Source organism: Trachemys scripta, chromosome 4 (assembly GCF_013100865.1).
Source record: "Trachemys scripta elegans isolate TJP31775 chromosome 4, CAS_Tse_1.0, whole genome shotgun sequence".
NCBI lineage: Eukaryota > Metazoa > Chordata > Testudines > Emydidae > Trachemys > Trachemys scripta.
The window spans coordinates 27,681,567-27,825,745 of NC_048301.1; the positions used below are offsets into that span (position 1 = coordinate 27,681,567).

The 144,179-nt window shown below is 43.3% G+C and overlaps 2 protein-coding genes, 2 long non-coding RNA genes and 1 other non-coding gene across 7 annotated transcripts; 3 read left to right on the top strand and 2 right to left on the bottom strand.

Moving 5' to 3' along the window:
* Positions 1-1,723: 1,723 nt before the first annotated feature.
* GLRX5 (glutaredoxin 5) lies at positions 1,724-9,146 on the bottom strand. The gene is made up of 2 exons (XM_034769070.1): positions 8,748-9,146; positions 1,724-2,515 (listed from the first exon to the last, which is right to left on the bottom strand). Exons 1-2 carry the CDS (start codon positions 9,055-9,057, stop codon positions 2,337-2,339), a joined length of 489 nt encoding a protein of 162 aa, XP_034624961.1. The 5' UTR covers positions 9,058-9,146; the 3' UTR covers positions 1,724-2,336.
* A 289-nt stretch (positions 9,147-9,435) lies between these two features.
* LOC117876743 lies at positions 9,436-11,916 on the top strand. 2 transcript variants are annotated; one of them, XR_004645536.1, is made up of 2 exons: positions 9,436-9,530; positions 10,964-11,916. It is a non-coding gene; the product is annotated as an uncharacterized LOC117876743 (long non-coding RNA). The 2 variants fall into 2 exon arrangements; XR_004645535.1 differs by lacking the exon at positions 9,436-9,530 and adding an exon at positions 9,538-9,997.
* LOC117877505 lies at positions 10,397-10,667 on the top strand. Its single transcript, XR_004645730.1, has one exon.
* Positions 11,917-26,824: 14,908 nt separating the features above from the next.
* LOC117877224 lies at positions 26,825-29,698 on the bottom strand. Its single transcript, XR_004645651.1, has 3 exons — positions 29,492-29,698; positions 29,272-29,366; positions 26,825-27,632 (listed from the first exon to the last, which is right to left on the bottom strand). It is a non-coding gene; the product is annotated as an uncharacterized LOC117877224 (long non-coding RNA).
* Positions 29,699-32,738: 3,040 nt separating this feature from the next.
* Positions 32,739-120,619, top strand: SYNE3 (spectrin repeat containing nuclear envelope family member 3). 2 transcript variants are annotated; one of them, XM_034769843.1, is made up of 19 exons: positions 32,904-33,031; positions 62,213-62,291; positions 69,357-69,514; positions 73,864-74,036; positions 74,479-74,788; positions 80,005-80,166; positions 81,253-81,597; positions 83,362-83,498; positions 85,967-86,141; positions 87,175-87,357; positions 87,623-87,766; positions 88,444-88,578; positions 91,689-91,850; positions 92,640-92,803; positions 98,539-98,665; positions 99,570-99,725; positions 104,816-104,965; positions 107,300-107,338; positions 118,520-120,619. In XM_034769843.1, the coding sequence occupies exons 3-19, from the start codon at positions 69,371-69,373 to the stop codon at positions 118,715-118,717; spliced, it is 2,904 nt and encodes a 967-aa protein (XP_034625734.1). In that variant the 5' UTR covers positions 32,904-33,031; positions 62,213-62,291; positions 69,357-69,370; the 3' UTR covers positions 118,718-120,619. The 2 variants fall into 2 exon arrangements, with proteins under 2 accessions (XP_034625735.1, XP_034625734.1); XM_034769844.1 differs by lacking the exon at positions 62,213-62,291 and having other exon boundaries at positions 32,739-33,031.
* The last annotated feature ends 23,560 nt before the right edge of the window (positions 120,620-144,179 follow it).

The following is a 144,179-nucleotide window of genomic DNA, read 5'->3' on the forward strand; positions in this document are numbered from 1 at the left end:
TCGTGAGCTTGGGTGTTAGATGTGATGGTGAAAACTACTTACATCTCCCAAAGGAAAAGGAGGGAGTAAAAACAGAATTTAAGAGTATTTCATTTTGAAAACAAGATAGTATGTAAAGGCTTTATGTACACAAAGCTATTTTTGGATGTATAATATTAGAGTAAGGAAGTTAAGACTGAAGTACACAGAACTGACGTTCAAGTGTTTAAAATTAGCAGGGTGCACTTCATGAATACAATGTGGTACACAAACTGAGACTTCACCCACCTATAATTATACATGACTGACATTTGCAAATAGCTGCTCTTAAGTCTAGTTTATTTTGTACTGTAATAAAATAACCAAAGGGGATGCTATGGAGACAAAACTAAGGGTGTTTATACACAGTACATACTCATTGCTACATTTGTCTTGCTCGATCTTAAATCTCACTTTTAGTTCCATACCCACTTAGAGATATTGACCAAGGAGTGTTACAGTTTTACATCCTGAGGGTATTAAGAACAGACCTGAGGATCTGAAAGAGCATCTGAAAATAGGCATGCTTTAGTGTACTCAAAAAACTGATTCAAATATCCACTATGAACATTTAACATCATAATCACTTGTTTACTTAGTAAGAGAAGCCACCACAGGTACCTAGCCCAAAGTACAATTTAAAAATTCACAATACACTGTAAGCAGGTGATATAAATATTGTATTTCATATTGATATTTTCCTCATTACTTCCTTAATGGAATTAGACATATTTAGTCAGGTTATTGTAAAATATAATAGTATTCATTGAAGAATTCGCTAACTTTCATGATTTCTGCACTTGAACTATCTCTCAAAGAAGCACCTAGACAGAAGAGATTTGAAATGGACTCCTATACTCCAGACCTCTCATTTTGCTCATTCCTAATTTGCAAAGTTATAGCCCTGAAGTCTCCCCACCCTTCAGAATTTTATTAATTAAAAAAAAAAAAAAAAAAAAAAAAGCACATTTTCTGTTAATCACACAGTGAAAGAATGCTCAATAATAATAATATTCAAAACAAAAATAATCAAATTCATTAGAAACTTTGTTAAATCAAAATAATGTAGACAATCATACGATCAAAGGATAATTATTTTTCAGATCATTTGCTCAATCCATGGACAAATGCTGCTTTTACTCATAAAACTAAATAGCAGTAGTTCTTGAGGGACTACTAACTTTAATTTGCTATTTTTTTTTTCAGATATACTATATGACCTTTTTTATTTGTAGAAACACCGGTGTTTGACACTTCACAGAAAACAGAGACAATCCAGCAAACAATTCTGCCATCTACCCGGTAGATCTCCTCCCTTGCTCTTCTGTACTGGTACCTAGAAGAAACAGTTAATTTGTTTACTTCATATTTGAAAACACTCTTTGTCGCACAGCAGTCAAATAGGAATGAATATTTGTCAGCGTAAAGCTAAAGAGTGTAGCTGCTGACAAGTAGTATAAGATTATATTAATGGTTTTCAAGTTATTCCACTCTCCATAAGGAAGAATTATAGAACTTCCACATCTGAGCACTGATAACAGAGACTTAAATTTCACAAAGTGTAGAAACCGAGGCCATTTTTGGCAGAGGTACAATAGAAAATTACTTTAAAACCTTTTAGTCACAACTCCCAGTAGTCTCCCAAAAGCCATCAGTAGTTACAACCTACAGTTTGGGAAACAAAGCAATAATGACCAATGTATCATTTGTTTTTACTAATGTATTTATTTATAGCTGTAGGAATAAAGGTGTATTTCATAGATTACTCATGTGACTGTTTTCCTCCAATTTGTTAGAAACATATTTGCAGGTAACATAAATACACAAGTTTACAGGTTCCCAAGAAGTCCTATCTTCAAGTGTTCACACAGAATGACAGCAGTTATTTGATAGTGTTTTCAAGAGAAGCAAAAAAGCTACAAACACTATCTACATAGGTTTATATATCAAAGCATTTGCCAAGTGATATACACAGATGAGCCATAACAATAATATTCTACAATCTTTCACTTACTCCTGCCTCAGGCAAGAAGAATTGACACACGTAGAAGTAGGCTGCTTGTTTACTTCAGCTCCACAGACATTTGAATTACAGTGCAATGGTTATAATCAAATTTTCACAACAGAATATCCTTAAACCAAAATACCAAATAACCTGTACCATGAGCTACCATTTGTTTACTGACAAACAAACGTTAGTGTCAGTTCAAAAAGATGCCTCCTTTGAGATAACATATAAGGCTTTTCTGGTAATAAGTTATTGTCAAAGGTTTTGTTTATTATAGTCCCATCTTTTAAAATGAAATATCTTGCTTGTTTTATTTTTTGTCTTGGTCTTTTTCTGCATCCAAAAGTGCAGAGCGGATTCCTAACTTCTTAAGCTCTTCCACTAGGTCTCCATTCTGATGCATCTGGAGGAGTATGTCACAGCCACCAACAAATTCACCGTTAAGATATACTTGAGGGATGGTAGGCCAGTTGGAGTAGTTTTTAATTCCTGTACCAGAAAATAAATTAAAAAAAGGTTAAATCTATTGTTTTCAACTATACTGGAATTCATTAAAAGTAAGAGGCATTGCTTCAGCAGCATGTAGATTTTAATACTCTCCGTTCCTTCTGTTTGAGGCTGTGGGTCCTGTTTATTGCAGAAGAGCCATCAGAATTAACCACATTCTACTAAACTTTTTTTTTGTTTTGGTTCCCACCTAGAGCTAGAAATTTGAGACTGGAGTTCAATTCCAACTGTGACTCTTAAACAGGAGCTGTGCAAGCATCATGCTTGCTTCCTGGGGATGAGAGAAGATTACTAAAGCAGTGGCTCTCAACCTTTCCAGATGACTGTAACTCTTTCAGGAGTCTGATTTGTCTTGAGTACCCCAAGTTTCACTTCACTTAAAAATGACTTGCTTACAAAAATCAGACATAAAAATAAAAATAAAAAAAAAGTCACAGCACACTATTACTGAAAAATTCCTTACTTTCTCATTTTTACCATAAAATGAACCACTGTACTAAAGTGACTTATTTGGCCAACTAAAGAAACAGGAGCCCTTTAAATCAGTGTCCAGTACTGTTTGTATGGGGAATTTAATTACAATATCCTCTGTGGGATTATTAAAACTCCTTGTAGGGAATACATTCTTACTGCCTTTATACAGCACTATTTGCTACTGCAAATTCATTTGCTAGACAACTTGTCCTCTAACAGTCCTTGAATTTCTCAGTGCTTTATCTTTTACTGGCAGATGCTGAAATTCATGGGAGGGGCACAAGATGTAACATGCACCTAAGACACACTATGAAAATGTGCTTAGCATCACAAGTTAAGAAATAAATATGTAGTCTGCTACAATTAACACTTATGAAAAGCCATGTAGACTAAACAATTTTTTAAATTATATACATAAAAGGTTAAATAAGACCCGTCAAAAATTTTCACAACAGAATACCCTTATGCCAAGCATTATTACTTGTTGATGCTAGTTGTAGTTAAAGGATCTCAGGAAGATAAGGAAGAATTATTACAGATGTTGAAAGAGTTTATACATGCAGTTTGTAACTTTAACATCGTACCAAACGCTGCAAACCTAACAGTTCACTTTCTTAACTTTAAAGTGCAAAGAACCATATCACTGCATGCTCATCTCTAGTCAGTCATTAATTAGGATCCCAGACCATGCTCTAAGTCTGTGGTTTTCAAACTTTGTAGGCTGTGTACCCTTTTCCAAATAATGTAGTCTATTGTATCGCCCCCATCTGAGATACGATCATAATATACCAATGATTAGATTGCCAAGTGTTACTAAATAAAATGCGTTGTCCGCCATTACAGGATTTTCCCTTGAATACTCCCTGACAAGAACTCAGGTACCCCAGTTTGAAAACCACTGCTCTAAGCTGATGTGCCCCCCCCAGTGCAGGGTAACAAAATATTGACTGAAAAATATTAAGACCAAGTAGTACACAACATGGAGAGATTAAGTTTTCCCATCTTACAGAAATGTAAAAATGTATTTTCTAAAACACAATTCTTTAACGGCAATAATAAATTAAGGTACCAACTTAATAGCAGATATATCCATATGCAAGAGACTATGTTCTGCAAATTGCAGTCAAACAATGGAGTCAAATTAAGTCTTTTCCACCTAAATTCTATGATTTATCTGTGCCTTAAAAGTTCTTTAAAAATTATAGGACCTGTTGTGTTTCATGATTACTACAAATTTGACTTTGACAATAGAACAGTGCTATCTAAAGTGTACATTATGGAAAATTCCTAATGGCTGTTAAAGGTGCCTCCCAGATGATACTGTATCAAGCTAAACAATCTTAGACTGTTTTCTCCACTTGAAAGAACATGACCTATCCAAACCATTTACTCATTTAGCTGCTATAATAAACGAATTTCTACCTCAATAAGTGCTTTGTTTTCTGATTTCTAATCAGATTAACCAATTCTCCTTACTCACTTCCATACTGAAATATATATTGAAAAGGAAATATTTGAGTTGCAATCATGTGAGAGATTATGGTTTACACAGACAACACAGACAACGCAGATACAGAAAGCTAATCCCATCAACACTAATTCTTTAGAAACTGCATCGTGAGATTTGTTATGGCTAACATTTTAATATGCTTACATTTTAAACAGTCACAGCAAAGCATTTTAAAGTACCATTTTAACTATAAATAGCCCCTTTACCTAGGATATGTTTTATTTTCACTACAGATGAAAGTGTCTAACAAAATAATTCTTCTCTCTCTCATATTTGCAGTTCCATCCCCTAAAGTCTGGTGTCCCTCCTTACTCCCTACTGTCAGTTTTCTTTCAGCATTCCCTATTTATTCCCTTCCTTGGGCAAAATTCCCACTGAAAACAATGAGAACACTACCTGAGAAATGAATGTTGAACATGTCCTTAAGTGTAAATATTAAGAACGTATCAACATTCTCCCCTAGGTGTATAGTGCACCAACTTCTCCAATTACAAAAGGGGAAAACAAATAAAATGTCATAATATTGTTTTCAATGCTGCATACCTATGGTCCAATCCCAGAGCTTAAATAAACTCACTCTGTGGATCATTACACAATGAACTACTGACCTGTTCAAGGTTCATGAAAGAAACCCAGCTGCATGCTATTTTTTACTTACCAATTCATTCTATTAAATCGTAAGATTCACAAATCATTTTACTTCAGAAATGGAAAGAGCTACAACATTTTTATCTTTTGAAGTTTAATAAAGACTTCCAGAAAGCATGATCCTAAAATCTCAAGTTTACCAATAACTAAAATAAGATAGTTTGAATATAATGTAAAAGACCTTTTGGTATTAATATTTTACTTTAACCAAGACATCTCACTACAGTTAAGTCATGAAACTGACAAGCAATTTGAAAAAAAAACAATGAAGACCAGATATAACCCTTTCAACTAAAAGCTAAATGAAAAGAAGACGGCAGAGGCCCAAATGCAAGAAGTAAAGGGGAAAATGGGGGTGCAGAGAAAGAAATCATCCACTTGATGGATCTAAATATAAAGTATTACATTCCTATCCTACCAAAAACAAACAAACGTGCTGTAAAGTGTTCATAGTAAGCATTGCCAATGCCCTACACCTGCAAGTCTGCTTTCAAAGCAAAAATATCCCACTTCACAATCACTATACTAAAGTAACCCCATAAAACCTTAGCACTAAGCTAGGCATGTCCAAAAGGGAAGCAAGCAGAAAGAAGTTTCATGTGATCAGACTAGCAACCTTCTAGAAATGGAGTTCCAGTAAAACAGGCACAAATGCTTTCACATAAGCTAGCTTCTAGGTTGCTCGGGATAGCAGAGTGTTCCCTGAATATTTCTTGTGCATGTTATTGGGGCCTGGGAAGGCATATTTTATACTTTATCAAAAGAAGGGAAAGTCCTGAGCAGTCGATGCTGATACACTGTAAACTGATGTACTGTGGTAGGAGTTCTCAGACTTTTTCAGTGTCCATCACACCTTAAGACAGATCGTATATTGGGCGATTTCACATTCCATTAATAATTTTCCTGATAACCTCACAACATTCCCGAGGCAACTACAATAAGAAAAAGTATTGTTATAATAACACATTTAGTTGCCTCTTAATGCAATTTAGCATCTCAACAAGGTCAAGAAGCAGTATGTGAACGGCCACTCCAAAGATGACAGTCCAAGAACCACTGTATTCTGGGGGTGGCAAGAAATCTGGTAGTCACAAAAAATATCACAAAAATTAAAGTACGGGAAGGATTATTTCTTATGTACTTCCCCCCACACACACAATTTTCATAGTTCATCAGTGGCTTCTGCTTCGCTTCCAACAACTGAAATCCCAATTCTTTAAGATATCAACCTGCTGTAAAACAGAAACCAAGATTTTCAAATGAAAAGTTTTAGGAGCGGATAAGATTCTAGTGACAAGAGAGGGAAGGAGATGCCACATAAGGGATCAAACTAGTGGCTTAAAAAGTATTCAGTTTTGGTATTCTCTCTCTCTCTCTCTCTCTCGGCAGTCACTACCAAATGCTCTAATAGAAGATGCAAGAATCCCCATAAAATATACTTATAGAATAACCTAGTCTCAGGGGAAATTTCTGTCCATTAGCAGATTCTGAAACATGAACATTTAGGCTGATTTTTTTTTTCAGGTTTACTACTATAACTATCATATAACTACCATAGAATCATAGGACTGGAAGGGACCTTGGGAGGACTTTAGTCCAGTCCTCTGCACTCCAGGCAGGACTAAGTATTATCATCCATCTTTGTTATCCGTATAAATGCTTACCATTCCTAATAATAATACTCAAATGGTGGGGAGGAAAATACAAACCAAAATAGAATGGTCTCTAAACAAAATATTTTCCAAAACTATTGTGATGAAGTGTCAATGGCTGTTTAAGATCAGGAGAGCTGCAAAGCAACTGTCAAGTTGTAAAGAGTTGAGAACCAAAAGGAGATGTCATTCAGTCATAACTTCTGAACTGTGCCACCTCTGACCCAAATTTCACGAAACCTAGAGACCACACTGGAAGTGTGTCAGAGTTTGGAGGACTGCACATAATTTGCATAAACAGAACAGAGCACATAATGTAATGTAACTCAAATTAAGATTTGAATTCAGTAGGATGAAGATAATGAGCCTTGCCTATCTTGTCTGAGCCAACATATTCCTTCACAGCTTTCTGTTGCTCCAGTCAAGCATATAAAAAACAGTGTTCTAGCAAGCTGATGGTGATGATTTTGACAAATTATTTTCCTACTGAAGCTTATTCAGCAATTTTATAGCTTTGAGTCAATAGACAAAAATATTCTTGTATTCCATTGTTACTGGCATAACTAGAATACCTGAAACATAGTGTATTTTAAAAAGCCCATAATAAATAAGTTTAAGTGTGTAAATGGCAAAATTTGTTTATAGTCTCCATTTTCCCTTAATATATGGTACTGGCACCATTACCTGTAACAGTGAGCACGGGTCTAGGTGAATTGAGACTCTTTCTTTCAAAAAAGAAAAATGATGCAATCTGCAAAGAAAACAAGCCACATGGATTGGCTGCTCAGACCAAGATAAAGAATCATGCCACAGCTTGTCCTCTCTGTGGGCCTCACCTTTTAACCCGTGAACACACTTGTGACTCTCAGGGATCATCCCAATTTGAAACATGGTGAACCAAACTGTTAATGGGTTCTGGGATGACTTTCAGAGACTACAAAATTTCACTGTAGGATGAAGTTATGCCAGGACGATGCTTTCAGGCAATACAACGTACAGCTGAGCTGATATCTATACTGCTTTGTGCACATTCCAACTGAAGAGGTTCAAGTGTTTTAGAAACATTAAGATTACATTGCCTAAGTGAAGTACGCAGATAAATTTTACTTCTGCCTTACAGATGTGCCATGGAGATAGATTTTCAAAGGATTCTGAAAGTCAATAGGATTTGGTTACTTAACTTCCTTAGGCCCTACTGATAACTGCAGCAGAAAACCACACATCTACAGCAGTCATGAACAAAAAACCCAGGTCTCTATACTCCAAGTCCCAATATCACCCTTCCTCTACAATTGATAATCTGAGCTACTCCCGAGATGGGCTACAACTCGGGCCATTGCGGAGTGACAAAGAGGGATGCCAGCTCACAACAGGATAACATCCCCTTGTGACTTTCTCTCTCATAGCAAGCACTTCAGACCCGGTTTTTCAGAACTGGTGAGCACCTATAACTCCATTAAAGTCAGTGAGAGCTGCTGGTGCACTCCTGGAGAAAAGCAAACCCCACAGGGGTCAACAACCTTTCAGAAGTGCTATGCTGAGTCTTCATTTATTCACTCTAATTTAAGGTTTCGCGTGCCGGTAATACATTTTAACATTTTTAGAAGGTCTCTTTCGGTAAGTCTATAATATATAACTAAAGTATTGTTGTATGTAAAGTAAATAAGGTTTTTAAAATGTTTATGAAGCTTCATTTAAAAATAAATTAAAATGCAGAACCCCCCAGACAGGTGGCCAGGACCCTGGCAGTGTGAGTACCACAAAAATCAGCTCAAGTGCCGCCTTCGGCACGAGTGCCATAAGTTGCCTACCCCTACTGGGTCCCCTTCTGGGTGTGTACGTGGAAGGTTTCTGTCTTCCCTCCAGCGTGTGTGTGTGTGGGGGGGGTGTCTGGCTTCCCACGGCCTCCTAAGGCTAACCGGGCGCTAACCTTGCCGGAGGTCGGGGTCCTGCAGCACGTCGTACGCCTGGAAGTCCTGCACCCCGTGCAGGCGCAGGATCTGCACCACGGCGTTGCTGAAGCCGCACAGAGGCTGGGCCGGGTTGCCCTTCATGAACACGACCACGGGGTGCGCCCGCACCAGCCGCTCTACCGACTCCCGCGACCCTCCGCCACCCTCACCGCCGCCAGGGGACGAGCCGTCCCCGGCCGCGGCCTGGCTGAGGGGCCGCGCGCCCCATCGCAGCGGGGCACCACGCAGCAGCGAGGCCGCGCGCAGCCAGCACAAAGAACCGCTCATCGCTGCCTTGCCTAGCGACAGCTTCTTACACCCAGAGACATAGGCACGCCGATCCACCTCCAGTCCGTTCCTCCTCCCATTGGTAGAAGCGGCAAAACGTCACGGATAGCCTCCCCCACAGATAGGCACAAATATCTGTCAATCCACATCTGTTGCCAATAGAGTGCATCAGAGACTTTTTCGGGCCCATCCACCAGTTCAAGGTGCTTCCTCCCTATAGGCAGAGCCTGGGATCATATGGCAGGCCTTGAGTGGATATAAAAATGTGTCAATCGACCCGGGCAACCAATAATACGCCGCACATCCGGATGGGCCCTCCCACTGAATTATTAATCCAGCCCCTTCTGCGTTACTATTGGCTGCACTAGCCGCGTAGGGTGAGGCTAGTCAGGGTGCCGCTACAGAAAGGAGGTGGCGCCGGCGCGGGTAACCTTTAGCTGTTTCCGCTTCCGGTGTGGCGGGGCATCTCGGAGGTACAGCGTGGTGCGGCTCGCGGTGTCTGCGGCGGGGGTGGGGGAATCTGGTTGCGGCCGCCGGCGCTGACCGCGATCCCCGAGCGGCTTCTCTGGGCTTAGAGCCTCGCTGGGTGGTGCCGCGCCCTGTCCGGGGTCGGTTCGCCCCGCGGGGCGCTCGGGTGCCTGTGGCTCTAGCGAGCAGGTCTGGGCGGGCCGCGCCGCGCATGACGGCCGAGGCCTAGTGGGGAAGCGGGTTGGTCACTGTCTCCCAGGCGTGTCCGGCTGCCACGAGGCCGGGTGTCCCATCAGGCTCGGTAACATCGCGCTTCCCCGAGGGCCCTAGAGACCCTCCGGCAGAGCCAGCGGGGCCGGCTTCGCTGAGACTAGGCTCCGTCTGCCGCTGTGGTGTGTGACGGAGCAAAGCGGCGCGGGAAGAGCTTCTAACCACCTTCCCGCTGGTCGCTATCAAGACCTAGCCGATACCTGTGAGCAGGGCTTCTGTAGGAGAGGGTGATATTCAAGGCTGGGGGGGGGGGGGAGTTGTGGTAACCTGGTTGGTGCCTGGTGAAGGGATGCACGGTGCTAGGGTGACCAGATGTCCCGATGTTATAGGGACAGTTCTGATTTTTGGGTCTTTTTCTTGTATGGGTTCCTATTATCCCCATCCTGATTTTTCACATTTGCTATTTGGCCACCCTCTTTCTCTAGTAGTTAAAAGCTGAAGGGTAAAATTTTAAAGTCACTGAAGTGATTTAGGTGTTTAAGTCCCTGCTTTTATAAATGATGTGGGCACTTAGGTGCCTAGATTCTATTGACTGTTGGCTCCATCGTGTTTACGTCACTCTTGAAAACTTTGCCCAGGATTTTCTGAGTTTCGTATGACATGTCTGTGGTCTTGGAGCTGCCCTGGGTTGTTTGTACTCGGGGCTTACCAGGCTTGCAGAGAGAGCATCTGTCTGAGGAAGCCGAGGCATGCCTGTAAGAGTAATAGCAGAACCATGTGCAATATTCCTTCAACAATCCTAATTCTGTTGCCACGGAGATAATGACTTATTCCATGTCATTATCCATCTACCAACAGTAAGAGTAACTTTGCAGTCTGATATTGTTTAGCAAATACCGATTTTTTGCTGAACACTAAAAACTGCTATAAACTTTCAGTTGGTTCCTTCAAACCTGTCCTTACAAAATGTATATTTGGATTTATGTGCAGGAACCTGAATAAATTTGGAACCAAACAAGATCGTTTGTCTGTGTAGTATAAACTGTATTATCCTATGCATGTGTCTATTCCATAAAATAGATATCAATTAATGGCAGAAGAGATCCTTGCTAATAAGTCTGTTAACCATTTCACTATAACTAGTCATCGCTGTTGGTTGTAATTTTTTATTCAATTGTAATCTTCTAAAATTCAAACTCATTAATAAACCTTTCTATTTATTTGCCAGGTTAGTGATTCAAATCACCTGCTCTGAAGAAATCTGAATGTGGCTTCAATGGGAATTTTAAGGACATCTTATGCACCCCTAATGTTGCAGATGTTCCTGCTGGGGAAGCCAATCTCATCCCATTATGAAGACATGTAATATATGATAAAAATCAGTAACATTTAAGTGAAGTTGCAGAGTTTATACAAATCCCTCTAATTTGTTCTTGTAATCTGAATTGGATTGCCTATTATAATGGGCACGTAGTTTCTGACTTGATTTGTAGCATACTTCAGTGAAATACTTAAACTCTATAGTTCTTGTACTGTTGACATTGCTCATGCTACATAATACGTTAGTCAATACCACACAACTGACCCTTGTGTAACTCATGTTGGTTTCATGAGATACAAAACTAGCTATACGTAATCGCTGGATAAATAAAAGGACTATTAGTAAACACTTGTGAAATATGCTAAGATTAACTGTAGTCACTCACTTGCCTATTTCCTTTTTTTATTGAAAGAATACAAACGCTTTCTGCAACTCATCACACAACTGTCACTAGTAGTTAAAGGCTAGCATCAATTCTTGTATTCCAGAGCACAAGTGAGATTAGGAAACTCCATTTAAACTTCATTTTGATTAACTTCTGGTATTGGAGTGACCAGCTGAAGTGGCTTGAGTGGCATCTAGAACCCATCAATGGAATTATTTCTCTATCTGTTTTCCATTATGTTCCCTGAAACTTAAATAAGAATGATCTATACTGGCTTTTATGAGAAATGTATAGTGCTCGCACAATAACAGTATGATTTGGCTAAAGCTACTAGGTGTTGCTACAGTATAAATGATAATTCTAAATTCGATGCTAATAAAAACAATAGTGAAAAAGATCTAAATATCAAATGTTTCCTATAATTCTTTGTCTAGTCCTGTTTTTAGACTCTCCTGAGCATTAAAAGGTTTTTACAGGCTTCTTTGCATTCATTCTTAACAAGATGTCTTTCTACACCTGGCCCACTAAAATAAATTACAGTGGGGTGTTTTCTTTTGGGGAGGAGTTCAGGAGAGGCATACAGAAGAATTGCAGCATGCTAGTTACCAAAGAAGACCATGAGTTCCAAAACCAGCAAACAGAAGGTATGGTTATGGGGCTTCTGAATGTTTGGTTTTGAAGAACAAGAAACATCAGAGTAACTAAACCATCCATAGATTCTGACTCTAAATGGTGTCAGGTATAATATGCTGCATATCAGTAATTTTTCTGCTTTCTAAAGCACAGAGCCCTACCGTGTAAGCAATGACAAGGACATTTTGAGTGCTTGTGTGGTCTCTGCAGAAGACGTTGGATGGAATTTTTGAGTCTGGTATTCAGCAGACGCAAACCTCTCTAGGGCCGGATTGGTGTTTGTGCTCTATGCTAAATAGAAATCTCCAGCTCTTGCCTACTACGAGACCAGTAGGTGATAACTCTTATACCATGTAGCTGGCTAATCTAGAGAGCTACTAGTCTCTGTGTAGTCAAGATGGTGATTAGTTTTATATTGGAAGCTAGAGTTAGAGCCCCTCCCTTCAACTACTCCTGTATCTGGAATTTCTCATTGAGCTCCTTGAATAAGGAATGGCTTTTTCTGGATCTTGAGCTCTCCCAGTCTGAGATAGTCAGGCTGAGCCTCTACCTCTCTTGTAAGGCCTTGGGGCTTGCCCATGCCTTTGCCCTAGAGCCAGATTCTCTTCTTCTAGTGGTACAAACAGTGATATAAAAGTGTAATCTTCCCTTTTAAGGAGGGGAGGGGGAGACTGATCTTTCTTTCCTCCAAGTCCCAAATTTGCAGAACTTTGCTCCCTGAATGGGGCCAGCTGCATAGCCTCTCTGTTCCACTTCTCCATCATCATGGAGCAGGAAAGCAGCTAATGAGGAGTTGTGCTATGATTGCTCCTAGCCCACAGACCCTTGCTTTCCAATGAGTAGGGGATCAGAGTTTGAAGAGCTTGTTGGGAAGCAGAGCTTCCCAACACATCAGTGTAATCTGTGGAGACACCTGTTAAGACAAGTCAGCCCATGACTTTAGCAAACTGAGCTGTACTTCCCCATCAATGATTCTTTAAGATGTATGTCCAAAAATCCCATTGGACCAAGCTACTTCTAAAAAGGTAAACACTTCAGTGTTGTATCCTATGCTCTTGGGTGGATAATTGCTCACCAAGTGATTCAATGTGGGACTCCTTCCCAAGTAGGTCTGTGCTTTCATAGTGATGTTTCCTTGCATTTCTCCAGTTATATGTTGGGTGATAAGTGCCAAAGCTACAGTTTCACCACCACCCCATCCACGTAGCCTAAAGCTCTCCAGATCCTCCTCCTCCTTCCGTGAACTCTTAACTTCTCCCCAGAAGGAGGGAAGCCAGAAAAGCAGAAGAATCCTTTCACTGAACATATTTGAAACTAGCAGGAGAAAGGTAGTGGCCACCACCACCAGATAACTAATCAAGCCATTTCTCCTTAAGACAGATGCCCTATACCTCTTTCTGTGCTCCTAGTATGAGTCACTTTCCACCCCATCCCTTCAGGAGCAATCCATACTAGTGTAAGAGCTACCTATTCCATTACATGCTCTTCTTGATTAATCTTTCCCTTGTGAGCCAGTTGCACCAAAATCTTGTCTCTTATCAAGACCAATGACTTAGCACTTTCCTATCCCATTTTTCACTCTAATCAAGAGACCACATTTTCACAGCTCTACCTACACTAAATATCTGCTATCTACTTGATCCACTGTGAGCCACAACATCAAGGCAGCTGAATTGCTATAAATTTAAATTATCCTATATTCCTTTCTGTATGAACATTAAGAAAGTAGAGATCTTCTCCCTCCCCCACCCCCCTGTATGGTTTCAGACTTCCCATACACATAACAAAATATGTATCTGCCTTACCAAAACTTGCCAGAGGTCATCTCATTTTATTGAACAGAGAGGGCCATGTGATCTTTGAAATAGGCAAGATTATCTTACCTACTGCCCAGAGAGGTGGAAACATTAATAGAGTGATGCTTTTTCATTTTTATTTCATTCCTATTTATTTGTAATACTTAGCATAGATGTGAAGTTGTCATGTGAGTGGCACATGCTGTAGCAGGGTATGGAGGGGTGTTGGAGTTAGGGATATTTGTAGAGCCCTTTCTTTGAATTTCCTGACTTCAACTTTTGATACATATTTTTACCCTAATTTAAACATTTTTTAGGCTTTCAAACATCTTTTACAATTGCAATATTTTTTTTCAATAAAGTCATTTTTATTCTGTCTTTAGGTTATTGTCTGGTAGTATAAACCTATCCAGTGACTGCATGAACTGCTCAAGTTCTTCATACAGGTCACCAGAGCCACTTTGTACTACAATGGTGGGAGTTTTTTTTTGTTTTTGTTTTATATGGTGGCAAGAAGAAAGATGTCTTGTTAACACTTAAACTTACCCAATTTGCATCACTTGCTTTTGCCTACAAATCTGTAGTTCTCATAGTGAATCTGGGCACTCTTAAAAAAGTTTAGCTGTGAAAGAGTACATGCAATCTATTGATGGTCTAACAATAATATCGTTGGTGATGCTGCTGTAAAAAGACTTGTTACGTGTCAGGTGTCTGTTCTTTCTGTAAAAATATAAACTTGCAACCTCTTCACCACAATGTGTAATATACCTGTATTTATTGAGGTGTTAAGGTGAGACACTGAACCAGGAGACTAGAAAATTTTCAAATGAGCCTCAAATTAGAATTTGTCAAAATGATATTGATGTTATAGGTGGGGTGAGTAGTGCTGCCTATTATTAAGGTTGCCCAACACTTTCCATGATAAAACCCTGTTTTCGGTTTACTAAACTTTTTAACCAGTTGGACTGGTGGCATGGAAAATTTCAATCTGCCTCAAGCTGAATTGTTTTTGACAGTTTCAGACAAAATATCCCAAGGATTTCCAAGAATGAGGTTAGGGACAAATATGTTGTTTTGCTCATGTTAAAAATTCTGGTGACCTTTTCTTTGAGATGGTGTAATACCCTTGTGCTTTGGAATATGGACTTGAAATTTGGCAAGGGAAGTGCCTTTTTTTGTCTCTATGAAAATTCACTCAGATTTGGCGAAGGTTTGAGCCTTTGAAAAATTGCAGTTTGTACATGCTTAATACAGACTTCTTGGAGTTTAACAGCTAAAAATCGCCGAAGATTCCTTCTACACGGGGCATGCTCCCAGCTACAGGCTGAGGAAGACTTTCCCTGAAATTTCTGTGCTGGGCTTAGAGCCAGGCACCAGAACTGAGAGCAGGGAGCCTGTCTGTCTTGTGTTCTCAGTACCTCCCGCTGTGGATTCCTTCAACGTGGAGAAAGAAGCTGCCTGATTCAAATGCAGCAGGGAAAAGAGTTGGTCCTGCAAGGGCAGAGGGAGCAGATTGGGACAAGGTGGGAGACTGTTGTGGGGAAGAGACTGGGACTGGAGGCTAGTGAGGGGGAAAGAGGGAAACTGGTACTGGCTGAGCAAGGAGATTGAGACTGGGAGCCAGGAAGAGAAACAGGATGGGCTGGGAACCAGAGGGGAGTACTGGATGAGGAACAAGGGGTGGAGGGCTGGGAACTGGTGGGGAAGGCCTGATGTGGAACCAGTTTGTGGTGAGAACTGTTCCTGGCTGAGCAAAGATTGGGATAATGAGCTTGGGGTGGTTGGGAGGCACTAAGTGGATGAATAGTTCAGGAATGGGGACTGGGGAACATTGGGCATGGGAGGAGACAAATCAGATGAACTGGGAAAGGGGGAACTGAAACTGGCAGGGCAAGGGGACTTGGGAGTGGCGGGGAGAAGAAGGGGGACTGGAAATTGCATGGGGGTACATTAATTTCTATTCAGCTTCCTGCTGAGTTTTATTTGATTGATTGGTCTGTTTATTTGGGGAAATTTTAGAAAGATTGTCAAGGTAACCTAAACAGTGGCTGGGTGTTTTATTATCATTTTTAGAAATTAAGCAAAATACTACTTGAGATAAAGGACAAGTTGCTTTAGCTCAAAGGCAGTAGCAGACTCGTAAACCTCTGTGTGTGGGCTAGCCACTAGAGGGGAATAAAGAGCCACACAATTAGTGAAAGTAATGCATCAGAAACTTATCCTAATCTTCCAAGGTTCTTAGCAGTTCTAATCCCAGTATGGGTCACCATTTGTAATTATGCCCTGGAGGGTATGGTTACTTGGGCATCCTGACATTTGCAACACAAGTGATAAGGATTCAAAGAATAGAGTCAGAATATGGTGAGGACTAAAAATTAGTTATCCTAAAGGGACACCATAAACTTAACTCTTTTTTTAAATGAACATTTAAGGGCCCCCTCTGCTGAATTTTATGGCTTTACAATTATTTTCTTATATTTTAAAATGTCTTTCTCTCCCCTTTTGCACGGAAAAATCCATAAAAACTGGGAATCTGATTTAACTGAGCATTCTGAGGACTCACTAAAATTGACTCTTTACGAAGTGCTGTCAAATGCACAAAGTAAACAAGCTGGGGGGAAATGAGAAACTTTTTTCTCCAATCTCTTTCACTTATAGTGCTGCAAGTTAACACCTGAGATCACTATCAGTGAGTAGAGTTTTCACACCAAAATGTGTGGTTTTATGCTGACAATATCCCTTTAGAGTAATTTGCTCCCTTTCTGCAAACAAATGAAGTATACACCTGCTATACATCCTCATAAAAATATTTGGTTGTTCAATGACTAGCTCAGATATAAGCTAAACAGTAAGCACTTACGTAGTTTCATCATAATGGAGCTAGGGCTTTATGCTGCATGATACTGAGCACTTCCTGCAAGGTTTTGAACACCTCCTACTCTTATTGAAGTCAATGGGAGTTGAAGGTGCTGAACACCTCCCTGGAAGTACTTGGCATCTTGCAGCATTCAGTACCTGAATCAAGAAGGTCAACTTCACTCAATTGCATCATGTTTACAAATGTCTCTTGGGCCTGTGAGTGATTGGGGCATCTGTTTAACCTTATAACCAAATGTTAATTTCATCCCGTATACAAAGTCTTGGAAATGGCTTTGGATTATGAAATAATTACCCCTTTCCCCTTGACAATGGACTTGTTCTTTGTAAGTGCGGTAAAGCAAATGGCCTTTGATGTTATTTATTTGCCAGCACTCCTTTCTAAACCATTAGCTGTCTGGGCCTCAGCACATATTTGCTTTGGTTTTAGCTTTTTGATTGTTGCCAGACATGGTAGGCAGGTGAAGAAAAGTACATATTTTATGCAGCTGCCAGATGTATCAGGTTCTTCACATGGAGGCACTGATGAGCCAAGCGAACATTACCACATTCCACTCTAGTGTAGAGCTGCAGCAGTGGAAGGGTTAAGGCACGTGCCAAAGTGGGAAAGTGGAAATAAAGGTTTGTTTCAGGAACTGCAGCCTTTAAACATGAGCCAGCAAGAGCCCTTTGGCCTTGCACCTGTTTCCCGCTAGCTGAAAGACTGCATACAAATAACAATAAACTCTACTATCTAAAGTCTGAATGCTTGAAAACTGAGTGAGTAGTATAGGTGGAGGGGGAAGGGAAGATTCTGGGCAGTTGCGTGTCAGGAAGATCAAGATAGCAACATTTCATTTATCACTGTGCTTTGTGAATAAAGAAATTGGAGAGGGGAGTGCAGTTGGTTGCCACTGAACTTAATAAGAGCAAATGCCAGGATTATTTTCTTTATTTCTGTAAAATAAACTTTCCTATATGTTGTTTATGCTCAGAACTGAATATAAATGATTTCTATGGGTTGGGATTCTCTCAAACTCGGCTTATCCAGAACACCTCATCCAGTTCTGGGAGAATGCTTTATCCAGTTCTCTGAAATCCAAGCAATCAGTTCAACTCCAGCCTGATCACTGAGGTTTCTTTATTGGCATACAAACAAACTACACTTGAGTTGATCAGGCTTGATCAAGCTGGGTATTTTTTTCCTTTCCCCCCACAAACTTCATGGTGAGGGACCCTTGTTAATTTTTTTTTACCCTGGTGTCATCTCTATTGTACCAAATTTTTAATTTTTCTTTGGTGACGAGAGTTCAAGTTTTCTTGCTCCTTATTACTTATGGCTGCTTATACTTTTTATAGCATTTTCCCCCAAATAGTACAAATAGGCTGTCATTTCAACTTGCAGACTGTGACGTAAAGAGAACATCTTTTCTCAGTGGCATTGTTTCTGTTCAGTTTGCAGCTGTAATCCACATGTTTCCACTGCAACATTTATTGGTGTAAATAAGGGAGAAAAGTGGGGAGGATACACAGTTCTCAGTTTTGTTTTGAGGGACTCTGGCTCAGAGCCACAAAGTACTTAGGCACCTAAGTCCCAGTTTTGGCTCCACTGCAATTCACAAAAGTCCTGATAAATCTCCTGGTGCATAGCTAACGTTACTTGGTGGTGCCTACATTTTCAGAGTAAAAGTTCTTTAAGTGCCTTTGTTTCTGCCTCTGAGTACGTGCACTGCTACCTCCCTTTACATGTCTGGATGCCTGTCTCCTGCCTAAACCCCAGAGCAAGTCACAAACCAGGGGAACATAGGTGTTTGTCCACATGTTCCACTGTGAATAAATACTTAAATTGTCATTGGGCTAATGAGAGGGAGTGTGTGAGAATAACTCTGTAGTCCAGTGGTTAGAACACTTTCTTGAGCGGTAGGATCCTGTTTACATCCTTTCTCCCATGCTGGAAGAAGGGGGTGTGACGGGTTGGATCACAGAAACCCCCTTGGGAGCTGCCACCCGATGTGCAAAGACTACCCCTGCTTCCGTTTTCCCTGCCAGCTCAGGACTCCAGCACCCTGTCTTGCTGAGCCAGACACTCCCGTCTGGCTCCAGACACAGACACAGGGTCTGAATCACTTGTCCCAAAGCTGCAAGTTTACCTGAAAACAGCTCGCAGTAGCGTGCTTGTCTTTAGCACTCAGATGCCCAACTCCCAATGGGGTCTAAACCCAGATAAATCCGTTTTACCCTGCATAAAGTTTATGCAGGGCAAACTCATAAATTGTTCGCCCTCTATAACACTGATAGAGAGATATGCACAGTTGTTTGCTCCCCCAGGTATTAATACATACTCTGAGTAAATTACTAAATAAAAAGTGATTTTATTAAATACAGACAGTAGGATTTAAGTGGTTCAAAGTAGTAACAGACAGAACAAAGTAAGTCACAAGCAAAATAAAATAAAATGCGCAAATCTATGCCTAATCAAACTGAATACAGATAATCTCACCCTCAGAGATGCTTCAGTAAGTTTTTCTCAGACTGGACACCTTCCAGGCCTGGGCACAATTCTTTCCCCTGGTGCAGCTCTTGTTGCAGCTCAGGTGATAGCTAGGGGATTCTTCATGATGGCTTCCCTCTCTCTCTGTTCTCTTCCCCCCTTTATATATCTTTTGCATAAGGCGGGAACTCTTTGTCTCTCTGGGTTTCCACCCCCCCTCACTGGAAAAGCACCAGGTTAAAGATGGATTCCAGTTCAGGTGACATGATCACATGTCACTGCAAGACTTCATTACTCACTTGCCAGCACACACATATACAGGAAGACTCACAGGTAAATACAGCCATCTGCAGACAATGGGAGTCATCAAGATTCCAAACCATCATTAATGGTCCACACTTTACACAATTACAATAGGCCCTCAGAGTTACATTTTATATTTCTAGTTTTAGATACAAGAGTGGTACATTTATACAAATCAGATGATCACACTCAGTAGATTATAAGCTTTGTAATGATACCTTACAAGAGACCTTTTGCATGAGGCATATCCCAGTTACTTACATTCACTTATTACCGTATTCTCTAAAACTATCTCAGTTACATTATATTGACTTATTATCAAGTTTTTATAAAACCATATAGACTGCACAACGTCACAGGGGGAATTGAACCTGGATGTCCCAAATCCCAGGCAAGTGTGCTAACTTCTGGGCTAAAAGTCATAAAGTGGGTGACACCATCTCTGCCTCCAGCCAGTTTGTGTGGAACAAGGCAGGTGTCTAATAGAGTCCCACAAGAAATGCCTTAGGTGCCCAAGCTGCCTGTCTCCAGGAGAGGGATTCCTAATTGTGGATCACTAACAGAGATAGATGCCTCCGTGCAGGCCAGACTTAAGCATCTATCTCTCAGAGAGGGGCAAGGCTTAGTACACACCCCTGTCATCAGCATCTCCCTTTGGGTAGCATAGGCAGCTTCCAGCCTAGGGTGCTGGCTTCTCTCTCCCCATTCATTGTATAGGGAGCCTTGGCAACTAACATGGCTTTGGGGATTGCAGTGTTGTTCCTGTGATTTTCTAGGTGCCTAAAGGTTAAGAGCTGTGATGCAACACATAAGTCCCTACATGGATAGCATCCTGTGTGCCTGCAGACTTGCTGGAGCTAGATACGGTGACTCTGCTGGATGGTCCCGACCATCCAGAAATTGGAGGTGGCAGTTACTAAGTGTGCTCATTAGCTGTTTGAAGCTATTTGGGTGATTTCCATTGTGGGCAAGCAACCTGGCAAGTTACAAGCACAGTAACTCCGAAAGAGCAACCAATGGGAACGCAAGGGAAGGGAGAGAAGTTTATAAATAGTAGGAGTGGAAGCCACATTGGGGGTGAAGCAGCATGAAGACTACAAGTGTCTGCTGTAAGGACTGTGTTTCAGGGATTTTGCCAGTTTTGTTGGATTAGATTGGCGGCTCCTCACCCTACTGGAGAAGAGGGCTAGAAATGCTGCAGGCTGTGCAAACTGCAGACTGTTCCAAAAATTCAAGGGAATTTGAAGGAGACTATGAGACTATTCCTTGTTTTTCAACTTCAAGGAGCTGGTGTGTGCTACATACAGGCTGGGTACTATTCCACGGAGACTGAGGGTATGTCTACACTACGGGATTAATCCGAATTTAGATAATTCGGATTTGAGATACAGGTTGTATAAAGTCGAAATGAGTGCGGCCACACTAGCACAGTAATTCGGTGGTGTGCGTCCAAGTACCGGGGCTAGCGTCGATTTCTGCACCGTTGCACTGTGGGTAGCAAATCCATAGCTATCCCATAGTTCCCGCAGTCTCCCGCGCCCATTGGGATTGTGGGTTAAGATCCCAGTGCCTGATGGGACAAAAAACATCGTCGCAGGTGGTTCTGGGTACAGTCTCACTTCCTCCCTCCCTCCCTCCCTGCATGAAAGCAACGGACGGCAGACAACCATTTTCGCGCCTTTTTTCTTGGGTGGGTGAACACTGCAGACTCCATACCACGGCAAGCATGGAGCCCGCTGAGGTCAAGACAGCACTCATGAATATTGCAAACACCTCGCGCGTTCTCGTGGAGTTTATGCTCAGCCAGGACCAGAAAAACGAGGAGAGGAGGCAGCGGCGGCGGCAGCATGATGAGGACATGGACACAGACACGGATACAGAATTCAGTGAAACCACAGGCCCCAGTGCTTTGGAGATCATGTTGTTAATGGGGCAGATTCTATCCATGGAACGCCGATTCTGGGCCCGGGAAACAAGCACAGACTGGTGGGACCGCATAGTGTTGCAGGTCTGGGACGATTCCCAGTGGCTGCGGAACTTTCGCATGCGTAAGGGCACTTTCATGGAACTTTGTGACTTGCTGTCCCCTGCCCTGAAACGCCAGAATACCAAGATGAGAGCAGCCCTCACAGTTGAGAAGCGCGTGGCGATAGCCCTGTGGAAACTTGCAACGCCAGACAGCTACCGGTCAGTCGGGAATCAATTTGGAGTGGGCAAATCTACTGTGGGGGCTGCTGTGATGCAAGTAGCCAAAGCAATCACTCAGGTGCTGCTACGAAAGTTAGTGACTCTGGGAAATGTGCAGGCTATAGTGGATGGTTTTGCTGCAATGGGATTCCCTAACTGTGGTGGGGCAATAGACGGAACCCATATCCCTATCTTGGCACCGGAGCACCAAGCCACCGAGTACATAAACCGCAAGGGGTACTTTTCAATGGTGCTGCAAGCACTTGTGGATCACAAGGGACGTTTCACCAACATCAACGCGGGCTGGGCGGGAAGGGTTCATGACGCTCGCGTCTTCAGGAACACTACTCTGTTTAAAGGGCTGCAGCAAGGGACTTACTTTCCGGACCAGAAAATAACCGTTGGGGATGTTGAAATGCCCATAGTTATTCTTGGGGACCCAGCCTACCCCTTAATGCCATGGCTTATGAAGCCATACACAGGCAGCCTGGACAGGAGTCAGGAGCTGTTTAACTACAGGCTAAGCAAGTGCAGAATGGTGGTAGAATGTGCATTTGGCCGTTTAAAAGGCCGCTGGCGTTCATTATTGACTCGCTCTGACCTCAGCCAAAGAAATCTCCCCATTGTTATTTCTGCTTGCTGTGTGCTCCACAATCTCTGTGAAAGTAAGGGGGAGACCTTTATGGCGGGGTGGGAGGCTGAGGCAAATCGCCTGGCTGCTGATTACGCGCAGCCAGACACCAGGGCGATTAGAAGATCACACCATGAAGCGCTGTGCATCAGAGAAGCTTTGAAAACCAGTTTCATGGCTGGCCAGGCTACCGTGTGAAATATCTGTTTGTTTCTCCTTCATGAATACCCTCCCCCTTTACTGACTGATTTTCTGTAAGGAACCCACCCTGCCCCTTCCCCCAGCTTTCTTTCAAACCAATAAAGTCACTATCATTTAAAAATCATTTATTCTTTATTAATAGATTAGAAAAAGAGGGAGGGAACCCGGGTGGTATTTGGGAGGAGGATTGCTGGGAAGGAAAAAGCCACAAAGAAAAGGTTAAAAAAATGACAGCCTTTTGCTTGGGCTGTCCACTGGGGTGGAATGGGAAGGTGTACGGAGCCTCCCCCCCCCGCGTTCTTACACGTCTGGGTGAGGAGGATACGGAACATGGGGAGGGGGGAGGGTGGAACAGGGGCTGAAGCGGCAGTCTGTTTTCCAGCAGCCGTTCCTGAACCTCCACCAGACGCCGGAGCAGCCCCAGCGTTGCATCCTTCATCCTCTGGTCTTCCTGCCGCCATCTCTCATCTCGATCGTCTCTCCTCTCCTCACGTTGGTCCCTCCTCTCCTCATGTTGGTCCCTCCTCTCCTCACGTTCACTGACTTCTTTCCTATACTTTGAAACTGTTTCCTTCCACTCATTCAGATGAGCTCTGTCACTCCTGCTGGATTGCATAATTTCAGAAAACATGTCCTCCCGCGTCTTCTTCTTACGACGCCTTATCTGTGATAACCTTCGGGATGGAGGAGGGAGGCTTGAGGAATTTGCAGCTGCTGTAGGGAGGGGAAAAAAGAGAGAATTGTTTTAAAAGCTACATTTTGCAGAACAATGCTTATACTCTTTCACGGTGACCAACACTGTTCACATTACATAGCACATGTGATTTCTGTGCAAGGTCGCATTTTGCCTCTTAATGCTGAGTGCCTGTGGCTTTGCTGCTAGAGATCAATCACAGGTCTGGGCAACAGAATTCGGCTTGCATGCGGCCATGGTAAGCTTCAGCGCCGTCCGTGCTTTCCAACATACCAAGCATAGCTTGTAGAGTGCTGCAGAAGCCTGGCCAATCTCAGCCAGTTGGGGGGGGGGCAGTGTGGTGGTGCTTGTCTGGGCCCCTTCAGGCAAGTAGAGTGCTGCGGTTTTTCTGTTAACATTCAGCAGCACCAGAAAACAAACTAACCCTGCAGGAAGATCCCTGCAGGCACCAAACTACCCACCCCCCCGCCGCCGACCCCCCCCCCCCGCCATGAATTCTCTGGGATGATCACAGTACCCTCCCCCCACCGCGTGGCTGGTAACAGGGAAGATCCCTGCTAGCCAAACGCGAAAAACTAACTGCAGGGAAGGATTTATTTTCCGCCACAGGCAAACAGCCCAGTAGGAACGGCCACCTCTGTCCCCTTAATTAAGTTCCCGTATTTCAACCAGGTTACCAGGAGTGATATCACTCTCCTGAGGATTACACAACAAGATAAAGAACGGATGTTGCTTGAATGCCAGCAAACACCGGGACCATACGCTGCCAGGCTTTGTCAGGCAATGATACCAGATTACTTGCTGCAAGCATGGCGTGGTCAAGTGTCCTACCATGGAGGAGGGAATAAGGATGCACTGCCCAGAAACCTTCTGGCAAGGCTTTCGGAGTACCTCCAGGAGAGCTTCATGGAGATGTCCCTGGAGGATTTCCGCTCCATCCCCATACACGTTAACAGACTTTTCCAGTAGCTACAGACTTTTCCAGTAGCTGAACTGACCGCGAATGCAAAGTCAGGCAAAGTAATCATTAAAAACTGTTTGCTTTTAAAACAAGTTTTATATTTTAAAAGGTAAACTCACCTGAGGTCCCTTCCATGGGGTCAGAGTCTTGGGTACTGGCTTGGGAGGCTTGGGAGGGTACTTCAGTCAGGGTGATAAAAAGATCCTGGCTGTTGGGGAGAATGGAGTGCTGTGTGCTCTCTGCAAGCTCATCCTCCTCCTCCTCCTCCTCCTCCTCTACCCCCTCGGCAGAATCCTCAGGCGTCGAGACTATCCCCGACCCAGAATCCACGAACAAAGGTGGGGTAGTGGTGGCAGCCCCCCCTAGAATTGCATGCAGCTCGGCGTAGTAGCGGCATGTCCGTGGCTCTGACCCGGAGCGACCGTTTGCCTCCTTTGTTTTATGATAGGCTTGTCTGAGCTCCTTGACCTTCACGCGGCACTGCTCAGAGTCCCTATTGTGGCCTCTCTCCATCATGCCCTTGGAAATTTTTTCAAAAGTTTTTGCATTTCGTCTTTTAGAACGAAGTTCTGCAAGCACTGAATCCTCTCCCCATACAGCGATCAGATCCAGTACCTCCCTCACGGTCCATGCTGGTGCTCTTTTTCGATTATCAGCCTGCATGGTTACCTGTGCTGATGAGGTATCTGTGGTCACCTGTGCTCTCCACGCTGGGCAAACAGGAAATGAAGTTCAAATGTTCGCGGGGCTTTTCCTGTCTACCTGGCCAGTGCATCCGAGTTCGGATTGCTGTCCAGAGCGGTCACAATGATGCACTGTGGGATAGCTCCCGGAGGCCAATACCATCGAATTGCGGCCACACTAACCCTAATTCGAATTGCTAAAATCGATTTTGGCGCTACTCCGCTCGTTGGGGTGGAGTACAGAAATCGATTTAAAGGGCCCTTTACATCGAATTAAATGGCGTCGTTGTGTGGACGGTTACAGGGTTAATTCGAATTAAAGCTGATAAATCCGAATTAAAGTCGTAGTGTAGACCAGGCCTCAGAAGGATAAATCTTCCCAGAGAAGCGCTTTAAGGGACTGTTTGTATGTGCATAAATCATATTTTGCATTGAACTTATGGTAATAAATAGTAAAACTTGGGGAACAACCCCCACCCCTGCAAAAGTGTTATCTTTAAAAAGCTATTATTGAGAATATTCACAGTTTCATGGGTTATAGTAAAGAGTTGTGTATTTATACAGAGAATGATTTAGCACAGGGATCAGCAACCTTTCAGAAGTGGTGCGCCGAGTCTTCATTTATTCACTTTAATTTAAGGTTTCGCGTGCCAGTAATACATTTTAACGTTTTTAGAAGGTCTCTTTCTCTAAGTCTATAATATATAACTAAACTATTGTTGTATGAAAAGTAAATAAGGTTTTTAAAATGTTTAAGACGCTTCATTTAAAATTAAATTAAATGCAGAGCCGCCTGGACCGGTGGCCAGAACCCGGGCAGTGTGAGTGCCACTGAAAATCAGCTCGCCTGCCGCCTTCGGCACACGTGCCATAGGTTGCCTACCCCGATTTAGTACATTTTTTCCTTTAGAGATTTTGTCACTTTTGTTCTCTCATATTTAACTCTGTATTCTATATATAGATACATATTAAAGTCCTGAAGAGCCAAACTCTGGTCTGTATCCCTGCAGAGAGGTAAGCTTGAGGTACAGGAAAGGGGAAAGAGAGATTATCTCTAACATTAGCATAGTGCTTTCCCGAAGCCCATCATTACACAACTTTTCTATTTACATATTAGACTATTCCTCTCCCTAAGTCAGTAGGCTACAGGTGGCTGGGAGGAGACAGCTCCTGCTGAAAAATACTGATGAGAAACATGCAGAATGGTGAATTTTGGAAGTAAATTGTAAAGACAGTAACAAGATGATCAGAAAGATGAGGATGAGACAGAGCACCTGGCATCTATCTCTAGCAAGACTACTAAATATAGGAAAAATGAATGCAAAAGCATTCCCACCTGTAACCAGCTCATGGAGAGCGTGATCCAGCCCTTGAAATAATTAATGCCACTCCAGCTGCAGCTACTCTAATCTTCCTCCCAACCACTGCCCTGTTGCTTCCAGTTACTTTGAGATCAGCTCCCCTACTTTATTAAAATAGGGTTGTGTCCCATCCCTAACCTGTCTGAGATCTGGTCTACACATAGCTTTTGTGCTGATATAACTATTTTGGGTAGAGGTGTGTTGCTTTTTACTGAAATGGTTATAACAGTACAACCTCTAGTGTGGAAACAGTTACACCAGTAAAAAAGCACCTTAGACCAGTATAGTTTATTCATCTTTAAAGTTATACCAGGGTATGTCTACACTGGAAACTTCAAAAGCACTGCCACTGGAACACTCATGCGGCAGTGTTTTGAAGTGTGAGTGTGGTCACGCTCCTGGTAATCCATCTCCACAAGGGGATTAGCTCTGAGCACTGGGAGCCTGTCTACACTAGCACTTTTAAGCGCTCATACTTGCAGCACTCAGGGGGGTGATTTTTCACCCCCCTGAGCCAGCAAGTTAGAGTGCTATAAAATGGAAGTGTAGACAAGCCCCCAGAATAACCTTTATACTAGTATAACTGTGCGGTTGTTCAAGGATAGATATCTAAACAAGCACTGAATTGCTGCTATGGCCTGATCTACACCTGACATTGCTACGGAGCTCAGGGGTGTGAAAAATCCACACCCCTGAGCACCACAGCTGCACTGACCTAACCCCCAGAGTAGTGGTAGCTAGGTTAATGGAAGAATGTTTGCATTGACCTAGCTACAGTCACTCGGGTGGGGGAGTTTTTGCAGCGATAGAAAAACCCCTTTTGTCACTGTAGCCTGCATATATTCTGTGGGTTTACAGGGGCATAGCTATTGGTGCCATAGTTATGCTGCTGTAGCACCCATAATGTAGATATAGCCTCTGTCTCCAAAGTTCCTGATCCTGTTTCTTTTCCTTTCCTTGCTTCTAACAACCCTAATATATCCCTGGAGGCAGGGAGTTTTTCTTTCCTCTCCCCTAACCCCTCCACACACACATTATAGAGAATCTATGAAATTCTGATGTTTCCCTTTTATGTTCTTTGTGGCCAGGGATGTACCCAAACCAGAGAGAACAGATGAGACCCAAATCAGGTACAAAGGATATCTCAGGGGAAATTCTTGCACCAGATGAAATTGTTGCACCTGAGAGCTAACAAGGGCGGGCCCTTAAACCTTGATGATCATCCATTCAAATGAAAATACCCTTGGGGGGAAAGAGCTGCCTACCACCTAGGGGAAACCAGTTTGTCAAGTATGAATTCCAGGTGGGTGATGACCAAGTGACAGACCACCTGATGGGGTACTTTGAAGTCCATAAAAGGAAGGATTCAGAGTAGCCGCCGTGTTAGTCTGTATCTGCAAAAAGAACAGGAGTAGTTACAGCACCTTCGAGACTAACAAATTTATTAGAGCATAAGCTTTCGTGGGCTACAGCCCACTTCTTCGGATGCATAGAATGGAACATATATTGAGGAGAGATATATACACACATACAGAGAGCATGAACAGGTGGGAGTTGTCTTACCAACTCTGAGAGGCCCATTAAGTAAGAGAAAAAAAACTTTTGAAGTGATAATCAAGATAGCCCAGTACAGACAGTTCGATAAGAAGTGTGAGAATACTTACAAGGGGAGATAGATTCAATGTTTGTAATGGCTCAGCCATTCCCAGTCCTCTTTCTGGCCATTTGAGGAAAAGGGAGATAGAAGGCAAGGTTATATAAAAGGGAAGTGGGGGGAGAGGAAGAATTCTACACTCTCCCCCCACCCCCGAGGACTGTGACCAAATCCCAAAGAACTCTCAAGAGTGGTGACGAAACAGAGGCAAGGAACTGTGTACTTATTTTCTATGAATCTATATATAGATATTGTGCTGCCTAAAATAAAGAGTGATTGTTTTAAGAATCCTCCTGCAAAATCTGTGTCTATTTGCTACAACTATCAGGTAAATTATAAACCAGAGAGTTTAAGCACCCTCTTACGGCAATCGTGGTGTTTTAGGGACTCAGCATTTCTGAGACTTCCAGAAGAGAGATATCAGACAGATTCTGTGCCCAGCAAGTGTGTCAGAGGGGCTGGACTCAGAGACCTTGACTAAAGCTTGCCCAGACAATGGGGAGCATAAAAGCACATGCATGACCACAGTGTGGATCAAAACACAATGGTGAGATCCATCAGGGGGAACTTGATCAAGACTGTGACAACTGTATGTTTATGAATATTTCCAATGTCCTGAAAGATTCAAATGTCTCCAAAATATGAACACAGATTGTTGCTACACAGTGTGTACACTCAAAAATACTGCGAGACTGAAGCAAATGTTATATTCATGGGAAGAATGTTAGCTTGCAAACCATATGTTATAATAAAACTGTTTTGCCCATAACTGTGTAAGTGTAATGGAGCTAGATCTTCGGCTGGTGTCAATTGGCACAGCTCTATTGACTTTAAGAGAATTGCATTGATTTACATCAGCTGAGGATCTTGTCCACTGTGTTCTCTTGTGGTATGTGCTACACTTTCTTCACACATAAGGATGCTACAGGGACTTGCTGCTTCTTTGGACATAGCTGACTGCCGGGAGAAAAGCATTAACAGATAGCCTTTGTACCTGATTTGGGTATCATCTGTTAAGTGGCACTACCAAGATTGCTCAGATAAAAGGTCCAAACTTACTTATATTCCTTGCAGCAACAAAACTCCTGTTTTAGTGAGTGCACAAGGTATGTGAGCAGCACCCCAGAGGATCTGATCCATTGGATTTTAGAACTCTTTGTTCCCCTCCCAGTAGGGAAAGAAGTTTTCTGTAACCTCCTCTAGTGACATTCTCTGAATGTCCACTGTACAACCATGTGCAGCATCAAAGAACAGACTGATTTAATATTAAAATTATTTAAAATCTACACTATGCCAGGAAAAGCCCTGATATTACAGTTTTTATCATTCCAAAGACAACATTGGTACACCACACAAATGCCCTACTTCTCACATCTTACCTCACTTTTTCAGGTCTGCCAAGTGACTCAATAACATTTGAATAATAGTTTTCAGGAATGTAAGGATTGCAGTTCTTTCTGGTTTGGGTACATCCCTGTCCACAAAGAACATAAAAGGGAAACATCAGAATTTCATAGATTCTCTATAAAGTCTGCTTGTCATCAACTACAAGAATGTGCAAATGGGTGTATTGCACTAAAAATAGAAGAGCCCAGTTACCTTGTGGTGCTATAAATGCCTCCGCATTGTTGTAAAGATGCTGCACAGGTTCCGCCTAACGATCAAATCGTGCCAATGTAAATGTTACTATTGCTTGCCAGCAACTGTTTTGTGCTTTCCACCCAGTCTCTGAGGCATTCTGCCTGTCACAGGAAATGTATGAAACTGCTGCACACTAAATCAAACCACAAATGTCTGTCAGTGAGAGAAGACTTTTATCTTGGAGAGAAAAAAAAACATATATTTAAAAAGAGAGAGCTGCTGTTCAGTTCTTTTGACAGGCTCTCCACCCCTGTACTTCATCCTTCATCATTTAATCCCTCCCTACTTTTTTAGGTGTGAAGTGATAGCCTGCTGAGGTCAGCCTTCCATTGTTTGCATAGCAGACTGGTTTTTATAAGCATGAGTACTCATTTGTTTAATCATGTTGGTTGTCTGTACAATGATAATGACTTTTATACCTAAGCATATCACAAACTGTCATCAATGACAAGAGCCAATCAGATGTGTAACTTGGTCAGGGCCGGCTCTAGGTTTTTTGCCGCCCCAAGCAAAAAAAAAACCTCCGAGAGCGCAACTGCAGAAGCAAAACAAAAGTGTCCGGAATGCCGCCCCTGCAATTGTGCCACCCCAAGCACATGCTTGGTTTGCTGGTGCCTAGAGCCGGCCCTGAACTTGGTTAATAATATAAAATCTGGTATCAACACTGGGAAATGTTAGAAGAGAAGTTCAATGCAATCAACTTTTTGATTTAATGGTAAAGACAACACAACCTTCAAAGTGTGTCTCTGAACACTGACCATTTGGGGCGGTTCAAATGGAAAAGGAAATCTTTCTGAATGCATTAGACCATCTTTTTCTGCCTTAACAGACCAGAGAGTGTAACCTCATTTCTTATCTGCAGGACTTTTAGCAAATGAGTCAGTGGCCTCTTTGCTCGTAATGGTGACTGAATCAATGTTTCTAGTGTAGATACAGAATAAAGTATAATTACTCAATCTTGACACACACACACATGGGGTGCATAATGCTTCAGGGTTATATCCATTTCCACAGGCTGAGGGGAAGAAAATCAGATGGATCCATGGATATGGAACAGACACTGTCAAGTCTGCACCATTGTACCCCCTTCACCCAGCCCTCTAGAAGCTCCTCTGTAACTACTATGCGGACTTTGGCCTCTACTATTTTGTAGAGGATGGCTGGGAAGCCTGGCCACTCTCTATGCTGCCATATTCCTTTCAGGCCCTTGACACACTAGCTAGTATGTTAACCCTGTCACTGCTAGGTGGGGAGGGAGGTTTCCAAAACAATGGCAGAAGTGCGGGGGAGGAGGAGCCTTTAGTAGTGTGCTGGAACTTTACTGTCAAGGGCCAGCGAACCAGTCCAGAGATTTATGGGCCCAGAATCTCAGAGGTATTTAGGTGCCTATTTCCCATTGAAATCCATGAGGATTAGTTGTCTAAATACCTTTCAGGGACTGTGATGTGAAGTTGAGCAATTCCGATTCTGTGCAGCAGCAACCAGTGATACGCATCCATGCTAGCCAATACGTTTTATTTAGTTATAGATGTAGATAATAGTGTATAAGCTACATGCAATATATACTTTTTTATTAAATCCAGCACACCTAAAAGCAAGTTCAGGGCTCAAGGCAGTCACTTTGGCGATACTTTTTTAACGGATTGTAGAAATGTTGTAGTGGATGTGTCCCAGCAATGGAAAGTTTAGATCTAACATTAAAACAAAACAAACAAACAAAACCCCCTCATCTGTTTAGATTTGCCTCAATGTTTCTTTTAGGAATCTACCCTCACTTAAACCTTATTAATTATTGCAATGCAAAGTTCTAGGTATTCATTTGATTTTTGTTTCAATTATGTTATGAGGATATAGAAAAGCTTTACCTTGGGACAGAACAGGAATTGCTTGATACAATGTTCAGGGGAGGGATAGCTCAGTGGTTTGAGCATTGGCCTGCTAAACCCAGGGTTGTGAGGTCAATCCTTGAGGGGGCCACTTGGGGATCTGGGGCAAAATCAGTACTTGGTCCCCCTAGTGAAGGCAGGGGGCTGGACTTGATGACCTTTCAAGGTCCCTTCCAGTTCTAGGAGATGGGATATCTCCATTATAAAAAAAAAAATGTGGTTTTTAATGATTATAGCTAAATGCTCTGATGCTACAGGTCAAACTGTAGGATGTTTGTTGCTGACTGGGCTCCTTTATTTGGTTATGTAAACAAAGACTACCTTAGTGCTGGAAAATCAAAACACTTTGGTCTTTCTGTTTTTATATAAATATATATTTAATCTTGGTTTGAGAGAGGAGGTGCTACTATCATATAAACCATAATCATGGATATTAAAATAGAAGCTGCTGTTCTTATTTTGGTGATGGAATTGATTACCCTTGTGACAGCAGTGTGTATAGTCCTAGATGAATCTGTAACTGTTTTGTAAGGTCACCATTTACTTCTCAAAAGTGGTGTATGAAAAAGGTATTAAGAGAAAACAGCCTGCTCTGTTAAGTGCATCGTTCCAACACTTATGCTGCTTTTAAAGTAATACACAGCTCTTGGATGTGCACAATGCTGGATTAAAATAACTGAGTTTAAAAGGCAAGACCCTTCAGAGTCAAACAACCTACCTGCTGTGTGTAGGGCCTTATGATGGTTGGCAGTAGATTAACACAAACCTCATTTACTTCTCCCTGTAATGCCCTGCCCATTGCAGAGGAGACTCTAGCTTTAATAAAATCTTTCTCCCTCTTAACTCAGCTTCTCCTTCTGCTTGATCCTAGGATGAAGTCATAATCCTGCGTGTGTATGACATAGCAAGCTGTTGCGTGGGAAAGGAGCTGGGGGATCATCACACACACGCTGCGGGATTGAGGAGGAGGAGATGGGCAGGGGCGAGGCAGAGAAGCCATGCTTACCAGGCAAACGGATTTTGCAGCTCGTCACCCAAAAGTGCCAAGGCAATTCTGAAAGCGGGGGCTGGCTTTCTGATGTGAGTGTGACACAGTTGAAAGCGGCTCCCTCGCTCTGGAGGCTAGCGCTCAACGCCTGTGCACCGCACAGAGCCTGTCCGTTGCATAAGCCCCCTGATGAGGTTACATAACGGGCTGCCGCTGTCTGCGCGGCTCCTGCCCCCCGGTTCCAAGCATGGCCAGGGGAGGGGGTGCTGGCTGCGGCGGCGTCCCCTGGAGTGGGCGGGGGGGACGGGACATGCGGGCCGGAAGGAATGTTTGCAACACAACTGGAGAAGATCCAGGGGAGCAGCCGGCGGAGCGCAGCCACCCAGCCGGGGCATCAGTGGGCAGGGCACGGCTCGCCATTGCTCTCGCCTCCCTGGCTTGCATGTGGCGGGGACGGGCAGTGCCAGGCCGATTGGGGACGGGACAGAGGAGGGGAGGGAGCCCGTGAAGGAGGGGCCTCCGCAAACGCCATTCAAACCCCGCAGGCGCCACTGCCGCAGCTGGCTGCTCCCGGATTCCTCCTGCAGAGGCTCGTCCCAAGCAGCCCCTTGGCACCCATGCTGGGTAAGTGACCCCTTTCGGGCTCTCCGTCTCAGTGCTGGGGAACGGGGACGCAGGCATTGCGGGGTGTCCTGGGGGAGGGCAGAGCTCTGCTCTTCTGCATGTCACTTTCACATTCACTGCTGAACGCCTAGGGGCCGCCGAGCCCTCCAAGTCCCAGCCTCCTTGGCAAGGCCATGGCAGGCGGGACCCGCGTGTTGACAAGCGGAGAGGAGAGACTGGCACGTTGTGTCCCCCCTTTTGCTGGAAAAAAACTTTTTCTAGGCAGCGTAGAGAGCAGCGCTTTATGGGGGGGGGAGGAGAGCGCTGCACCCCCAGGCTTGAAGTCGTAATAACAACCCGAATACATAGTTTCCGCCTTCAGCGCCCCCACTATAAAAATTGTTCCAGCACCACTGCAGGGCTTGGAGAAATGAGTGAGTCCCGCGCTCAACATGAGAGGGGAAGCCACCAAGTTGGGTGGCAGCAGAGCTTAACTCTTTCCTGCCCCTGGCGTTTCCCTGGAACCAGCTGGTGCAGTGGTTCTCAACCAGGGGGGATACGGGTACCCCTGGGGGTACTGAGAGGTCTTCCAGGGGATACATCAACTCAGCTAAAGATTTGCCTCGTTTTACAACAGGCTACATAAAAAGCACTAGCGAAGTCAGTACAAACTACCATTTCATACTGACAATGACTTGCTTTTACTGCTCTATACACTTTACACTACAGTGTAAGTTCAATATTTATATTCCAATTGAATTATTTTATAATTATATGGTAAAAATACGCAGTTTTGCAGTGCGCTGTGACACTTTTGTAATTTTATGTCTGATTTTGTAAGCAAGTAGTTTTTAAGTGAGTTGAAACTTGGGGGTACACAAGACAAATCAGACTCTGAAAGGGGTACAGTAGTCTGGAAAGGTTGAGAACCACTTAACTGGTGGGTTTGCCCTGCGCTTGAATCCTGTGGGTGTTAATATTATTTCTGAGGCTCCATTCAGTGTTTTATCCCGCACCCGCACTATGTTGCGTTCAGCAGGTGTCTGTCAGTCAGCAGGAAGGGGGGAGGAAGAGGAGTAGTGCAATGGCATTCTGGTATTCGACATGGACATGTAGTATAATGTATTTATAGTTAACCCAAGCAGCCCTGCGGGTGGTGTCAGAGCTGCTATGCTACAGCCCTTAATGGTAGTATTCATTTTAACATCCGCTCCCCCCTCCTTCGCAAACACATGGTATGGGCAGAGTATAGTGAAACTGAGATCTATACTAGGCTAGCAGGGAGTTCCCTTTAAAAATTCCAATCTGTTTGGAGTTGCAACATGAGCACAAAATGAAAACATCTTTAATTGGTATTGCATAAACTACAAAGAGCTGAAGCTGTTCAGGGGCCCGATCCTGCCAACAGTTCCACATGTACAGATCCCTTGTGACCATGCAGAGCAGCAAAGTCATTTCAGAAAAATTCTGTGGGGCTCAAAGTTGTATCAGCATATAGAACATTATATCTGATTATATAGCCTGCAAAGTTCGGGGTTAGGGTAGAAGAAGTGGTGCATATAGACCAGTGGTGGGCAACCTGTGGCCCACGGGCTGCATACAGCCTGTCAGGGTAATCCATTTGCAGGCCGCGAGACAGTGTTTACATTGACCGTGCGCAGGCATGGCCGCATGCAGCTCCCAGTGGCCGCAGTTTGCCGTTTCCGGCCAATAGGAGCTGTGGGAAGCGGCATGGGCCGCAGGCAGTGATGAGCTGCTAAAATCTTAACAACCGGTTCCCTATAAAAAGTTCTGATTTAAGGGATGTGCCACAGTATGTATTTTTTGTACCAATAGGGTTACCATACGTCCGTATTTTCCTGGATGGCGATTTAAGAACCAAAAAGCCTGACATCTCCAGGAAAATATGGATGTATGTTAACCCTACCTAAAGTTTCTTTTTTAAAAAGATGGGCCTGAACTAGAAATGAGCTCCGTTTCACATGTGTGGGTCCTCGCCACTCCCAGGGGGTGTGCTAGGGTGACCAGATGTCCCAATTTTATAGGGACAGTCTCTTTTTGGGTCTTTTTCTTATATAGGCTTCTATTACCCTCCACCGCCGTCCCGATTTTTCACGCTTGCTGTCTGGTCACCCTAAGGTGTGCACATGTGTGGGTCCCAGCTGCTCCCTGCCCCCCTCATTGAAGCAGGTGTGCAGGGTTACTGCCCTGGGAACTGCAGGGCACCAGTGGACATGGGGCTGGCTGCAGACAGGGGCGTAGGGCAGGGCTAGCTGGAGGCAAGGGGTGCGACACTGGAGGCAGGGGCTGGCTGTGGGCAGGGGGTGCAGCAGGGGCTGGCTGCGGGCAGGGGCTGGCTGTGGGCAGGGGGTGCAGCAGGGACTGGCTGTGGGCAGGGGCTGGTTGTGGGCAGGGGGTGCAGCAGGGACTGGCTGTGGGCAGGGGCTGGTTGTGGGCAGGGGGTGCAGCAGGGACTGGCTGTGGGCAGGGGCTGGCTGTGGGCAGGGGGTGCAGCAGGGGCTGGCTGTGGGCAGGGGGTGTGGCAGGGGCTGGCTGCGGGCAGGGAGTGGCTGTGGGCAGGGGGTGCAGCAGGGGCTGGGTACGGGCAGCGTGGTGGGTACTCACACAGGGACAGCAGCTCGGAGCAGCAGGACGCAGGCCAAGCCCAGCAGAGCAGCCAGGGACCCACCAGGCAGCAGCAGAAGCCCCAGGGCCAGAGGTCCGAGGAGCAGCAGCAGCAACAGAGCCAGGAGGCAGCCCATATGGCTCCCTCAGTGCAGCGCCCCCCGGCGGCCGGGAGGACGAATTACACGCTTCCCAGACGGAGCCCATCAAAGCTTCCCTCTCAGGGAAGCCAGTTAACAAGCGGTTCTAAAACCTGTTCGTGCGAACCGATGCAAACCGGCTCCAGCTCATCAGTGGCCGCAGGGACGTGCTGACCGCCGCTTCCTGCAGCTCCCATTGGCTGGGAACGGCGAACCGCAGCCACAGGGAGCTGCAGGCGGTCATGCCTGCCGACGGTCATGTAAACACTGTCTTGCAGCCCGCCAGCGAATTACCCTGATGGGCTGCAGGCGGGCTGCAGGTTGCCCACCACATAAAGATGAAAAGTGTGTGGGGAGTGGCAAACACAGTGCTGGGGGGGGGGTGGGAAGCTGTCTTCTTTCCCCATAGCAAATGGTGCCCTTGAAGTGGAGCACTAACTATTCTGCACCAGGGCTCCCTTTATAGGCTCAGGCTCTGTGTTTGTGATACCCAGAACCAGAAGTCCAGATTCCATCACCCTTAATTCTTCTTCACTAGATAAATTGAGCACCAGGCAGTTTTCCATGTCTGGCTCTGTTGGATGGAAATGTAAAAACAAAGTCCTGTCTGGTAAACATTGTGGGTGTTAACACTATGGGAGGCGGTGTGGCCCAGTGGATAGAGCTGGGAGATCTAGGTTCTAGTCTCAGCTCTGCTGCTGGTTTGCTGGGAAACCTTGGGCAAGTCACCTCACCTCTCTGTACCTCATCTGTAAAATGGGGATAATGATTGTGACCTTTGTAAAGCACCGTGAGACCTACCAATGAAGAGTGCTACGGAAGAGATATGTATTATTACTCAGTGTTCAGACAGTCATGATGGTGAGTGCAATATAAATAACTACATAGACATCAAAGACCCCGTGGCACTTTTGTAGGTGCCTGAGCGAACTGCCCCCTGCCTCCACTGTTGTATAAAGTTATAATCCTGGGAGAGCTCTTTAAGCGCTTAAAACCAGCTATCACCATTTGCTATTGCTTTTGTATTAAAGACACTGTGTAAATAAATGTAAAGTAACAATGGAATAAAAATGGGAGTTTGCCCTGGAAACTGGTGCAGTTTAATGATAGTGTCCCATTTTGTACTCTGATAGAATGAAATCTCATTTAAAATGAAAGATGTGGCTGGGGGCTGGGGGGAAAAGGAGGAGGCAGACATCTGCAGTTTGATCCTTTACAACTTGGAATCAAGAGTCTAAATCTCTGACATCAATGTGTAATTTGCTCTTCATTATCCCATTACATTGTGAACAAGTCTTGACTCGTAGCCCTCAAGGGTTAATGTAAAAGGCACATTTCCCTGTGTGTAATTACTTGGCCATCATGGCTCATCCAAGGCCACATAGCAAAGCTGTGTAATTACCACTTGGCACACAGTACTCCACTGTTGTAGATGTGTTGCTGGCATACTCTGTTCAGGGAATCCTGCCCACGCTGTTTGACTGGCAGTTGCAGGGGCCAGTAAAAATGAAGAATAAACCATCATTGTTCCAGAAGGGGAGTTGCTTCCACCAAAGGGGCAGGGAAGGGAGACTCCTTTGAAATTGTCAGTTGGGTGAGTGATTGGGGCAAAGGAACCACAGAGACAGTTAAAATGTGTTTCCTGTTGTTTGGCCTCAGCTCCATAAGGCCCACCCTAAATCACCATGCTCTCCTTTGCTATATATTGTACTCCAACAACAGACGTTGTTTTCAGGGGTTGTAGTTGTACTAAGCTATGGAACAACAGTCCACAAAATCAATGTGTCAGAAATGGAACCTCTCATCTTTCCTGCTGTGCTCGCTCCTGTTCCTCCCTCTCTTATCTCTGTCCCATTTGGCAACCGCACTATCCACCTTGTTGCGCAGGCTCACAGTCTTGTGTGCCATCTTCCACTCTTCTCTCCTGATGTCCAAACTCTTGTTAAATCCAAGTATCAGAGGGGTAGCCGTGTTAGTCTGAATCTGTAAAAAGCAACAGAGGGTCCTGTGGCACCTTTGAGACTAACAGAAGTACTGGGAGCATAAGCTTTCGTGGGTAAGAACCTCACTTCTTCAGACCTGTATTCTCACTCCTTACCTCTTCTACCTCCAGTCTATTCAACAGGCTGTAGTGCAGCGGTTCTCAAGCTTCATTGCACTGCGACCCCTTCTGACAACAAAAATTACTACATGACCCAAGGAAGGGGAACTGAAGTTTGAGCCCATCTAAGTCCCCCCCCATGTGTGTGGAGAGCTAAAACTTGAGCCCTACCACCCAGGTGGGGGGCAAAGCCAAAGCTCAAGGGCTTTAGCTCCAGGCAGGGGGCCTGTAACCTGAGCCCTGCTGCCCAGGGCTGAAGTTTTGGCTTTGGCCCCGGGCAGTGGGGCTTGGGCTTTGGCCCCAGGTAGTGGGGTTCAGGCTTCAGCTTCTGCCCTGGATGGTGAGGCTTTGTCTTTGGCTCTGGCTCCTGGCCCCAGCAAGTCTATCACCAGCCCTGGTGACCCCATTAAAACAGGGTCACGGCCCACTTTGGGCTCCTGACCCACAGTTTGATCATCATCATCATCATGTTCCTATTACGCCTCTGGCGTTTAGGGCAGTGATGAAGCTCCTCCACTCCTGTCTGTTTCTGGCAAGCCTTTCAATGGTTCCCCATCTGTGCCCCAGGTTTTTCAGCTCAGCTTCCACAGCTCTTCGCCATGTTGTTTTCGGGTGGCCTCGTTTTCGCTTGCCTTCAAGTGTCCATCTTATTGCTACTCTGGAGATGGAATCTGTTTCCATCCGAAGCACATGGGCGATCCATCTGCAACGCCTCCTGGCAATGCTGGTGCTCAGATCCTCTTGACTGCACTGTGTCAATCGATCTTGGTTTGAGATTGTTCTGGGCCAAAATATATGGAGGATTTTTCTGAGGCAGGTTGTATGGAATGAAGACAGTTTGGACATGTCATACTTTCTCATTCTGCACTATAAAGTAGTGTTGAAAGTACGCAGCTCTGATAAATCTTGAGTTTGGTTTTGGTGTTGTATTTTGATGATTTCCAGACTGTATTTAAGCTCCTGAAGGTGTTCCTGGCTTTATTGATTTTGTTCCGGAGGTCCTGGCGTGTTCCACTGTCCTGGCTGATGGTGCTGTCCAAGTATATGAATGTTTCTACATTGGTGAGAACATAATCCTCTATCAGTACTGCTGATGGTGAGGCAATATTAAAGGTCATGATATCTGTCTTATTGCGATTGATTTTCAGTCCAGTTTGCAGTCTGAATGCGTTGAGTCGAGTTGTTTTTTCCTGTATATGGTGTTGGGTATGTGATGAGAGAGCAATAGCATCTGCAAAGTCCAGGTCTTCAAGGGATGAGAAGAGTGTCCATTTAATGCCTTGTGGCACGTCTTCTGTTGTACGCCACATTATCCAGTCGATGGCAATGTTGAAGAGAATTGCAGACATGACACACCCCGGACGTATTCCTGTTTTGACTTCAAAACTGAGCTCACTGTGATCAGCACTGCATGTAAAGTTGAAATAGAAGCTTTTGATTGTGTTGATTGTATGGAAAGGAATTCCATATGCCCACAGAATGTGCCATAGTCTCTTTCAAACTATCAAACGCCTTCTCAAAGTCTATGAAATTTATGTAGAGTTGCCATTGCCATTCTAAGCATTGTTCTATTATGTTTTGTGGAGTGAAGACAGGGTCATCCTTAGGCATATGCAGAATACGCAGGTGCGTAGGGCACCACGTTATTTGGGGCAACAAATTTCGTGGTGCTCTAGGCAGCTGCATGCTGCGTATGCGGCGCTGGCTCCAGCAGCCAACCCCATCTCCCTGCCAGCCCCCCCTGCTCCCCCTGCCCCCATTCGACCCCTTCCCCCAAGCCCCCACCCCACCTCTTCCCACCCCTGCTCTGCCCCCATCCCACCCCCATTCCACCCCTTCCTCCAAACCCCCTTCCCCGAACGACGCAGCCTGCAGGATTAGCAGGGGTACTGGAGCCAGCAGAAGGGGTTGGGCCCACTCCCACACTCACCAGCGGTGGCGGCGGGAAGCAGAGCGACCTGGTCCCAGCCCACTCCGCTCCACCAGCTCCTAGCCGCGTTGCTCCGCTTCCCGCCACTGCCGCTGGTGAGTGTGGGGGTGGGCCTGACCCCTTCCTCCAAGCCCCCTCCCCCAAGCGACAGGGCGGGGAGCTGGGGGAGTGGAGCAGGCTGGGGTCGGGTTGCTCTGCTTCCCACTGCCACTGGTGAGTGCCGGGGGGAGGGGCAGGCCCGACTCCTGCTGCCGGCGCCAGGCCACCCGCTAATTCCCAGCGCTGTCCTGGGCCTCCCTGCCCTGCTGCTGCCCCCCACAGCTCCTGCCCCCGCGGCCCGGCTGCAACCCTTGAGTGCAGCCCCCTCCGCCCCCTTCAGAGGGGCCAGCCCCACAGCAGAGCGGCCGCCTCCCCCCTCCCCTGCAGGGTGGGTGCAGGTGCTTGCACTACGTAGGGCACCACCATAGGTAGGGACAGCCCTGAGTGAAGATCTGGTCTGTGCATCCACACCATTTCCGAAAACCAGCTTGCTCTTTTCTGAGAACGCTATCAACTGGCTCTGATATACGGTGGACTATGATCTTACACAATACTTTGCTTGGCATAGATAAAAGTGTGATAAAAGAGAACCCCAGAAAAACCTGTCTTCTGCTCCTGTAGCTCTGAGCTTATCTCCCCCAACGTCTTCCTTAATATTCTTCCCTGGCTCCCTGTTTTCTCCAGCATTCAGTTGAGAGTCCGTGCTCTCACTTCCAAGACTCTACACATCCATGCTGTAAAGAGGGGAAACACAAAGTTGCATCATTGCATCAGTGTTTCCTATCCCCTTGTTTTCTGTTGACTCCCCTGTTCCCAAATGCCTGTTTTCTGTTTCTGTCTGCATTAGGGCTTCTTTCAGCAAAATTTTACTCATGCAAGTAGCCCTTAGTCACATGAGTAATCCCACTGAAGTCTGTTGGAATTATTTACATATGTAAGGGTTACTCAAATGAGTAAGGGTTGCAGGATTTTCTTTAAGGCGGGGCTGTCTTCTCATTTGCCTCTGAATCATCATGTCCCCCATATGGTGCTAAATAAATAATGAAAAAATAATACAAATAGCACCACTTTCCAATGAGATCCATTTGCGATTACTTCTTGGGACATTGCTTCTAGCTCCTTGTCTGTTGCAAGCTGTTCAAAAATCTTTGTACATAGTAATTCCTTGTTGGTTAAGGATTGTAAAAAAGAAATAATAAAAGGCATCAGTTGTTTTTCAGTGTTTTTTGAAAGGGTCTCAAATCTGTGGGCAGTGGACGTGCACAAATGCAGAATCTCTTGTTGCCAAGGATGTGAGCCAACTGGGTCTTGAGGGAAAATGTAACCAGTTACGGCCCATAGCAACTTGATCTCTACAGAAAGCATAACTCTGAGTGAGTCACATGAACATTATTGTTTACGAACGAGTTACGATGAAGTGGACTCTGTCAAAGCTGATAGTCCTTCTATGAAAATACATAACAATACTCTCCTCTTTAGATCATTGCTCTCCTCTAATCCTGTTCTCCCACGTTCTTCGTGGACCCAATCCTGAGAAGTGCTGTCAGCTCCTGTTAGCATTTGGCACCTCGCAGGGTCAGGCACTGTGCTCCTTTGCTCCCATCTTCTCCTCCTCCATCTCTTCCTTCCGGCTCTGTGCCCCTGCCGCTCTCCTCTTGGAGCAGTCTCCCACAACCCACATGCTGAGCTCTCTCCCTCTCCTTTAGAGCCTTCCTGAAAGGCTACTCCTTTTGAACAGCCTTCCTTTGCATGACCTTCGTGTCCTGATCTCACTAACAACATCTCTGACCCTTACGTCCAAACCATTGTCTGGTGCATCACATAGGTCTTTTACAGTGTTAGCTCCTCAAGGAAAGATTCTGGTCTTCTGTGTCCTTCAAGTGCTTGATTGTACAGCACAATGGGGCCCTGAGCTCTGTTGGGGTCTTTAGTGAGACAGTTTTTCTCTTTGTTAAGGCTGTTGTGTTGGATATATTTATGGCCAGTTCTTTGTTTATGTGTATGTTGTAAATTTTAATTTATGCGATGGGAGCACTGGATAGATGCCTGTAAATATGTTTAAAAAATTTAAGAAAATAAATAGTACAAAAAATTAGTAATAAAATATATGGGGCTGTTCGCTTTGACAATGTTCCCTTTAATTGAGAGAAGGAGCAAACTGCGGTTTGTTGCAAAAATATTTAGAACAGTTACTGTTGTGGTGCAAACCAGCAGCAGGTTGGGAATAGTAATGGTATTCAAAAGCTGTTACCATTTGATGGCTGTTTGGTGGTTTATGTGAAACAAATATCATGGTCTCATCAGTTCCCATTAGAGAGATTACAAAAAACACTGTCCTTATTGGCATCCACATTGGCAGCCCAGGCATAGAGACCAAAAATGTAATTGGCCACAGATATTGAGTTACCTTCTCATATCTAGAGGTAGTTGCTCCAGCATTGAGACACTTTGGGGAGTAGCTTGCTTGGATAGTGCCCATGCTGTACCTGGAAGACTCCATTTTCCAAGTCTGCCAGTCCAGCACCTTTCATAAGCACTGAATTCACTAAATAATTATGACCTCAATTATCTCAGTGTGCACAGCGAAGTGTGCATGCAGAAACACACAGGAAAAGGACAGTGCTACATGTTTGCAATTAGCTCCTTAAAAGCTACATACAGTGGTCTGTGCAGAGGCGGTAATAGGAGTCCATTGGAATGCACCATGGCCATACATGATTATAGAGAAATCGGCTGTAATGTATGCCGGGGCCAAGCAGGCCCATGGCAGCCAGGGTGCGAAGGTAGCATGCAGTGCTTCATCTTTTCCCTCCACCAGCCTTGGGTCCTGTGCCAAGTGTAGCCTGAAATCAGAACCAGGAGATTTAAAAATAAAATGATATTTGTGAAAGGGGAACAGACATTCTGAGCAACAGATATTTCTGCACTTGCCAGTATTTGAGTGAGTCTGAAAGTCTTGTTCACATTGCAGGTGGGTAAATGAAGAGAAACATTTCCACAGTGAATACTCACTAGATGTTGGATATCTCTGTAGTAAAAATTGAGTCTGTGCATTCAGACTGTAGGCCCTGAATGACAGTGCTCAAATGCATCTTGAAATGGTTGGTTGGCAGATCCAGTATTGGATCAGCATTAGCTGTGACAAACCATTGGCTTTTTAATTCTTAGGCCTGGGGTACACTAAAAAGGTTTGCCAGTACATCTATACTGGCAAACCCTTCTAGTGGAGATGCAGCTTATATTGGTTCTCCAAATAACATAAGCTTTTCTGGACTTTTTTTCTGGTATAACTGTGTCTACTCTAGGGCTTTTGCTGATATAACTAGGCCAGTTGGGATGTGATTGTTTTGTTCCCTCTTTCCCCCCCCCCCTTTTTCTAACTGACATAGCTATGCCTGCAAAATTTTAAATGTAGACCAGGCCTAACCTTATTATGATGGAATACTTGATAGGAGGACATTAACACTAAAATAAATCTTCCTGAAGTCCAATTACATGTCAGCTTTCTCGAGCCTGATATAGTTGTGTTTCTATTTGTCTTAATATCAAGTAGATGTTCATGACCAGCCTCCTTTTGTGAATACAGATCAGCTCCTGTAACATCTAAATAGTTTCTGCCCACGATTAATAGTCGGTTCCATTAAACTGTCAGTATAAAATAGTTGTACGTACTGTTGTAGCCGTATTGGTTCCAAGATATTAGAGAGATAGCATGGGTGAAGTAATATCTTTTATTGGATCAACTTCTGGTCCCTTGAACTACTTATGCTAAACAATCTCTTACATTTAGCTGTGACATTCTCATTAAGTTTCCCAGACCTGGAGAAAAGATCTATACAAGGTCAAAAGCTTGTCTCAGGCCTGGTCTACACAACAGAGTTAGGTCAACGATTCAATGATGTAAGTGTCTACACTAAAATTTTGCTCCTACAGAAGTAACTGCCCCACTACACCAACTTCATAACTCCATCTCCACGAGAGATGTAGAGTCAATATCAATGTAGTTAGGTAGACACAGTATCAGTGTAGATAGTACCAGGAGGCATGAGCCAGAGTGACATCGTTCTCCCACTACGAGAAAGGGACCAAGTGACCTTCTCCGTTGGATCATATGAACTGGAACCATAAACTCCCTGAACATTAAATCTCACCAAATGAGGGTCAATCCATCCTCAGGATCATATCCACTCATTATAATCCACACCCAAACATAGCCACTTTATGAACTTCATATCCTCATATCTCAATGTCTGTACTTTGACCCATCAACCTTTTACCCCCAATCGGGGATATTGCAGATTATGTATTCCTCATGCCACTTTATCTTAAACCAAACTTTGCATCCTCGATAATCTGTATGTTATTCCCTGATAACCAGAAACTTCTATGCTCAAACTCTTCACTATTTTTTTTAAAAAGCAACAGAGGGTCCTGTGGCACCTTTGAGACTAACAGAAGTATTGAGAGCATAAGCTTTCGTGGGTAAGAACCTCACTTCTTCAGATGCAAGTAATGGAAATCTCCAGAGGCAGGTATAAATCAGTATGGAGATAACGAGGTTAGTTCAATCAGGGAGGGTGAGGTGCTCTGCTAGCAGTTGAGGTGTGAACACCAAGGGAGGAGAAACTGCTTCTGTAGTTGGATAGCCATTCACAGTCTTTGTTTAATCCTGATCTGATGGTGTCAAATTTGCAAATGAACTGGAGCTCAGCAGTTTCTCTTTGGAGTCTGGTCCTGAAGTTTTTTTGCTGTAAGATGGCTACCTTTACATCTGCTATTGTGTGGCCAGGGAGGTTGAAGTGTTCTCCTACTGGTTTTTGTATATTGCCATTCCTGATATCTGACTTGTGTCCATTTATCCTCTTTTACAGATTCAGACTAACACGGCTACCCCTCTGATACTATTTTTTTTAACATCATCTTAAAATTTTTAAAACTGTGTTGCTTACATTGACTGTTACTGTCTTTCAGAAGCCGTCCCACAATGCCCCACACTGACAGTAAATCGGCACAAGTGCTTCTGATGAGGATGCACACTGCCGACACAAGGAGCAAAGTGTAGACACACACAAGCAATGTAATTACTGTGGCTGCTGTATGCCAACGTAAGTTCAGTCGACTTAATTTTGTAGTGTAGACATGCCCTCTCTCGCCAACAGAAGTTGGTTCCAATAAAAGGCATAAAATAGGTGAAGCAAAATGGAGGCTTGGTTGGGGCCCCTTTAAAACTCAGCCCAATATTGACTAACAATAGGCCCAAATCCAACAGCCAGACACCCCTGAACTTTGGGAAAGCTTGGATCTGCAGCTGAATTTTGTAGCTCAGGCCCATGTCTGATATTGACGTTTCATCTGGAGAGTAGAGATTCTAGCTACGATCCAACAAGATGTAGCATTATCAACCCCAGATGTTCAAAAGCCAAAAATGAAATTGGCTTAAAAGCCATTACATTAAAAAAAAAGTTCTTTTTATTTGCTTTCAGGGGTTTCCCTTTGGGGTACAAGCTCTTCTCTGTAACCAAGTGGCTTAGAAATGTACTTTTTCTTTTAAAATGAAAGAGAAGATTCTCACATAATCACTCATCCACAGGACCTGGGGTTTTAAATAGAGCATCAAATGAGTTCAGAACACTGAAAGATGTTAGCTTTCAGCTATACAAAGCCAGTGCAAACAGTAAATGCATCAGATTTGTTAATCATTGTGCTTGGCTGTGGTTGACTCATGGATTTAGCAAGGTGGGGCGAGCCATTGCTTTTTATGTTTTGTGCCTGTGCTATTCACTGACAACCAAGACTCTTATCACAATGACAGATTAAATCGAGTTACTCCCAGGATGACATTAGCCTTATTACAATGAAATGATTCATTGTGGTGTCAGCTATGGAACTTTCAACTTCTGCTGAATTAAGGAGCCCTGCCTCACTTAATGACAGGACCCTAATGTCCAGTCCAGTCTGTATAATGTAAACATAGAAGCTGGGACAGTTTGTAAGGGAGGGTCATGCCATGCTGTGATTTGTGTGTGTGTGTGTGTGCGCGTGCCTTCAGTTAATAAACAATCTTTGATGGCCTGTGCTTTCTGTGTTGAAATTTGGGCATACATCTTAATTGCACTGCAAGAAAAAAGGGCGGTGATTTCTCAAGAAGGCACAGCCCCATCTGGTGCTCTTTAGGTTGTTAGCTATTAGACTACTTAATTCCTTGTGGTTTTGATGTTTTATTTATATATTACCATTGGTGTCCAACCTACTTTACAGCCAATAGGAGACTAGGGGCTTGATACAAAATGCATTGAACTCCACGGCACTCTTTCCTTTGACTTCACTGGGGTTTGGATCAGGTGTCAGGCCCTAACCCTGGGCCTCATCCAAATTGCACAGATAACATACTGGGGAAAGTGGAAAGGAAGGGAGATGGGAAACAAGGAAACCAGGTAGGCCAACATTCATTCAGAATTCAGATAAGTGGGGGCTGGTTCTGTGTTTATCCTGGTTTGTTTGTATGTATGTATCTATGTATGTATTTATTACAAGTTGACTTAACAGTTATAACTGCAATATGCAGTAAGGCATTTATGACTCAAAATGTTCTGAAATGTGGTCATGTCATTAGTGGCAATGACCTGTAAAAGGTTATTCTTACCTTTTAAGGTTGCACATTTATTTTTTGCGCATAATGCCTGTCAACTGAGGATCCAGAAACACCTGAGATATTGGGCCATAAGCTGCTCCCATGAAAGTCAATGGTAAAAAATGCACTGGCTTTAATGGGAGAAGAATCAGACCCATGAATGTTTCAAACATCCTTGGGAGGTAGGTAAATATCATTATATTTCTATTACAGTTCAGGAAACAAAGGCACATGGGGACCAAGTGCCTTACCCAAGTGCCACAGTGATTGAGTGACAGTCAGGAATAGAATAGCTGGTCCAGAGTCCAAGCAGTCCTGTGCTCCTGCACTAAACACATTCCCTCCCATTTATTACTTTGGTGCAATGGTATCTTGTGGTTTCCTTGAATGTCATGCTTCATGGTTCTAAATGGCAGAAGACTCAGGACAACGCTAACTCTGAGAGAACAAGAGCCTTCTTGAAAATCCTTTTATTTATATAATAAATATTGACCTGATTCTACACTTGTTTATTTAAGTAAAATTCCCATTGAAGTTTTGGGAGTTTTGCCTGAGCAAGCAGTATATTGTTTGCAGTGTTGTAGCTGTGTTGGTCCAAGGATATGAGAGAGACAAGGTGGGGGATGTAATATCTTTTATTGGCCCAATATCCTCACCCACCTTGTTTCTAAGGAGTATATTGTCAACTCCTATTGTGAAGTGAAGCAACCTTGAAACAATTTATAGGTGGGCGATTGTTAAGGGAGGAAGGATGGCCATGTGGTTAAGGCACTGGATTGGGATCAAGGAGAGCTGGGTCCATATTTCAAGCTCTGCCACAGACTAATACCTGATGTGTTTTGAGTTTGGCACCCTAAATCACAGGTCACTGCTGGAAACCATGGCCTTAATTTCCTTTGTGCCTCTCTCTAAAATGAGGATGCTCATCCTTTCCTAACGGACAAGAGTGTTGTGAGGCAAGATCCATTCACGAATGTGGGGCACTGAGATAATATGATGAGCACTGTAGAGAAGCCTGTAAGTAAGTAAATAAGCTAGCACATGGGCTGGAATGACAGCAGCAAGAAGAAAATTAAATTGTGACTAAAGAGCTAGGATAATTTTTAAATTGTAATGTAGCCTCTGTTTGTTATGTGGATCAATGATGTCTGATTTAAGGAATCAGACCCCAGGTTTTTTTACTGTTATAATAATGAAGCAATTGTAGGAGATTAGAGGGTATTGTGTTTTAGACTAAAAAACAATTTTACAGAACTGATCAGCATTTTATAATGCTAACACATGCACCGAACCTTTGAATGTCTCCAGCAAAGATATCTATATTAGACAGCCATTGGGGACTGGATGGCTTGGCAGCTTGGTAATAATGGGGTATAGAGCCTTTTACCTCTGGGTGATTGGCTTGAATCCAGACTGGGTCAGCAGTGACTGAAAGCCGTTACCATCTGATGACTGTGAGGTGACTTATGTGAAATGAGTTGGTCTCAGTCCAGTTCCCAATGGACTCCTATATAGACTGTAACTAAAATCCTGACTGACTTAGAACAACGCTTCCTCAGCTCTCGTCTCCTAGTGTCCCTACTCTACTTGCGCGGCATTGATGACATATTCATCATCTGGACCTATGGGAAGGAGGCCCTTGAGAAGAATTCCACCAGGATTTCAACAATTTCCACCACACCATCAACCACAGCCTGGACCAGTCCATACAAGAGATCCACTTCCTGGACACTACAGTGCAAATAAGCAATGGTCACATAAACACCACCCTATACTGGAAACCTACTGACTGCTATACTTACCTACATGCCTCCAGCTTTCACCCAGACCACATCACATGAGCCATTGTCTACAGCCAAGCCTTAAGATACAACCATATTTGCTCCAATCCCTCAGACAGAGACAAACACCTACAGGATTTCTATCAAGTGTTCTTAAAACTACAATACCCAACTGGGGATGTGAAGAAACAGATTGACAGGGCCAGAAGGGTACCCAGAAGTCACCTACTACAGGACAGCCCAACAAAGAAAGTAACAGAATGCCACTAGCCGTCACCTACAGCCCCCAACTAAAATTTCTCCAGCGCATCATCAAGGATCTACAACCTATCCTGAAGGACGATCCCTCACTCTCACAGACCTTGGGAGACAGGCCAGTCCTCGCTTACAGATAGCCCCCCAACCTGAAGTAAATACTCCACCAGCAACTCCACACCACACAACAAAAACACTAACCCAGGACCAATCACTGCAACAAACCCCATTGCCAACTTTGTCTGCATAACTATTCAAGGGACACCATCATAGGACCTAACCACATCAGCCACACCATCAGGGGCTTGTTCACTTGCATATCTACCAATGTGATATATGTCATCATGTGCCAGCAATGCCCCTCTGCTATGTACATTGGCCAAACCGGACAGTCTCTATGCAAAAGAATAAATGGACACAAATCAGACATCAAGAATTGTAACATTCAAAAACCAGTAGGAGAGCACTTCAATCTCCCTGGACTCTCAATAACAGACTTAAAACTGGCAATTCTTCAACAACAAAAACTTCAAAAACAGACTTTAATGAGAAACTGCAGCACTGGAATTAATTTTCAAACGAACACCATCAAATTAGGCCTGAATAAAGACTGGGAGTGGCTGTGTCACTACAAAAAGTAATTTTCCCTCTGTTGATATTCACCCCTTCTTGTCAATTGTTGGGAATAGGCTACATCCAGCCTGTTTGAATTAGCCTCATTAGCACTGCCCACCCCCCCACTTGGTAAGGCAACTCCCATCTTTTCATATGCTGTAATATATATACCTGCCTACTGTATTTTTCACTCCATGCATCTGATGAAGTGGGTTTTAGCCCACGAAAGCTTATGCCCAAATAAATTTGTTAGTCTCTAAGGTGCCACAAAGACTCCTTGTTGTTTTTGCAAAATCCTATTGGCATTCTCAGCAGAGAGGCAAAGGGCAGAATATGTTTGGAGATTGACTTATCCTGTTGTCCTTTCAAGACAAGTTAATGGCAGGGCAGTGTGAGGAAATTTGCCTATGTCATACATATTCTGTGGATGAACAGAAGAAACCAACCTCTGGAGCTGTCAGTTCAGTGTCTTCCCTGAGCAATAAATTCTCTGTAATTGTAGTGACTGACTTTCCTTAATGCAAACATTCTCATCGCATGGCTGCACTTCAGTCTCTGCAGGAATGTGGTAGGTGGCTACATTTCTGGAAGACAGCAATGCTTGACAAATGTAGATGATGTTTCTTATGTAAGTCACCAAGAATGTTGTATAGTTCAGGTAGTAAACACAAGGGGTTTGGTATTTGGTTTGTAGGTAAAATATGTAGTACATCAGGCTGGCTCAGTAAATGTATGAGAGGTTTCATTCTTAGTTTCAATCTCCTGCTCAGAAGGAAAGAACCCAAGGAGAACTATAACACTGGTCTACAATTTTTGAGAAGTCGTCTGCTTCAGAGATAAAATGTGCTATTTATTATGTATTTTGATGTGCAGAATTCAAATATGACAATTAGAACAACTGATTGGCTACTGTTTCTAAGATATTTAAGTTTTTACATTTTATGTCTATGTATATTGTGTAGATAATAGAGTTTTAATCATAAATTGTAAACCTAGGTCTTTTCATGTGTTTATGGTTGCTTTACATGATAAAATTTCACCTGTCCTGTTTATGTAACACTTTAAAAATCAGCAAAAGGGTTATATAAATAAAATTTATTATGAAACAAAAGGTAAAAACTATTATGTACATAGTTTAGTCCTATTCAGTGTCTACTCGGCGCTTCTTGGCTTGTCTCTTGTATTCATTAAATGGAGCATCTCTTGTCACTGTCCAGCAATAGTCTGCAAGCATTGATGGGCTCCATTTGCCCTGATAGCGTTTCTCCATTGTTGCAATGTCCTGGTGAAATCACTCGCCACTCACTGCTCCGCAGTTTGGTGGAAAAAAATCTAGATGAGAGTGCAAAAAATGTTTAGTGACATGTTGCAACCAAGGCTTTTGTATGGCTTGAGGAGGTTTTCCACCAACAACCTGTAGTTGTCTGCCTTGTTGTTTCCGAGAAAATTTATTGCCCCTAACTGGAAGGCTTTCCATGCCATCTTTTCCTTGCCATGCAGTGCATGGTCAAATGCATCATCTCGAAGAAGTTCACGAATCTGAGGACCAACAAAGACACCTTCCTTTATCTTAGCTTCACTTAACCTTGGAAATTTTCCATGGAGGTACTTGAAAGCTGCTTGTGTTTTGTCAATGGCCTTGACAAAGTTCTTCATCAGACCCAGCTTGATGTGTAAGGGTGGTAACAAAATCTTCCTTGATTCCTTGATTCAACAAGTGGTGGATGCTGAACACTTTTCCTCCCTGTCGGAGTGGCCAATCTTTCTTGATGTAGTGGGAATCTCTTGCACGACTATCCCATTTGCAGAGAAAACAGCAGTACTTTGTGTATCCAGTCTGCAAACCAAGCAAGAGAGCAACAACCTTCAAATCGCCACTGATGTTGGTCATAGTTTATGCACCTCAAAAGTTGTTTCATGTTGTCATAGGTTTCCTTCATATGGACTGCATGACCAACTGGAATTGATGGCAAAACATTGCCATTATGCAGTAAAACACCTTTAAGACTCATCTTCGATGAATCAATGAACAGTCTCCACTCATCTGGATCGTGAACAATGTTGAGGGCTGCCATCACACCATCAATGTTGTTGCAGGCTACAAGATCACCTTCCATGAAGAAGAATGGGACAAGATCCTTTTGACGGTCACGGAACATGGAAACCCTAACATCACCTGCCAGGAGATTCCACTGCTGTAGTCTGGAGCCCAACAGCTCTGCCTTACTCTTGGGTAGTTCCAAATCCCTAACAAGGTCATTCAGTTCACTTTGTGTTATGAGGTGTGGTTCAGAGGAGGAGGATGGGAGAAAATGTGGGTCCTGTGACATTGATGGTTCAGGACCAGAAGTTTCATCCTCTTCCTCGTCTGACTCAAGTGAGAATGATTCTGGTGCATCAGGAACCGGCAGTCCTTCTCCGTGGGGTACTGGGCGTATAACTGATGGAATGTTTGGATAATGCACAGTCCACTTTTTCTTCTTTGACACGCCTTTCCCAACTGGAGGCACCATGCAGAAGTAACAATTGCTGGTATGATCTGTTGGCTCTCTCCAAATCATTGGCACTGCAAAAGGCATAGATTTCCTTTTTCTGTTCAACCACTGGTGAAGATTTGTTGCACAAGTGTTGCAGCATATGTGTGGGGCCCACCTCTTGTCCTGATCTCCAATTTTGCAGCCAAAATAAAGGTGATAGGCTTTCTTAACCATAGTGGTTATACTGCGCTTTTGAGATGCAAAAGTCACTTCACCACAAACATAGCAGAAGTTATCTGCACTCTTCACACAAGTATGAGGCATCTCTGCTCACTTTGGCTAAACAGAAATGTGCCCCTTTGCAAAATCAAACACTGACAAATAAGAGAGCACGACACTGTATGATTTCTAGAGCTGATATAGGGCAATTTGTTCAGCAGAGTGATGTAAGCTTTGTTATGATTGCATCATCCATGACTTCTAGGAATAACATGATGCAATTCATATAATGTATGATGCAATACCAGCTTCAGATTGCATCATTCATTGTTTTGCTTAAAAAGCAAGTACTGTCCAAACCCAGTCATAGATTTATTCATAGATCCAATCAAAGATGTATTTTAGTCATTTCTGGTTTAAATTGAGATCCCTTCCCTTTATAACTCACTTATCCTCCGCCATTCCCAAGTCAAGGGTTGTATATACTGACCCAATAGCATATCTTGAAAACTAGAGCCAATCAACAATTTTAAGCATCATTTTCGATCTCAGTGACCCAGAATTAGTAAAGTTTGACTACATTTATTTCAGAAGCATTTGGCTGTAGAGCAGTGTAATTGTTGACTTGTAAGACAGTAGAAATCATGGGTGATATCCTGGCCCTATGGAAGTCAGTGGCCAAACTCCTGTTGATTTCAGTGGAGCCAGGATTTCACCCCATACTTTCAGATTAAAGGTCAAAAGAGCTCTATTAATTTTTGTTCTGAGGGTATAAAAAGTGCCTTACATACAGGTGACGTAGGGCACTGTTGCGTAGATAAGATCCTCAGCCTTACATGCTCCAGAATGAAAGAAATAGATATGGATTTAGCATCAAAGCTTTAAATCCCATTGTGCATTAGAACACCCATTTGTCTGCTAGAGAGACATTTTTAATGACACTTTCAGTGCAGAATTAACTCCTTTTCCCATCTTTCCAGGTTGCCAAACAGGTTTGTGAATCTGGCTAGCAAAACATGGGAAACTTGCTTCTCTAAAAGCCTTGAAGATTGAAGACAAAGTGCCCAAGATCAGTCTGTTCCTTGAAAATTATTATTTGTTACGCTAGCGTCAAAAGGTTCTAGTCAGGCAGGGTGGGAGCCCCATTGTGATGATAGGCAATGCGCAAAGCATAAAATGATGTGGTCCCTGCCTTGGGAAGCATATAATCTAATTTAAGACTACAATCAACAAGTTCATGGTTAGTGAGATAATGTACAGGAGGGGAAAGAGAATGAGGGTAATGGTAATGAGAGAGCCTGTTAACAGAGGTTAATTATGTGCTCAACGCAGAGCTCTCGAATTACTTATGCCTGGCAGCCCCCTTGTCTGCTTTTTCTAGAAGTACCTTGGCACTTTCTCACATACCACTCCTTATGCTTATGGAAGATACTTCTCATCCCAATTTGCAAAGCCACCATTTTCGCTTTCACTCTATGCATCCGAAGAAGTGAGGTTTTTACTCACGAAAGCTTATGCCCAAATAAATCTGTTAGTCTTTAAGGTGCCACCAGACTCTTTGTTGTTTTTGTAGATACAGACTAACACGGCTACCCCCTGATACTTGACATTTTCTCTTTGAAATCCCTCCTTAAAATCTTCCTTTCCTTCCTTTCGGGCATTGGTTATGTTGGTGGCCACCTGGGACAAATGAGATGTCATGGTCACAAAAACACAAACACCCTTCCCTTTAGTGTTGCCTGGTCTTCCTACCTCAATTGTCTGTTTATGTTGTGTACTGTGAGAATCCTAGATTTTGTGAGTTCTCTGGGCCAGGGACTGTCTATGCGTTCTTTGTTTGTACAGAGCCTGGTATAATGGTGCCCTGATGCCTAACTGGGAACCTTACTGCAGTAGTAGTAGTAGTAGTAGTAATTAATAGCTGAATGATTAAATATAACTATGTAAATTACTAAATATCAGCAGATCCCACTGTTTTAAACAAGGATGGGTTGACTTTAAAGCTGGCTGCTGTTGTTGGGTAGTTGACTTGTTGCTTGTCAGTGCTTGAGTGACGGCCTTCCCTCTCCCAGTGGATGGTGGATTCCTTCAGCACTCTAGAAGAAATTCCTTTGACATCAATCAGTTGATCAACGTTTACACCATGCTCATCACTGTGGTGTCAGTGGCCCTATGCCTTAGATATTGCTGAATGGTCGCTTAAGCCACGTTTTTGCCCTGCGAAACAACCATTTCTACAGAGTCAAAAGGCTTCTGTATTCCCTCCCCAACGGGGGGTTTCTAGTTCTTTGTCAGAGCTATGAAAAAATTTTATCCTGCTTTGTACCCTACAATTCGTGTGGCCCTGATGTGTCTCAGCCACCTTGTGGCCCCGGAGAACTAGACTGAACTGTCTTAGGAACTCATCAACCTTGTCCCTTAAGTACTGGAGGTCAGGCAACATGAGATCTCTTGTCCCCCCCGGTAGCCCTTAGACTGGGAATCAAACCCATGCAGCAGTGCAGAGTTGCAGATTATTACCTTGCAACTAAGCCAGTCTGCCCAGGGCATCATTTAAGTATGGTAGATTAAACAGTGAGCCAAAATAATCCTTTAAGTAACTCCATTGGCTTCAGTGTTTAATGGCCTGTGTTTCCTTTGCAGCATGTGGACTGTGGGCTTATTTGAAAACATCTAACCAGTTTTATTTATAGGAATACTTGAATTCATGTTTGAACACAGAACTGTTTAGATTCAAAAGTTACCATTTACACTGCTGCCTTTCACCCAGCTGCAACATTGATGGGTTTGAAAGTGCTAGCAAGAAAAAGAAAAAATGCTGCTCAAACCTTCATTTAACCTAGCCTGAAAACAGCTTCCTTCAAACCAAAGGGATGGGAACTTTATTAACGGAGAAGTCAGGCCTTGGGGGCACATGCAGAAAGTGAAGCATTATTATGAAATATCAATATCCGTTTACAATCAGCTTTCGGGCTGAGGGGAATTGTGCTCATAAATAGTAATTTGGGATTTGTTAAAATATATATATTACATTTCAGTGCTCACTCACTGAAAGTTTTCTGGGGAATTGGCAGATTTCTGCCTGTTAGGCCGCGGCTACACTCAAAACTTCAAAGCGCTGCTGCGGCGGGAGTGCTCCCGCCGCAGCAGCGCTTTGAAGTGCAAGTGTGGTCGCGCGCCAGCGCTGGGAGAGAGCTCTCCCAGTGCTGTAAGTACTCTACCTCCACCTTACAGCGCTGGGGCACTGTTTACCCTGGTGCTTTACAGCGCTGTAACTTGCTGCGCTAAGGGGGGTGTTTTTTCACACCCGTGAGCGAGAAAGTTGCAGCGCTGTAAAGCGCCAGTGTAGCCAAGCCCTAAGTATGATTCTTATGTTATCGGTAATGGGCTCTGTCCATCCTAAATCGCCTTAGTGGCTGCTGAGCTCCATGAGTCTTCTAGGATAGTCATCAACAGAGGCTGCTTCTTATTGTGAGGGAGCATTTCCCCTGTAGAAGCAGCTGCACAGTGTTCCTGTTATTTATTTTTATCACCATAGTGCTTCATAGCCCTAGCCATAGACAGTGTGCTAGGTGCTGTGCAAACACCACAAAGACAGTCCATGCCCCAAAGCACTTACGATCTAAGTAAAGGTGGATTTTGGCATTATGTGGCTGCCCAAGCTTGCTTCCTTCCTTCCTAGGGAGTACATTCTTAGCCCAAATGCTATAGCGCTGTAGCGAATCCCACAGCCACTGTGGATTTACTCCCAGCAGGGGAGAGCGGATAGGACAGTGAGGAGGCTCACCTGTGAACATTCTAACCTTTGCCCTTGAGGCAGCTTGACAGTCCCAAGGTATGAAGCTGGTTTCTTTTTGGATAGGCGGGCCTGCTCCTCAGCACAGCAAGAACGTTTCATTCATTTCCATCTGCATAGAGCTGTGTGCTAAGAGAGCTTCTGTCATTGTAGGGATTGCGTAGTCATCGTCTTGGTAGCAAGAGGCATCTTAATTCACTTTCAGAATACCAGATAGATCATTTTCCTTTTTGGAACATAGAAGCAGTAAACTCCTAAGATGCTTCTCTCTGATGTTCACACCTTCCTGTCCCTGGTTTGCTTTTTCAAGCTGTGGCCAAATTCTGCCCCGAGCTATACTCTCAGTTGCCGAAACTGGGGTTGCATAGTCGTAGCTGAGAGGAGAATTTGGTCCTTAGCTTCTAGCTTAGTTCTTTAGCTAACAGTCTCTGAGGGGGTGTAGCAGGGCACTGCAGGGCCCTCTTGGCTCCTGCCCCTGTTGTGCTGACAAAGTCACTCAGAGACCCTGGAGTTCAGTAACCACCAGTGCCATTTATTTATGGGTTGTGCTCCCACCACCTCTTCACCATACACAGCGTGGGTTCTAGTGTCTGCACCCAGGAGGGACGAGGAAGCGCTATCTATCATTCTGCTTCTGCTCCCCTTCCCCCTGGCTTCCTTCCTCCCACCCTGTTATATAACCCCAGGCTAATTGGGCTGGCAGGTGTCTCCCATTTGCCAATTAGGCGCAGGTTTCTCTAGCCAGCCCCAATTTACTTCCCTTAATGGGAGCTGGTGTGATGGAGGGCTGAGTCAGCAGTTCTTGCCCAGCACTCTGTCACAGAGGGTCTTCTAGGGGCTAAGTTAGTACCCAGTTTCTCTTCCAGCTGTCTTCTTCTGTTTGGATTTTGAGTCTTTACAGTGTTCTTCTTTTCTCCCTGCTTTGCTTTTACATTTCCTGGACGTAATTCTCCACTCACTTAAATGGATGTGAGCCGGGAGTATCTTCCCTGAAGTCAATGGACATACATTGTGATGTGAGAGGAGGATCAGACCTGACCATTTCTTCTTCTCCATCCCCATGTTTGCTCTACCTTTCCAGTCATTATTTCCTCTTTACATTCATCTTCATCCTAGAAATCTGACCAAAGATGACATGGGTCAGGGTCTGCTTTCATTTACACTAGTCCAAATCCACAAAGATTCCATTGACTTCAGTGGAGTTACTCTGCATCTACACTGGTGTGAGTGAGACTGCAATCTGGCTGTGCCTTGGAGCAGATAAACTGGATTCAGCATGCTCTGATGGTGGAAGTGTAAACTACCCCAGTGTAGCAGCGGTGCCATCCTGCAGGTTTGACTTGCTAGCTAGCCTGACAGTAACAATGGCTCAAGACATCAGAACCGAGTTGGGAAAACACTGCATTTTATTTTCCAAAGGTTCCAGGAAGTCAGGAGACAGACAATGCCTAATGAGTTTGAGCATCAGAAAAGTGTTATGCGTGAAACACAGATTCTGTTTGGGAGATCCCTGGCCACACAGCAATAGCGCTGGTGTTGATTGAAGAAGTTGGCTAAATTCTGCCCTCTGTTCCTGGGATTGTAGAGCTGTAACTGAGGCACAGTCGGCTAATATGTCAATCAGATTCTTCTCAGCAGTACAGGGAAGAAAAATCTACTGCCAGGAAAGTGCAGAAGAAACAGAAAAATACTTAAGACAGGCAAACAAAAGTTACATCTGTGTCCAATGATTTCTGAAATCTCAGCTCTAATTTGTAAACATGCTGCACTTTTGCTTCTTACTGTTCTTAATACAGGGTATTATATGCTAATTCCTGTTCTACAAACATCTGTCAGACATAATAATTTCAAACATTAATCCTACAGGAGTTAACCAGCTAGTTAGTTGGTGACCTGAACTCTAGAGAGTTTCTTGGGGATTATCTCTATTTAAATCTTATTCACCTTTTAAACAGTGGCATCATGCTGTGTGCTGTCCTTTCTTTGGTCAGATTGATCTGTAATCTGGCTTCTCGTCTCCCACCCATGCTCATTTAGTAAGGGGAAATCCTGTTCTCTGACTATCATGACTAAAAAGAAACCCATCTCTTTTTCTTCTTACTCAGATGTCCTAATTTATTTCACCATGCTGCACTGATGTCACAACTCCTAACAAAAAGTAAATCCTTAGGCTGGGTTGTGATTGGGGCGCCGGAAACCAATGGGGAACAGTGGTGAAATCAGAACAGAATTTTGTCTATAATTTTTCCAGAATCCCTAGGAATCAGTCAGAGATTTTTGTAGGATTTTTTTTTGTTATCCACATGATCCTTCTACATTTACCACTTGATATTAACATAAGACACAAAGAGAATCTTTAAAAGTATTAATGAGTTGGTGCCAGCCTCCAGTAGCAGGGTTGAGAGTTGCAGATGAGAAGCAGCCAGCAGGAGTCAATAGGCAATGCTGCTGAACTGCCAGAAGAGGCTGTGATTCAGGAAGACATGGCATAGCAACACTACAGACCTAGAACAGTAGCTGCGACTGAAATGACTGGGGATTGAGTTTTAAAACCTAGGACAATCCTGGCTAAATCGGGACTCCTGGAAGCTGTGGATAATTTTCCTTAGGTTTGCTATATAGTCTGGCCTTAAAGTCACAGGATCTTTAGAATTCCAGATGGACAGAACTAAGGTATGGGTTTGTTTCTGCAAAATGAAAACCAGAAGTTCAGATCCAAGTCCCGTTTGATCTGAGATCTCCTAAAGATGAGGAAGTTTGTATAAATAGTTCTGGCTTTGACACACCTCTTCTACTGACCTTCATGCAGGTAATATGCAGGCAAACCTTACCACTTTCTTTCTAGATTAGATTTGCTGGAACGTTGTTAATGTATTTCACAAGGAAAATGTCAATGAAATAGTGTAACTCTATAGTAAACACTAGCTTTTTCCAATTTAACAGACAATACACCACACCTCCTATGTTCAGTATTATCAGACCACTGTGCAAGATATGGCCCTGTGTGTATAGAGCAAGTTAAAAGGTTAAGGAAACTTAATTATACTTGCAAATATAGAACATAATTTGCCTATAGCTTCACCATTTGCATTTAGTGAGCCCGGTGCAGGAAGTGTCTGTCACAGGCTCTGTTCCACTTCAGTTAGCAGCACTACTGCCCCACAGACACGATATTCAAATTTTCCTTCTTAAAGGTGATGTTTACCTATTTTCTAGGTCAGTGTTTCTCAGTTTGTGGTGTGCATATCTTATATGGGTTGCCAGGGCATAACTGCTGGGTCACACTCTGTGGGTTGGCGGTGGTGGGGAATAGTTGATACAACACAAAACCTTTTTGAAAAAAAAAAAGAAGTTACCTATGTTCATATTAATGACACATGGTGTTCTAACAAGCTTTGAGTTTGTGCTTTGAGATTACTGGTGAAAGACTATTACTTCTTTTGGGTGAGAGTTCAGATTGTTGTGTTGTGGTGGAATATACATTAATGTAATAAAGAAAAAATATTTTGGTGGCATGTATAAGATCTGTGATATTCTTAACTATCCATATCCTTACTTTAAAGTGCTTGAGATTTGAGAATGATGTGACATTATCATCACTCAGCAACTTTAATTGTTTTTTGAATATACAAACGTGGGTGTATAGATATATCTGTATATAGATGGACCCTCAGCTGATGTAAATTGTTACAGCTCCATTGACTTCAATTGACAAGACAATTAACTGCTGGGGATCTGCCCCATAATTTTAGCACAGGGTTTTCAAAAGAGCCTAAGGAAATTGGGCACGGATCCTCAGAGGTATTTAGGCTCCTAATTCCCATTAATTTCAGCTTTGATTTCAATGGGAATTAAGGTATCTAAATGTGAGGATCTGGGCCCTAATACTCATTGAAATTCAATGGGATTTGAGCAGCTAACAGTTAGATTCTAACGCTTTTAGGTGCTATGACTGAAAATCCCGGGTATAGTTATTAACATGTAAGTTGTTATATTTCCAAAAGGTTAACAAAGTTGAATTCCACTGGAGTAGGAAGTGTTAAATGTTTGCTTTACTTTCATTGCTCAGGAGCAGCAGATATCTGTGATCACAGCTCAGTTTAAAATAGCTCCAAGAACATTTTCACTGGAAAGGGACTGCTGACACAAAACTCTAGGGTCAATCCTGCTGCTACTGAAATCAATGGCAAACCAACAGTGACTTCAGTGGGATCAGGATTGGATCCTTTGTTAGGTTTACAACCCTAGTTAATGCTCTACTGAAAAAGATAGTGCTGCTTCTCATATAGAACGGATTCACTGATGGTAAAATTACACAGATTACACAGTAACAGAACTTTGTGTTGGGGTTAATCTCTTAGAGGAGCTGAGCACAACAGCAAACTCCAATGGCTAATAGGAATAGTCTTTGGGATTGAAAGCATATGCTTGCTCTGTTACTGACCCACAGTGCCTGGCATATAGGCACGGTGGGAGGGTGACTAAGCTATGGAAACTGCTAGAGTTCAGGCAAAAATGAGTCACAGGAAGGCAGCCTATTTTACTCAATTCCAGAAATGTTCTCAACCGTTCAAAATTAATTTAGATGCTATTTACGGTTTGCAGTGGACTGTTCAGTTTCTGAAGAAAGAGCTTGGGGATAAGGTTGCTGTCAGCTTCAATAATTTACTGCACCTGGGATGTAGGCAAGGCTTAGCTTCCTCTAGAGTTTGGGTTTGTTTGAACACAAAGCGATGCCATTTTTGCAACAGAAATCCCTGGCATCAGTTCAAGGCAGATATTGTTATGAATAATGTCTGAATTATTGGATTATCTACACGCAACTTTACTTATCCTGGAGTATGTGCTCTTGAGAGGGTTCCAATGTTTTAGGCCCTGGAGCAGTTATATGCTATTCTCAAAAAAATGTCACTGGGTGGTGTAAATAAAAGCATGTTCATGTATTTCTGATCATGAGCTTTGATCCTCTAGAGATCACACAATTATTTTAAGCATTGAATGCAGTGTTTAGAATAGGGCTGTGTTTGCAAACTCCCTCTTCCATAAGACAGTCATTCCCACAGACCTAAATTTTAAATTTTAACTTAAAAATAATTAAAATGGCAAACTTTGCCAGTTTCATTTCCATGAAGATGAAGGGTTTTTTAAGATTTGCAAAAATTAGGACTTAAATTTTTTTTTCAAGTTTTTGTTTTTTAAAGAGGGAAAGGTCTGACATATAAGTTCTGAACACTCGTTTAGTAGTTGTAAATGTTTATATTTCTAATATATACTTGAAGGTTACCTACAAGGGCCAATGATTTCAGAGTTGTGTGCTGAGTGCTCCCCATCACCTGTCAGAGATAGGCAGTTAGCATATCAGGTTCAAAGTCAGTTCTTTTAAAAAGATCGATCTGAAGCAAAAAGTCCCAGTTCCAAACACTCAAACATTGAGAACATTTGGATCGGATAAGGATCTGAACTTGGTGACTTCAGGCATATTTCTAGATTCTGAAATGTCTAGCCCCTCCTATGGATGAGTGGTTCTGGCTCCAAGTGAGGAAGATGAGCTGTGAGATGTGTATTAGAATCATCAGGGCATGTTCACAGCAATCTATGTGTCTGTGTAAGCCTTGTTGCCCCTTCCTCTGTTCATCATTTCTTATCCCCATACTTACCGGCACTTTATTTTGCTGCTTTCACTTGTTCAGTCTGGTCTGGTACTTAGACTATAAGCTCCTCAGGGCAGGGGGTTTATCTTATTTGTTCTGTAAAGCGTCCAGGCTCATTGTAGGGTGCTGTGTAAGTTATTCTCTTTGTACAGGGTCTAAGAGCACAATGGGGGCCTGGGATACTAGGCATTACTGCAGTACAAATAATAAATACACCTCTACCTCGATATAACGCTGTCCTCGGGAGCCAAAAAAATCTTACCGCATTATAGGTGAAACCGCATTATATTGAACTTGCTTTGATCCACCGGAGTGCGCAGCCCCCTCCCGCCCCCCCTCCCCCCCCCCCCGGAGCACTGCTTTACCGCGTTATATCCGAATTCATGTTATATCGGGTCACGTTATATCGAGGTAGAGGTATACTTATACATTAATAATAAGAGTTACTCTCATCCAGTCAGAGGACAGAAACCATGATAACCATATTACCTTTGGGTCTAATTAAAACTAATCAGCACAACTGGAGTATTGGGTGTTCCCAATGACCTGTTAGAACAATCTGCTGAGCAAGAATAATTTGCAGAATTTATTTGGAAAATAATTTTGAATAGCACACACATGTGAGAAAATCATAGATTGTTCACATGCAAGGTGTGACCAGCAAGAGGGGTGAAATTTATCAGATACGTTATTCACTAAAAATTGTTCACACAGCTGCAGTTCCAGTCCCAGCCAAGACCGAGACGCTGTAGAACATTATTGGTCAATATTATCAGTACCCTTGCATGGCACCCAGGTGTGAACTGGGGGGACCTGCAATCTTTAGCAGACAGGTGGGATTTAATTAATTACATAAATCCAAGCCCCAGGGGCTATGATTCTAATGTGCTTGGCTTGCAGTGCTTTTCCCTTGGCTGACTGATGGTGTACCTCTTATTTTAGGGAGCTGAGCAGAAATTGGAAATCTAGTCTGGACAGTTTCACCAGGAGGGGTTCCGAGTTCACAATCTGAAGGTTGCAGGTAGGCTACTAGTTACCTTTTACTGGCAATTGCAGAAGGAGAAGATACGCTTAGTTCTGAGGATTCCCTACTAGCATATTAGAGGAATGATGGTCCAGTGATGAGAGCACTAGTCTAGGACTTGGGAGACCTGGGTGCAATTCCCAGTTCTGCTACAGACTTGCTGTGTGATTTGGGCAAGTCACCTAGCCTTTCGGTGCCTCAGTTCTGTTGTGTTGTAAGCTGTATGCACTCCAGCTTCTTTGAGTATTGACTGCCTGTTTATTCAGGCAACCAGTATATAACTTTGCAGTAGCTCCACAGACCCACAGTTCCAGCAGTTTCCAACAACGCACCTACCACAACCTGGAACAGCCACACATTTCCTTATCTGATTATCTGCCTGCTCCCCCTGGCGGCTGTTTGTTATACATATTATAACAAGTTCCCCATCTACTGAATGGAAATGATAGCACTGCCTTACCTCAGAGGGATGTTGTGAGGATATCTACGTTAAAGATTGTGAGGGACTCAGATCCTGTGATGATGGGGGCCATATAAATACCTAAGATAGATATTGTACAGTATTTCACTGGTCATAAAAATAAATTAGAAGTGCCCTTACTTACCCCGGCATTTTACTAATCTGTCTGAATTACAGCAGGATAATGTCTACTAGAGCGAGGTGGCAGAATAAAGGGGAGTGGGAGATTTTGCAATTAAAAGGAAAAGCATCTTCCCCCCCCCCCAAATTAAAACTTTGAAATTTTGAAGATTTAAAATGTCAAAATTTTAAAAACTTGCATCCAGTTCTGCTGGTTGCCACCCCTGAAGTGAAAAGGGAGTAACCCTGGAGCTCAGCTCTGATTTATTTACAAGTCCAGCTTCCTTTTAGAGGAGAATTATTGGTCCACACTTTTGCAAATAGCTTCTTAGAACTGGAAGTTATGGAAGTGTAAAAGTAGGTTTATAAAGTGAAGGGATATTATATAAGAACGGCCATACTGGGTCAGACTAAAGGTCCACCTAACTCAGTATCCTGTCTTCCGACAGTGGCCGATGCCAAGTGCCCCAGAGGGAATGAACAGAACAGGTAATCATCAAGTGATCCATCCCCTGTCGCCCATTTCCAGCTTCTGGTAAAATCGAGGCTAGGAACACCATCCCTGCCCATCCTGGCTAATAGCCATTGATGGACCTATCCTCGGTGAATGTATCTAGTTCTTTTTCGAACCCTATTATAGTCTTGGCCTTCACAACATCCTCTGGCAAAGAGTTCCACAGATTGACTGACTGTGCATTGTGTGAAGAAATACTTCCTTTTGTTTGTTTTAAACCTTCTGCCTATTCATTTCATTTGGTGACCACTAGTTCTTGTGTTATGAGAAGGAATAAATAACACTTCCTTATCTACTTTCTCCACACCCGTCATGATTTTATAGGCCTTTATCAGATCCCCCCTTAGTTGTCTGTTTTCCAAGCTGAAAAGTCCCAATCTTATTAATTACATTTATGTTTTATTCCCACTGGAGTTTAAGGGCTTGTCTACACTTAAAACACAACAGCGGCACAGCTGCAGCACTTGAGTGTAGCTGCTACCTATGACAACAAGCGGGATTCAGTTAGATAATCCACCTTCCTGAAAAAAGAACAGGAGTACTTGTGGCACCTTAGAGACTAACAAATTTATTTCAGCATAAGCTTTCGTGGGCTACAGCTCACTTCTTCACCTTCCTGAGATGCAGTAGCTAGGTTGATGGAAGAATTCTTCCATTGTGACCTTGTACTGTCTACACTGGGACTTTGGTCAGCTTAACTATGCTGCTCAGGGGTGTGGCTTTTTCACACCCTTGGCCAATGTAGTTAAACTGACCTTATTTTCTAATGTAGACCAAGCCTAAAACAGATCTGTGTGCTGGAAAGAATTAGCTTCACTGTGAGCTGGTGAACAGATCCAACAAATTGTGTTATCATTCTGATGTTCAGTGACATGTGGTAGGTGTCAGTTACGCCGAAAAGTAGTAGTTGTGATCACGTGGTGGCAGTTGGGTTTGTCAAGTAGCTATGGGTTTCCCTTGAGAGTGGATATTGTTTGGAGAGGAGAGGAAAGGAAATGGCAGCACTGCAAGTAAATGCTCTACACCCTGCCACCCGTGTGACAACCACTTGGCTATAGCCAATAACTTTAAGCAGGAAATGAAAGTGATTGTTCCAAGAACATCCAGCATGTGTTTATTCTTCAGTACATTAGTTTGGCCAAACAGTTCCTGATGGTCATAAACATTCACCACAAATAGTACAGGAAAAAACTGCCTTGGAAGATGTTCAAGGTGCTAAGGTTAATGTCCTGAACCCCCAAAATGGTGAAGCTGCAGATTGCTGGGGATACAGCTAATGCTTACTAGAATTTCACGAGTTTCTCCACTTACTCAAACTGGACTGAATTTAGCTCTGCTGTGGGTATGATTCCCACTGAAATAATCTAGTCCCTTATCTAGGGATGTATGTGCTAATAATAGCATGACTGAGAGCTGTAGAATTATTAGTATGCCAAGAACTCTCAGCTTTGGAATCGTGGAGATTGATGTGTCGCTTCTACAGTACTATATGCTAATTCCATCTCCACTTCGAAAGACTTGTGCTCCTATACAACTGTCTCTCTCTCTCAGAACTCTCCTTACACTATCCAGGCCAGCTGAGCAGTTATTAAATTACCCCAGGACCCAAGTACCAAACAATTCCCACAATAGCTTCCACACTTGTACATTTGTATAAAATTTGACACACTGCAGTGTTTTAAAAACACTTCTCATGTGCAAACCCAGAACCCTGATCTCTTCCAAATGGAAAGAGTTATGAAAAGCTTGAAGTATTTCAATAATTGGAAAATACTGTCCCTAATGGCGAGTGATTTAACTTTCCTGGAGCACTTTTCTTTCCCTCTCTTTTTATTTCTCGGAGAGCTTGGTTCTGGAAGTGAGTCAAGTAGTACATGAGCACAGGAATTCAAGACATACTGAAACCATTTAAAAGCGAGTGCACTATAAATGTTTGGTTTAAAAGTATGTTTAAGAAAGGGATCGATTGTGAAAAATGTGTTACGTTAGGAAAAGCAGAATGGCTTTGCAGGGAGAAAAAATGTGTATTGGGAAACTTGGAAAAATAATGATAATATTGCCAAAAATACATTGCACTTAGAGTGACTTTGAAGGATCTCAGTAGTGCTTTACAAACACTAACTAATTAAACCTCACAATACCCGATGAGGACTGTTAAACCTATTTGAAAGATAGTTAAACTGGATGCATAAATTTAACAAAAAAAAAGTACTTCAGGAAGTTCAGAGAACGCAATGAAGATAAAGGGCCAGATCCTCTGGTACATGAAAGCTGGTTTCATAGAAATGTAGGGCTGGAAGGGGTTTGAGAGGTCATCTTGTCCACCCCCCTGTTCTGAGACAGAACCAGGTATGCCTACACCAATCTTGACAGGTGCTGCTCTGACCCTAAACCCAGCTGAGCCTGCCACTGAATCCCTGAGACAAGGGATTATTCAGGTGATGTAGAACAGCTCCTACACCAGCACCATTCTGGCGATTGTGCAGGGGTATGGCCAGGGAAATAAGAGCACAGCCAGGCATCCCTATGCCCCAATGATCCCCTGCAGTCAGAACGGTGCCTCTGGCTGCTCTAATTTATACAAGGGACTGGACTGACAGCCCAGTAGGTCCATGGCCATGCGGGTGCACATGTGTGATTAAGCTACCTTTGCATCCTTTGTCCTGAGCTGTGTTGAGCAGAACTTAGCCACAGCTCAGTATCTGGGTCAGTATTTTATTGGTAAGATCAGGGTTGTTTCTGACCCGATCCCTATTTATTTAAATGGCCGTTTGTTTTTTTGGAGGGGAAGAGAGGAGGTCAGAGCTGTGGGGAGGGACGAGGTAGGGATGGGAAAAGTGAATCAGCTAAATGGGTCCGGTCTTGGCGATCTCTAATATTTTCCACTTACCAAATTACTCAGACTCAGCCCTCAAATACTTTTTATAACCCCTGGATATATTTGAGAAGCTGGCCTGCGTTAGCCAGATAGACTATCTCACAGTATCTTGGAATATTCTCCTCTCTTTTGCCTGTCCCACAGGGGGTGACTGCTTTGTTCAGTGCTTTGTTATTTACACCTTTATTTCTTATGATTAATTATTACTCGCATATGCTGGCACAGATTTCTTCATTATCAATGTGCTTTATAAATTAATACATAAATAAATTAGAATCTTTATACAAAAACGGTTCCAAGAGACACCTCTATAGATCTCAGATGGGAGGTTGTTCCAGCCACACCAGACCCAAGTATCTGTAGTACTGTGCCTCTGGCTCATCCCTCAAACTAAACTACCCCGAGTAGCATGAGCAGTGCCTCAGTCCTCATTGAAGCCCACAAGTCCTCCTTCATGTGTGGCCAGATGGTTTGGACAACTCATAGAACATATATAAGATAGGACCATTTGTTGTCCAGCCTTGCTGCCAAATATTTCTTAAACTGTTTCTATGAGAGCTAGGTTTGATTTTCCAAGCCAGAGTTCTCAGTTGGCCTGCACCTTGAGAATGAGTTCACTCCTGGTTCTGTCATAGGAGGGTTTGTGCAACCTAGGACTACCCATTTCCTTTCCTAGAGGCTTCCTAGGCAGGCCAAATCCTTCCCACACACAATCCTTCCACCGCCCCCGCTGAGCAGTGGCACACCCAGTCCTTATGTGAACCTTGTCTGCTAGGTAGGTAAGCTTGTCAAACCGGGCCCAGTAGAAGTGAGAGAGTAGCAGCCCAACCCTCCCACATCCCCTGCTTCATTGTGGAGCTTGGACCCAGCCGCCACAACTACCAAGGGTACACGTGGCTCAGGCTGGCTGGGAAATGGAGCGAGTCAGTGTCTCCCCTGGGCAGGCTTTGCCTTTGTGGGCTCTCACGAAGCCTGGCCTGTGCCCTCCACCAGGAGAACCCGCAGTGGAGGGTAGTAGCAGTATTGCTCCCTTGCCTAAGGAGAATCCCCTCTACAGCACAGCTACCCCCATGGGCACAGAGGAATGCACATTTGGCCCCTGATTCAGGGTGCCGCTGCAGCTGTGACAAGCGTGTGAGAATGCGCACGCCCTGCCACCACACTGAGAGGAATAGCAGCAGGCTAATGAAAAGCTAGGGGAGGAGTGGGGGTGTGTAGTGAAAGTGGGGGATGGGGACATAAACAGGTCACCCCCCCCCCCCCAGTGGTTATGATCAGGGTGTCTTCCAATTTCAAGATGTAATCAGAAATCCTGGGCTGGATTCACCAAGGGCCATACTTTGCCTTCCCTTGCTCACGTTGCGCAGTACTGGACTGCGTGGGAGCAGTCCCATGGAAATCAGTGGGATCGCTTCCAGAGTAAAGTACTACTTGGTCAGAGTAATGTGACAAAAATGGGGCCTCAGTAATTATCTCTAGACCTTTAAAGAAAGACATTCAATTGTGGATAACAAATAGGCGTGACATTTTCATTAAGGAGAAACTGGCTGGCAGGCACTGGCAGTGGGTGTAGGGCTTGATCCAAAACCCATTGAACTCCAGGAGCCTCTTTATATTGACTTTGGATCTGGTCCACTGGGCCTTTTATCTATAAGTCTCCAGTTCAAATCCACCCAAAGTGCATAGGCACTGAAAGATGTTCTCATCTGATGACTGACTAGTGATCTTTGTTAGCTGTCTCAGCCTGGTTCCTGCAGGAATGGGGTCCGTATCACAAAACCATCACCACAACTTGCTCTGATCACTGCTCGACCTCCAAAATGCTTCTGAAATAAATGTAGTCAAACTTTACCAATTCTGGGTCACTGAGAACGAAAATGATGCTTAAAATTGTTGATTGGCTCTAGTTTTCAAGATATGCTATTGGGTCAGTATATACGACCCTTGACTTGGGAATGGCGGAGGATAAGTGAGTTATAAAGGGAAGAAACGCTATCAGGGCAAATGGAGCCCATCAGTGCTTGCAGACTATTGCTGGACAGTGACAAGAGATGCTCCATTTAATGAATACAAGAGACAAGCCAAGAAGCGCCGAGTAGACACTGAATAGGACTAAACTATGTACATAAAATTTATTATGAAACAAAAGGCAAAAAAACTATTATTTATATAACCCTTTTGCTGATTTTTAAAGTATTACATAAACAGGACAGGTGAAATATTATCATGTAAAGCAACCATAAACACATGACAAGACCTAGGTTTACAATTTATGATTAAAACTCTACTATCGACATAATATACATAGACATAAAATGTAAAAACTTAAATATCTTAGGAACAGTAGCCAATCAGTTGTTTTAATTGTCATATTTGAATTCAGCACATCAAAATACATAATAAATAGCACATTTTATCTCTGAAGCAGACGACGTCTCAAAAATTGTAGACCAGTGTTGTCAGCCTCCTTAGAAGTTTCAGCAGAAAGGATTAACTGCAAGGTGCTGAGTATTTTGGTTTGATCTGGCCAACTTCATTGAGACAATTCATGTTTAAAGTTAAGCACACACTCAAGTGCTTGGCTAGGTCACAGCCAGGTGCTCAGTACCTTGCAGGGCTGAGCCTTAAATGGGCTGAGAGAGAATCATGTTGATGGACATATTTATATTCCCTCTGACTGTGCTGTGCACGTTCTGTGAAAACACAAAGGACGTTAGTGTTCAGCCTGGTACATTTCACGAGCACCAAATTAACCTAATTTGGTTTTCAAATAAATGCAGTGACTCTTATCCCTTTGAATGTCAGCCCAAATCACCGAGCTTAAAGGAGTGTCCCAACTTCATCTTGTTCCCTTGTATACTTTCATTTTAGGAGCTCTGAGTTTGATCTTTTATTCCATACTCCCCTCTGCTGAATCTCACATAGAGATTTAGGACTACTGTGGGTTGTGGATTTTGATGCCATTAATCAAAAAGAGATCAGTAAAGTTATTTTCCTTTTTTCCCTGCTGCTTAAGACTGTGAGAGACTTTCCTGATAAAAGAATTGTTTGTTTGTTTGTTTTTAATTCCTCATTTCTTTATCTTTTCAGTTTCCTCTAATGCGATGACTCAGCAGCCCCAGGATGAATTTGACACAAGTGTGGAGAATGCAGAAGCTTGGATGAAAGCCATCCAGGAGAGACTGCGGATCAATGACAACACCAAGGGACCTCGGTCTGCCCTGGAAGCCAGGCTAAGAGAGACTGAGGTAGGGGAAGACTGATACTCCTTTCTGAGAGACATATTCACAAGTGGCATTGGCACTGCAGGGACTGCCAGGAGTCATGGAGAAGTTTCCATTAGGAGACGATCAAGGTGGGATAGGGCCAGGAGCGCCGCCAGCTTTTCTGCCGCCCTAGGTGGCGGAAGGTCCCGCCCCGAAATGCCGCCCCCCACAGAGGCGGCGGAAGGTCCCGCTGCTGAAATACCGCTGCGGTCGCCATCCCCCAAATTGTAGCGCCCTAGACAACCACCTAGGTCGCCTAATCGGGTGCGCCGGCCCTGGATTGGGCATGAAAATAACCTCATTAGCTGTAAGGTTGCTCCCATTTGGGCAGGATCACTTTAGCATTTTCTCCAGCTTCTTCTTTTGCAAGCCACTTATTGCTGTCATAAAAAAAGGAAATAGAATGTGTGTGGAGGGATGGGGGCAGGGAGGTTTGCATCCTGCTGTTAGATTAGATGCTTCCAGACTTTTCATGTGTATTTGGAAGACTAAGAGCAATCCTGATTTACCAAACTATCTCAGCTGCTGTTCCCAGCACTCATTCATTTGTGCATGCTAAAGTGGAAGTTTAGTTGCTTTTCGCAATCACAAGACTGGGGTTTGCAACCACCCAATGCAGTGCAGGAAATGATGCTACCAGATGAGACCAGTAGCCCATCTCATCCCACATCTCTGATGGGACAATACCGTTGTTACCCCAGAATTTGATAATGATGCAGTCAGCAGTTTTGTATGTTCAGCCACTCCCAGCTGAAAACCAAACATCACATAGCTAGGAAAATCTTTGGCCTTTATGAGGCAAGGTAAGACAGCTGCATACCTGCAGTTTTTTAATCAGAATGGGAGGATGGAGCAGAAAGTTAACAAGTGTGGAAGAGAGTGAGTGAATAGTGACCTAGGTTTTAAGTGCCCCAGACACATTGTTCTGACTAGAAATGTTTTGATGATAAGAGATAATGAGTAGTTTTGCTGAAATTAGGAGAATTGGTGACCCAGTAGGAGTCACTATAGGTTGTGTGCTTTGAAGTTTAGCTATAAAAGATTAGGTGAAAGAATATGCTTTGGAACATTTCAAGGAAGCTTTCTTTTGGGCTCGGATCTGACAGCTAAGTTCCCCAGCAGCTAGCTGGAAGGTGGGGGTCCCTGGAGGCTGGCCACTGATTCCTCAAAATCATTTCTTAACTGTAGGTAAATATACTTGTTTTGAAGAGAGAGAGAGAGAGAGAGTGTGTGTGTGTGTGTGTGTGTGTTGATTTATTCCTGACCCTACCTAGAGAGAGACAGTAAGTTATCACTGCTTTGGGTTCTGAGAATCCCTGGGTGACACCAGATGCTATCGAGAAAGGTACCGGAATCCCAGGGATGGACAGTTAGGGAATAATCTGTCTGTAGGGCAAATTTCTTCCTAAACCCTGTCAGTTAGTGGGTTTATAGCTCTCATCCTTTTAATGGAACTGTGAATCTGCGCATTATCTACATGGATACATAATATTTTGTATAATCCCGTTAATCTCTTGTCCTCAGATCTGGTGGCAGATGAATTATGCCTTGTGTGTTTAAAAAATAGTGTTTCCTTTTATCCATTTTAATTGTGTTGCCTTCCAATTTCATTCAATATCCCTTGTTTTTGTACACTGAGAAAACTGGCTGCTCCTATCTACCCCAGCTGTACCATTCATTATTATAGTGGGGCAGTAGGTTGAGACTACTATCACCAGGGCACCCTCAGGCTGGGCCTTTGCACTCACTTGGGCCTCTGCTCTGAGACGCCTGAGTGTTCCACTGTGCCAGTCTAGTCACAAGAGGTACTCAGTGTACAAAACCAAGTTTTCTCTGGCTGAGCCCTGGGCAGGCTGCTCCTTTCAGAGTTGCAAAAAGAATGAACACAAATGGATTGTCCCACAGGAGTCGTAAGGCTCTTTCTTCTGAAGGCTTCTGTAAAGCTCCTGTGGCCCCGACGAGGCTCACAGGCTAACATGGAAGAACAGTCCCAGCAAAAGTGGATCAGCATCGAGTCGTCCCTTCCATCGGGGATTGGCTGTTGGGCCGCACTGATCTGAGGAGTTCCCACACGGTCTGCTCTGCCACTAGCTGTGCTGTGTTTTACCGTTTTAAAATCCTCCCTTCAAGTCTGACATCTCTCTCAGGTGTGGCAAGGCAGGGCCAACTGAGCCCACAATAGCTCATTAACCCTGTGTTCCCCAGTGTGGGGTTTGTATACCCCATTGCACTAGCTTATTTTCTATACATCTCTCATATTTCCCTGTGATAGGCCTGTTCTCTAAATGAAACAGCCTTCTCTGTTTCTCTTCAGATGAACATCTTTCTGTGTATCTAGTCATGTTTGCCCCCACATCTTTGAACCCCCTCTGTTTTTGAGCTGGGATGACTAGCACTGAAAAATGGCACTCCTGGTGGGGTGGTTTAAATATTGGCATTGCAGTATTTTCAGGACCATTTTTTCAAATGGGGTTCATTGTGGGTTGGAGCATGTACCAGGCCTAGCATAGACACTCATCCGCAAGCTGGTGGTGATGGGCCGACTTGCATAGCAGTCACAGAGGCTGGAAGTTCCTACTTCATTTTGGATTGTGGATTTGTTTCTGCTTTCGGATGAGCACAGCCCTTACCTTTTGCCTAAGGAATGTTGATACAGACAACATCATAATGCATTCGGAGAATTCAGGAAAGTCAGTGCTGTGGGAGACAGTTTATCAAGGGGTTCTGTCAACATTACAGATCACAAGAATGAAGAGTATGTGGTTTGTGATGATCTTACCTGGGCTGATCTAAAGCTGAATCCTTTGTTGGACTTTGGAACAGGGTCATAATGCATAGAAAATCCTTGTTATAGTAGCTTTTTCAATCTGGATACTGGAAATCCATCATTATTATTAAACAAAAAGCAAGTGGCTCTTCATTAGTTCTACTTTTCTTTCCCCTCTTCCTCCTCTGCCACCCAGCTGATACCGCCTTCTGGCCTGCTCATTCTTTCACTCATTGCTTTTTTTTAAATAAAAACATCCATTCCAAGTGCCTCTTTCCCAGTTGGCTTGCATTTATTCAGGCTTCCTCACTATGATTTATTTTCTGTTAATTTGCTAATGAAAATGCCACCCAAAGAAAGCAATTGTTAAAAAAAAATGCCAGCTCCAACCACAGCTTTCTCTATCGTGGGCTCAGTTGCTCATGTCATTTCAAGCAGGAATAAGACTGAAGCCTGGACTAAGTTTTGGTTTTGAATCTTTCTGTTGTTTGCTGGGTGTGGTTTATATTTTCCCCCATGCTCTGTTTTTGTTTTTTGTTTTTTGTTTTTTGCAAGTAAATAATCAAATGATGTATTTATGGTAATAAGGCAAATCACTCTGGAAAAATCACTTAGGCCTAAATTTTCAAAAATGACCTCAGATTTTGAGTGTCTCAACATTTTCCTTTTGGCACCCCTTCCCCCAACTTGAATGAGTGTGGTTTCCCAGAACTGTGCAGAGGAATAGCAGGGAAAGGAAGTCTAGTGGTCTGCGTGATAGTGGGAAGGTGATGTTGGAAGGCTGACAACACTACTAGGACAGAATTAAGGTGGTATGTGTGGTGTGGGGTGGTTGTACTAAGGGTTAGGTTTGTCTCTGGGTGGAAGAGTAGAAGATACATAGTGACAGATGGCTTAACTTTCATTTCCTTGCTTGTAGGTTTTGTGTTAGGTATGCATGTATGTGCCAGAGCCTTAACTGATACACAGCATGTTTTTGTGTAGAAATAGAATTTAATAGCAGAGATATCATTCTCTAATCTTTTTATAGGGTGGCTCAAAGTGTGTCTTCTATGATTTGCAACAAAGTGCTTTTTTGTGCAGATCCCATGGCATGTTCTGGTGCAACTTACAATACTGGCTTTGCTCAATGTTTCCCATGAATAGTGTCTCCTCTGCACTTATTCCAAGAAAGTGAATTAGACGTCATGTGGTTATGTAGTGCAATAGATCTGTAGCAGTAGTGGAGACACTGCTGTTACAGGCAAGTCCTATAGAACTTAATAGCTACTAACCCAACAGGGCTGTGTAGAAATTACCGTGAAAACCTACAGAAGTTAACAGAGAATGATCTACTATCTGTTGGTGGTGGTAACTATTTTACAACAGGGATATATTTCTCTATTAATTAAATTCTGTAAGAATACTGAAAAAAACAGTAGAAAAGTTTTTATTTCTATTAAATGTTGTAGGCATTTTCCAGCAGGGATATAATGATTTCTATATAAACACAAAGTTCTAATTCAATAACTACACTGGCAGGCTCTCTTTTTTTTAATGTTTTCAGTTTTGTGTTTTCTAATAGAAAATTTGTGCATTGGAGCCAGAAGGTCGATTGAAAATGGATTTGGTCCTGATGAAAGCAGATGCCCTTCTTCGCTGCATCAGTGAGGAGGAAAAGCATGAGATACTATCCAAACTGAAAGACATTAAAGCCATGTGGGAAGAAACAGCCATCTACATTACTCATTGCCACAGGTAGGACACATGCTGTTTCCACAAAGACTCTATTTGACATATTGTCTAATGCTCTCAGACAATGCCGCCTTACTCCCCGCTCTGGCTATCTTTTATTGTGGGGGGGGAGAGAGGAGCCTTCACTGGGTTCCCATGCATATGTTGGAAAGGAGCAGGGAGTAGGTGGAACCTTGGCTCTACATCTACCCACAATATGCCAGGCCAATGACCTGAGAAATAATCTTTGCCAGGCACAGGGCTAGCACAGGGTACTTCTTCCCACAGCCGGGGGGAGCTGGGAAGTGGATTGTGACACTCTGAAGTCAATGAAGCTAGGCTGATTTATCCTGTCTGAGAATCTGATTCTTTATTGCCAATATTTTTTAACGCATCTTGCACTCCTCACTCTCTTCACTGGTCCTGGGAGAACCTCATGTATCTTGTTTGTCACTTTCCCCAACAGCCGTATCGAATGGGTGTGGCTGCACTGGAGTGAATACTTGAAAGCCCAGGATGAGTTTTACGCCTGGATTCATAACATGAAGGTTACCTTGGAGCCTGACATAGAGCTGCAGCTCGGTTTAAAGGAGAAGCAATGGCAGCTGAGCCACTCCCAGGTTCTGCTGAATGATGTCCTAAATCAGTCAGTCCTGCTGGAAAGGCTGCTGGAGGAAGCTGCTTGCTTGTTTAACAGGATAGGTGACCCGAGTGTCGATGAGGATGTCCAGAAGAAGATGAAGGTGGAATATGAAGAAATAAAGGCAGAAGCTCAGGTAAAATGCAACTATAAAAGAGAGGAGGGTTTAAGATGCTCACCAGTTACTAGCCTGCATTATTTACTGTTAGTGTTTCTGATATGAGAGCTAGGAGTTCCCCAATATGGTTCATGGGAAAAGAATGTATCTATAGTGCAAAGAAGGTTTGAGTGTTCTTAACAGGGCAAGATTAATACAAACAATCCCAAAGCAAATGCTTCCCTGTCCTTTGGTAAATCAAAGATCTCAGTGTGATCTTGATGCAAAATAATCTATGCAAGGAGATGAGGAAGCATCCCAACTCCGCACCCTCATTAGAGGCTATAACACAAATCCCCAGATCAAGACTCACAGAGTTGGCAAGCAGTTAATGCTTTTCCAACACAAAGAATAGGCAGCCAACACTAATAGCTAAAAGATTTTCAATAGAGGCTAATTCATTTTCCAGCCTGCACCTGCCCTCAATTTCAGAGGTACGGTGGTCATTAGTCAGGAGGGTGGTCAACATCATAATTCACATTTTCATGTCCATGACTCACTTTGATAATTGGTTTGGGTGAAGGTTTGAGATGAGACAATACCCTTCATTTCCACAACCAGTGGGAAGGATCTGGCTATGGGACAAGGATTTGCCTTTGGTGGGTAGGAGAGGCTTACACGTAGGGATGCTCAAGACTCTAGAGCAATGAGAGTAGATCAAGGACATATCTAGGGTCTATCTAGCCACCTGTACAGTAGCTTTTGTACATCAGTGGCTTTGGATTTGCCTTGGGGAAGAACAGGCATTCCAGTGTCTGGTAACTGACTAATCCAAACAACTAGTGTTAATAAAACTGAACTCTGTTACATGAGTTCTGTCATCTGCCTGTACAACCATGACACCTGCTCTTCTTTCCCACTTCTTCACCCAGACCAAGGATTGGGTGGTCATGGTGATTGTTGGACACTCTCATCCCAAGAAATCATCATCCAAGGGGAGCATGGAGTCTCCTTGAAGGGGCAACGTGGGGAAGTTTGTGGTTCTATGGGAAACAGAAGCCTTGAATCTCCAGGGCTAGAATCTTTCATGAGGATGAACTTGTTCATTAAAAATATTTAAAAAAATATAAACCCCTATTCTGTGCCTGCAGCTGCTGCAGTTACACTTTCTAGCCATAAATACATCTAAAGAAACATTTAATCAAAGTCAGGTTGCAGAGTAAATCCATTCATTAAAAACACCCCTTTTTGCTCCTGGCAAGTCAACTCTTGGGATTATAAATTTCACCAGATTCCCAATTTAAATGTTTAGTGACTTCCCTCTAAACAAGGGTTTGTCCTTAATCCATGAACAGCTAATATTTGTGTTGTGCAGTTTGATATTTGGACTCGCTAGTTCCCTCAAACAAATTATCTGAATACGGAGAGCCTGAGTCAGATCTCTTAGGTTAGTTTTACACCGGTGTAGAGTTACACTGATTGTTGCTGCTGTGAGATCAGAATCAGGCCCAGTGTATTTAGGTAAAATACATGCTGATGTCTCCAGCTAACTGAGGCTCTAGAAAGGGCAGTTGAAGCAGCTACAAATGCCACCTTGCGCCAAAAGAGAAAGTGAAACAATCCAGTTGAAAAATCTCTGGAGGCTGCAGGTGGAAGGGGTGGTGGAAAACATTAGTTTTCGTGACTGAAATAAATGAGGGACTCACTGGCTAATTCCAAGGTTAGAGGCAGCTAGGGAGTCTTGCCAGGAAGTGAATAATGGTAGCTGAAGGAACCTTGCTACCTCTCACAATGGGAGGGAGGACTGAATGAAAGAGATCCCTTAATCTAGGGAGTTGTCTCAGCCCCTGTCATGATCGGGAGCCAGACTACGTGTAAATTGCAAATGACAGCTGAATTCCAAAGTTGGCTACAGGAGACAGCTTGCTGGTACTTGTAAATTTCACTAGTACTCAAGAAGCTTTTTTAGATCTCGTGCAGTTGTCCGTTTCTGTCACGGGCTGAGCAAGTGGATTCCATTTCTCAAATGGTTTAACTGTGATATTGCTTCTCCAGTGAGTTAACATATTTTCTTGCTGCCACTGAGTATCCTTCTCACTCCCAAATAGAAAATTATATTCACCAGAATTTCTCTTAATTACAGTTGTAATATTTTTTACACACAGCAGCCAATTCCCTCCCCCGCTCCACACGTCTCTTCCATCCCCTCTCCCCCCCCCCCCCCAAAAAAAGTTATTGGTACTAACCAAGAATGTAATCTAAATATAAATAATCATGGAGACATCCTGTTTTTCTTGTTTAACAGGAACAGTAGTGAAGTAAATTTTCAACACTTATTCAATCTAGGTTGGTGCAAAACACAAATATTTTGATTCCTGTTGGTTCTCTTAAATTAAACCTACAGTCTTTCATTCTACTCTCAGACAATCCCATGTGAGTTAGGGGGAGAGAGTGGCAGAGGGTGGCTTGAAGTCATTTTTGGCACCTTCCCAATTCTGGGCTGCTCCAGGGGCTGAAACAACCTCTAGCGAAATTTAGGCACCCCTAAGTTATGGCATCCTCTGCAGAGCTCCCTGTGGCTTCCAGCGCAAGCCAGATTGGCCATGGTAGCATGTTGTACAGCTCTGCCCCAATACATTCTCTTCTGTCTCCAGCCCCACAACTGCCCTCACACACCTCCTGTACCGATGCTTGCAGGGAGCCAGCAGTGGCTTAACACAATGCCTGCACCAGGAATTCTCCCTTAGTTGTTTGCTGGCTACTTATAGCCCCTGTTTGCTGCTGGAGTGCAGAGAGTGTATGTCTACACTGCACACTAAACCTGGGCTCTGACTCAGGCTTGAGCCCAAGCCCCACTTCTGTCCACACACACATCAGTCTGACTCGGGTCAGCAAGCACTCAGGACCTGGGTCCTAGGGTCCCGCTAAGGGAGTGGGTCAAAGCCTGATTCCCGCTGTGATTCAGGTCCTAGCCCTGTCATTTTGCAGTGCGGACCCAGGTCAAGCTGCAGACCTGAGTCAGAAGGTCTGCGTAGTGCTGTGTGGACATGTTAGCACAGCTCTGAGACATGGGTCCCACAATTGTAAAGCAAGGTTTACAATGCAGTGTGAACACTCAAACTCTGATTTGGAAACACCAAGTCTACAAGCCTGGGTCCCGCAGACCTGGGCTTAGTGTGCAGTGTAGACATACCCATAGAGGCCAGAGAATGGGGTAGACCTTCATGCTTGATCTCTTGGGTAACGGTGCACCAAAAGCATGTCCTGAACCTGAAACCAAAAACCTGCATATATTCTTCACAATGTCATCTCTTAGTATTCCTCATCTCAGCCTGCTTGGGATCTGTTATTTTCTTGTCAATACAAACATTCCTCCCCATGCCATATCTTGCCTGGTAGATGTTCTCTGATTATTCAAGTGCTTCTGCAGAAGGCAAGAGTTAATGCTCCTTTTGTGTTGCTTCTCAGTGAAAAGAATAATTAGTTGCCTGACAGAGCAAATGGCAGCGTCTTTCTCTTCATTAAAAGTTGCACTGAGAGGCAGCCCCGTCTGGCAGCGTCTTTCTCTTCATTAAAAGTTGCACTCAGAGGCAGCCCCGTCTAGCAGTCTGGCAGGTTTTCAGCCTGCCCTTGGTTAGCTTTTCATATGATAGCTTAGCACAATGTTGTGTCTGTTCAAATGTGTGTCATTATCACATGACCTGATTGATCGCAACATTTTCAGCAGTAATCTCCAAGTCTTGGACTGCTTCATTTTGATTGAACAGCTTGTCCCAGGCAAAGGTTAAGCTACTTCTCAATTTAAGCTGTGCATCTTCTCCTTCATCAACCTTTGTAATTTTACTGTAAGATGCTGAAGTACATTTTCACCATAATTCTGTTTATCAATCAGATTTGAATCCTGCCACTTGAAAGTTTTTACAATTTGCACTTCCTGTCCTAGTGTATTTATGTCTTCATTTCACTTTCTCTGCCAAGGGATCTGGCCCACTATGTGCAAGGCTTGATTCGAGGTTTATGATCCCTTACACTAGGCTAGGCCAGGCCCAGATCACACGCTTCCCTACAGAGCTCCCTAGCCTGCAAGCAGGCTCAGGAACGTGCCCTGAAATTTAAAGGACAGACTCCCATTTCAACAGCGTTTTCAATACTCCACGTAATTGAGATCAGAATTTTGCCTTCTGACTGCAAAGACTGTCACTGTGGGGCAGATTCTCCAGTGCAGTGTAGCTGCTTTGCATTGCACCACTGTCATGGTCTGGCCCTAAAGCAAGAGGGACTGGCTCTGGAGGATCATCCTAGCACAAGAGTGATCCTCTGGTGTCTGGAGCTGACATATGGCCTCATGCATTTCTCTGCCTCTGCGCTGCTGGCATGGCTGGAGGAGAGGTGACATGGCCAGAATGCTCCTATACCATGGTGTCTTCAGACATGTTTGCAGAGGACACAAGATAGAGGTACCCTCAGACTATTCCAACTTGATGCAGGGTCTGCACAGAGCAGCTCCAGGGTCAGGAGAAAGCAGATGGGAGTTTTGAGTCACCTGTCCCCCTAGACCAGTGACCTGACCTCTGAAGATCAGCCAGATCCCAGGATCCAGTCCTGTCTCTGGCCCCTGCATAGGGGCATAAGATGTATGTAGAGAGACGTCTCCTTGCACCCTGCCCCTAGTTTGTGCAGAGCCAAACACTGCCAGGCCCTATATATTGTGCCAATAAAAGCAAAGTCTTTGGAGGTTACTATAAATGCTAAAAATATTGCAGAGTTTCTAATGCTGCAATTATAGTAGTTTCTTTACATCTTGTTTAAATGGCAAGTGCTGTGAAATAATTTACATGCCCCAGGCATGATCAGACAGAGTAATCCTATACTTTTTGCCAGCATGGAGGCTCTCACTGTAGCTTCTAGGCTGACCCCATATATTGTCTCCTGTTTCAAAGCAAAGTTGGGAAAGGATAATACCGCTTTTTAATGAAAAATATGAAGCTTTGGAAAGGGGAGGCGAGGCACTGACCTCACAGGACCTTGCCATCTTTTGTTCTCTGAATAAATGTTGAGGTGCTACAGCACAGCCAAGATCCGGAGAAAGCTTTACATATTTTTGTCCTCATACTGGAGATGAGGTGTGAATTCCTGAAAAGGTTGAGTGACATGAGGGTGAAAGGAAATGGGCTCTGTTTTCCTAGTTAAAAATGCAACCTGTGAAGAGACAGATAAGCTCTTGCCCTCACCATTTTGGACATTTCTTATTACAGTGCAGAGTGAAATTGCTTGAAAAGATAACGAAGGAACATGAGCAATACAAGACCAGCGTTGACCAATTTCAATCGTGGCTGAATGGTGTGACTGAAGGATTGAACTGCTGCATCGGAGAAACAACAAAGTTGCCAGCAGACAATGGGCTAAAGACATTGCAGGTTCTTTATGATACAGTTCTAGTAGGGGGAGGGAGAGCGCTGCTAAGAAATGCATTCTCCTCACTTGAATCCCTTCTTGTGTATATTCCCCAAATCATACAAGTATTTAACAGAATAGTGTATTCCTAAGAGTTGTGTGGCTCCAAAAGTATGCTGTGGGCCTAGAATTCAAGCACTGCAAGTTCAAATCTGGCTCTGGGGAGAAATCTGAAGCAGCGGGAGGAAGGTATATTATCAGAGAGGGATATTTAAAACAAATTCTGGTGTAGTAGCTAAAGAAGGGGTCCTGAATCAGGAGTTGTCCAGTTGCCACTTTCTCTCTGTGATGTCATTAACACACCATTGCCAACTCTCCCAATTTTATCATGAGTCTCATGCTATTTGACATTTTTCTTAAAGCTCCAGTTCCTGGAGTCATGTGATTACATGAGAATCTGAGCTTTCATTTAAAAAAAAGAAATGTAAGTTTCTAGCCTTCCTGGTTACAGAGAGAAGCATATAAACATAATCTGAATGTAACGCAGAGGCTCAAAGGCCAGAAGGCAAATAAAAACAACCCTGACCTTTATTATTTTTAAAAATCTAATGATTTAAGCCAATCTCATGATTTTGGGTGGGCCTGACTCATGATTTTTGAATGCTTGGGGTTGGTGACATTGTTAACAGCACCATTTTCCACAAGTGGTCTCCAATTTTGGGTGCCTTAGTTTGGGCTACTAAACTTTAGACACAGTGGCCTGAGTATCCATGCTGCAAGTACATGTAGCTCCTGTTGACTTCCACTGGCCCTGTGGGTGCTGAACACTTTTGAAAATCAGGCCCAACAGGTTTAAAAGATTCCTCAAGTTCTTGGGAAGCCATGCTCCCGCTGTTATATTATCTAAATCATAAGGCTGCAAGTTTTAAGTAAATATATCAAATCTGGCAGCTGGCCACTTCATAAGTGACATGCCTTGAAACAACAATTGGAGAAGAAAATAAATACACAGATAAAAGTAAATATTATCAGGTGTCATTTCCCCACCACCTCCACCCCACCCCACCGTTCTTTCCACTTAACTCTTTCTGATTCCCTTCTTTCTTCAGAACATTGCCAAAGATGTCAAGCGTGGTGAAAAGAAATTGAAATGCCTGGAGGTTCAGTCTACAGGGGTAATCCAGAACACCTCCCCCCTAGGAGCTGGGAAGATGAAGGATGAGTTGGAGGAGTTGAGGAAAGCCCTGGAGAAGTTGAAACTAATATGTGTTGAGGAAGAGGAGAGAATGCATAAGATCCTTAAGTCAGAAAGTGCCTATCAGTCCCAAGCCAGACAGTTGGAAGCAGAAGTCCAGGAATTCAGAAAGATGCTACAAAGACTAGAAGATGACCTGGAGTCAGGGGAGAAGCCGAAGAGTGAAGAGGACTTAGTAGCTCTGTGGAGAAAATACATCGTAAGTGGTTGTATTTTGTATGCCTAAAAACAACAAGAGAAGTGTGGTAAACACATTGACAAAACTGAAGGTACATGACCACCCTTGATCATACCGATATTAGTCCTGTCACAGTGCATTACAGGAAAGTGCTCAGATACTATGGGGCTGAGGACGGTATAAGAATGTATGTGGACTTGAATAAGGAAAAATGTGAATAGGGAGAAAAGAACCAAAAATTTTTCAGTCTCTGCCTCACACTATCTGTTCCCAGCTTCTCCTTAGGTACAGCAAATAATGTTGTTTGTTCCTGCTTAGGTGGGGTTGTGTCTTTCTCTGCAAGTAGTCCCATTAAAATGAAGTGCGCACTGGTGGGCATGTGCACGCACACTTATAATTTCAGGTTTCAGGTTGTAGAACTCCCATGTTAAAAAAAATCAAACTTCTCTAAACATAAGATGGCATAAGAAGAGGGTCTTTTGCAGATAGAGTATTCAAAATCACACATTATTAACTGGTAACAGCTGTAACATTTATACATCGGTCATCATTTTTGTTACTTTCATTATAATCCAAAATGCCTAATTATATGTCATATTCAGCAAGTACTGTGCAAAGAGTAAAGCAAAAGTAGTTGTAAACATAATTCACTAAAGCCAAACTGTGTTTCAATCCAGCTGTGTACCTACCCCTTTTTGTTCCCTTTTCCATGCACATCCATATAACCATATTGTATTCTTGTACTGTTTGCGGAAGAGCTGCTATTAGCACAAATAGGTTTGATTGTAATTGTACCAGAAGTGCTGCTCGCCTTAGGTCGCCCAATCAGGGAATAGAAATTAAGCAATGTGCATAGGTGCTGAAACTTGGTTTGTGGGGCAGTGCTGCAGCACTCCCTGGATTGAAGTGGTTTCCATTATATACAGGGTTTACAGCAGGGCCGTCCCTAGATATTGTGGTGCCCTATGCAGCCCCCACCGTGTGTGTGGGGGGGTGATTGGCCCCAGGCTTCTGCGGGGGGCGGGGGCAGAAACAGGCACGGGGGGCAGGGGAGAACCGCCCTCCAACACTCACTGCAGCAGAGCAGACTGAGGCTGGGTCGCTCCACTTCCTGCCACCTGGTGAGTGCAGGGCGCCCGACCCCTGCTGCAGTCCCCCGGCATGTAGCTCAGGGGAAGGGGTGGAGTGGGGGCGGGGCTGGGGCGGAGCAGGGGTGGGAAGAGGAGGGGCAGGGGCAGAGCAGGGGCGGGGGCTATGGGGAAGGAGTGGAGTGGGGGTGGGGTAGGAGCGGGGGCAGCTTTCCTGGCCGGCTCAGCCAGGCGGGCGATCAGACTGGCCACTGGAGCAGCACGCAGCTGCATAGTTTGTGTATGGGTAAGGGTGGCCGTGGTTTACAGTTTGGTTCACTGGCTCTCAGCACCGCCGCTATAAAAATTGTTCCAGCACCCCTGGCCATGTGACTTTGTTGACCAGTCATACAGTTCAAATGGTGAATTCTGCATCTAAAATACTCACAGAGCACTTGCTGTGAACAGTTTATAAAACACCCATAGGCACAAAGGTGTTTTTAAAAATTAATCACCTAACTATAACAAACAACATGGACATTTATGAAAATCCTGATCGGTTCATGGACAGCCTGAGAACAGAAAAAAGGGCCAAATTTGACACACAAATGGCTTGTGGCAAAAAGTTTGACCATCTCTAGATTCAGCATGGTCCATACATTTCATGTTCCAGGTTTTGTGCTCATAATGCAAACTGATCATTATTTTTATGATTAAGGCAACAAGAGCAGCGCTTGCAGCAGAAGAGTCAAAGGTTGAGAGACTGAAGGCTCAGCTTAAGGAATTGTTCCGGTTTTCACAGAATATACAACCACTCTCTGACGGTGTTGTAGCCGCAATACGGGAATATCAAAGGTATTTATCAGTGGGGAATGTGGGTGGGGTCGGCTAGCAGTTTGACATAAAACTTCACTGGGGACCGAATGGCTCCAAGAATCAGCAGGGGCCCGTGGAAAAAGTGCAAGTTAGACTGACCTTAGGTGGCAGAGTCACAAAGGGTTTGGGGGGGTTTCTTTTGTTTTTCTTTTTTACTGGTGATAGCCACATCCCACGTTTCAGTTAACTTTGCTGCCTTGGGACCAGTTCCTGGAACCTTGCTGAGAAGCATTGACTCAGGAGAAGTCCCAGAAGACCTCAACTCCCGTTTAGGCACCAAAATAAATAGCCAGATTTTTAGAAGAGCTCAGTCCATTGTGCGTTGGCCTCATTTGGCATTCCGGCTAGAAGTGTTGCAACATGAGCTGCTCAGTGGCTGAATACTTCCATAAATCTGGCCCTAGTTCTGAGTGCTAGAAAATCTCTTTCTTAGGGCCCAAGCCTGCTTCCATTGAGGTGAGTAGGAGTTTTGCTTCTGACCTCAATGGGAGCAAGATCATGCATTTACATGTTAAAAATAGCAAAGGAAACTGATCTTTGTGGTTTCTCTGATGTAGTGGGAAGATTTGACTGTGTGTACAGTATATTGTCAGGCTCCGTAATGGTTTGGAACACAAATTCCTTATCTCCTGCTCTTGGATCCCTCTCTTGCTGTACCGTGTATAGTCTGGATGAAATATTTGGTTTGACTGCTTGTTTTAGCATTGTAGAATCAGTATTTTTATTTTTTTGATTGCTTTTCATGCTCAACTAAAAATCAGACTGGGAACTGTTGTTGTAAATGGTTTGGCTGAATTACTGCAGAGTGCACATGGCCTTTTTCTGGGAGGTTTGTTTTGATGAATCATTCCCTTCCCAGTTATCTGTCAGGGCTTATTCTAGCTTCTCTGACTACCTACCTCCTGTTTCCTGTTTCCATTTTCGGGCTGGAAACATTGCAAATCTAGCCTCTCCCTGTGCTTTAGCACTTCCGCTTCCAGGCTGTCTGGAATCAGGAAGTTCAGAGGCTGCAGGTAGCAAACTTCAAGAAAGGATCAGTCTGAGAAGGGAAAAAGAAGGTCAGTTTATTTTTATTGTATCTAAACTGGTTTTCCTATCCCTAGAGCAGACTGTGCTGGCAAATGGAAAAAGATTGGAGGAATAAAATTGATGCAGAAAAGCAAGCACTTCACATTTAAAAAATTAAACAAACTGGGATTTATTTTCCACTGAAGAACAATTATAGGAGACTTAAACTTGCCTCTGATCAGAAATCAGTGACTGTTTAATGAGTTGCCAGCTTTTCCCATTACTCCTGCTTCTTTGAAAGGCGTGGCAAAGTCACAGGCTGCTGCTGGCAGAGGCTGTAGAGTGGATGGCAAAGGAAGTAATAACAGAGATTTCCATCTGTGGATTTCAGGGCCCTCAGAAAGCAGCTAAGCTCATTGCAGACACCCCTGTGACATGTGGGTAACTAGTATTATCTCCATTTCAGAGAGGGGGAAGCAGATGCAGAAAAGTGAAATTAGCCAAGATTGCATTGGAAGTCTGTGGTATAACTAGGAGTTGAATTCTAGTCTCTTGATTCTCATTCCTGTGTCTTAACAGAACAATGTTTCCTTTTATGCATAAACTTTATACTGCAAGATGCTCCTGACTTCAGGATCCAAGGTCAGGAAAGCATAGGGAAGTAGGAGATAACTGTAGGGGGGTCTGCCACTGGGAAGGGAACTGCATAAGTTACTCTCACAACCCCACAGCATTTAGGACCAGCCTTCATACTGGGAACCTGGATATTTAAACCATATATTAGTTTAATGAGTGTTTGCTATTTTAATTTATCCACTGATTTAACTTGACACACAAATGATTCTAAGAAGTTTAAGAAATCTAGAATGAAAGACCAGGAAAATTATTTGTGTCCCCTTTATTCTGGGCAATTTTGGGTTATCAAACATTTATTTTTTGTGTGTAAAGATTTAAAAAAAAAATTAAAAATGGACCAAAACTCCCTTTTCATGTATAAATGCTAAAGGGGGGTGCAGCTAAACGCTAGGTTTCTTAGATGTACGTACATGGCTTGTTTCTCCCATCCACCAGCCACGGTGTTCCTTTGCTCTTGGTGGATAATACTGAAGGTAACAAATGGAACACAATGAGATTGTTTGGCCTTGGAACTGCCAGGCCAGATTTCATCCCTGGTACATCTCCACTGATTTCAGTGGAGTTGGAGCAGAGATGAATGTGTCCCTCCAGATCTAAGCAGGGTTTGTTGGACGTCTGACTGGCAGAAGCAGCTGCCTAGTAAAGGGTGGACAAAGCCAGGAGTACACAAGGAGAAAACTGAGGTTCTTTGTGTTGGGTGGAGCAGGCACACAAGGATTGTGCTATTTGTTTCTCAGTGAATTGCACATTTAGCTAAAGATTTCACTTTAATCATTCTCTCCATTATCTGCTTATTCTTGCAGGGTCAAGGGAAAGACATTTAAAATGAGCACTGGGACTGAAACTGAGCTCAGGCAGAGTTTTCAAAATCCACTGCGAGAGTTCCAGCTGTGGAAGCCATCAGCTCAGAGACTTCTGGACTCCACTGCTAACGTTGCTGAGCCCTCCCTGACACATGCTTTCTTACTTCAGATTGAGGTAGAGAGTTGCAGCTAAGTTAGGAAGCCAGTATCTTGTTCGCACGGCACAAGCTGTAGTGACATGTGCACGAATGCAGCTGTCTGATGGCGACAACTGAGAATGTTTTCCAGTTCCTGTAGGAAATAACACACTGCTGAAACTCAGGCCTACATCTTCACTAATTGTAACAAAATCACATCATTTTGAGCATTCTATTTAATGAGCTAGAGTTGCCAGTTGAGTAAGGAATGTTATAGAAGAGCTAAGTGCCTTATTATTGCCTTTGGCAGTAACCCCAAATCCATCTGGGTTGGAAATCTGAGAACTCCATTAATACTTTTCTAATAATATAGTTTAGAGATGAAGATGCATAATTGCTGCATGCACCCATGAATTGAGTAGTGATGGCGAAACCCTCACTCCTTGGATCTCTGGAATAAATGCTTTCATAAACAGGGATCAAACTGAACCATAACTCTGATAAGACAGTTTCATGTCAGGCCCCTGTAGCTGAGTAGGCTTCCTTCATGCAGGTCAGCAAAGCAGCTGCAGAACCAAAGAAGCAGTCCGGTTTATAGAAAAGAAATATTGTGAGCAGAGTTTACTCCTTCCTGATGCAGTTTGTGGTATAGCAGCCTGAGTCATACATTGTACCAGGACTGGAGTAGGCCCGCAGAGCCCTGCAGTGTTGCCCACAGCTTCCTCCTTTTAAGAGTGTAGACGACAGATTCCAGCAAACAATGCTTCACCTTGATGCGAGCAGCCAGGCTTCATGCTGAGCCATTGGGCCTCATCTCCATATTAGGGATGAAGGTAGTCACCTTCTGGGTCCCTTTATTTTAAAAAAATGAGTGCTGCCCTGAGGGTTCTGGCAAGTTGCTGAGTTGGCTCTCGGCTGGGCATACTGTGGGTGCCTTGTGGTATAGCAGGTATGCTCAAGATACTGTTGTCCTACAGTCATGGCCTTGCTGTTTTTCTGTGCATTTGTCACCTGATCCACTCATGTAGTCCTTGGTGTTCCGATTTCACTAGAAGAATTGCTCTCCTGTAGGCATGCCTGGCTCAGAGCTCCCAGTTCAAGGAGAAGTTGATGATGTTACAGCTGAAGAAGGATTTGCTAAGCAGTATCTTTGGTGAGGAGAGAGCAAAGTCTCTCCTCGTGGAAGTAACCGATACGGCAAAGGAGAGAGAAATTCTACACAAAAGTCTGCTGCAAAGGAGAAGCAGACTGCAGGTGAGCAGTTAATATTAAGTTCACTCCAAGGCCAGCTTACTATTTAATATCCAGGCCAAAGATTGTGATTAATCTTTTATTAATCCAGATTTGTATAAATAAATTCACGAATACTAATCAACTGTGTCTGATGCATTTTGTAGATTAATAGAAACGTAGATTATTGTGCAGGGCAGCTGCTTATTTGCTCAGAGTGTCAAGTAGACCCTCACAAAATAATATAACTGTAGTTATATTGAGTGCTCTTTTTGCTCTTTCTGCCTAGAGTTTGGTAACTCAACATAAAGACTTTGATGCAGGCTTTGTGCCTCTGCAGAAGAAGTTATCTGCTATCAGAGCCAAAGTAGATCTAGAGAATGAACCACAACCTGACCTTTTAGGTAAAGAAACACGACTCCAGAGACTACAGGTATGTTACAGTGATGGTTATCTATGCTACTTGCATGTTAATCATGTTCACGTTGGCAGATGGCCTGACTGATTTATTTTCCTTCTAGGCAAAATGTATAATTTATTAATGTCAGAAGTACCGGGGGGCAAGGAGAAGTCCTTCTTTGCTTGACTTGTCACACCAGTCTGATTCTAGATTATCTGATTCTAGAAAGATGTTTTTTCTATGATAAATGTATACAGCCTGGTTCTGATCTCACAGTGGTGAGAATCGGGGTTGGGAATTGGGATATTTCCTGTAGTGCAAAGAGAAACGAGCGACACAGCTGGGTCAACCTAACTTTTTAGTGCAGACCTAGTCTCAGTGACAGCAAAATCAAGTTCTTAAATTGCTGCTATTTTGATGCTATTGTACCATTTGTGGTGCTTTAATTAGCCTACTAGCAGCAAGCATGCTATCACTTGGCTTCTTTGTAATCAGCTGCTAATGTATCAGAAAGCCTGCTGGCTTCTTTTGTAAATTTTCAGTTCTAGGCATCAGAAACTAAATTGCTTTAAAATTAGTTATTTTTCTTTAATACATCTCATGCTGTCAAATGGAACCAACTTCAGAATCAATGTTCTCACCTGTCTTGTAGGGCCAAATCGTGTTCAGTATGTAAGTAGCCAATGTACAGTATTCCTTTTTTTCTATAGATGATCCAAGAAGAGTTGGCAGAGTTTATAGTTCAAATGGAAGAGCTGGAGAATCTAGTTCAATCTAATCCCACCCACAGGCATAAAATGAACCAGCTTTCATCTGACTATCAGATACTGAAGAGATCTCTGGAGGTAACTCATCATTTAGTGGAGAATTTAAAGTGGCAACTGCGACAATTATCCTTTCACATTATCATAATGTCTGCTTTCAACCGCTGACATTTTCTGCTAGCGGAAGGCAGGGGCTGAGTTCTTATGGCCTTGATAAATCTTTAAACGTTCCCCAGTTTTCTCTGTTTTAATCTTCCTCACCCTACATTGTGGCCATCATCCTACCAACTGAGGCTACACTTAGATGTTGAAATATTTTGGTTGTGGGAGCAGGGAATTTTTACCTATATAGTAACCACTGCAGTTACATCTACAGTGGATGCAATTAGACCGTACTGCTCTAAAACACCTTTATACCAGTATATTTCCCTTTTTATAATAATAAATGGAGATATTCTATCTCCTAGAATTGGAAGGGACCTTGAAAGGTCATCAAGTCCAGCTCCCTGCCTTCACTAGCAGGACCAAGTACTGATTTTGCCCTAGATCCCTAAGTGGCCCCCTCAAGGATTGAACTCACAATGCTGGGTTTAGCAGGCCAATGCTCAAACCACTGAGCTATCCCTCCTCCCGTCCCATTCTATATGGGAATAGGTTATACCAGAATAAGCACCTTTATACCAATATAACTGTGTCCACACTATTGAGGGTTGTACAACTTTAACTACACCAATATAGTTAAACAATACAACTTTTGTGTTCAGACAAGTCGTGAGGAGTGGATAGACTCCCCTTTAGAGTCTATAAACACTACTATGTGTTGGTTTGGAAAGTCTCAATTGTGCAGTGTGAGGCTCCCCACTCTGTGGGACTGAATCCATTGCTGAGTGTCCAGATCTTTTTGGCTTGGGCTCATGCAATGTTCTTGGGATTTGCTGCATAGGGCATTTAGTACTGGGTCATCTGGAAGGTTTATCGCAGGCTTTATAAGACCTAAAAGTTAATGGACCAAAACCACTGCGGTTACATCAAGGACTGATTTGACCTAGGTCGGGGTTCTTAGCCTTTTTCTTGCTGAGGCCCCCCTCAGCATGCTATAAAAACGCCACGGCCTAGCGGGGGAAGAAGGGGAAGCGCTGGGCTCCAGGCCGGGGGAGGACCCTTGGGCATAGGCATAGTTTTACTTCTATTTTGGTGGGGGGCAAGGGGTGGTGGGGCTTGATCCAGCTCTGCACAGCATGGTCCAGGGATGGAGTGCCACCTCCACCCACTGACTCACTCAGGAAACCACCAGTCTGTCTGGGCTGAGGAGGGATGTAACCAAAAAATATAACTCAAAGGGGGACTCGGTTCAAAACATTTGAAAACCGCTCAGGGTGCAGGGAGGAGGTAGCTAGGGGCTGTGTGTGGGCAAGGGGGTAGCTCACAGTGCAGGAAAGGGTTAGCTATGGCCTGTGTGTGAGCAGGGGGGGTAGCTCAGGGTGCAGGCAGGGAGGGAGTAGCTGGGGCTGTGTGTGGGCAGGGGAGTAGCTCAGGGTGCAGGGAAGGGGGTAACTGGGGCTGTGTGCAGGCAGAGGGATAGCTCACGGTGCAGGCAGGGGGTAGCTAGGGGCTGTGTGCAGGCATGGGGGAAGTGTACAGGGAAGGGGTAGCTAGGGGCTGTGTGTGGGCAGGGGGGTAGCTCACAGTGTAGGGAAGGGGTAGCTAAGGGCTGTGTGTGAGCAGGGGGTGTAGCTCAGGGTGCAGGCAGGGAGGGAGTAGCTGGGGCTGTGTGTGGGCAGGGGAGTAGCTCAGGGTGCAGGGAAGGGGGTAACGGGCTGTGTGCAGGCAGGGGGATAGCTCACGGTGCAGGTAGGGGGTAGCTAGGGGCTGTGTGCAGGCATGGGGGTAGTGTACAGGGAAGGGGTAGCTAGGGGCTGTGTGTGGGCAGGGGAGTAGCTCAGGGTGCAGGGAGGGGGGTAGCTGGGGCTGTGTGCAGGCAAAGGGGTAGCTCAAGGTGCAGGCAGGGGGTAGCTAGGGCTGTGTACAGGCGGGGGGGGCTCCCAGTGCAGCTCCCAGCTTCAGGGCGGAGCATTGAGGCTCCCAGCTTCAGCCCCCTGCTACTCCTGGCTTGGTGAGGAGGGGAGGTTTGCCAGTTTCAGCCCTGCACTGCTCCCGGATGGGGGGCAGGCGGTGCCGATTTTAGTTCCACGCCATGCCCGTCTTAAGCACTGGGGCTTGGGGCACCAGGTTTTGGCCTCGGGGCTCCGCGGCCCCCCTGAAAAGGCTCACGGACCCTCAGGGGCTCGCAGATCCCCAGTTGAGAACTGCTGACCGAAAGTATTTTGTTACATGTAAAGACAGCTATAAAAATCTTTCCTCCCAAAACAAACTGAGAGCGTGTAAAATTCTCTTAGGCTAGGTCCACACTACCCGCCTGATTCGGCGGGTAGAGATCGATCTTCTGGGATCGATTTATCGCGTCTCATCTGGACGCGATAAATCGATCCCAGAAGCGCTCCCCCGTCGACTGTGGAACTCCTGCTCGCCAAGAGGAGGAAGCGCTGTCGACGGGGGAGCTTGCCTGCGCCGCGTGGACCCGCAGTAAGTAAACTTAGTTCGATCTAGGAAACGTCGACTTCAGCTACGCTATTCTCGTAGCTGAAGTTGCGTTTCCTAGATCGATCCCCCGCCCCAGTGTGGACCAAGCCTTAGTTTGCTATGTCACTAAAAAAATTATCCGTAATAAAATTTGACTCTAATATGCTAGGGAATTCTAGTTTTTAATCACAAATAGTAGACAAATATATCACTAAAATAGTATTTTTCCAGGTAAAAGTACCATATGGCAGATCCCTTTCTATTATATCTAGTGTGATTTTGCATGCAAAGAGGGGAGGAGGCAGTACTTAGTTCAGATACTAAAATATAGGATTTTTCACTTTGAGTCATCTGTAAAGAGGGAAACTATTCTAATACATAATGCCCCACCATGTGGCTAAGCTCAGATCTGCAGGAGCTTGTAGATATCCAGTTAGGAGGTGCATTCCATGTCATGGTACTAAACAGCTAAGAGTTTCTGCCTTTCATCCGTATTTTTATTTCCTCTCTTTGTGTTTCTATAGCATCCGTCGCCATAGTCTCTCTTGTGAAGCCTGCTGTCTCTTTGTGTTCTATCACTGATGTGTTTTGGTGACTCCTGGTATTTTTAGATCATCCTGGCACGGACTGAGAAGCACGTTCGGGAGCATTGGACGTTCAATAACAAACTGTCAGACCTTCAGCGGTGGATCACAATGACTGAACAGAAGTTGGAATCCTATCAGGATGCCAGTGGGGAAAGGAACACGGAGAGCAAAGTCGCAGACCTGGAGGTGAGGACCACATCTTGGCATATGATGTCATCATCCATTTGCTTTTGTGATCGAAGCAGCAGGTAGATGTTTAGGGGAAGTGGTGTGTTCCCCTGGGCTCCATTTGCATTTGCCATGTAAACTGGTGGACAGAAGATTCCTACTGCCTAACTGGACTGCTCTATGATGAGTGCATGATGATCTGGATGGTTAGGGCAAAAGAAGCATCAAGCTTCTGTTGAAATGTTTGCAGCATCATTAAAGGAAAATCCAGTCTTGAAAGTGAATTCCTCCTGGCAGGATGGTTTCTCCAGACACACAGCAATGTAGCATTAAATGGTAGGTTACTCTACTGGTTTATCCTACATTGCATTTATTTGTGCAAAAGGGAAAATGTCCCCGTTCCCACAGTTGCTCAATTTTCCCTTCATGGAAATACTTTGGGGTCAAATTCACTCATACTGGTGATTTACACTTCCTGGGCTGATTGGCCCTTGAGCGGGAAGCAGCAGCTTTAATTTCCATTGGGGGCTCCAGAGAAGCCCCACAGTGTTACCCTGCAGCAGGGACGTACTAGCTACACCTCTTCCCTAATCCCATGCTACCCACTTCTTGGGCTTTGCTGGATTCCTCCAGGAACCCCTAGCAGATCTTGCTGCTGGGGACCCGTAACTAGTGTAGTGCCAAGAGAAACGAGCTTAATCCTGGGCTGAACATAGCCCTTCATTTGACACAGGTATCCTGCATTGTGGTAAAGCTTCAGAAATAGCAGCGACACCTGAAAGTGACTGTGAGTGCTGTGAATTTCAGGGGCTGCTAGCTGAATTCCCAAGTAAAGAGATCCAGTTGCACCTTGTTGGGGCTCATGGCCAGCTGGTGATTGAGAGTTCTTCCCCAGAGGGGGCAGCACATGTCCATACTGAAATGAACCAGCTGACAGAATCTTTGAGATCACTCAAAAAAATGACAATCAGGTAAGTGTTCATATATGTCTTTCCCATGTCCCTTCAAGGGGGATTCTCTCTGCTGCTCTATAACCAGCCCTGCAAACGCTAAGCCTAAAGGAGTATTGAAAGTTAGGAGCTGTGCTTAATTCTCGTTTGACTGCAGTGGAGTTACTCCTGATTTACGCTGGTGTAAGAAGGTGGAGACTCAGGCCAACTGTGTCTATGACCTGCACAGTACCTCTTCTCAGACTTCAGCCAGGATATTGTGGTCTGTGAGCAGACACTGTACCTGGCAAATCTCCCTTAGGCCTGAGCCAACAGGAGCTTTGCAGTACTTGAGTCAGGAAATAAGGCTTTGGATGAGAGTGTTGCAGAAGTGAACAGAGAGAAAAGTCTGGATCTTGGAGAGGTTATGGAGGAGGAAGAGGAGGCAAGACTTGGATATTGCCTGCATATGTGGGGCTAGGGAGAGAGCAGAGTCAGAAGTGCCTCTGGGCTTAGAGACCTGAGGGTGACATTGTTAGTGATGGCAGAGAAGAGGACTTAGGTGGGGGGAGTTGAGACGCTCACCCAGGCACGGTGATAGCGTGTCTAGGTTAATTATCATGATCCGCCACCCCAAACTGACACAGTCTCCACCTCCCCTGTATCCTTCAAGCATTAGTAGGAGATAATGAGACTCTGAGCTGTGCCTCTTGCAGCCACAACAAACGAGCTGTAATGGGGGTGACAGTTTCACACAGTTTTGTGTTGAAACCTCATTAGATTTCAGAGCATGGCTTCCAAGGATAAACAATTCAAATTAAAGCCGTTCAGAAACAAGCCAAGCCAAACACACACACACACACAGAGCTCACTCTTTAATTAGGTCTTGCCGGCAGTTAAGTGTCACTTTGGAAGACATTCTTACCCCTGCCATTACCAGATGCCTTGGCTGTTACCTGTCAAGGAATGCTGCTTAATTAGAACCACACATTCCCTCTCCGTCTCTGCGGTGAGCTCCTGGGTTCTTTTACAAGTGGTTTGTCTGGATTACCACGTGCTTGGGAGGAGTTCTCTGGCTCTCGAGATTTCTGTCGGTGACCTAGATTTTGTTGAGAAATACACAAAGAAATAACAGGTTGCTCACCTGCTTCTGATGATTTTTTTTTTTTTTTGAGCACTCTCAATTATTTTCGTTTTGGAATTTGCTCCCTCAAATGGCTCTCTCCAAATGAGACAAAAGTGCTTCTATCCATTAATGCCAATTTCTGGTTTATTTTCCACTCAGCATAAAAAGACCTTTCACATGGTATCTAACCTCACACTAGTTTTGTGATGGGTTGGACCCCCCTTCTGGGATGCCATCTGATGTACTGGGATTTCACTGAGCCTGCCTGTTCCACTAGCCTGGGCTCCCTCTCCCTGTTTTGCTGAATTAGGCTCTCCGGCCTCTGGCAGCATACGCACACACATAGGTAGGGATGCACCAGCTATAGAATCACACAGAGTCTGCAAACAGAAGACTCAGCTAGGAAATTGACCAGCACTCAAGTGCAGCTCCCCCCTGGAAAGTCTACCCAAAATAATATTGTCTTGCGCTGTAGAGAAATCTATACAACGTAAGCTCATAAATTCGACCCCTCCCTCAATGTGGAGGAAGATATGCACAACTTCTTGTCTCTCCTCCTCCCCCACCCCGCCCAGTTAGAAATTGTACAAACTGGGTTTAATAATAAACAAAAATAAGTTAATTAACTATAAAAGGCAGATTTTAAGTGATTATAAGGGATAGCAAACAGAACAAGGCAGATTACTAAGCAAATAAAACAAAACATGCATACTAAGCTTAAGATCTTAGAGAGACTGGTTTCAAGAAATAATTTCTCACCCTAAATGTTGTTTTAGGCAAGTTGCAGAGTTTCTGTAGCTTAGAGTTCCAGTTATTTCTCTTTACAGACTAGACTCCTGTCTTAGTCTGGACTCAGCCCTTGCCTTTCCCACTGCCTAATTCCTTTGTCTCTTCAGGTACTTTCAGCAGTCTTTCTTCTTGGGCAGGAAGGCAATGGAGAAGAGTCTTGTTTTCCTTACTCTCCAGCCTTAAATAAAATTTACATACGGTGGGAATCTTTTGTTTCCCAGTTTTGACCTCCCCTCCTTTTAGTGGAAAATTACTAGAAGTCCAAGAGGGTGTTTAGTACCAGGTGACAGGCCAACTGACCTAGTAGTGTCAGCCTCTCAGGGAAGAGAGAGATTAGTATTTTCAAAGTCTTATTGTTTCTTCGTAATGACCCACCAAGGCTGATGGCCTTTTGTCTGGTGGGTGTCTCCCAAATACACACACAGTTGTAATTGTTACATAGTCAATATTCCTAACTTTCGATACAGAAATGATACATGCATACAAATTGGATAATCACATTCAGTAAATCATAACCTTTCCGATGATACCTTACAAGACCCATCTTGCATAAAATATATCTGTTATGACATAAGCATATTTCCATAAAGAATATGGGGTGTAATGTCACAAGCTCCGTCTGGCTTTCACTCAGCCCTGACCTAGAACTTCGAGCTTGTCTCTCCCTTCCCGCCAAACACTCTTGGCTCTGCCAGTGCTACTGTCTTTTTTTTTCCTTCTCCTTTTTCTATCTTCATGCCTTCTTTCATGCTTCTCCTTCCCTCCTCCTCGCAACTCTTTAACCTGGCCACCACCACTTCCTCATTCAGATCCCACGTCTGCTGTGGCACCTCTGAGAATTAAGCTAATAAAAATTGTATTAAGAAATCCGCATTTAGCAAAACCCCCAAGATGTATCTGTGACCCTTTCCCTACCATTCCCCTTACTCCATTTTTGTTTATGACCATCACTACTTGTGTTATGTCCACACTGAGAGTGGGCTCCCGTCAGGCCATGGGCTGTGTAATTATCTGTTTGAGTGCAGTTGGTGCACTGTCGGGCTGGGTGCTCATTGAATAAAATAACCCACCAATAACAATGGCTAGCTTTCCTGACACTACGCTCTCCTGTATCTGCTATGCCTCTTCTGCAGTGCAATCCCATCCCTCGGTCCATTGTATTCCCCTGTTTTAAAGCACATTTCTTCTCTCATAGGCTGGATCATCTTCCCAGACTCATCAACCCTTTTGGCTTACTCTGAAGCCTCTAATAATAAACTAATTATCTTCAAGTCCTGCCTGCTACTGCTCCAGAGTAAGGCTTGCTAAAATCTCTAGCTACTACTGACTCACTACAGAGCTCAGTGCAACCCACCCTTGATGTTCTGAGGCATTTCTTTCATTCATTATTTTTCAGGCTGTTGTCTGTTCTTCTGTTGGCTGCTTTAGCCTCCCCCTTCCCCTCCACCCCCGCTTCTTTTAAAATGAGCTGTTCTGTTATTGGTATGTCTTCACCGCAGAGGTAACTAGCGGTTTGCACTTGAGTTATTTCTCTCATGTTTGCCTAGCTCAAGTGAGAGCAGCTGCACTGCAAAATAATACTTGAGTTTCTGTGTCTGCCCTGCACTCGTGTGGCACTGAGACTTCGTAGGACATGTCCCATGGTCACGCTGGGAATTCTTTCGCCGTGTATTGTGAGAGAGAAGGCCAGAGCTATGCTGCTGTAGCAGCTGTAGTGTAGACATAACCTTAGACCTTGTCTGCACTTACATTTTATAGCGCTCTAACTTGCTGGCTCAGGGGGGGTGAAAAATCACCCCCTGAGCACAGCAAGTTTGAGTGCTTTAAAGCGCTAGTGTGGACAGGCCCCGAGTGCTGGGAGATGCGCTCCCAGCACCTGCAGCTATTCCCTTCGTGGAAGTGGATTACCAGGAGCGTTGGGAGAGCTCTCTCTCAGCGCTCACGCATGACCACACTCACATTTCAAAACACTGCTGCGGGAGCGCTCCTGCAGCAGCGCTTTGAAGTTTCTAGTGTAGACGTAGCCTCAGCATTTCTGTGCCTCATTCCCCAACTGTAAAATGGGGATAATAATCCCTACTTCACAAGGATGCTGTGAGGTTAAATTCATCATAGCTGGTGAGTCAGTCAGGTATTCCCCTGATGGGAGCCATATAAGCAACTTAGAGCACTCTGCCTGCACCATGCTCCCAGTCCCTGAGGTTTGGGAATGAAGAATATGTTCGGGAGCCAAAAGTTGATCTCCTGGTGGCATTTCATTATCTGCACTTTGCTAACTGGAGTCCTTGAAAATAAAATGACAGCATCAGCGGGCACAAATTATGTATTCTAGCTATGTTAATTATGTGAGCTTTCTGGATGTACATAAATACAGCACTATATTAAATCTATAGGCAATACCAGCAGACCTTGATATTAACTGTTTAGAATATTTTAGATTGTCAAAACATAGTTGTGCACCAAGAAACACTCCTGATATGGATCCTTAGAGGAAAGGATACTTAAAGAGGCAGAGCCTAAAATTATAGATGGGCCTGAACCAAACCCCAAGAGCCAAGCGCTTCCAAACTGAGAAAGTTTGGATCCAGTTCAGGCCCATCTCTGTGTGGTAGGGGGAAATGAGGAATGGAAGGGCTAAAGGGATGCTAGCAACATTAAAAAAAAATCACCCTCTTTTCCAAGATAGTCATTTTAGGTGTTAACTGTAACTCAGACAATAGAGGAAAAGGTTTCTCATGTTGTTTACTATATATATTTTGACAGTACTTTGTTGTTAATTTCACTGGTTCCCATGTGTAGTGTTTCCACACTACAATAATGGAGAGAACATATTTTTTAAATATGCAAATGTGATGGTAAAACCCACAAAAGCTGGCAGGGACATTCAGGCTCAGGCATAGAACCTGAAACTACCTTTAACTTCCCTTTTTAAAAGGGCCTAGATTTCAAGTTGACAGTATCCCTTTCAGGGACTAGCCCATAGTCATGCAGGAAGTCTGTGGTAGACAGGAATAGAACCCAGATCAGCTGACTCCTGCTGTTGTGCCTTAACCACAAGACCATCCTTCTCTTCTGAAAGTACATCAACTGTACTTTTCCAAGGAGCCACTTCTGGAGTTGGCTCTTAATGTTTTGCAACATGCTAAGCAGAGCTAATCTTCTTTCTTACCTATCTATTCTCATTGTATTTATAGCAGCGTTCACTATAGTACCTAGCGCTATTCAGATTTGCTGGTCCTTGCTGTACTTCTAACAAAGTGCTGTGCATGCGCATGTGCCCATATTCACACAAAAATAACCTGCACCAACTTGTACAGTGTGGAGCTACATTTATATGATTAGGGTTACTGGTGATGCTCCAGTGATTACTTGCTACCAGAAAAGCCTCTTGGTACCCTAATCAGCCAGACATGACCCCAGTAGAGGGGGCACCAGAACTGCTACATGGGACAGTAGTGGGGGGCATCCAAGTTTGAGTCCTGTGCTTTTTCATTTGCTTTCCAGGGGCTTGAAGCACTGTAGAGACAGGGGGCTCAAGATGGTGCAAGGAGGAAGAATGTCAAGGAAATCAACAGACAGGCTTTAATACTTCAGCCTATCAGTGATGTTGCTTTGCAGAGAAGAGTGTTGTTCTGATAACTTTCCTTAAAGAGCTACAAGTCAGCTCTAGCCCTGACTACTACGAATACTTTGTAACACTGCTGATTTGTTACTTATTCTTACTTTATTAATAGTAAGGAAATAATAATAATATTTTTAAGCATAGGTATGTTGGTTTGGTTCCCCATCCCTTCGCCCCATTCCATGAATGTATCAGTTGTCAGCATCACTGCATTGACTTCTCTGATTTTGTATTTTCAAGCCTCCTCAGCAGCATGCAGCCAAATACAACAGTGGTTGATACGGGGAAGAATATAACCATTGTGGGTAATCCACTGACGACTGGGTTTGCCTTTGGCTCTTCAGCGGTAACTCTCAAGCACGCCCAGGTGAGAGAAATAATCTGTATCAGCATTCCTTAATAACTTTACAAAGCCCATTCCCTTGGTTCTGTCTGGTACCGTATGTACAACTCTCCAATTTGCAAAGTCCAGCAAACATCTGAAACGTGGGGATCAAGGCTCTGAGCCTTACTGGGTCATTAGAAAGCACATCCGACATCTTCAATTTGCAAAGGCTGATGTAGGAGCATAGCTTCATGACTCCCATACAAATCAGTGGAAGTCACTCAGTCAAACTCACATGTACTGTTTTGGATATGAAACGGTATGTGTTATAGTAGAGACCCTTGTAAATAGTACCATTATGCCAGGCAGGGAGCTAGGGAAAAAAACACCTGGAACCGTCTGTGTTTTGCTAAATTCCTCATTCCACTGTCAAATTTTAGTAGAGCAAACCCAGTGCCAGATTCTCAGATGGTATAAATCAGCATAGCTCCAGTGCAGATGGTTTACACCAGCTGAGGACCTGGCCCTCCATCTCCTTCCTGTGACCAGTTAATTATAACTTAAATCACAGATGGATGGTGCCTCCTGCTCCATTTCCAATTATTTTATCCTTCTACATGCATAACTCCTATGAAAATCATAGGGGATTTTGTCTACATGGGAAATCCAGACCTAAAGTTCTTCCTTATATTGAGAGCCTGTGGAACTTGAGACTTCAGTGGAAGGTGAGGGTGCTCAGCACCTCTCATGAGGCACTCAGCAATTTGTAGAATTGGCCTCAGTTGAGATGAGACAGGAGAGACCAGACCTGGACCCTGGTGATGCCCCACTGGAGTCAATGGGAATTCAGCAGGAACATGATTGGCTGGTGGTGTCTGAAGGCAGTAATAATAATGTATGTTTCCTTTTTTATAAATTCCTGTTTGGGTTTTGTTCTGTGACTCAGGTGAAGGTGAGCAAAGAGGAAGAGAACAGTCACCTCCTTAAACTCATGAAGGACTTTGAACAGTGGTTACATGTAGAAAATGACAAACTGAGCAAGATTCTTGTCATGAAACCCTCCAGTTGTGAAGAAGTTAAAGCAATACACAGCAAGCTAAAGGTTGGTTTTCAAACACTAATTTTCTGAGTGTAGGGAATTATGTTGGGAGATGAACATAAGAATGGCCATCCTGTGTCATACCAATGGTCTATCTAGCCCAGTATCTTGTCTTCTCATAGGGGCCAGTTCCAGATTGTTCAGAGGGAATGAACAGAACAGGGCAATTATCAAGTGATCTATCCCCTGTCGTCCAGTACCAACTTCTGGCAGTCAGAGGTTTAGGGACACATGCAGCATGGAGTTGCATCCCCAAGTATCTTAGCTAATGGGCATGAATGGACCTATCCTCCAAGAACTTATCTAATTCTTTTTTGAATCCAGTTATACATTTGACATTCACAACATCCCCAGGCAGCAAGTTCCACAGGTTCACTGTGTGTTGTGTGAAGAACTACTTTCTTATGTTTGTTTTAAATCTGCTGCCTATTAATTTCATTGGGTTACCCCTAGTTCTTGTGTTATATCAAGGGGTAGATAACACTTCCCTATTCACTTTCACCACACATTCGTGATTTTATAGACCTCTATCATGTCCTCTCTCAGTCATCTCTTTTCTAAGCTGAGCAGTCCCAGTCTTTTTAACTCTCCTCATATGGAATTTGTTCCATACCCCCAATCACTTTTGTTGCCCTTCTCTGTATTTTGTTCCAATTCTAATATCTTTTCTGAGATGGGACAACCGAACCGCGTGCTGTATTCAAGGGGTGGTCATACCATGAATTCATACAGTGGCATTTATACATTGAGTGGATGTTTTCAGAGAACTATCTACAGTGACTCCAAGATCTCTCTCTTGAGTGGTAGCAACTAATTTAGACCCCATCATTTTATATGTATAGTTGGGATTATCTTTTCCAATGTGCATTGCATTGTACTTGTCAGCATTGAATTTCATCTTTCTATTTTGTTGCCCAGTCTAGTGAGATCCCTTTGTAACTCTTCACAGTCAGCTATGAACTTAACTGTCTTCAGTAATTTAGTATCTGCAGATTTTGCCACCACACTGACACTTTTACAGACACAGGTGCTGCAACACCCCCTGATTTGAAGTGGCTTCCATTATATACAGGGTTTACAGTTTGGTTCAATGGCTCTCAGCACCCCTGTTTACAGATCATTTATGAATATGTTGTACTGTGCACAGATCCTTGAGGGACCTCACTGTTTAATGCATTCCATTTCAAAACTGACCATTTATTTTCTGTCTTTTAACCAGTTACTGATACTTATGGGATAAGAGGGAAGGTCCTCTCGACTCATTGCTTTGCTTAAGACCCTTTCGTGAGGGACCTTGTCAAAGGCTTTCCCAACATCCAAGTACACTGTATCCACTGGATCACCTTTGTTCACATGTTTGACCCCCTCAAAGAAGTCTTATAGATTGATGAGGCGTGATTTCCCTTTACAAAAGCCGTGTTGACTCTTCCCGAACGTATTGTGTCCATGTATGTGTCGGGTCATTTTGTTCTTTTCTGTAGTTTCAACTAGTTTGCTTGGTACTGAAATTGGGTTTAGCAGCCTGCGATTGCCAGGATCAACTCTGGAGCTTTTTTTAAAAATAGCTCCCTGCCGGTCGTCTGATACAGAGGCTGATTTCAGCGAAAAGTTCTATATTCCAGATAGTAGTTCTGCAATTTCATATTTGAGTTCCTTCAGAACTTTTGGGTGAATATCATCGGGTCTTGATGACATATTACTGTTTAATTTCATCAAACTACCAATTCAAATCATTAATTTAGCTTCTGGGTGATGACCTTGTCTTTCTTGGTTGCTTCTTTAGCACCTCGATCATCCATTGACATGCTTCCTGCTCCTGATGTACTTGAAAAAATGTTTTGTTAGTTTCTGTGTCTTTTGCGGGTTGCTCTTCAAATTCTTTTTTGGCCTGCTTAATTGTATTTTTACTCTTGACTTGCTTATGCTCTTTATTGTCCTTTCTATTTGCCTCCAATTTTTAAAGGATGCCCTTTTGCCTCTCACCCCTCTTTTAGTCTGCTGTTTAGCAATGGTGGCATTTGTTTGGTCCTCTTACTGTTTTTTTTATTTGGGGTTTACATGTAGTTTGAATCTCTATTATGGTGTTTTAAAATAGTTTCCATGCAGCTTGCAGGCATTTCACTCTTGTGAATGTTCCTTTTAATTTCCATTTAACTAGCTTCCTCGTTTTTGTGTAGTTCCCCTTTTTGAAGTTAAATGCTACTGTGATAGGTTTCTTTGGTATTTTTCCCTCCACAAGGATGTTAAGCTTAAGTACATTATTGTTGGTTTTACTGAGTGGTTCAGCTATATGCACCTCTTGGACCAGATCCTGTGCACCACTTAGGACTAAATCAAGAATTGCCTCTCCCCTTGTGGGTTCCAGGACTAGCTGCTACAAGAAGCAGTCATTAATGGTGCCTAGAAATTTTATCTGTGAATCCTGTCTAATCTCCCTGAGCATTTCACAGTCACCACCATCCTGGTCAGTTAGTCAGCAGTATATTCCTACTGCTATACTCTTGTTATTCAAGTTTGGACTTTCTAAGGTACCATATTCTAAGATACAGTTTGATTCATTTAAGATTTGTACTATATTTGTCTCTTATGCTTTCTTCCACATATAATGTCACTCTCCCACCAGTACTACCTATTCTGTCATTCCTATATATTTTGTACCCTAGTATTACCATGTCCCATTGATTGTCATTGTTCTACCAAGTTTCTGTGATGTCTTTTATATCAGTATCTTCATTTAATGCCAGTCACTCAAGTTCTCCCATTTTAGTATTTAGACTTATAGCATTTGTATACAAGCACTTATAAAATTTGTCAATATTTAGTGGTCTGCCTTCATGTGATGCAATTGAATGGGACTCTTTTTCATTTGATTGTTTCTCTTCAGTTTACTACCTCTACTTTATCACTTTCTATCCTCTCCTCTTTACTAGGATATAGAGGTATGCTCTTTAATCAATCCTCTGCTAAGGAATGTATTACCTATCCTCTGTCTGAACTGTGTGCTCCTCCACAGCTGTCAGCTGTCCACTATCTCTTAGTTTAAAAACTTCTCTATGGCCTTTTTAATTTTACATGCCAACAATCTAGTTCCATTTTGGTTTAGGTGGAGCCCATCCTTCCTGTATAGGCTCCTCTTTTTCCAAAAGATTCCCCAGTTCCTAAATTGCTTCTCCCAACACCATCATCTCACCCATACATTGAGACTGTGCAGTTTTGCCTGTGGAACTGGAAGCATTTCAGAGAATGCTACATGGAGGTCCTGGACTTTAATTTCTTACCTAGCAGCCTAAATTTGGCCTCGAGGACCTCTCTATTACGTTTCCCTATGTCACTGGTACCTACATATACCACAACCACCACTCCTCCCCAGCACTGAACTTATGTCTATCTAGATGTCTCGAGAGGTTCACAAGCTTTGTACCTTCCAGGCAATTCACCATGTGGCTCTCCTGGTCATCACAAACCAACTACCGTATATACTCGTTCATAAGCTGAATTTTTTTAGTAAAAAAGGGAAGCACCAGAGAAGGGGGTCGGCTTATGAACGGGTATAGAGAGGGAGAGGGGGGACACAGTCCCTCCCCCCAACAGAGGGAGCAAGGAGAGGCAGCACAGCCAGCAGAGACAGAAGGGAAGAGGCAGGGCCAGAGTCTCTCCGCTTCTGGCCACGCTGCTCTCCCCCCAGCCTCCAAAGCAGCTGCAGCCCTGGGGCTGGCAGGCTGCAGCCGTGCCGCTCAGCCCCGCCCCCCAGAGCAGGCTGTGGCCACGCCGCCGGAGCATGCTGTGGCCATGCCGCCCAGCCCGCTGGAACATGCTGCGGCCGCGCCGCCCAGTCTGGCCCGTCGGAGCAGGCTGCGGCCGCGCTGCCCAGCCTGCCGGAGCAGCTCCAGCCAGGCCACAGACATCCTCCCCTGGCTCTCCCCAGATAAGATGGGAAGGGATGGGATGGGGAGAGTGGGGGGGTCCTGGGCTGGGGTCATGTGGGGGATGGTCACAGGGATTACTCCCCTGACTCCCACTTCTCCCCCCCAAAAAAAATTTCCCCACCAGTTGCTGTCCCAGCCCGTCAGGGTAAGCCACTGGAAGGCCAGGACACGTTGTTTACTTAGATTTACCTCTGTGCCTGCGGACGCTCGAGGTAAACCATCTCGGCCCCCCAGCGGCTTATCCTGATGGCCCGGGAGCCAAAGTTTGCTGATCCCTGAATTATAGGGTCGGCTTATGAACGGGTTATAAAAAAATTCCATTTTTACTTCTTGGGGGGGGGGTCGGCTTATAAACAAACCGGCTTATGATCGAGTATATACGGCATATATATATTTCTAATAGCTGAATCCCTGGTTACTATTATCTGTTTGTGTCTTATAACTGGGATTCCCTCCCCCGTAGGGGTATCCTCAGTACAAGAGGATACCAGGATATCATCTGGAAGGAGGGTCCCAACTATGGTATCTTTTCCCTCCATTCCAGCTTGATGTTCTTCTTTCCCAAGACTTTCATCCTCCTCCACAGTACAGGGGCTGAAATGTGGCCAGGAGCCTTTCCAAATTATTTAAAAGCTAAAATCAGCATCCAGGGCCATATCACATCTCCCTTCTATAAAACTCACAGGAGAGGTGGGTGTCCTGGGAAGCATTGGAGTTTTCCACAAATATTCCACTCTTTTAGGGGAGATCTGTAAGAGCCCCCATGCTGCAATGGAAAGCGTAACAACATTAGCGTAAGACATTTTCCCATGTCACAAACAGCCTTGTTTGGCACAGATATTCTAACATTTCTGGCTAAAATCTGTCTTTCATTTTTTATCCTCAGCATTTTAATACTTATAACCAATGCAATAAAATCCACCAACAATTACAACTATTAGAGCAAACCTAACAATAAAAATCCTCAATGTGGAGAAATTCTGCAGCTGTAGACCATCTAGATGAATATGTGATAGCAAAATAAAAATAAATGCATAAACGTAAATGCAGAGTTCCCACCAACTGGATGCAATGCTAATGTCCTTTAAAATGACGAAATCTCTTGTGTTGGCAAGGCAGTGATTCCTTTAAATGCCATGTTGCTGATGAGCTTGTCTTTCCCTGAAGGAGCTGCAGTCTCGTGTTCCTGAGGGGCAACGTCTTTTCGAAGATCTCCGTAGTCTTCAGACAGTTGTTGGGACCTCTGAAGATGTGGAGGACCTGCGTTATCAATGGATGCTCTACAAATCTAAACTCAAAGACTCCACCAGCTCATTGGTAGGTGAACAGGTATCGGAGTTGTTAGTATTAAAGACACTGTAGTACTTTTCCATGATTCTTTTAAGTAACCACTGCTTTTTGACAAATATGGTCCCAATCCAGCAAGGACATAAACATATGCTTAACTTTAAGCATATAGGTAGTCCCATTGAAGTCAATTGAATGTATTTATATATACACACACTTTCAATATTCAGTTAGAAATCCTGTGGCCTCTTTATCTCCACACAAGCAATGCTTGTTACTTTTGCTTGAGTAAACACTTCAGATTTGGCCCAATTGTGATATCATCTAACATGATATCATGTAAGGGACTGAGGCGTAGATGGTCTTGCCTAGTGGTCTCAGCGGGGCTGAGGTCTGTCCACCAGGGACAGGAGTTGCTGGGCTGGAGTTGGAGGAATCGCAAGGCTAGGTCTCATAAACAAGTGCCAGGATCAGAGGCAGAACCAGGTTAGAACTGAGAGGCAAGAATCAGGGTTGAAGTCAGCTGGAGTCAGAGATCAGGAGTAAAGGCAAAGTCTGGCATTGCAGCAGACTGAAATCTGTGTAGTTGCCCAGACAACTTCCTGGGGCAACCACTGGGGTTAAGTAGGAGCACTTGGCCAAACAAAGGGCTGCAGGGTATTGTCAGTCTGAGTCTCTTGGGTTGTATTTCCTGCGGCACCTACTCTCCACAGTGCTCCCTGGCTATGCCTCTATATGGCCTCCTAGTGGTACTGTGGGAATATCAACTCTCCTACATTCTACAGACCTGGGTTCTAGTCCCTGGGTCCTCACACCATGTATCATAGAATACCAGGTTGGAAGGGACCTCAGAAGGTCATTTAGTCTAACCCCCTACTCAAAGCAGGCCCAATCCCCAACTCATAGTTGGTGTGTGTAATATATAACTTTCTCTAAGACATGTAATGAGGAACTCTCAATCAGGGGCTTCCTTCTCTCCCCCACAGAATGTTGTTTTGCATAATTACTGTAACAAGGTTATATGTCCACAGAACTCTATTTGTATAATTGTCTTTTGTTCTGTGGTGCTCTGTGAGCCACTGTGATCAGTATAGTCAAGAACAGAACAGATTGTTTCAGAAAGAAGCTACAGAAGGAGCCAGATTCTTTATAACATTCGCTTCATGGGCTAAGCATTTGGAATGGTATAAAGGGCTGATGTCATAGACAATTGTAATGGATTTTAATGTGAGGACCAAAGTATAGGTCTGGGTAAACATAAAGCTTTATATCAGAGAGTTGTATATGAAAGCACTGTAAAGAAGGTGGAGTTTATCCAGTAACAAATACACCTCTATCCCGATATAACGCTGTCCTCGGGAGCCAAAAAATCTTACTGCATTATAGGTGAAACTGCATTATATCGAACTTGCTTTGATCTGCCGGAGCGTGCAGCCCTGCCTCCCTGGAGCGCTGCTTTACCGCGTTATAGCCGAATTTGTGTTCTATCGGGTCGCGTTGTATCGGGGTAGTGGTTTATTGCAAATAATGATAAAGATATTTGCAGTTAGTTTTAGCATAAATTTGCATAGTTAAGTCCTGATTTTCCGAAGTGACTAGTGATTCTGGGTGCCAAACTTTGAGGTCTGGTTTTCAGATTGTGGGTACCTGGCACTTTCGGCAATAAATCCTCTTTAAAGTATTGTAACTTGGACACCTGAAAAAAGATCTACCTAAAATGATTCAATATTTAGATTTCAGAGTGGTAGCCGTGTTAGTCTGTATCAGCAAAAAGAACGAGGAGTACTTGTGGCACCTTAGAGACTAACAAATTTATTTGAGTATAAGCTTTCGTGGGCTAAAACCCACTTCTTTGAATGCGCATCTTGGCTGTAAGGTGTGGGAGAAAATCTGTAATTTTTGTCCTTCTCCGCTAGTCTTCAAAGAAGCTGTCAATGAGTTTCAAATTGAAAGTATTTATTTAGAACACAAATCCTTTGATTTGCCGTGGAGGTGAAGAGCAGTCTCTGTTAATCAGAAATATTGTAAAATCAGAGTTATTGTGTGGTACATTTTTTGCCCAAGTACCTTGTGTAAGAATACATTTAGTCAATAGGTGTCAGTAAAATCAAAGCTATTTCTTAGGTAACACTGCATCTGACTTACATTGTTAGGAAACAAAATCCATTTGGGCTTTATTCCTGATGTGCATTTAAAAGCTCATTAAACACCAGTCACCTGCTGTTTCAGCCTATCCAGATGACCAGAAATTTGAAAGAAACGTTCCCCCTGTGAAATGAATATTCCGTTATAGGTTCCACTGGGATCTCAGGTTCATGGTATTTTGTGTTTGTGTTTATTTTTTTCATTATTTTTTTTTAACAGACTCCTAGATCTTTGGAAGAACCCGATGGATTCAGAAAGGTACAATATTTTCCAATCATTAAACTCAGAAATGTTAGATTAGAAGTTTCACAGATAATTACTTTTAAATGAGATTTTTTTAAGGTTCTTGAAAAGAGTTGGTTGCATTAGGATAAGTGTCTATGTGAAGCACCTTAATAAGGAAACTGCTCGTCCACAAAGCCTGGTGTACATTTAAAAATTAGTTCAACCTAGCTACGTTGTTCAGGGCTAGGTCGGTGGAAGAATTCTTGTGTTGACCTACCTACCAACTGCCTCTTTGAGAGTTGGGTTAACTACTTCAGCAGAAAAATCCATTCAATTGGTATAGGCTACACTTCGGTTGTAAGCGACACAGATGCAATGCTGTAGCTGAGCGGCTGTAGCAGCTATAGTGTAGACCAGTGGTTTTTAACCCGCGGGCCGCTTGCGGCCCAATTAGCACACAGCTGCGGCCCACATGACATCCTCAGGGCCATACAGGTAGTACATATATTGTGTGGATGTGTCCCACATAACACATAGAGGAGAAAGACATATGCGGCCCACAGTGGTAAAGAGTTTTAAGAAACACTGGTGTAGACATACCCCAAGTTTAAAAAGGAGAAACCGTTTCCTTTTTAAGGGAATTAAATTCCTTCTACTCTCAGAGTATTGCCCTTGGACTATCCTACCATCACAGAAGCGTAGGAACTGGATGTCTGTCCATCTCCTGTGTAGATGAGGGTGAACATTTTTGAAAGTACCTAATAATTTAGGAGCTTACGTCCTCTCCTCAGCATTCCCTATTGGCTGTGTTAGGTAGCTCTCCCCTCGGTGTGCTGGCTTTTATGAATCCTGTTCTTAAGTGCCTATCTATCCCTGTGCATTATATGGGGAGTCTGGGCACCTAACTCGGTGCCGTGGATTCCATTAGACAGCAGGATGTCTAAACATTATGCACTGCAATGCTGAGCCTAAGTCTCCTTTGTAGATTTAGCCCTTAGGAGCCTAAATCTCATTGGAAGTCAACACTAGCCTGGTGGTCTTTGCGGAGTCCCAGAATTGAGCAGTCCCCCTAGTGTGGTCTTGTGTAACTGAATCACATTGTATGGTGCTTGCACAACTCTCTTACAGAATTGTAAATCCCTTGTTTATATGTCCCCTACTGATTAATGGTTGTTTAAGGCTGGCCTGGGTGTTGGTCAGCTCTTTTGTTGTTACTGGAGAACTATCAGTGGGCGACTCCCAAACTCACGACATATTTCAATAACAACCATATAACAGAATCTCATAATTTCATACACACTAACGATATACATATTTTGACAGAACAATGGGTCTCAGCAGATATCTCACATGGCACACTTTGTATGAACACCCATACAACACACCCATATATGAATGATGAATATGGGGATTACTGGGTGCTACTGTGGGGTACAGTGTGTCACAGGTTCCTAATTCACATTTTGGAATTTTAATTTAGCTCATCCAGTCCATGTCCTTTCAAGTGAAAAATTGTAGGTAAAATAAGGTAATTTGCCTAAAGCTATTAGACTAAGCCCTGATTCTGTGCAGCATTCTGTGAAGGAATTTCTCTTGGGACTCACATAAAAGGCTGAAACAACAAAGAGCAGAGACAGTAGACAAAAAGGGATAGGCTTGAAAGAAAAGAAGAAAACACCAGCTTTTGATTAAAGTTAAGGCGCAGTTCTTCTTTTGGGGCCCGATCTTGAGTCTTTCCATTGCCCTTAATGGGATTGAATCAAGCCTTTTATCTCTGCCAGCATTTGCTTGGTTCATAAATAAAGTTGGTTCCCACTTTACATCATCTCATCTGCCTTGTTATTAGATGGTACAGATTGAGACTTTATTTAGATAATGCAAAGTTAAATGAATGAATAATGAGTTTTGTGATTATATCACCACACAAATAACTCTTGATCTCTCCCTCTGAGAACCACATCCCATTCCTGTTAAGGGATGCTAAACACTCACACCTGGCATTAAGTCTCCTTGTTATGCACATGCGGATCTTGTCCTCCCTAAATCCTCCCCATGCCAAGGCTTCCCAGTGCAGCAAGGCTATTCCCCAGGTGTACAAAAGATGCGGTAAAGCCCTACCCAGTTCATATCCTGGTGAAGTACTAGTATGTGCACTGGTAATGTCCGATGATACCTGCATGAAATATTGGCAGGTTAGTATCAGTTAGGCCCACACTAGGCAAATCATCCCTGCCGAGAAGCACTGAAGCCCTTCCCTGACTTCTGAACGACTACCCAGTGCAAAGGGAGAGAGACAAAGAAATTCAGAAAAAGAACCAGAACGCGCTGTGGACGAGAATACAGTAGTTCCCTTTGCACCTAAAAGAACATTGTCAGGCGTTTCTAGGTACCAGGTGATTTAGAAATGCTAATGATCCAGATGCTGCTGTCATTTACACCCCCTTACACCAGTGACGGTCCATGGACCTCAATGGAGTTATCCCGGATTCATGTTGCTGCCACTGAAAGCAGAATTGGGTCCGTTATGACCAGAAATACATCTATGAGTTAAACATCCCTTGACATAACAGCATGTGGTCTAGCTCACGAGAATTAGAAAGTGACATTGACCAGTCTCAGTGCTATCCGAGCTGGGAGAAGGACAAAAAGTATAAATAGGGAGCTGCAAATGAGAGTTTTAAAATATTTGTAGTTGCTTTTTAAAATTCAGGTTAAATGATCTATGGTGGTGTCAGTAGCTGAGTGAAGGATTTTTTTAAATATACATTTTATGTTGGTTGTATCCTTCAAAACTGCAGCAAATGAAAATTCTCTAGGTGAATGACTAATAATGTCCTGAGTTAATTAACTTGTACCTGAAATACTGCACCACTCGTGGGAATGGGCTGCATCACCTCATAACTTGTAAAATCCACTCCCCTAGCATGTGTGCAGTAAGAGCAGAGCCCTGTTTGGGGGACTTGAATGGTGCCTAGGCCATGTGCTGATCCTCTGCTCAGGGGGTGAATTTCGGCTTGGATGATTTGTGACATCCCTCTTTATAGAAGCCTTATAGGAGCAGCAGCAGGGGCAGAATATGAGGTGCTGAATTGATCTGCTTCTATGATGTGTTGTTCTTGGTGATTCTCATTTCATCTTCCATGTTTTAATAGTTTGGGGTCAGGGTATAGAGGGGCACAGATGCTGCCAGTCTCATTCCATGTCGTTCTGCCTCCATTCCATTGCATGGCTGAATATTGTCAATGTCAGAGCCTCTTCCATTTATATTAATGTGCTTCTTTCTACTCACTCCCTCTCTCATTCTTCTTGTCTACTGAGGACATGCCCCTCGCTAGACCTTCCCCCGAGATGAACACAAAGAGATCATTATCCCATAAAGAGTGATACCTTATAGACCAACCGAAAAAAAACATTTGCAGGAAATTGTATCAGCTGCTGTGAGTTTTTGGCAGGTGCCCGTGATGGGGTAACATGTATGTATATGTGTCTGTAGTGCACCTAGCACATGTAACCTTTGAAGGTTGGCTCCTAGCCAACTGAAAATATTCCATGAGCATTTTTATATATAGGATATCCAAAGCTGGTTGTTTCTAAGGCTAGGTAGCATTGTCTGGTTTTTTTTTTTTTCCAAAGTAATTACAGTTCCTTGTTGCACAAATAATTTTGGCTTTATTGTTTGTACAAACAAAATAATTAGGGTTTATTAAATTTGTAGTCACCTAATTGCTTCTCTTTGAGAAATTGCTGGACGTAATCTCAAACAGCACATGGGCAAGAGGGAGTGTGTAATTTAATCTTCTTTAGAAGTCACCATAGATCTTGAGTCAATCAAATTAATGCAGCCATCCAGGAAACAGTGGACAAAGCTATAGCACTCACTCCTTGTCTGGGAGAAAACACTAATAACACAGACTGAACTTAAGATATGACAAGAAGTATACAGGAAACAAAATCCGTTTACAGTAACACAATATATATATATATATAGTCCTGTTAAAAATGCATCATAGGTTTTATGGTTTTGGCGGTCAGACTCATGGCAGGTGTATGGTCATTTAAAGTTTGCTGTAAAATAACATCCTTGGTAAAATGGAAATTGCTTTTTAAAAAGTGCATTAAAGTGACACATTTTTCCCAGTTTAATGCATGTTTTATGAACACTGAGAAAATCTTTCCCCCTAAATAAGAGAAATCTTTCCCCTTGAACCAAAACTTCAGAGCCAAATATACCAGGTCATTGGAGTAGTTCAGATCTGGATCTTAGATTTGTGGCAGGAGCCTATCTTTGCTCCAACCATGAACATTTTCTTCCCAACATTTTCTTGGCCTATGTGGTTTTTGTTCATTTCATGCACCCAGGCCAGCCTGTAGGTTTAGGAATCAAACAACAATACATGCTCCAAACGTGCATGATTCACAGCAAGATGGACTTCTTACCATTTAAAACAGTGACATAGATTCACCCCTCCAGGGACATAAGGGTAGTATCCCTGCTTTCTGGGCCAACTGTGTAGGTTAGGACTGCATGGGGGAGGGCAGCGTTCAGTTTCGCTGAGACGTTATAGGAGCCCCATCAGCAGAGACTTCCCAGGAAAAAGGCTGAATCAACCTGGCTTTGCCTCCTCCCATAGTGGGAGACTGGGCCAGGCAGCTTCACCCACTAGTGAAGCCACCACTTCACCTTACTACTACATCCTAATTCTGCTGCCAAGGGATCTTCTAGAGAGTGAATCTATCCCAGTGTTTGTAGATCTAGCGCTGGTTACAGTACGTGCCCAGAAAGTGGAGTCTCCTATTTATCCACAAGACAAACCAGCAGTGCAAGCTGCATACACTGCCCCATCCTGGGTCTTTAAGGTGAGACGCCACCCTAGGAGTAAGAAGGTATCTTAGTTTCCATGTCCATTGAGTCCTTGAGTCCCATCCTTCTGCTGAGGACGCCAGGAGGGTTCCAATTAGTTCTGAATGAAGGTGTGATGTTCATTTTCTTTGCAAGAAAGATACTTCCAATGAACTGTTCCGGTAACGGCAAATCTTAGCGTTATTTTGTGAAGGAATATTGTAATCGCCTCGTAACTGCAGGAAGCCGGAGGGAGTTGTGGTGGCTAGAAGCAGAATAAAGTCAGTTTTTGGCACCTTTAAACACCTTTTTTATATTTGTATAACAATTGCCATCCACCTTTCACTCTGGTAGGGTTCTCAAGGCACTTGTTTGAATAGGACCAGTTTAAATGCACATTACCTTGTTTAGAAACTTTATCTATAATTCTGCTTGGGATTATTCAGCAGAACAAGGATAAATCTTTGGTTGCTTATAACAGGGCATGCTTTCGCTCCAGTCTTCTTGCCCACAAAAACTGCACAGACACCACAAGTTGTGCATTTGCAATGCTTTTTATTTTGCGTTCCCTTCACCAATTTCCCTTGACCACCACAGTCCCCATGCAACTGTCTGGTTACAATTTCTTCTGTGCTTTAGGCCCTCTCATCAAGACCTCAGGGGAACAGAGGTTGCCCGTTCCTCAAGTCTCTGTGGATATGTCTACACTGCAGTTAAAACCCCGTGACTGGCCTGTGACAGCTGACTCGGGCTGCAAGGTTGTTTAATCGTAGTGTAGCCATCCGGGCTCAGGCTGGAACCCGGGCTCTAGGACTCTGCAAGGTGGGAGGATCCCAGAGTTTGGGCTGAAGCCCGAGTTGGAATGTCTACACTGCCATTAAACAGCCCATCAGCCTGAGCCCTGGGAGCCCAAGTCAGCTGGTACAGGCCAGCCACAGGTGTGTAATTGCCGTGTAGATATACCCTTGTGTGCCTGGGTTCAGCTAGCCCGGTTCCCACCCTGCTCCCCCGCACTTCCTTCTTTTTTATCAGACTTGGGTTGATAGGCTAATTGGCTCTTGGTCCCACCCAGCCTGCCAGCCTGGTTATCTAATTATCTCAATCAACTTTCTCTGCAGAACTAATTGGTTTTTGAGTGATCAGAGTGTGCGCTGTCCTGTTCACTCCCTGGACTCTGTCATTCCCCTGACCTATTCTAATGGGAGACCGGGCGTCAGTTTTGTAGCAGCACTGAAGGTTATCTCCTGGATGCACCACCATACCTGCTGCTCACTGTCCCTATACGTCTGTTTATTAATCTTCCCCACTGCTTCCTAAACGCTTATCAAGGATCAAATATCCCCAATTTAAAAAAAATAAAAATAAAGGAGGGGGGGAAGATAGAGAAAGAAAGCAGCTTCCATTGATCATGTCATGAGCTTGGTGAGTTCAAAACCAGAAACTTGTGTGTCCTTATGTATAAAGAATTGTCGAAGGCAATGTTTTCTTCTCTGCAATGCTGCTCTATCAGATCCAGTGCCACCACTTTGCCTGTGGCATTATTATCCTAAGTGCATGTTGTGCCATATCTATCTGTAGACCCAGCTGTCGTAAATCCATCCATGTCACAGTAACATATGGCAGCATACTTAGTTTTAAGCGACTTTGCAGCAGAAACTTTGAAATGTCGTCCATATGTCTTCTGAGACTCAGACTATAAACTGCTGGTTTGTTTCTTGCTGTGATTTTAAATTGACCCTTGTACAAAGACTATGGCTGTTAGGCTAGTCAACTCTGTGTTCTTCTGAGTGCACCGGAGGAATTAAAAACCCTGGGATTTGCCTGTCTGCTTATGAACTGCGTAGCTTTCAAAATTCCCACAGATGTTGCATGGGCACGCACATCCCCACCCACCTATTTTAAAAACGTTAAGGTTACAAACCCAAGCATTCCATAGGTAAGAAGTGCCAGAATTAATATTGTTTTTGTAATCTCAGTTCAGCCCCCTGTGCATTATGATACAGTCTTTAATTATGTGATCTTTTTTTTTTTCCATGGGACCCCTGATATGTACAGCAGCTCTGGAGATGCTTCTTTTTTTTTTGTCTGATATGCCTGGCACATATAGATAGCAGCGAAGTCATTAAACTCACAGATAAGTTGTGTACCATTAGCTGGACAGGCTGTGGTTTATGATGCTACTATCTCTTAGGTCCCTAGGACAAATTAACACAACATTCTCCTGTATTCTGGATTATGATCAAAACCAAGTCAGAGGGAGAGTAGTAGGAAAATATTCTTTGCAGTGTTGTTGTAGCCATGTTGGTCCCAGGATATGAGAGAGACAAGGTGGGTGAGGTAATACCTTTTATTGGTCCAGAGCTGTCACTCTGATGGTGAAAGAGACAGAGACCAAGCTTTCAAGCTACAAGAGCAAGAACAAACTGGTGTGTGAAATACAAGATTATGACCTTGCTATATGATCAGGCAAAATGGAGAAGCTGGGCTCTGTAGGAAAAAATTATTCTTCAACCCCAGCAAGGAAATAGGTTAGAAACTGCAGGCAAAGTAAATTCATTTTCCTTGCCTCAAGTTTTTCCCCAGTGTGAAAGTCCCTCTTTGCACAATAGATGTAATGCCAGATTTGGCTACTGTTAGTCTCATTGAGTGGTATCTTACTCTACTAAAAGCCCCAGTGAAATAAAGTCTTAGCTTATAAATAAGGCAGCCTCAGAAAAATAGTATATGTAAGATACACAGAGCCATGAAAGGCAGTATTGTTTTGCAGCATTTAGTGGTGGATCTTGAAGCACTTGACAAGCAGTATTTAAGCCTTGTAACACATCTGTGGGTAAGGCCATTGCCTATTTTACAGAGGGGGAAACTGAGCCATGGTTTCTTATCCTTGCATTGAATTAATGACCAGGCTTGGGAGTAGAATTCATGTGTTCCTTGTATCCCTAAGGCACAACTCCTGCTGGCAAGCATTGTACGGAGCTCTGTCAGCTGGGCTTCCAGACAGTCAGGGCTAGAGATGCCTATTAGCCATAGCTCTGTCTTGAGCAGAGCATGGAGCCACACCACACCAGAGGGGCATGGAGGAGCCGGCCTCAGAGGCCATTTCTGCTGGAGTTTGTGGATGCGCTGGGAGAGTGCATCCACTACTACACCCCTTTATGGGGTGCGCCTCTCTCCATCCCTGAGGCTGGCGTGGAGGGGTAGGGACCTGACTTTTCCCCCTCCTAGCCTCCTTTGTGCACCTTTAAGATTATTCAGGCAGTCCATGGAAGTTGAGGGGAAGGCTCCATGCACCCTTCTCACCACCATTGAGCACCTGCTGAAGACCAAGCAGAGTTTGGCCCTCAGTGAGCAACCTCCTCCCCTCTACACCTCCTTAGGAGAGCTGGCACAGGCAAGAGAGAGTGAGAGAGAGACTACACTTACTGGCAACGTGGATGCCCTAGGAAGTCCTGGATACTGTTAAGGCACCTGCTGGATGACAACAGAAGTGGAGATGAGCCACAAATGGAAAAGCCTAGTGCCTCTGTACCCCCTCTCCGGCAGGAATAAATAACTAGGAGGGCAAATGCAGAGCAGCTGGCTTGGCAATTAGCTCCAAACATAAGGCAATATTGAATTCTGGAGAGTTATCTGATGGGATTTACAAGAGCGCCAAAGGGAGTTAGGAGCACAAGTCAATTAACTCCCTCAGGTGCTTTTGAAAATCTCATCTGTAATGTCCATCCCTCACTGAGCTGTACACTATTATAGGGAACTCTCCTTTAATAATGCTGATATTAAACCTTGTGCCAGAGAGAATAGTACTTCCACGTCCTGTTCCTGATAGAAGTGCTCATTTTCTGACAGTGGGAGAAAGAGTTACTCTTCATCTTCACAAGGCAAGGATAATTCTGCCTCAGATCTTCCATCAAACAAAACTAACTCTGTTGGCAAATAGCAGTAAACATAGTCTGGTTTTGCATGGCTCTGGAGTCTGAAAGACAGGAATTTAGAATAAGTATCTCTACCACATTGCTGCACTAGGCTATTATGGTGGCAATGGAGAATTAAACAGGAATAGAGAAGAACTAGTGAAAATAGAAATCCCTAGTGAAATGCCATTGATTTACATAGCTCCAAGGAGATGGTGGTGATGTTGAAGAAGAGCCTGTTTTGTAGAATCTAGAGCCGAACCCTGAATACTTCACTCAGGACTTGATGCTGCCACCTGTACTCATGGTTATTAGTACCTTACTCTGTGACTAACCCCTTTGTAATCAGTGGGACTATTCAAAGTAAGGGTGTGAATTCCCTCTCCCAGCTCAGATTTTATTCAGTCCTTGGGCAAAACTTTTATTTAAGAGTGTACTAAGGACGTTAGGGTTTGGCCTGTAGGACTAATAGAAGGGAAAAACCTATAAGGACACCCAGTTGTGTCTAGTGCATTGGACACAATAATCAAGAACAGTAGATCCGTATGTAGAAATGGCTCCTGCAATGCTACCAGGGTCACTAAGTTTTGATTTGCTGTGTAAAGGCCAGCTGTGCACGGTGAAGTTCCCTCAGGGAACACCTTAATTTAGACTCCCAATTTTCTCTAGTACTTCATTGAAAGCGAAAGATGAACACAAGCAGCTGAAGCACCCAACATATTCTCAAAGGGCTGGGAGTTTTCACTGACTTCAATGGAATTTGGATCAGGCCTTAACCCAGTCACAATGCAGCAAGTCAGAAAGGGTAGAACAAACACCTGTCACTCTATTGCCTCAACATCCGCCAGATCCAATAACTAGATCTCCATCAGTCATTTGATACAGCAGAAATAAATCAGCTGTAACAGAAGAATATTTTTACAGAATCATTATCTCATGCTCTGAAACTGTGTCTGGGTTGTGTGCCTTGGCAATTTCTATAAATGCCCCAGCATTTATATATAGCAGCAGGAGGTTGAGGAGCTTAGTTACAAGGGGGAGAAACATCTCCACAATTTCTAATACTGACCATTCGTCTGTGACAATGTTCTAGTCTATTGACATTATCTTCTCTGCTGGTGTTTTCAAAGGGCAGGCTGTGTTGGTAATGCAGTGGGAGGAAGGTATGAATGAGAGCCGGAGTTTGAATTTCTAATCCCAGCTCTGACACTGATTTCCTTTGTGGCTTTGAGCAAGTCACTTAACTTATCTGTTTCCTCGTTTGTGAAATGAGGATACTACCCTTCACAGGTGTGTTATGAGAATTAATTAATTAAGATTTGTAAAGTATGTAAATGACTGGTATTGGGTAGATGCTAAATATCATTACTATGCTGCCAATGTAAATCCAGGCCTGCTGAAAAAACTGCCTCACCCGAGTATTTGGTTACTTTTAACCTTTTTTTTTCCTGAGAGAGATCTTTAATAATCACCAGGAATCCTGCCACTGGGAACCCTCCACTTTAATGAGTATTTCCTGAAGTCCCAGGCCCAAATTCTGGTTTGTAACATTGGTGTATATCCAAAGCAACTCCTTGCGGGCAATAGAATTATTCTCGATTTACACCAGTGTAACTGAGCAGAATTTGGCTCTTCTCTTCCTTTCGTGGGGTACTTCATGTTAAAGCCAGCTTTCACCATCTGTTGTGCTGCTGCCTTTTCTTTGTCATTCTGTTGCATCTTGTGAAGTATAAAATTTGTCTGGCAAAGCATGAGAAACAGTGGATTGGCTGTAATAATGCGGGAGCCTTTTCCTGCTTTCCCTACACATGGGGAAGGTCAGCAATAAACAGAGAGAGCCCAAGGATCAGACTGCACTGGGAGACCAAACCAAATCATATCTCTGAATGATCTGGCCATAATGAATACAAACAGCATATGAAGCTCCTCTTCCGAGACAAAGCCTAAGGCTGTTTGGCTTCTCCCAGGAAGCAAAGCTTTCATTTTGCTGTGACATATTAGCTGCTAAAATAGACTTTTTCTCCTCAACATTCCCTGGGAGCAGACCAATTAGCAGTCGGGGGGGGGGGTGCACACGTGGAGTTATAATTGCTTAGTAATCAGAAACCTGACCCTGAGGATCATTGTTTTCTTCCTCCAGTGAAGCCAAACAATAATTCTCAAGAAAATAATTCCTAGCACTGAGGTCTATTAGCCCATGGAATAACCTAAGAGAGGTGGTTCAAGCGCCATTACTTTAATCAGTCAAACTGCACAGAACATGCAGGAATATATCACGGGGACCAGTTCTGCACTGGATAAGATGGGCTAAAAGGTCTTTTTCACCTCCATTATCACTGATTCTAGGAAATATTTGAGGTGTCTTTACTCCCTGCCCGTCGCACCTCCCCCAATTATTGTCATTATTTTTCTTGTTAATATGCTCAATAAATCCGTCATCCCCGTTTGGTTTGTGTCTTTTAGAGACGTCCAGGGAGGATGTGTCCTTTCCTGCACCGTGTGTGCTGGGCAGCACTGCCACTGCAGATACTCCTGCTGTTCTTGCTGCTCCTGGCGTTTCTGCTCCCCTTGGTGGAGGAGACCCACAGCTGCAAGTTTGCCAACAACTTTGCCCGCTCCTTCAACTTGATGCTGAGATACGAAGGCCCTCCTCCAACTTAACTCCTCTACAGGCACATGGCAAAAAGTGACTGGTTTAGACATCCAGGCTGCTTTTTCCTGGGTGTCTTGACTATTGCTAGTCCTTTAAATCTAGGGCTTCTAACATGGCCACTAGATTAACTGGAAACATCATCAAATAAATGCAGCATAAGGTTAGTCCATATAAATCAGGTATTAACAGTTAGAGCTAAATTAATATTTTTACAATATTATATGAATATATTTATACTATGAGTGTATATATATATATATATTTTGTGTGTGTGTGTGTATATATAACTATAATGAAAAAAATCTAAACTCCACTGTTTTGGTCTAATCCTGCAATGTTTTTGCTTCTGCCTTTGTTCAGCTACGAATAGCAGGTATTTTAAAAAACTGAGTTCTTGTTGTTTACAACTGAAATCAAAGTGAGTGTGAGAAAATAAGGGATGTTCTGTGGAATCATGTGCTAGGAAAAATTGTCTCTGAGAGTGAGATGCAATGGAATCATGTTTAAATACGCTGTTTAACATTTAGCCTTACCAAAAGGGGAAGTTTCTATTTGGGATCAGTAGCTAGTTTTTCTATTGCTTGATTCAGTCACCACTGATGCCAATGCAAAAACTGCTATTGACGTCAGTGGGTGTGAGACCAGGCCCACAGTATATTCAAATGCTCTCTGTGACTGTCTACCAACTTTTTTTTAATGCTTGTCCTCTGTCACTCCTGAAGTATGAGAGATTAACTCGGGCAAGGAAAGCTGAAAATAATGGGGCATTTTTCTAAACCTCACTCTATAGTGAAATGATTTTGGAACCAAATTGTAATTTTTATTTTATTTTGTGCAGCTACAGTGTACAAAGCTCTGTGTAGCAGTGAACTGTGCAAGAGAGAAAAATATGATCTTGTCCCCCCTTTTTAAACTATAAAAATCATCCACACGAATGGTTTTTGCACAGAAATTGCTCTGGGATGGACCCCATGATTTGGACAGTGGGATGTAGCTTGTCTCGGCCTCAGCATACACAATGGTCTCAGCACAGAAATATATTAACAAATGCAGTCAATAAACATGATTCCTTCCTAGCAGGCGTTATGGCAGTGGTTTGCTAACAAAACCTGACATAGTGTAACTGCATCAAGCACAATTATACTACAAGTTTTTAAAAAGTCTGAGGTCCGAGACACTGAGAATTGTCATCCTTTTACCTGGTCTTGTGCTTGTTTTCATCAGCTCTTCTTTTGTAACAGAAATGTATGCATTCAGTGTGCTTTTTAACGTAAATGCGGTTCACAGCATTATTATGATGAAACAACCATTTCCTGGTGGTGTTTTACCTAATTGGAGCCTGCATCTTGTCCAAAGGTAGGAAAGGGAATTGTTTCAAATACTTTGTGGCACTTCTTTGGTTCACCCCCCTTTTTTTCTGTTCATTTTTATCCTCAGAGTCCTACTCGTCATACTGTCAGTCGAAAAATCTTAGTTCGTTTCCCCTACCCTGGCTATTTCTTTGGATGAAACTTGAATTCTAGGTGGCAGCAACTGACTTTTTTGTCTCTCGCCAAACAAGTCCCAAAATAGTATCAATTTTATACTGGATACGCATTATTGTATACCTGTAGGTGGGACTCACATTTTTTTGTATCATAACACATACAGGAGGTTAATTACATCCTGCCATATTCTACTCTGCATACAAAACTCCAATTCCCTAAAATAAAAGGTAGAAGATGGCCCATAGTTACATGTGTTATATTATTTGATGTAAATTATGTACTAACTACAGACCCAATTCCACTAAGTATATTGGTGATTACAAGAACAGCCAAAGGTCCATCTAGCCTAGAATCCTGTCTTTCGACCGTGGCCAATGCCAGGTGCTTCAGAGGGAATGAACAGAACAGGAAATCATCAAGTGATCCATCCCCTGTCGCCCATTCCCAGCTTCTGGCAAACACAGGCTAGGGACACCATCTGCCTTTCCTGGCTAATAGCTATTAATGGACCTATCCTCCATGAATTTATCTAGTTCTTTTTGAACCCTGTTATAGTCTTGGCCTTCACAACATCCTCTGGCAAAGAGTCCCACAGGTTGACTGTGTGTTGTATGTTACCCCTGCCTACTATGTCAATAATTATGAAGAGTTGAAAAAACAAAGTTCAGATCTGAGATTCCCCCAAAGTCTTTAAAAAAAATTTGTTTTGATAAAGAGAGGGAAGAGAGGACAAGGTAGCATAGGAGGGAGGAGATATTGAGGAGTTCTGAATAGAAGGGAATAGGCAGCAGTGGGGGGAGAGAGGTAAGAAGGTGGGTGCAGATAGAGAAGGTGGGAGAAAAAAGAATAGGGTATGAAAAAGGAAGGCATGAACGGTAAGAATATAGAATGCAAGAACAATCTCTATTAGGGTCCCTCTAGTCCAGTGGTTTTCAACCTTTTTTCATTTGCGGACCCCTGAAAAAATTTGAATGGAGGTGCAGACCCATTTGGAAATCTTAGACATAGTCTGTGGATCCCCAGCGGTCCATGGACCACATGTTGAAAATCACTGATCTAGTCCATCTCTATGCCTATTCAGGATTATTTACCATTGTACATTGTCCAGTCTAATTTAAAATGTCCAAGTGGTGGGGCCTTTACCATTTCTCTAAGGAGACTATTCCCCTGCAGAGAGCTCTCACTGTCACGGAGGTCTTGTCTACACAAACATTTTTCTTCATGCTTCCTGCAATTGCAGTGACACCAGGGTCAGCACGGGTGGGAGTTCTAATACAGCAAGAATACTGGTGTTCTAACAAACATGTTGTCTAACCCCACTCAGAGCAGGTGGAGTGGACAAGGTGGTCAAATTGCTATCTGCTGCTCATGGCCCACCTACACTGGAGCTAGATCATTGCTAGAGCTGGTCAAAATGTTTCAAATTTAGGAATTCTGATGAAAAATGTCATTGAAATTTTGAAATCCAGCTCCAAAAAAAAAGGAAACAGTTATTTTTGTACATTTTTCAGTCAGCTAGGAAATTAGAAGGAAAAACGCCAGAGTAGGCAGAGCCAGAGGGGAGAAATGCAGCAGAAGGAAGAGCAGAGGAGGATCTGAAGCGATGTCGATTAAAAACTGGCAGTTAAGAGCTAGGAAAAGAGAGAGGAGACTGGTGACTTAAAGCAGAAAGGTGACAAGAAGAAGAAATTGTGAAAGACAAATAAGGGGTTTAAATATAAACAGGAAGGAAAGGAAGGCATCAAGCTGTGTCCTCCTTTGCAAAGGAGACAGATGGAAAGGGACTATAATTCACAAGTGATGCAGCAAATGAATTCCTTCTTTGCAACTGTTATTTCCAGCAGAGAAGAGAGACACATCCTCCTCTCCCCCAGTTAGCTGGTTCAAGAGCCATGCAAATTCTACTCTGTGCAGCAAGAATTTAATCATCTAAGCTCTGAACCATGTGCTTCTCCCACCTCCATTTCAAACCATTTCAATGTGTACAAAGAACCAGAAGGGGGATGGGGCAGGATAGAGATGTAGCAGTGTTTGTAGCATAGCCACATTCTGCTTCGTTGAGGGGTGTTGTGGTCAGGAAATGAAATAAAACAGGATGAAAGGCAGGAGAGAAAAAGAACTATAACAAGTGGGAAAAGTTAGTTAAGGTGAAGATCAAGGAGGAAATGGTCAGATTTTTTGCATGAAAATTACAGAATCTCCCAAGAGTTTCTGGGCACTGGCCTTTCTTGTCTGGATTGTTTTTGAGTTCAGCAGTGGATTTTACAAGAGTTGGCAATACAAATGTAGGGGACATTAAAGAAATTATTTCCATGCAGAGGGTCTTATGAAAATAACTTCCATGTCACCTTAAAGTTTCAATGTTGGGGCAGGTTTAAAAAAAAATCTAAATTAGAACCACCTTTTTGCCGCTGGGGTTTTGCATTGAATTTATTCTTTAACATCTCTGCTGTAAATCTTGGAGTTTTTCTGTAAACAAACTAAGCAATACAAGTATCACATAGCAGAGGTGAATCTTTCTCTGTTTTTAATGGAAATCGGCTCAAGCATTAGGCTCAGATTTCTCTCTTACACCAGTTTTATGCTGGTGTAACTTCATTGTTCTCAGTGGAGTTATTCCCAGTTTACATTGGTGTAAGAAAAATGTAAATCAGGTCCTTTGTGGTGTGGGTGTCGGTTGGGGGCAGGGGAGGTCAAAGAGAGAAAAACCCAACCTTTCCTCATTTCTTAATTTAATTCAGAAGATTTTACCTTATTGATTTTTGGGAGGGTAACTGCTATTAAGATCTGAAGCTCAAATAATGGTAAAGGAAAGTGGATTCAGTTCTCCCCCTAGCAGGACTATTTTCCTCACAGATGGTTTCCTGCGTCAAGAAAACAGGCCCCTATATCTATAAAATGCATCCCAAGGAACAAAGTTTCAAAAGCAGTCTCACAAACGTTAGGTACAGATTTCTGTCTACGTTTTTGCAGACAGTTTTTCTTGTCCTAACTTTTATAAAATCTTAGATCATCTGTGACTAGAGCTGGGTAAAACTTTTTGGCTGATACTTTTTCATGAATGTGTGTTGGATTCACTTAATTGTTTCAGTAGAAAATAACAAACAAAAATTCTGAAAAAGTCAAAATATTTCATTTTGACATTTTGAAATGAAACATTCTGCCTTTTTGATTCAAAACAGCTTTTCATTTTGACTTTTACTTCCGTTTTATTTTTAAAAATTGAAAGTTTTTTTTTTTTTTTTTAAATACACCTCATGGTACCTGAATGTATTTTCTTCAATATGTTTGATTTGCCGAAAAAGTAAAAAAAAAAAAAAAAATGTTTTGGGTAAACCTGAAATTATTTTTTGTTTGTTTGTTTGGCCACTGACCTGAAAAATCAGTTATACACAGCTCTGTCTGTGACATCTGTCAATAATCTGGATGCTTCACAACTGGGCTTCAGCTTTGGACACAGAATGGAATCAGTGCTGACGGTGTACTTAAAATGCCTGGCAAAAGACAGAGGCCACACCTCCAGTGCTCATGCTACCTGACCGGTTTACAGCTAATCCAGAGTCAGAGCACCTTCAAGGAAAGCTGTAGCCCTTAAATTAAATACATGTGAGCTTGGGAACTAATTGCAAATGCAAATCAGACCAGCACCTGACTACTCAGGCCGCATGCAAATTCACTTTGTGTTCTCAAGTTAATATTTTTGTGCTTGCAAAACTGCATGCACCAAAGTTCTTTAGCATACAAGATGTCATCCACTATCTGATGGGCCAGGATGATGCCCCTTTGAAACTATGGCTCAAAGGGCCAAATTCTGCACTCAGCTGCTCATGCATGGAAGTTAGTCGGATCTCCACGCACTCCAAGTTCAGACTTCAGCCCCAGCCTTTGAAGAAAAGCCTCAGTCTAATTTATGAATTGTAATTGATTCTGTAGCCAGGCGCTTTCAACAATTTTTTCCATGACTGCAGTACAATAAGGTAGAAAATTGCTCGTGTGCTGCATACCTATTTATAGCATATTCTCTGATTTCCAACCAGTAATTTAGATTGTATTAAATTCTATTTATATAAGCCTCTCTCCAGTGCGCTTTGTGAGGAAAAGGTATGTTCTAAGAACACACACAAAAAGTAATATTCTCCTGATAACACCAAGATTGCAGAGCTATCATGATCTCTAGTCAAATATTTCTGGCTGAAAATAAAGCTACTAACCTAATTAATAAAACTACTAATTAATCATTATACAGTGATCACTTTGCATAAATTGCAGGGATCTTAGAATCACTATTCATCTCAACTTAATCCTTAATCATTGGAGTTGATTAAGGTCCTCAGAAAAGAGCCAGTCTCTCCAAAAAGTGACTATTGCAGTTATCTACATAGTGTTTCTTTAGACAAAATAATTCCCAGCTCTGTTATATACTGGTGCTCTGGGATCTCAGGAATTTACTCAGCTTGATCATGTGTAGAACATTAAATACTTTGTACTTGGTGTGTGCATGGTACTCCCATTAGTGTGAAGGAGACTTACAAGAGCACTTCAAGAGGAGATAGGGCTTAAACACTCAGTTGTACAAATAAATAAAAGGGAGCAAATGGAATTCTGTAAACCAGTGGGTTGCACTGAAAAGTCTTTCTGGCTGCTTGGGAATCATGGGAATTGTTGAATAATAGTTGACTAAATTTAAGTAGCAACAACATTCGTTTTACATTCAATATTTATTTTGGCTCAGGTGGAGATGTATTTATTTCCACCTTTGAAAAAAGTTTAGCTAGTTACTCAGCTAAATACACCTTTGACTGAAATCATGTATGGCTTTTGGTTATGTGTTGTTATATTGTATTGGCTTTTGGAGACTTTACTGTCCATTGGTTTAGTTACTATTCTGCCGCTGAAAACACATTTACCCAATGAAATGTAAGGGCTCCTTTCAGGGTTGCTGGGGGCAGTCAGGCAAGTTCTTCGTAGTTCTCAGATCATTGACCTACCCTGAGCTCTTACGGTTCACTGTGTTAATCCAGCTGTGGGGTGCTTGGCTATTCTCTGAAGTCTGCCTGCTAAAAAACTGTAGATAACTTTGCACAGACACTCTGATCCATTCAGTAACCAATTTTAACATCTCTACCATATTTAACTGTGATTCAAAAAGTTTGATTATGTCTTGGACTAACCACGCTTATTTTTTTTTAATCACTGGACTTTTTGAGTTACACAGACATGCCATTTCTTTATTCATTTTGCACTTGTACAATGTTAAAATAAAACAAATCCAAGAACCTAAATAATTAGTTTCCTCCAAAATATCAAATATGATTTAATAATCTAGCATGCAGTCTGTTGTATATGTTTTTAAGTTCTTTGGTCTGTCTAATTGAAAACCAGACCATGTGTTTGTAGTGGAGTTATCAGCATCCCCTGAAGAATAGGGTTTATCAGGAATATGACAACACAACTGCTAGCCTAAATGGCACCACTATAATTACAATACTATTCACAAGCAAACCATTGTTACCGAATCTGCTTTAGCAATTGACAGGTACTGACCACTGGGGAGGCTGAGCTGTGTTGGAGGAGGTGCAACACCCGAATAGAGGTGGCAGGAGGGATTATGCCTTCAAAAGACATAATGGTTCCTAGGTGCTGTAACTCAGGAACATAGGAATTACCATTCTGGATCCAATTCAAGGTTGATTTTATCCCATATCCTCTCTCTGGCAGAGGCCAGCACCATGTGCTCCAGAACTCTCTGCCTAATCCCTAATAATTGTGTTAAACCTTTGTTAAATCTTGAAGCATATTTATCACTTTTTATATTTTTATATGACTTCCAGAATTGTTGTTAGCATTAACTATTATAAATCTTGATATTCTTGTTATCCATATAAATGCCCAGTCCCTCTTTGAATCATGCTGAATTTTTGGCCTCTATAGCATCAAGTGGCAATGAGTTCCAAAGTCTCACTACATGTTATGTGAAAAGGTATTTACTTTTATCAGTTTTGAATTTGATAAATTTCATTTTCGTTGAATGTACCCTTGTTCTTGTGTTACATGCCCAGGAGAACAAAAGCGTTCGATCTCCATTCTCTAGACTATTTGTTGTTTGTTATTCTTTTATCATGTCCCCTCTGATTTGTCTCCTTTCTAAGGTGAACTTTCCCAGGCTTTTCAGTGTATCTTGACATGTGAGTTTTTCTATGCCCTTGGTCATTCTCATCACCCTTCTCTGAACCCTCTCTAATGTTAATTTTTCACTCACTGGTATAGCTAAAATCTGACCTTTCCTTCCTGGCCTGATGACTTATCAGTGACCTGGCCATCTCTTGCCTTGTTTACTGCAACCTTCTCCTGTCCGCCCTCCTCTGCTCCCATAACTGTCCCCTCCAGTCTGTCCACAGTGCAGCTGTTAAACTGTCTTCCTTGCCTGCCAGTAGCTCCCACTCTTTGAATATCTCCTGCCATGCATTGTTTCAATGGCTCCTCCTCACCTGCACACCCTGCACAACTCTGCCCAAGCCTACATCTCTGATCTAGTTTCTTAGCTCCTTCACAGCCTATCCCTGTGCCAACAATCCCTGCCTCACTGACCTCTTTGTTACTGACTCACTCCTTCTCCCTGCCTATTTTCATGCTGCCCCCCCCCCTTGGAACAGTCTCCCAACCCGAGAGTAGTCTGCTCTCCCCCCTCTCCCTCCCCCCTTTCCTCATTCAGCTCCCTCCTACAAGGCCCTCAAACACCACCCATGTTAGAATTTTATTCTGATACATTTTAAAGTTATTCTGATTTCAATGAATGGTCTTCTCTGGATCTCCCGGTACATCTTGCCCTCTCTCTAATCTGCCTTTCACACTGGAGCATTTGTGTCTCACACAGATCAGAGTGTGTTGTCAGTGCCTAACAAATAATAATAGCCGCCATGCCATTTGTATTACAAACAACCTGCCCAAGCCCCTTCATTCTGATCCCTTTAAGCAGGCATACATGGATAATTCAGCTACTAGCTATAGAAAGTTGCCATTTAATCAGAAAAGGAAGGGCCACCATTTCAAATTCAGCTGTGTTATCCCAGCCTTGTCCCTGACTGTCTAAGCACTACCATGTGCTCTGCAGTCTGGGTCTGCATGCCCTTGAGCCCCTTGGGACATTTGAATGACACAATTATACATCATAAATAGCTGGGGTATTTTTCAAACAGAAAAATGGTCACTTTTGACAAACTGATATAACAAACCATTTATCAACCACTGTAGCAAACCATTTCTTTTGGCCCTTTTGTTCATTGGAAAAATGAACTCAAACATTTTCTGAAAAATAAGAGAGAATATTGAAGGAAAGTTGCCAGAGGAAGACGCAAGCTGGCTCCAACCCTACCTGCCATTACCAGCTTTTTTCTGGCCTGGAGCTGACGTCTTCCTCCATTTAGAATTCTTGCTTGGAGGGTTTATTTTTCAGAACACAGGGCCCCCCAAAATCCTAATGTCTCCTTTGTCAGTTCCAATAAGAGTAAAACACCACAGACTTGGTTTTCGTTGCAAATATTTGTATCCCTGTACTCTGCAAGGGCAGCCTAGCCATTGCTGCAATGTGGGTATAAGGGGAAGTGTAATCCTTGTACCGCTTGAAGAAAGATGACATTCCATATCAGTGTAATTTTCAAGTGCAGCTTTAAACTGAAAAGTGTTTGTTTTAAAATGAAGCAAGGAAAGTTTAGAAATATATTTTAACAAGTTTTCAGTATTTTTTTCTGTTCAGGCCTGATCCCATGAGGTGCTGAGCCCTTGAAATCCTATTGCCTTCACCTTCCCATTCAGCACCATGCCAGATCAGGCATTTTAAAGGTATGTCTACATTGCAACTGGGAACAAGCCTCCCAGCCCGGGTAGACAGATTCACGCTAGCCTGGCTTCAGCTTGGCACATGCTAAAAATAGCAGCGTGGACATTGCAGCTCAGCTGGCAGCTCCGGTTCTCAAGCCTCCCTGATTCCCAGGGTCTGAGGTCAGGTGGGTGGTACGATTCTCCGCCAGAGCCACAATGTCTGCCCTGCTATTTTTAGCACGCTAGCTCAAGCCCTGCTAGCGTGTGTCTCTATCCTCGGGCTGGGAGGCTGCCGTGTAGACATAGCCTAAGAGTTTTACTTGAGAGTCACGGGTTGAGCATTTTGTGTTTCTGAAGCTATTTAGATGCATCATGATTTATTCTTATGTTTGAATTCTGTCTCCAAGTCATAGGCGTGTATATTTGACTGGAAGTCCTTCTATTGGCTTATGCTCTCTTAGTTTCTTGGATAATTCCATGAGAGTGATTTCCAGCTGAAAAACATCACAGTTATATTTCCAGCAGTTTACTTTCTCTTCATTTGTTTACTTGGGTGCACTGGACCTACATGAAACATTGGCAAGAACAATAATGTGCATGTGAAAATTCTCTGACATCACCTTTCATAAGACTTACAATCCCATTGACATTAAAAAGTGCAACTAAGAATGGAAGTTGCATTATTGTTTTTCCAGGGTGCACAAAACTTTTGCAGAAGACTTGTCCTCACTTCTAGAACCAGTTGGCTGTGTTGGGCCCAATTCAGTTCACAGAGCTAGGTCATAAGGAGGTTGTGGACATTTCCCATCTCACTTACACTCCATCTCTCTTACTTTCATCTCTCTCTCTCTCTCACACACACACACACACACACGTTACCTTTGTTTAATTGTAGGAAGAAAGTGTAAGGTAATTTGCTAAGAGCCCTTGAAAGGTACCCAATGTATGTTTCCAAAAACAACAACAAAAAGAAAAGCACAACTGTGGGATTTACACTTGCAGTCAATGTATTGTCCCAAAACATTGAATAAGAACAACTTGGTTTTCTAAAGTTTCCTTTCATTAGGCCCTAAATGTTGAGGGGATTTTTTAAATTAAAAGATGTACAAATATGTAGATATATTTTCCACTTGCTGTTAAAGATTAACTGGAAGCCAACATCTGAATATCTTTAAACTGTAGAGGATGGAATTGTTGGCATCTGTACCTCAATCTGGATCCAATTTCCATGATTAGGGCCTGACTTTATAAAAGGTCAGACAAGATCCCTAATCCTGAACACAAGTGAACTTTAGGATAGTTCACAATCTGAGTCCAGACCCAGACTCGAATCACTGTAAGAGTCTGGTTCAGAACTCCGGATCTGAATGCCTTACCATGTAGGAGTGTTTGAAATCCAGACCTGAACCCAGGTCCCAGTTTTGCAGTTCAGGTCCACTTGTAAATGTTAATATTCAAGTAGAAAACAAGTGTAAGAGGCACTTAGAGCACGAACAGCTGTCATATATGATAGCTAATACTAATGTTGGTGTTAATAACTGTTTATGCACGTGCTGTTCAGTGTAACATTTAGGATACAGTGTGTGTGTGTGTGTGTGTGTGTGCGCGCGCGAGCAAGAGAGAGAGAGAAGTAAATAACTGGATAGCTGTCACTTTTCTGTTGTGTGAACACAAGTACTCATATTGCAGGGACCATTTCCACTTTTGTCATTTAACTTCTGATTTTTAAATACATTTGTGATAAATTGGGCTCTCTACTAAGATAAACAATACTGGAGCCAAACAGCTGTCTCTGTACATGTGCAAGTTATCACAGCTGATATCAAGTCCAAGACAGACTCCTTGTCTTGGACCTTTCCTTAACCTTTCTGGCTTGATTCAGGGAAATGTGGACCAGTCTATTTTCTTATTAAAACTGTGGTCTTTTGAAATGTCATGCTAATTTTTCAAATCCTTTACTCTTACTCACATTTGATGCAGAAAGACTGTAACAATCGTATTTTTGTAAACTGCCGCTTGCTTTGTGTTTGGAAATAATATATATTTATTCTACTGAATTTCATGTAGTTTTGAAACTCGTCTTCAAATATATCCTCTTACATTCCAGACAGATCAAAAGAAGCTGTTGGCTTCTCGGTGCTGCCTATGTATGACAGTGTATAAAATTATAATTTCAGTAACAAGAGACTGGCTTTATTTACGTTAAAAAAAAATAACCAAAAAGATTATTGGACTTAATTAATCTCTAGTGTTTACTCCATCATATGTAGAGGGATGAATTTGGCCCTTTCAGAACCCATGATTATAGTAAAGTAACATTTCCTAAGAAACCCTGCCTGGAAATTATGGGAGAATCCATAATGAGACCATAGCCTTTAGGGGCTTAATTCTATGATCCTTATTCGCACTTTGCCGTGTGTTACTCCACAGGTAGCCCCATTAATTAAATTGGGCCTATTAAGAATAAGGTAACATGCCAGGTGAATAAGAGAGACAGAATGTGTCCTTTCTTAATGAAAGCCTCTAGCCTTTTAAGTAGAGAAGTGGGTTACAATTTGAGAATTTCCAGGCAAAATTTTATGTTCTGGTGTGCACTGTGATTTCCCTTGTATAGTCTGGATTTGTTCTGTTGCTGGAATCCAGATGAAATCAATTGAAGTCCCATGCACAGATGAATGTGATAGAAATCTACAGGAAAATGTTTCAGAATATGCAAAAGTCGCCTACTTTTTCAAAAGCGCTGAGACACCCTGGCTCCCATTAAAGTAAGTGAGAACTCTGGGTGCTCAGCATCTTTGAGAATGAGGCCTTAGGTTGTTAAATGATTCACAGTGTAGTGTATAGAGGAGAATTTTGCTTATTGCTTAGAAAATACTTCCACAACTTGGTACTAAGCATACATCTCCCTACACAGTGTGGGCTGATTCTGCAGAACTTCACTGGGGACTCAGCACCTGGCAAGATCAGGCTCCAGTGTTTTAAAACATTGGATGACCAATAAAATAGAGGTGGTTTTCCTGTCTGCAATAAAGATAAAGGGACTGGAAATTTATCACTTGCAACTCTTGCCATGTAATTGTTTTTTGATGCTTGTCACTGTTATCAATGAAGTACTATGTTGTATGTTAAACTGCACTGTAAAATCGGAATATTTTACTGCACGTCTTTTTTTAAAGGGGAAAATAATTGTATGTGTTGCAGTTGTAATGCAGTAAATAAATATATTTTCTTTTAAGGGCTTCTCAGTTATAACTGGGGTTATAACTGTTTTCTTTTCTCTGTCTTGAATTCTTTCCATCCATATGTTTGTGCTGTCCTAGGAACACAGAACAAGAAGGTAGGAAGGATTAATGTCCGCAAGTGTTTGCTGCCTCCTTTCCCATCATCTTCACACACTGCAGGCAAATAAATGATTGTGCTGAACACAGCTACTTGATCCTAAACTCATAACCCTTATTAGAAAATACCAACTTTTCTTTAAGACCATCCTAGCAAATGTGCAAGAAAATTATATCCCTGCAGGTTCTACAGAAAGAGCAAAATCTACAGAACCTTGTTAAGTTACTACAGGACTCTGTGGGACTTTTCTCTAAGGGTCCCAAATGATGATCCCTGCTCACTGTTCCAGAGGAGAGGGAAACCACACACACACAATATATATTTGGATATAGGGGAATTCCTCCTCTGACCAAAGTTTAGTTTAGTCTAATCCTGTGTAAGTAAACAAGCATTATTATAGTTAGGTATGTACTATACACTTTACTTCTATTTCTCTTACCATTGTGGTATGTGTGGACCCAGAAATATTATTAGTAATCAAATAATTGCCAATTTCTTTCTTGAATTCTAGCAAGAGCGAGTCAGCCAGAAGCATCAAAATTGAAGAACTCCAAAGAAGAATTATTTTCTGGCAGTAGGGAAAACCTCTCTGTGTATTTTGCCTAAAAGTCATGTGTTTGGATGAACTTTTGGGATGGTCTCTGTGTTTTCTGGTGCTGTTTAACTCCCGGTGAGCTGTACATAGGGCTTTGTGACCCCTTTATGGTCCTTATGTATTTTGGAGAACACAAGGTTATTAGGGAGAAGGCATAAGATTGCACTTGTGCAAGTTTAAACTCTTCAGCTGAAGTGCAATGGTCATGAAGAGGACTGTGATTGCTACCCTAAGAGGTGCCAACAACAGTAGAGGGGAGACCATGCAAGCATAGAGGCAGCTCTGTGACCTTAGGAAAGTCAGACTATGGTGACCTATAGATTATATCACCGTGGTATATTGGCTGCTCAAATCAATACACAAATGACACTGCAACTTTTACTAACAGCTTTTCTCTCTGCAATAGAATCCTCCTTGTAGGTTATTAATTTAGGGGGGCACCAACAGGGTTTGTGTGACCAAGCCCCTAGGAGTCCCTTTCATGGTGATAGGCCTGTGTTAGGCCAGTTTTTCTGAAACAGCCAAATAAAACCGGGGAGCCTTTTACTGTGTTGCGGATATTATGTATAACGCAGGGAATTTACTTCTAGAAGGGAGGGAGGAGAGAGTTGTGCATGAGATTTTCACAGGCTTGAAAAGAAAAACACTCTTTTATGGATGAGCGAGTAGTGGGCTGACCAAGTTCAGGCTGCCGTGGAGTCTGCAGTTGATCAGTGGGAGTTGATGCAGCCAACGAGAATTACTGTAAATGGTTTTAGAGGCCACAGGAGTATCTTAGGCAGTTATAAATATGTAGGCTGGATATTATTGAAGAACCACCTGTTTTAGATGGTTACCTCGCTGCAAGAGGACAAAGGCTGTTGTTTAGGTCATAACACTGAAAGGTGGCAAGTTCAATAAATAAAAAATAAGAGGGTCAGATCCTTAACTGGTGTAGATGGGCATAGCCTCATTAACGTTAATGGAGCTAGGCTGATTTATACCAGCTGAAGATGTGGCTCATAGTCAATAGGGATCTTACAGAATGGTCAAAAAACTAATTTTGTAGTTCTTCTTTGTCTAATGCCTGAGCACTAGATTGTAACCGTACAAAAGTCCTTGCCAGTATAATGATGTCATTTTGGATCTGAACACTCATGATATGATGAGGTAATACTAAGGGAAAAAAGAACCATCATTATAAACCTATTAAATTAGAAAAAATGGAGCAAGATTACAGAATGATAAATATTGAATGAAATAAAAACCAACAGTGGGGAGTTAAGAGGGAGTGAATTTTAAGGCGTATTCACTTTGTGGAAATCACCTTGCAGTAATACCAGTGCTGTGTGTAGGAGGCGAGTATTACATCCAGCAGAGATTAAAGACAGAGGGTTTTTTTTTTTTCCCTAAGTTAATATTTCAGGCTTTCTGAATTTCATTTCTTGACATTTCATGAATGCAGCCTCAGCTTCCAACTGCGGAAAAACACTCTGATAAACACACATTGCTGGAGCGAATGAAACTGAAGTCTCATCCGGTTTTACCGTAGCATTCATGGTATTACTAAGGATTGTAATATAATCCTCTTCAATGAATAACCCTAACAGATGTTATCAGGGTTGCACTGTATTAGCAGTGGACCTCTTGATAGAACTCCCTCAGCGGAAGTTCATAAATTGTTCTAATGGGCTGCTTGATTTGCCTGGCTGTTTGAGCAGTGTGGAAGAGAGGTGGTTAACAATGTCCTTAAAATAAGCATTATTCCCATCTGGTATCCATTACAATGCTGTTAAATATTTCATGCTTTTCATGTTACAAACAAATAAAAGCAGAACTAATCTTTTTGTTTAATGTTCCTTGATTGGCACTGTGGATGAATAAGCTGTATATTTGAACTGCCAATCTTGCTGTGGCTCCTCTAGGGGTTTGAGTGGAAGATAGAGCAGATCTCCATGAACTTTTGAGGTGGGATTTTTATTACACTATTGATATAGAAAATGATATAGAAAAATCCAGATGATGAATGTGCTGTTTAATCAGCTGGGATTTCTTCACTTGCAAAAAGATAACTTGATGAAGTGCAAACAGAGACAGGGAGCAGACGGTGACGGCTTGTCAGCTATATACAAGACTGTCTCCTGCTGTGATGGCTGGGAAACTCAATAGCTATTACTGCCACTTTGCCCTTTTATAGCTGCTTCCATCAGAGGATCTCAAAGCGCTTTACCATTATTGATTCTTTAAACTTCACAACTTTCCTGTGCGGTAAGTATATCTTGTCACTCCTGTTTTACAGAACAGGAAATTGTACCTTAGGGAAGTTAAATCCAGCATTTTCAAAGCTGGGATACCTAAATCCAGAATTAGGCACCTAGATGAAAGTGTCCTCATTGGCTATGTGGGTGCTTGGTACCTCTGAAAATAAGGCTACTTTTTTCAGTGCCCAAGGCCTTAATCCTGCAGTGATTTCTGCATAGGTGGACCCCTGCACAGTGCCTTTGGATTACACAGGGGGCTTCGTAGAGGCATAGTGTTCCACTTGCACGGACTTCGTCTGAGGGTCAGGACCTAAGTTTGGATGCATGTGCCTAACCTTAGACATCCACTTTGGAAAAAGTTGGCCTAAGTGATCTGCCCAATGTTTGCTTCATGTCTAAAGCAGATTCTGGGATAGAATCCAATCCTCTGATTCCTGTTCTTTAACCACTATGCCATGCTACCCTTTCTTTGACATTTTGTAAAGTATGTTGTCATCTTATTCTCAGCAGTTAGCTAGAGTAAGCATCCCACAAAGCCTACCCTCAAGAAAGATAGTGTGGGTGTGGATATATATATAAATTGGGTCAAATTTCACCCATTGGATACATCCACAGAACTTTTCCCTTTCCCCACCGCCAGTGTGTAATGCATCAGATATACAGTTTCTGACTGCTTATCAGACTGAATTCAGAGGCAGAGGTGGGTGTTAAACAAGAGCAGAGAACCCTGATGATAGGCTGTAAACAGGCAAGTCTTTCAGTAGGAGTCTGGACTATGCAGATCAGGACACACTCACAGCATCTTACATATTTTATTTAATATAGAATCATAGAACCATAGGCTTAGAAGGACCACAAGGGTCACCTAGTCTACCCCCCTGCCAAGATGCAGGATTTGTTGTGTCTAAACCATCCAAGACAGATGGCTGTCCAGCCTCCTTTTGAAAACCTCCAGTGAAGGAGCTTCCACACCCTCCCTACACAGTCCGTTCCATTGTCCTAATATCAAATATATTTTCAGTTTCTGTAGCACTGTACATCTGAGGATCTCAAAGCACTTAGCAAACTTTAACAAATTAAGTCTCAACACGCCCTTGTGACGTGATTTTTTTATTAACCACTGAAGTGCAGCCACTTCTGGAGTGGAACACTGCAGCTATTTAGCAACTCACCACAACAGTACAGGACAGGAATATAAAAATGGACTGTGACCCCTTACTACAGTTCATGGCAGTAAATCCTTTGCACTGTTGAACTGAACATACTACTTTTAGTTTGTTTAAATCCAAGAATGGTAAATGATGAGTCATAAAAATATAGGAAATCAGTAGAGTACAGAGTGCAAGCAAGCCTCATAGTGTCTGATCTGCTGTCACTGATAATACCCACAGAAGACAAGGGTTTTTCTTCATTCCTGGACAAATGAACTGCAGCATGTATGAAATCTCTACAGGCCATCTGTGACAGTAATTCATTTACTCGCAGTATTACAGAACAGATTTTCCAGTGAGCTCAAAAGGGCAGGGAGAAAAAAGTAGCATGATGAGAAGAATCTGTGACCTGTGTCTGAAAATAAAAAAATATTATTCAGTTGTCATGTCTGATGGATAGTGTGTGTGATGCACAAGGCAAAGCCACAGCAACTAGATAAATGTTTAAAACATTTAACTTTGATACATTAAGAATGAGTTGCAATGCAGGCTTATTGAGGTTGAAATTAAGCAGACATTTCTGCATTCCTGAAATCAGTCTTCTGAAATTGTTTAGCTTGGAAGAAATTTCATTGCAGATAATGTGGAAGTGTAAGGGGAAGTTGGTCTTCAGACACGATGGAGCAGTTCTGAAAGGTCACGATTACCTTTTTTTTTTTTTCAACTGTTGCTTTCCAGCTGCCAGCAGCCCCTAGCTGATTCGCTTTAGACCAGAAGAGGGCCTCTACAGATACTTGGTTTCTACCTTTAATTGAAATGAGCACGTTAATTTATAACCTTAGCAGCTACAATATATAATATATTCTCAGTATTTTCCTAACACTTAACGTCTTGGAAATGGTAATTAGTAACTCATTCTCATGAACAATCAATTAGTTGTGTGGCCTTAGGTGTCAGATTCACCCTTGATGTAATTCCGACGAGGTCAATGGAGTTATAGCAGGAATTAATTTAGCCCCCACTAGCTAATGAGTTTACATAACATTTAACTTCGGGTACCCACTGAAGAGTTTTGGGCTTAGCACCAGGGACCTCAGTGTTTCTTCATAAAGTTGTCCCACAGAAGAACGGGAAAAAGTGCCATTGTCTAAAAACTGGTTTCTGCAGCAACATGTCTGAAAAAGGGGGCCTTTCACCCCCAAAACACTGACTGAGGAAAGGGAGCAGGAAGTGGGGATTAGGAGGATTTTGCCCAGCTGTGCCTCCTAAACCTTCATTTACAGGGACTGTTCCAATCTCCTGTTCTCCCCTCTGCTATGTTACAATTTCTTGAGGTTTTTTTTTTTTAAATCTCCACAATTCATGGCTATTGTAAGTGCTCACTTCAGCCTTTATGAACGTAGGCATGCTCTGTAACACTGGTGCTAGGAGTCAGTGAAGCAAGACAGATGCACCAATCTTCTCCTTTTCCCCATCCCTATTGTTAACATGACATTCTCTTGTCTCATATAGCGGCATGCCATGGGTGTATGAGAGATAAGGTCATTCCAGAGCCTAGGGCTCCTTCAGTAGAGTGGACAGTGCCCCCTCCACTAGCCCATGCTGCAAGCAGATAATGTTCTGGACTAACCAATATTACAGTTGTTTAAATCTTAGAGTTAAATTATCCAGTGTCATAGACTTCAAACAGTAAATAGTCACTGTCACTCATTTATGTACAGGTCACTAAGGGGCAAATCAGGCCCCCAACTCTGTGGTTGTGGAGGAACTATTGACAGCAGAGTCAGTGTATTTTAGATTCTAGGATTCATAGATTCATAGATTCTAGGACTGGAAGGGACCTCGAGAGGTCATCGAGTCCAGTCCCCTGCCCTCTGTCTAGACCATCCCTGATAGACATTTATCTAACCTACTCTTAAATATCTCCAGAGATGGAGATTCCATAACCTCCCTAGGCAATTTATTCCAGTGTTCAACCACCCTGACAGTTAGGAACTTTTTCCTAATGTCCAACCTAGACCTCCCTTGCTGCAGTTTAAACCCATTGCTTCTCGTTCTATCCTTAGAGGCTAAGGTGAACAAGTTTTCTCCCTCCTCCTTATGACACCCTTTTAAATACCTGAAAACTGCTATCATGTCCCCTCTCAGTCTTCTCTTTTCCAAACTAAACAAACCCAATTCTTTCAGCCTTCCTTCATAAGGCATGTTCTCAAGACCTTTAATCATTCTTGTTGCTCTTCTCTGGACCCGCTCCAATTTCTCCACATCTTTTTTAAAATCCGGTGCCCAGAACTGGACACAATACTCCAGCTGAGGCCTAACCAGAGCAGAGTAGAGCGGAAGAATGACTTCTCGTGTCTTGCTCACAACACACCTGTTAATACATCCCAGAATCATGTTTGCTTTTTTTGCAACAGCATCACACTGTTGACTCATATTTAGTTTGTGGTCCACTATAACCCCTAGATCCCTTTCTGCCGTACTCCTTCCTAGACAGTCTCTTCCCATTCTGTATGTGTGAAACTGATTTTTCCTTCCTAGGTGGAGCACTTTGCATTTGTCTTTGTTAAACTTCATCCTGTTTACCTCAGCCCATTTCTCCAATTTGTCCAGATCATTTTGAATTATGACCCTGTCCTCCAAAGCAGTTGCAATCCCTCCCAGTTTGGTATCATCTGCAAACTTAATAAGCGTACTTTCTATGCCAATATCTAAGTCGTTGATGAAGATATTGAACAGCGCCGGTCCCAAAACAGACCCCTGCGGTACCCCACTCGTTATGCCTTTCCAGCAGGATTGGGAACCATTAACAACAACTCTCTGAGTACGGTTATCCAGCCAGTTATGCACCCACCTTATAGTAGCAGTATTTCTGCTGTGCAAAGGTGGGAAGGAGTGTTGGTTTTGGAGGGGCCATTCAGAGGATCCTGCAGCAGAGTCATGTGGGCTGCAGTGGGCTGAACTAACCCCTACAGAGCAGCTCTGCACCACACTGAAGAGTAAGGAGAATTTCTCCTCCCCTTCAGTCCCATCTTTGCAAAGATGCCCACTGTTTGGACTTGGCGTTGAGTCTCTGGATCTGGCCTTACTGGAAGGACCAGTCTTCTTAAGTTAGAGTATTTTCGGATGGGATATTTTGCATCATCTCAGCATGGTCGTGCAGTCAGCACAGGGTTATGGGAATCAGAATTTCTGGGTTCTGAGCCTGACTCTCAAAACTACTCATTGCATGATCCTGGCCAAACTGCTTAACCTCTCTATACCCCAGTTTGCAAAATGGGAACAATACTTACCATACCCATTTCACTGGGGGGTTATGAGGCTTGAGCTGTTTATGCTGGTGAAGTAGTTTGAGAATCTCAGATAGAACTGTTAAGTTTTGCTGGTCCAAATTCTAACCTCAAATATGGACTCATAACCTGTAATTCACTCAATGAGAACTGAGTGTGTTTAGTTGAGGGCAGAATTTTTCCTGATAATACTATACTATTGCTTTTATCATGGACAACATCTCCATATAAAGAAGAGACAGCTCCAGGCTGAAATTTTTTGGCCACCCCTTGTATACACCGAATAAACTACTTTAAACAGCAGCTCACTGCTGAAGGCTATTATGGTTCTCCAGCCTGAACTATGCTTGGAAGGCTTTGTTGGTATAGCTATGCGTGCGCATATATGTATGTACACACACACACGCTACACAATATTAGCACCGCACTCCTACTGTGGACACAGCTTGTACCAGCAAAATTCTGCTTTTGCTGGCATGGCTTATTCCAACTCCTCTGAGTGAGATAAAGTATACTGGCAAAAGTGAAAGTTTTGCCAGCTTAACTATGTCTCTATTGGGGGCTTTTGCTGATACAGCTCTGTTGGTCACAAATCACACCTCATCACCCCTTCAACTGACATAGGTATGTCAGCATATGTGTGTAGGGTAGACCTGGACTGAACATGGGCATCATTTGTGAGGCTGTCTCACAACTGGGACTTGGGCAATAAGGCCTAGTGCAGGGGTTCTCAAACGGGGGGTTGGGACCCCTCAGAGGGTTGTGAGGTTATTACATGGGGGGGTCACGAGCTGTCAGTCTCCACCCCAAACCCTGCTTTGCCTCCAAAGTTTTTTTAATTTATGGGGGGGTCACACTCAGAGGCTTGCTGTGTGAAAGGGGTCACCAGTACACAAGTTTGAGAATCACTGGCCTAGTGGTCAGAGCAGCAGCTGCCAGAGTCAGGAACCAGGAGTTAGAGTCAAGGTCAGGGGTCCAAGAGACAGGCATTATTCAGCTGGCAGAGGAGCCCACTTGTTGCTCAGACACTTCCTGGCCCACCTCCTGGATCTAAATAGGGTGCCTGGGCCAACCAGGGGTGACACGGGAACCTGTTGGTCTGACCTTCTGAGGTGGGCTTTCCTGTGAAATTTATCCCCACAGAGTCTGTGGTAATGCACCCAGCCCTACCAGAGCTGCTGGTTAGTGTTGCAGAAGTGTTGGCCATTATGCACCTTGCAGACCTGCATTCCAGTCCTATCCCTGCAGAACGTCACATGGTGAACATGCCCTTGAGTAAATAAAAACTGCTTAGATCAGCTCTCCCACTTCTGGTTATTGCACTTTGCTTTTTTACAAAACTAATGAAGGTGACCCTGGGTCCTTGGAGAGAGAGAGAGACAACCAACAGCCTAAGAAACTTCAGAGAGGCCATTTACTATGTGAAAAGGTAACAATTTTGCCCCAGGATATCTTAAGTAAAATGCAAAGGAGAACAAAAATCATGCAGAGGTCCATAGAAGCACATGTCAGGAAAAGGAGGAACGGAAATAAATGGAAAGGACAAGTAGGTGGAGGGGGGGGGAGAAATAATAGCATTTACACATGGATAATAAAAGAGTGTGTGTGAAAAATGAAGTGACAGCTTTCTAGAAGAAGTCCGGGAAAAGTGGAGCAGCAGCAGATGGAAATCTTGCATCAGTAGGAACGGGGGAGCACAGGGGCGGCAGCAAAGAGGTGGGAGTTGAACCAGAAGGAAAGGTTTTAAAAATGATCTAAAGTGTAGTGCTGGCACAAAGGGAGAGTGACCCAGAGGTTACATTTTAAGGGGATGATGGTCTTGTTGTTGGGGCAGTGGATTGGGAATCAGAAGCTCTGGGTTCTATTCTGGTTCTGCTAAAAACATCCTCTGTGACAAAGGATAAATCATTTAGGTGCAATCCTGGTCCCAATGAAGTCAATGACAAAACTCCTATTGACTTAACTGGGGCCAGGATTTCACCCTTAAACTCAGGTTTTCAAAAGCATCCACTCATTTTAGGTGCTTCTCTTTTGCAGGGCCTGGTTTGAGACACATTAACCTTAGAGTTGGCTGAAAAGAGGAATTTCCCACCTGTGAAAAAATGTCTCCCAAATCAGGCTCAAAGGTCACAAATTTGAAAATTTTTGTGGGAGGAAAAAGTGTGAAAAATCTCTTTCTGGAAGAACCAAAATGCAGTTTTTCAGCTTGCTCCCTGGGCGGCTGGCTTTCTGACTGCGTGGGCAGCTCCTTCTCCAGGTTACCCACCTTCACAGGTAGTCAACCACCCCAGTTTCCCAGCCAGCTTGTGCCCCATGCGTCTTGGTTCACTGGGCAGCTGCCTTACTGGGCTGCCCAGGTACTCTCACAACTTGCCTCTGGGTGGCAGGAATCCAGACAGCAAGGCTGGCCAGCCAACTAGTCTGCTTGCTTGCCTGGTTTTCATCGAAAGTTTTGACAGAATTGACACATTCCTGCAGAACCTTTTGGTTACATTGAATACGAATTTTCCGAGGGAACAAGTGTTCTGTCAGAAAATTTTTGATCAGCTCTAATTTGCATCTCCCTATGCATTTATAGAACGCTCCTGTAACAAGAGGCATAATCTGCTTCTTACTGGGCAGCTGTCAGTTACTACTCTCACGGAATCTGGGCAGCTTTATGATCACACAGCCAGGCAATCAGAACTGACTGGAACATTTGGAGGGCAGTATTTATGCTCGGGGGATGGCTTGTGACCCTCAGTAGTGGGCCTGGTTCACACACTACCATGTTACCACTATGCTTAATGGTCAAAAGCTATAAAAACCAGGGGAGCTTCACCAATCTTTCAGTAAGGGGCTGAGACCCAGCAGTGAGAATCCTGTAAAATGATTTCTTCAGAGCAGCAGCATGACAAGGTAAGTCATTTTTCATTGAGATTGAGATGTAAACCAGTGCCCTAAAGGGACTGAGGCTTGATGTTCATCGTTGCCATGACAAAAATGGTGACTTGGCGGGATTTTAGGAATAAAAAGTCTCTGTCTTTATCTCCCTGGCCAACCCGCTAGTGAGCTAGACTCCTTCACGTTTTATTATTTTTTAAAAAAATGTTTCTTTCTTTATGTCTAGTATAGTGGAATTTGGGTTATTAAATGGCCACGTCACAAAAATCACCGGTAAGTGCCTTTGCTTAATGGAGAGGCCAAGGACTGAATGGGCCCTAGGCAATGAACCCAAAGAGCTGGTCCTTCTGGGTAAGCATTGGGGCACATTGTTAGAGCAATAGCGGGAAGCCTACAGGGCCACCTTCTAGGCTTTACCTGTTCTGTGGATAAACCATTGGCTTCTGTCTCCACAGCTGGTCAATCTGGACCATCCGTAAGCACTAAATTTACACACCAAGTACTGTTTTTAAAAGAAGTGGCATGTCTATTATTCCCTTGCGGCATGAGTTGGAAACTTTTGTTGGACAATTAGAGTGCGTCTCTTTTCTACATATTTTGAGAAAAGCTTTATCTCGGCACCACGTAACATGATATTTGATTACAGCCAACATCTTTGTATGAGGCCAGCAATGTCTGTGACAGCTAGAGTTCATAGGGCCTCATTGTTCTCTCACACCAAATTTACACTGGTGTAATTCAATTGATTTAAGCAGAGTGACTCCTGATTTGTAAAGTGTAAGGGAGAGAAAGAATCGGTCCATGTGATTCTAAGGGCTTGTTTACACAGTGAGGTAATATGCTCTGCAGGGGTGTGATTTCTAAAGTGCACTAATTTGTTGCGTGTTAATTGGTCTACGTAGACCCTGCTAATGCACAAGAAAGGTTCCCTAGTGTGATTTAAAATTGGGAATTTTAACTAGTATTGTTTCAAACAACACTGCATTAAAGCGCACTAGGGAACCTTTAGTGCGCACCAGCAGGGTCTAGAGGGATCAGGGTCTATCGTGGAAAAAACATAATTGGCTTCAAGCTTGAGCTTGATAAGTTTATGGCAGGGGTGGTATGATGAGACTGCCTGGAGTGGCCCATCTACGACTGCTAGCAGCAAATATCTCCAATGGCCAGTGATGGGACACTAGCTGGGGAGGGCTCTGAGTTACTACAAAGAATTTTTTCCCAGGTGTCTAGCTGGTGAGTTATGCCCACATGCTCAAGATCAAACTGATCGCCATATTTGGGGTTGGGAAGGAATTTTCCCCCGGATCAGATTGGCAGAGACCCTAGGAGGTTTTCGCCTTCCTTTGCAGCATGGGTCACGGGTCATTTGCAGGTTTGTAAATGGTGGATTCTCTGCAACCTGAAGTCTTTAAATCATGATTTGAGGACTTCAGTAACTCAGCCAGAGATTAGGGGTCTATTACAGGAATGGGTGGGTGAGATTCTGTGGCCTGCAATGTGCAGATCAGACTAGATGATCAAGATGGTCCCTTCTGACCTTAAAGTCTATGAGTCTAAGAGACCAATTAATGCACAACATATTAGTGTGCTTTAGAAATCACACCCCCATAGAGTAAACTGCCCCACTGTGTGGACAAATCTGAACTGTGTGCTCAGATAATAATTGAAAGCTCCACCCATAACACTTTAAAAGAGGGGACCTTTCTGTTACCACGGAATAACTAACAAAGTCTAATTATGGAGAAATAGAAGCTATATGTTTACCTTTGGTTTCTTTTATTTTTCCTTTTTAATTTAGCACTAAGTAGCGCAAACCTCATTCTCCTTGGTGAGCATGTATTTAGATTAATAATCACATTGACATCTCTGGGACTGCTTGTGTCACTAAGTACTCACCAACATGAGGAAGAGTTGTGCAACCGAGCCTTTGTTTATTCAGTGATGATGTTATGAATTGTTGTTCTGGGTGCCAGAAGTGGCCTCTGTATTTGACCACTGTACCTTGAATTTCTCTGAAGAGTTCAACAGTAAACAAGAGCATGAGACACATGCCAGAAAAACAAAAGATTCATTTCTAAGCTTGCAGTAGCAAAGGCATGTTTGGCATATTAACTTCAGAGTTTAACTGCCTTTCCCTTTTTTGACAGTCATACAAGCAGAAAGAAGACCTTTTTGAAAACCTGTGAGGCAGTAACATTTTTCTGTTGTCCTAGGAAGAGAAGAAGGAACTTTTAAAAAACCTCCCCAAAACAACCAGATCCTATGTCATGGGATGAGGGGACCCCCACATTAGTTCTGGCAGGGGTAAGTTACGTCACAGCCCCAGATTGCCAACCATTTCTGCATTCCCTTAGATAGCAGGGATGGATTTGCATTTGATCCTCATTTGCAGCAGGCAGCTGATTTCCTAATCATTGGCTATACACTGAAGGGGAAGGTGTTACAGGAGACAGAGGGGCAGGGCTGCGTAGAGAACCAACGGGAAGGGAAATTGGTTAATTCTTTTCTGGGACATGGCTGATGTGAGCCTTATTTTATCTTTGCTTTGGGTTTGAAGTCAAGTCCCAGTTAAAAACCTTTAATTTGGACTATGGCTGAGGGAAGCCATCCATATTGTGTGTGTTTGGCCCTTATAGGGCCCAAGCAATCTTTATTTACTTTTCTATT

Coding starts and splice junctions, on each gene's coding strand:
- GLRX5 (XM_034769070.1), bottom strand. CDS start 9,057: ATGAGCGGTTCTTTGTGCTGGCTGCGCGCGGCCTCGCTGCTGCGTGGT. Junction 2,516..8,747: donor GGACCCCGACCTCCGGCAAG/GTTAGCGCCCGG, acceptor TTTCTGGTACAG/GAATTAAAAACTACTCCAAC.
- SYNE3 (XM_034769844.1), top strand. Junction 80,167..81,252: donor ATGGGCTAAAGACATTGCAG/GTTCTTTATGAT, acceptor TTCTTTCTTCAG/AACATTGCCAAAGATGTCAA. Junction 83,499..85,966: donor GCAATACGGGAATATCAAAG/GTATTTATCAGT, acceptor TTATTCTTGCAG/GGTCAAGGGAAAGACATTTA.